General features: G+C 43.7%; 1 protein-coding gene and 3 pseudogenes across 1 annotated transcript; 3 read left to right on the top strand and 1 right to left on the bottom strand.

Moving 5' to 3' along the window:
* Positions 1-859: 859 nt before the first annotated feature.
* Positions 860-97,473, bottom strand: LOC117720412 (zinc finger protein 787-like; annotated as a pseudogene).
* On the top strand, positions 22,468-23,656 carry LOC117721809 (vomeronasal type-1 receptor 4-like; annotated as a pseudogene).
* Positions 53,033-54,052, top strand: LOC117721794 (vomeronasal type-1 receptor 4-like; annotated as a pseudogene).
* On the top strand, positions 78,752-79,747 carry LOC117721803 (vomeronasal type-1 receptor 4-like). Its single transcript, XM_034520603.2, has one exon. The coding sequence runs from the start codon at positions 78,752-78,754 to the stop codon at positions 79,745-79,747; it is 996 nt and encodes a 331-aa protein (XP_034376494.2).
* Positions 97,474-104,382: the final 6,909 nt, after the last annotated feature.

Here is a 104,382-nt window from a genome sequence, read left to right as displayed (position 1 = left end):
CCTCTGGCCCCTACACATGCGCTGTAGCTGCCCTTCTCCCATTCCCACAAATATTTGAAATTTTACCAGGAGTAGGAGTATGCAGCTGTTCTGTGCTAATATCACTAGCATTGTCCCTACTCAGGAATGCTTTGCAAGAACGCCTCTCTCATCCTAGGAGAGTTAATGTTATGTAGCACCAAGACATTTGGCCAATATGACATGATCTGTGAGGAGAATGTGGGGGTGGGAGGGACCCCAGTAGTCCTCCAAAGGCTAGAGAAGTGTCCATCATTCAGAGCACTGTTGGCCACCCTGATCATCTGACATACAGATACACCGGGTACACAGCTAGCTGCCACAAATGCTTGGCTTGACTGTTGATACTTGTCAGCTGGGGATGGGAGCATAGTCTTTGTAAGCTCAGCATACTGCTGGAAAGGTGGGAGAATCGGATCAAGGTCAGACTCCGCTATTTAACGTTCAAGAGCAGCCTGCGATATGTGAGGTGTGTTTAAAAAAAAAAACTGGTAATGATCAATCCATATGATACCCACAGCTGTATTCTTCACAGAGATCTAGATGCCCTGTGCCCTCTTGGCCTTACAGCTCATTCCAACTGCAAGGAAAGATCATTCACTGACTAAGAGGCACTGGCTGCTCTTCCAGTGGACCTGAGTTTGAGTCCCAGTTCTAAGTAGCGGTTCACGATTATCTATAGCTCCTGTTCTAGGGGATCTGCTGATCTTTTTTGGCCTCCAAGAGCACCAGGCATGCATATGATGCACAGACATGCATGCAGGCAAGATGCCCGTACACATAAATATTAAATGTAAAGAACGAGCCTTTGTCTCAAAAGCACAAGAAAAGACTGCATAAACTAAACCCGACAGCCAAGGGTTCCAGCATTCGAGCTACTTCCCCCATTGTCTGTGGAGAGCAGAGAGGGGTCCAGGAGGAGACCCCAAAAGGCCTGTTTTAGGGCTCCTGCTGAGACCTGGAACTGAAAACCTCCCTCACAAGGGCTCGCCCTCAACACAGCCGAGATTTCTCCATCCACTGCTGTGGCCTCCTCAGGTGCCTTGGCACACTGCACGCTGGCCTTCAGCACCTTGGCTGCCACTCCTGGCCCTGACAGCTCTGGGTGCAACTGCAGGTGGCTTGCCAGGCTCTTGAGCTGGCTGAAGCCACAGCCACGGTGCAGGCACATGAAGGGCTTTAGACCACTAGTAGGAGCACGAATTCTTGGCCAGGCTCTTGCTCTGTGTGAAGCTGTGGCCACAGTCTAAACAAGTATAAGACTTTTCGCCTGTGTGGATGCTCCAGTGCTACACCAGGTGCGAGCTCTGGGAGAAGGTCTTGCCACAGTCAGTACAGGCATTCGGCCACTCGCCTGTGTGCCTTCGTTGGTGCCGTGTCAGCTTCGACCAGTGGTTGAAGCTTTTGCCAAACTCAGTGCAGATGTAGGGTGCAGATGGCTGCAGCTGGGGTGGGACCCAGGAGGTGGTGCAGACTGGGGTGGGGACAGCTGGGGACCTGTGGGGGAGAAGGCGGGGGGAGGGAGTCCAGTGGCAGGGTCCCAGGGCGGGCTTCCCACATCGCCAGCGGAGGGTCCCACATTCACGCAGCTGTCGGTGGGCGGGCCTGTGGCTGCATCGGCAAGGTTCCAGGGTTCCAAAAGCTGGGAATCAGGCGGAGAGACCATGCAACACGTGGAGTCCGGTTTTCCAAAGCTTTATTGTTCATGACATGGTTAATGGATGTAAGTGGTACGCGCTCCCCCCCCTTCCCGCCAAAGGCCAGGGGAGTCTCATTTTATAGGGAAGAAAAAAGGGGAGGGAATAACTTAATTAGCTACGCCCCTGGCCTTTTGATAATTCATTAATATTTAAATCTCTGGAGGTAGAGACTTGTTAATCACGCCCTCTACCTGTGTCCTACGTGACTGAAGGTAACAGGTTAAATGGAGTTACCTCGTCCAAGGCCCAACATCCCACCCTCTTTTCTTTCATAAAAAGAGGGGCGGCTCTGTATCGTCTGTAGTCTGCAAGGTACAGTTTAATGAGAGATGTGGACCCTGTGGAGTAGTCTGGAATCTGGGAGCATGGGGAGATCAAACCCAGTGCTGTATCAAAGGGGCCTAGGAACAGAGCTGAACATTCTACCATCCCTTAAAGGGTCTCTGGGGTTCAAAGCTCGTTCAACCAGGCTATGTCCAAACCATCTCTTCACGGCCCAACATCTCAGTCCCTTTTAGTGAAAATTTTGGATGAGGTGATCAAAAGAAAACACTATGTAGGCCAGAGGGTGTAGCATAACTAAGTCAAGGGTAATGGGAATTGAGGGTAGGGTTTGGAAGGCAGGGAATCATTGAAACAATTAAATACAGGTTGTACAGTTTGAGGGTAATGACATCTGATTAATCTAAATAGACATTATGTTTTCCTCACTAACATGTAACCTTAGCTATGTGACTTTGGCAAAAAAGTTCATTTGTAGCTGGAAGGCCTGGATATGTCTTCTGTAGTAAGCATCTCTGGGTTCTGGCGTGTATCTCTGGAGCCTGGTGTGGGTTGCTGGATCTCAGCATGTTCTGGGGTCTTCAGTCAGATGAGATGGCTGGAAGAAGGCAGGTTCCAGGAGGTGGCGCTGTCACTGGATCTCAGCGTGTCTCTGGAGTCTGTAGTCAGATGAGGTGGCTGGGAGAAAGCAGCTTGGCATCTCAGGCAGATTCCAGAGGATGGCTGGACTCTGTTGGATCTGTGGGTATACCTGTAGGATAATCACAGTAGGGAAGCAATATCTCTGGCAGGGATATGTCTGTAGGCTGTATACTGAGCATTAAATTGCTTGGGAACAAGCACCTTATGGCCTGTCGTTAAGATCCTGAAAAGGCAAAGGTGTTTGAGGAAAGTTTAGTCTTGGAAGGTATCTTTGAGTCTGTTTTTGGATGGCTGAGGGAGAAAAACAATGTTAATTTTGTATCTGGGATTGGCAGCAACAGTTTGTCTGTAAAAGAAATTAGTTGTTAATTAAGACTCAAGAAATGGTGATCAGCACGTTGACTTAAACTGTGGAAGGAAATTAGATGGCTTTTAAACCTTGAAGAAATTATAAAGGTTGAAAAAAATAATGTTGGACATATATCACGAATATTAGAGAGAAAAGGCAGAATTAAAGTAAAAAAAATAGCAAAAATTTTGGTTGAAAAAACACAAGCATTGTTGTTCTAGGTGTTCCTGTTAGGAAGAAAAGGAAACGTTTAAAATTTTTGGTTGAAAAACAGGAACGTTTGTTGCAGGTCCTCCTGTTGGGGAGAAGCAGTAATGGCGGGTTTAGAAGCAATGGGGGGAGGGGCCTAGCTCTGCCATGTGGTGTCTGGGTGCTCTGGCAGAGAGGTTCTGCATTCCCACTTTTCTTTTTCTTAGTTGGTAAATTTTAAATGTAGAGAAGAGGAAAGGCCAACTTTGAAGAAAAGTTTAAGGCAAGCAAGAAGCATTGGGGAGGGCTAAGAGTCAGAAAGAGTGAGAGTCTGTGTCTATGGGAAAGACACATGGAAGTTGGATTGGAGTCAGGCAGCTTTGAGAGAAACTGGCAGGCAGCAGTGGGGTAAGGGGTACAGGCAGGATTTTAGATCCGCTGTTTCAGGCAAGCTGGCTGAGCTAAGTAGCTTTAGTCAGCTGCAAATGACTGAGGGTGAGGGGAAGCATAGGCTGGCTAAGGAACACTGGGCTGGGTAGCAAGCAGGGTTCCGCCCTGTTGCTTCAGGCAAGCAGGCTAAGCCAAATAGTTGTAGCCTGTCGCATATGACGGGGGAGTAGGGAAAAAAAGCTACCTGGCAGGGCCCTAGGGGCTAGAGTTTGGAATTGGTGATTTTGAGAGAGAGGACGGTCTCAGCCTCGAGAAAGGGTCTCTCAGCCAAGGGAAAGAGTCTTAGAAAGAGGGTTACAGCAGGTGTTGTGGCTTGAAGGACAGCTATTAGCTGTGGAGGAACCCCCTCTGTGGAGCTGGGGGGATGGGAAGAGTGGGGGGCTAAGAAGCCGCCGCCATCTTGCCCTTGAGCTGGAGAACACGTGGGGAGAGAGACCTAGTTCTTTTGTATTAGTCAGGGGTTAGGCTATAGCTAAGAATCAGAGAAAGAGAGAGGGGGTAGGGTGGACAGAGAGAGATGTTACTCACGGTTTTTGCAGACACCAGTGGGGGGCGCTTGTGGAGCTGGCTCTGCACACGTTGTCCACCACCTGTGGGAAACAATGTAGGCCCGTGCATGGGTGCACGAGTGTGGATCTCTGTCACTGGTCTGCTGGTCTGCTGGTCTGCTGGTCTGCTGGTCTGCTGGTCTGCTGGTCTGCTGGTCTGCTGGTCTGCTGGTCTGCTGGTCTGCTGGTCTGCTGGTCTGCTGGTCTGCTGGTCTGCTGGTCTGCTGGTCTGCTGGTCTGCTGGTCTGCTGGTCTGCTGGTCTGCTGGTCTGCTGGTCTGCTGGTCTGCTGGTCTGCTGGTCTGCTGGTCTGCTGGTCTGCTGGTCTGCTGGTCTGCTGGTCTGCTGGTCTGCTGGTCTGCTGGTCTGCTGGTCTGCTGGTCTGCTGGTCTGCTGGTCTGCTGGTCTGCTGGTCTGCTGGTCTGCTGGTCTGCTGGTCTGCTGGTCTGCTGGTCTGCTGGTCTGCTGGTCTGCTGGTCTGCTGGTCTGCTGGTCTGCTGGTCTGCTGGTCTGCTGGTCTGCTGGTCTGCTGGTCTGCTGGTCTGCTGGTCTGCTGGTCTGCTGGTCTGCTGGTCTGCTGGTCTGCTGGTCTGCTGGTCTGCTGGTCTGCTGGTCTGCTGGTCTGCTGGTCTGCTGGTCTGCTGGTCTGCTGGTCTGCTGGTCTGCTGGTCTGCTGGTCTGCTGGTCTGCTGGTCTGCTGGTCTGCTGGTCTGCTGGTCTGCTGGTCTGCTGGTCTGCTGGTCTGCTGGTCTGCTGGTCTGCTGGTCTGCTGGTCTGCTGGTCTGCTGGTCTGCTGGTCTGCTGGTCTGCTGGTCTGCTGGTCTGCTGGTCTGCTGGTCTGCTGGTCTGCTGGTCTGCTGGTCTGCTGGTCTGCTGGTCTGCTGGTCTGCTGGTCTGCTGGTCTGCTGGTCTGCTGGTCTGCTGGTCTGCTGGTCTGCACCGTCCTTTGTCAGAGACAGGGCTATTGTAGAGGAGCAGGGGCTAAGCAGGGCACTCACAGTGTGCAAGGCAGACTCTGCAGTAGGAGTCTCTTGGTGGGAAATCTCCATTTTGGGCCCAAGCCTCAGCGGTGGGTGGGCGTGGCAAAATGGGAGAATGTGGGGGTCGCATGGCGGCAGATCCATGCCCCGAGATTGGCCTCCATCTGGGGTCTCGGAACTCCGGCAGAATGGAGGCGGGGAGCGTGTGGGGTGCCTGTGCTGAGAGAGGAACAAGAGACTTAGTATCACATCTTTCAGGAAGTATACTTGCTTAGCAGATTCAGCCAGGATGATTCTTGTAAACGCATGGGTGGTTGTGCCCCACGTTGGGCGCCAGCTGTGGGGGAGACATCTCGTGGGTGGGGGGAGGGAGTCCAGCGGCAGGGTCCCAGGGCGGTCCGGCATCAGGGTCCCGGGCGGGCTTCCCACATCGCCAGCAGAGGGTCCCACATTCACGCAGCTGTCGGTGGGTGGGCCAGCGGCTGCATCGGCAAGGTTCCAGGGTTCCAAAAGCTGGGAATCAGGCAGAGAGACCATGTGACACATGGAGTCCGGTTTTCCAAAGCTTTATTGTTCATGACATGGTTAATGGATGTAAGTGGTATGCGCTTCCCACTCCCCCCACATCCCCCAGCCTCGCCAAAGGCCAGGGGAGTCTCATTTTATAGGGAAGGAAAAAGGGGAGGGAATAACTTAATTAGCTATGCCCCTGGCCTTTTGATAATTCATTAATATTTAAATCTCTGGAGGTAGAGACTTGTTAATCATGCCCTCTACCTGTGTCCTACGTGACTGAAGGTTAAATGACGTGAACAGGTTAAATGTAGTTACCTCGTCCAAGGCCCAACAGGGACCTCATCCTCATCCATGATCAGAATGTGCACTTCGAAGCAACAGGGAAGGAGGCAAGTCAGAGTTGGCAGACCCACAGGAAACATCCATGTGCAGGCTGCCAATGGATTCCAGCTTAGTGGGTGGCCCAGGGAAGCTTATCCTTTCTGGGGTCCTCCAACCCAGGGAATGCTGGGTTGTACCAATACATATCCAGTACACCTTATCCCATGAGCACCAACCACTCGAGGCATTTCAAGTAATTTGTGTTCATAACCCATCTCTCTGATACTTGTTCTCCTTCTCAGTGGATGTTCTCTCTGTCAGCCTTTCTCTGGACCTGCCTAAGGCTACCAGGCTCTCATCAAAGTCTACCAACCAAAGCTATAGAGGGTCAAGGGCAGGGATGCAAGGAGTGATACCTGAAATGCAATGAGGATGGGAGGGCCAGGCCTGCAGGCTAGGAAGTAATAGTGTCACATTTGTACAATTGTGACTGCAGGGTGGGAAACAGAAAAGGAGAAACAAGTTGGACAAAGAGGGTGGGATACCAGCTTGTGAGGTATGCTAGCCCTCTCTATCTGGGCATGCAAGCCCAACCATATAGTTATTGGGCTCTATTGCAAGTTAAGTTGGATTTCCCCACCATCACAACCATGGACAACTAGAGTATAGGAGACTTGATCTGGACAACTGAAAACAACACCCACTGCTGGGGGAAGCCCAGCCTCCTACATGTGCCTCCTTTCCAAGGCCAACTCTTCCTGCTCTGGAGGCCTGGGTTGACTTTGCCTGACACTTGCTCTCCAGGGTCCTGCCCACCCCTCAAACTTCCTCTGCGTCCCCATTTCCCAGCAGAACCAAGGACCACAGTCACATGCCTGGGCCTCACAAGGTATACCCTGCCAACCAACCCAGAGGACACTCTGGAGTCTCTCTTCTTGGGCTCTCACCACCCCCTGGAAGCTCTCTTTCTCGTTCACCAGTTCCAAGTGCTCAAATGCTGCCTCTGAGGTAATCTGGCAAATGAGTGACTGTAGCACACTCTGAGGCTGTGTTAAACCTACATCTGGTAGGTGCTGTACAACCTGCTTCTATGATGGGATGCTAGGGAGGGGGAACTTGGCAATGGGGACACATAACCATCAAAGTCAGCTTTGTGAGACAAATGATGTGAATAGTCCACCGCTCCCCTTCTCAAGTCCACAGAGGTATATAAAGGCACCTTTCTCCCTGTCAGGACTGCATGACAGTGAACTTAAGGCAAGGTCCTTTCTACACACACAAAAAATAAGACCAGTTTTAAAACCTACAGAGGCCAGGCTACAGCCAAATAGATAATGACAATACATGAAGACAAACTAAGAAAATAAGAGTCCCTTTAGTAAATATATACCTCATATGCCACCATAGTTCCACTACAAAATGTTGCCTGAAGACGAACACAACTTTGCCTCATTGGGAGGTGGGGGAGGCTTAAGTCCTTACAAGGTTTAGATGGGAACTCTTGAAGCAGCCTGGAGCTCATGTCAGGTGCTGGCCTTCAGAGGCTAGATCAAAAATTCATCAGAGGATAAAAATCATAGACCATGACAGCTAACTGGAAAGCTAAAGCTGAAGTGACTGGGGCTTGAAACCGGCCCCACAGGTAAGGAGGAAACAGGTGAGTGTACATTGTTGCTGTGCCCTTCCTAGATATCCCAAGTTCTAGGCCACACACAGCAACTCTTAGCTGACTGCAAGGTTACAACTACAAAGATTAAATATTCCCTCCTTGGTTGGTCCTAGTGTGAAGAGCTGCTTCCACCTAATGCCCACACCATCTTGGGAGAGGACCTGTGAAGGTTCAACACAACCCCTGAAGAAATATTCTAGGTTCCAGGTTATAAGGAGCAGGCCCTTATCAGGACTGACTCCATATTTGTAATAGGAAAGAAAACAAGTTTGAAGTGAAGTTGTTTCGAAGTGCTGTGATAATCAAAAGTTGTTATGATAATCAAAAGTTGTTTTGAAAAGCTTATGAATCAAAATATTTGTACATTAAAATAAGTTGTTTTGAATAAGTGTGATAACCAGCTGTAATGAAATCATAGCCCCACAGATAACCAGACACATCTGGTTATCTGCCATGTACGTCAGAAGTAACCCTAATTCAAGAATAAAACAGGAGCCCTTGGCCAGAGCACTTCATCACACTGGTAGCCATGCCTGGCTATCGTGATCCTGCGTTCAGGTCTCCTCTGCAGCCCAGAGACCAAGCACTCTTCAGCATGGATCATCAAAGCAGCAGCCGAGAGACTGAGCACTCTGTACCTGATCATCAATGAGACAGCTGAGAGACTGAAGCCTCTAACTTCGTGGTCAAACACTCTCCAGACCTGAGCTGCTAGAAGATGCAGAACACCCTTATCTTCCTGGTCAAGCACTCTCTAGACCTGAGCTGCTGGAAACTACAGTCATAAGAACTCAGGTCATATAACTCATGAATAATAATGTACTTACAGCTATGTTTATTTCTTCAGTAATTAGCAACTTACTATTTGTGTTTATTGTATTGATATTGATAGAGGAAATGTATAGGAAATGTGGCAATACCTCATTGTTACAATAGCTTTATTTAGCAGTGGTGATAATATATTGTTTGCCGTACATTATTAAAGAACAATTAAATATCAAACCTTTGTCTCTGGAGTACTCTCTCCCCTCTCGGGGAACTGATCATCTCACAGTCAATCCTGTATGGGATTCCTGAGTGGAGAGGACCTGTCGCTCCTCTACCCACGGGGACCTAAAACCTTATCACAACCTGCGCATGACAGATAACACACTGGGCTCACAACACAGGTGCTAGGTACATGGTGATGGAATCAGAAAGCCAAGATTTGCAGTGGCCAACTAGATCTACCAAACATCAATGGCCACTGACTCAACACCTCTGCAGCAGTTCCAATCTTAGAGTAGCTGGGGACTCTCCCAGCGAAGCCCTAGGACCTTCATGTTTCCACTTGAACCCCCAATTTCAGATGTACTGTCACAAGCCCAGCCAGGAAGGTCCCAATGCTCAAGGTTGAGACTGTGTGCACAGTTGCACTGTTGATCACAACTGCCAAGAAAGGAGGCCAGCCTAGAAGCCCTTCCTCAAAAGAATGAATAAAGAAAACATCTTACATACATGCAGGGCAATTTTATTCATTGGTAAAGAATGGAATCTTCAGAAAAACAACTGAAATTATAATGTATGGGGTTGGGGGGGATGGAGATCACTTGCTGTGAAAGCAAAAGGTTCCAAGTACAAAACCCGAACACCCATGTAAAAGTCATGGCAGTGCAGGCCTGAATCTCCAGTGCTGCTTGGTGGGTAGACACAAATGGATTCTTGAAGCTTCCTGGCAAGGCAATCTGACTAATACATGGAGCTTCAGTTTCTGTGAGACCTTGTCTCAAACTAGGTGAACTCAATACAAGAACCTACATTTTCAAGCATCAGTACACATGTATGCACACACACACACACAAATGCCCATGTGGGAGAGGAAAGTAGGAAGGAGACTAGATAGGACCAGACAGCAGAGGGGGAAGAAGAAAGCAGGAGGACTATCTAAGAGGGGGAAAGGGACCAGTCCCAGTGTGGTGAAGGAAGTGGGTACAAACATAATACAGTGATGCCTATGTGCTACAATGTCACAGGGGCCTGGGAGACAGCTGAGCAGTTAAATGTGCCTGCCCCAAGTCTGACAATCTGAACTCAGTCACAATACACACATGGTGGAAGAAGACCAAGGCCTTCAAGATTCGTTCTGGCTTCCATGTGCATAGTGGCATGCTTGCCCTACTCCCTCCCATGGACACACAGACAGAATATAACTGAAAATATTTTAAAGCTTAGAAATACACAGTTGCCAGTGTACTGTATGCATCTTTGAACAGTATTTGCTGTCAAGACATGGAATCTGAATATTGAATACAATAAGAAGTCTGGGAGCTCAGGACACAGCACCTTTGGGGGGGGGTGGAGAAGGAGCATGGGACCTACAGCTCCCACAGCAGCACCAGGAAGCTCAAGTGTTCCAGAGAACAATGGTATGGATAAAAACACAGGTAAATGAAACTGGACCAAAAAGAAGTTTAAAAGACAAAACTTGGTTCTGCCCCAGGAGGAGGAACTACACAAAAAGAATAAACAGACCCTTGTGGACTCCAGTTGCTGCAGACAGGCCTGAACAGCTCTGTGAATGTGCACAAGGTGGCTTTTGTGGCCCAAGAGCTGCATGCAAAGGCTTATAAAATTGACACATCATAACCTCTCCAGAAGCTACTGAGAGACAAAGTGGCAAGGTTTATAGAGGGAAAACTAGGAGGGTGGACAAAATGTCAGCAAACCACAGGAGTCTATTCTACACCGACCACATGAATGTGTGGGATTTGGAACCGGTGTGTCCGGATAAGGCACTCATGGGTCATAAGTGTATAACAAACACACATATGGTCCTTCTGCTCATACCAGTCCAGTCCAAATCTCTTCCATTCTATTCATTTTCCTCATCTGACAACCTTAGGGACTATACAACAGAATAGGCAGCTGTGTGGGCAAAAGCAGACAAAATGGCAGAACACACCATCATGCAAGGAATGATTTCACCTCAAGGTCTGTGAAGACAGGAATGATTCCATTTTCCTAAAAGTAAGAGCATAGCTCCGAACCAAGAGAGCACAGAAGTTCACCGCACTGGTGGGGCCAGGATATAGGAAGGGTCGACTCCTATGCTGCGGGTGAAATATCATAGAAAATGTCCTGGAAGGTGGCTGGGGAGATGGAAAGCAGCCTGAAAAAGCCTGTCACACAGCAGAAAGACTGAAGTCCAGTCCCCAGAACCCATACTCCACTGCTGGGGAGCGGAGACACAGGATTTGCTCAGGCTTGCTAGCCAGGGAGTCTAGCAAAATGAGGAACTTAATGTATAGTCAATGACTGTTTGATAATGAAGAAAATGACTGGAAAAGACTTGCCAACAATGTTTGTTCTCCACAAATACATACAAAGTGCCCTGAAAATTTTAACTTCAGAAATGGAAACCATTCTATTCCTTCTGCCTTGTTGCATAACCTTTTGCTTTGCCCCAGGTCCCTGCAGGCAAACTGCCAAAGAGGTACAACAGCCCACACAACACAGGAACCTGGGTTTATCTGTTGGGTAGAGGCAGATCTTCACCAAGCCTCAAAGGTGCCCCTTATGTCTGTCTCCTCTAGGTCGTAGAGCTGTAGGACCATCTAAGTGGCTGCTGAGAGCAGGACAGAGTGCTCTATGGGAGCTGACAACACCTGGCCAACTTAAGCCAACAAACTGAGAGCAGGCCTGATACCAGACAGAAGCACACACCTCTCTTCACCTGGAAAATCCCAGCCTGGAAGCTCAACCCATGTTACCACAACTGCACACTGTGATCCTAAGCAGGTAAAAGCTCTTAGGGCCTCAGCTGTACCCTTTTCCTACAGATGTTTCACAGCGCTGTGTGAAGCTTGCAGCGGAAGCAAGCTCATGAGGATGAATCAGGGATTCATATTCCTGCAAAGGGTTCAAAAAGGATACCCGGTCCTCCCATGTATTCATACACTCAAGTTCTTGAGGTATGGGGTCCAGCCAAGATCTCACAGCACGGGGAACAGTTGTTGTATCTGCAGAGGAGGCACAGAGGAACCAGGGGAATCTCAGGAACCACAACCCAGCTCCATAGTCTCATGGCAGATCCACAGAGAAGAGCTCCAACCTGTGCACAAGAAAACTCCAAGATGTGCAAGTATGCTCAGTGGCAGAGCTCATGCCTGGCATGTGACAGAGGCCCTAGGTTTGATCCTCTAGGTTCAGTCTCCAGAATCTCTGCAGAAAAAACCAGTCCAGGCAACATGATGCTAAGTACCTTCTGAAAAGGAACCCTGGAGGGGCATCTCACTCTCTCCTTTCCTCCTTCTCTTCCTTCTCACCCAGCACTTCCAGCCTCTACAAATGCTCACCCTGCTCTGACCTCCATCTTGCAGAGGCAGAAGAAAGGGCACCCTCCCTCAGTCTCCACACCTCCCAGCAGGGCTTTTAGCAATCCAGTTTCCACATGGATGGGACAGAGCTTTATAGCCCAGACAAATTACTGTTATTGTTGTTATTAGGTCCCACCGACCCCCCTCTGGGTGCCTGCCCACCAATTATTCTGTTCGTTTTTTCTGCTGCCAATCTTGCCTCCTCTGACCCTGACTGGTGTGCCTGTGTGCAGAAGCAGAACCACATGCCCGTCATCCTCTCACACTCACTTGCTTCTGTCTTCCAACCTGGGATGCCTCATGCCTGTCTTCTCCTTGCACAGGCAGGCAGGAGTGGTGACATCCCAGTGCATCTCCTTCCTTACCAACCAGTCATCTCCAGGATACCTGTTCTCTACTGGTTCTCATTAATAAACACCCTCTCTGACTTCACTGTCACCAAAACGCCCATCTACTCAGTCTCAAGCAACCTCCACCACACCCACAGCCATGGATCGCCAGCAAGGACATCATCTCCTCCTTTCTCAAAGGCCCCAACCAAGCCTTAGCCTCCTCTGTTTTCTTTGCTCCCTCCATCTACCCATAGGGAACCTGCTTCTGGGTTCTTCCCCTCACTGGCACCGCAGTTCTGGATCTAGACTAAGCCTCTCAAGACACCTCTCCTGTCCATGGCCTTAATCTTTGTAAAAAAAAATTACTCAAATAACACAAATAAAAAACTTGGCAAACAAGTTGAGGCAGATGTCTCAGTGGCTGTATAAGTTTGAGGATCACATATACAGCTGTAACCCCACGGCCAGGTGAAACAGCCAGGCTTGTTTGAGGAGGGGAGCTTGCAAGGCTATGTGTCTCTTTTCTGGAGGGCATCCCATGAAGAACTCGAGTCTGGCCAGCTGCTGGGGTTTGGGCCAAGGGGATAGAGTGCAAGCCAGGAGGGGGAGTCACATTTACTGCTGCTGCCTCTTCTCCTGTCTCTGCTGTTGCCTCCCAGTCACTCCCAAGTGCTGCATCCATCCCTCTGCACTGAGCAGGTCTGAGCTGTGCTGGTGAGACTGCAGCTATCTAGCAAAACTAGGAGGGTTCTGAAAGTGCTTTGGGAGACCAGATCTTTTCCCAAGTAGCACAACTCTTCCAATAGAAACTCTTGGACAAACAAACGATTCTCGCACATCTTTGCTTCTCCTGAATAGGGCCCTTATATACAGTTTTGGGTGGGTTAATGTCTGGCAGTAGATAACTCCTATTGGCTTGGACTTAGAACTTGGAGATACCTCATCTACATGTGGAAGACCCTGAGGTACTATTACTACAAGACTGATGACCATAGACCTCTCTGCAGAAGGGGCTGTGGAGGGCTGGAGCTGAGTGAAAAAAGCCAGGAGCATTGCCAAACACCTTCCATCCCATTAGGGTCCATGGATCAAGTCTGGTGCTCGACCAGACAGCCAGTAGCCTTGCACAGCCTACTACCCCACACAAGGCCAACTAAATAAGCTACCCAAAAGGGTGAACTCCAGATTCAACAAGATCCCCATCTCAAAAAAACAGGGTAAAGGGGCTGGAGAGATGCTCAGTGAAAAAAGACCTGAGTTTGGTTCTCAGCACCTACCTGGCAGTTCACAACTGCCTGTAACTCTACTTCAAGACAGAGGATCCGTTCCACCCCATCCCAGATATGAGACCTGGAGCAGACCCATGCCCTGTCTGCTCTTGTGTGGACACCTGATCACATAATAATCAAAGCATCAAATGTACAAAAAAAGAAAAATACTAAAAGCAGTAAGGGAAAAAGTTAAAGTAACATATGAAGGCAGACCTATCAGAATTACACCAGGCTTCTCACCAGAGACTATAAAAGCCAGAAGCTCCTGGACTGATATCATACAGACCTTAAGAGAACACGAATGGCAGCCCAGACTACTATACCCAGCAAAACTCTCAATCAATATTGATGGAGAAAACTAAATATTCCATGACAATTCCAAATTTACACAATATCTTACCACAAATCCAGCACTTCAAAGGATAATTGGTGGAAAACTCCAACACAAGGACGGAAACTACAACCTAGGAAAAGCAAGAAAGTAATCTTCCAACAACCCTAAAAGGAGATAGCTACACAAACATAACTCTACCGCCAATAACAAAAATAACAGGAAACAACATTCATTTCTCCTTAATATCTCTTAATATCAATGGACGCAATTCTCCAATAAAAAGACATAGACTATCAGATTGAATACATAAACATGACCCAGCATTTTGCTGCATACAGGAAACACACCTCCATGAAAAAGACAGACATTACCTCAGAGTAAAAGGATGGAAAACAATCTTCCAAGCAAATGGTCAAAAGAAACAAGCTGGAGTAGCGATTCTAATATCAAATAAAATCAATTTTCAACCAAAAGTAATCCAAAAAAAATGAAGAAGGACACTTCATATTCATCAAAGGAAAAATGTACCAAGAGGAACTTGCAATTCTCAACATCTATGCCCCAAATGCAAGGGCACCCACAAACATAAAAGAAACTTTACTGAAGCTTAAAGCATGCATTGCACCTCACACAATAATAGTGGGAGATTTCAACACCCCACTCTCAGCAATGGACAGATCATGGAAACAAAACCTAAATGGAGACACAATGAAACTAACAGAAGTTATGAACCAATTGGACTTAACTGACATCTATAGAACATTTCATCCTAAAGCAAAAGAATATACCTTTTTCTCAGCACCTCATGGTAACTCCAAAATAGACCATATAATTGGTCACAAAACAGGCCTCAACAGATATAAAAAGATTGAAATAATCTCTTGTAACCTATAAGGTCATCATAGACTAAGACTCGTCTTTAATATGCACAAAACCAACAGAAAGCCCACATACACGTGGAAACTGAACAATCCTCTACTCAATGATGACTTGGACAAAGAAGAAATAAAGAAAGAAATTAAAGACTTTTTAGAATTTAATGAAAATGAGGATATCATACTAAAACTTGTGGGACTCCACAAAAGCAGTACTAAGAGAAAAACTCATAGCTCTAAGTGCCTACAAAAAGAAACTGGAGAGAGCATACACTAACAACTTGACAGAACACCTGAAAGCATTAGAAGAAAAAGAAACTAATATACCTGAGAGGAGAAGACGGCAGGAAATAATCAAACTCAGGGCAGAAATCAACCAAGTAGAAAAAGAAAGAACTATACAAAATATCAACAAAACCAGAAGCTGGTTCTTTGAGAAAATCAACAAGATAGATAAACCCTTAGCCAGACTAAACAAAGGGCACAGAGATAGTATCCAAATTAATAAAATCAGAACTGAAAAGGGAGACATAACAACAGAAATTGAGGAAATTTAAAAAATGATGAGATCCTCCAACAAAGGCTTGTACCCAACAAAATTAAAAAATCTGGATGATAAAATGGACAATTTTCTAGACAGGTACCAGACACCAAAACTAAATCAGGAGCAGATAAACCACCTATATGGTCCTATAAACCCTAAAGAAATAGAAGAAATCATTAAACATCTTCCCACCAAAATAAGTTCAGGGCCAAATGGTTTTAGAGCAGAATTCTATCACACCTTCCAGGAAGACCTAATACCAATTCTCTTCAAGCTATTCCATTGAATAGAAACAGAAGGAACACTACCCAATTCGTTCTATGAAGCTACCATTACCCTCATACCTAAACCACAGAAAGACCCAACAAAGAAAGAAAACTACAGGCCAATCTCTCTTATGAATATTGATGCAAAAATACTCAATAAAATTCTCACAAACCGAATCCAACAAGACATCAAAACAATTATCCATAATGATCAAGTAGGCTTTATCCCAGGAATGCAAGGATGGTTCAATATTCGGAAATCCATCAATGTAATCCACTACATAAATAAACTCAAAGAAAAAAACCACATGATCATCTCACTAGATGCTGAGAAAGCATTTAACAAAGTTCAACACCCCTTTCATGTTAAAAGTCTTGGAAGGATCAGGAATTCAAGGCCCATACCTAAACATAGTAAAAGCAATATACAGCAAGCCAGTAGCCAACATCAAACTAAATGGAGAGAAACTTGAAACAATCCCACTAAGATCAGGGATTAGTAAGGCTGCCCACTCTCACCTTACCTATTTAATATAGGACTGGAAGTCCTAGATAGAGTGATTAAACAACAAAAAGAAGTCAAAGGGATAAAAATAAGAAAGGTAAAAGTCAAAATTTCACTATTTGCAGATGATATGATAGTATAGTTAAGTGACCCTAAATTTCCACCAGAGAACCCATAAACCTGATAAACAACTTTAGCAAAGTAGCTGGATATAAAATCAACTGAAACAAATCAGTAGCCTTCCTTTACCCAAAGGATAAACAGGCTGAGAATGAAATTAGGGAAATGACACTCTTCACAATAGCCACAAATAAAATAAAATATCTTGGAGTGAATCTAACCAAGCAAGTTAAATATCTGTATGACAAGAACTTCAAGTCTCTGAAGAAAGAAATCAAAGCAGATCTCAGAAGATGGAAATCCCATGCTCCTGGATTGGCAGGATTGACTTAGTAAAAATGGCCATCCTGCCAAAAGCAATCTACAGATTCAATGCAATCTCCAACAAAATTCCAAATCAATTCTTCATAGAGATACAAAGAGCAAATTACAAAATAAGTTGGAATAACAAAAAACCTAGGATAGCAAGTACTATTCTCAACAATAAAAGAACTTCTGGGGAAATCACCATCCCTGACCTCAAACTGTACTACAGAGCAGTAGTGATAAAAACTGCATGGTATTTGTACAGAGACAGGCAGGAAGATCAATGGAATAGAACTGAAGATCCAGAAATGAACCCGCATACCTATGGTCACTTGATTATTGACAAGGGAGCTAAAACTATCCAATGGAAAAAGGACAGCATTTTCAACAAGTGGTGCTGGCTCAACGGGAGGTCAGCATGTAGAAGATTTCAAATCAATCCATTCTTATCTCCTTGTACAAAGTGGATAAAGAACCTTCACATAAAGCCAGATACACTAAAACTAATAGAAGAGAAGTTGGGGAAGACCCTCGAATACCTAGGCACAGGGGAAAAGTTCCTGAACAGAACACCAATGGCTTATGCTCTAAGATCAAGAATTGACAAATAGGGACCTCATAAAATTGCAAAGTTTCTATAAGGCAAAGGACACTGTCAATAAGACGAAAAAGCAACCAACAGATTGGGAAAAGATCATTACCAATCCTACATCTCGATAGAGGGCTAATATCCAAGACATACATCAAGAAATTAGATGACAGACAACAAAATAACCCCATTAAAAATGGGGTACAGAGCTAAACAAAGAATTCTCAACTGAGGAAACACGAATGGCTGAGAAGCACCTTAAGAAATGTTCAACATTCTTAGTCATCAGGGAAATGCAAATCAAAACAACCATGAGATACCACCTCACACCAGTCAGAATGGCTAAGATCAAAAATTCAGGTGATAGTACATGCTGGTGAGGATTTGGAGAAAGACGAACACTCCTGTATTGTTGGTGGGATTGCAAGCTGGTACAACCACTTTGGAAGTCAGTCTGGCAGTTCCTCAGAAAATTGGACATAGCACTACCTGAGGACCTAGCTATACTACTTCTGGGCATATACCCAGAAGATGCTCCAACATGTAACAAGGACATATGCTACACTATGTTCATAGCAGCCTTATTTATAATAGCCAGAAGATGGAAAGAACCCAGATGCCCTTCAACAGAGGAATGGATACAAAAATGTGGTACATTTACACAATGGAATATTACTCAGCTATTAAAAATAATGAATTGGAGAAATTCTTAGGTAAATGGATGGAACTAGAAAATACCATCCTGAGTGAGGTAACCCAATCACAAAAGAACACACATGGTATTTACTCACTGATAAGCGGATATTAGCCCAAAAGTTTGAAACAACAAAGATTCAACTAAGAGACCACATGAAGCTCATGAAGAAGGAAGAACAAGTGTGGATGCCTAGGTCTTTCTTAGAAGGAGTTACAAAATATTCAAGGGAGCAATATGGAGACCAAGTGTGGGACAGAAACTGAAGGAGAGGTTATATGGAGAACATTCCACCTGGGTATTCATCCCATGTGCAGTCACCAAAAATAGACTCTAATATAGATGATAGGAAGTGCATGCTGACAGTAGCCTGATAAGGCTGTCTTCTTAGAGGTCCCCCAGAGTCTGACATACCCAGAGGCAGATACTCATAGCTAACAACTAATCTGATCAAGGGTTCCCAATGGAGAAGTTAGAGAGAGGACTGAAGGAGCCAAAAGTGTTAGTGGCTCCATGAGGATAGCATCTTGCTAGTAATAGACTGAATTTTATATACATTAGAGGAACCAAAACCATCTTGTCCTTTTTCATTTTTAACAAATTTGGAAGGAAGCAGATGCACAGGAACCAAAACAAATTGAACATACTTTTTGTTAGCATGTATAGTTATAACACCATTGGAGAGGCAGGCATAATATTAATTTTTCCCCCGTAATCACTATCTATAACTCTTGTCCCATAAATTGTTTGTTGTGAATGTCTTTGGGTCTTAGATTGATGTGTTCTGCAAGAAACAAGCAAGGCAAAAAAACAAATTTCAGAAAACACCTTTCTAGCAGCCATTCATGAAGATCCAAGACAAAAGGAATGTTCATCGCCCAAGTTTTTGCTGAGCTCACTCTTCATTGTCTTAATTTAAATGTAAATGTTTTTTATCTTGGCCTGTTTTTTGAGGCCTGACCCAAAGACTAGGCCTAGTCTGTGCTGCAGGCTTTTTTAAACTTTAATTTAATTTTATATGCTGTATCTTTTTTTCTATAAACAGGGGCAAATCAAAAAAATTCCCAAACTCTCGATTGAACTACCAACTATAGCCAATGGAATATTGGCAGTTCAACTATATTTTTAAGCTTCATTTGCAACATTAGAGTATAACTATAATTTTGAGAAACAAAACCAATCTTTAATGATGTAAACAATCTATTTTCTCTAAAATCAACACCAAGTAATTACCTTTATGTTACAAGGTTTTGCTGCCAATTCTTATACATGAATGAATGATAGTACAGCTTTTAATATCTCACTAAAGAGACATTGTTCTTAAATCTTATCTTTATACATCTGCTCTCTGAATGACTCCAACCCTGAGTTACCAGTCTTAAGCTAACTTTCTGTTACCAAGTTTGTAAATTTTTAACCATACCCAATAACTTTAAAAGCAGCTTATACCGACAATCAACTTTTGGAAAGGCCTTTCCAGCTCAGCTTGACTCTTAGCTACAGGTGTTAAGAAAACTTATCAGCCTCTGCTCTGCATATTAAGACTGCATTTAAAACCAAGTTAAACTAGAGCAAGGGTTGGATCAAGCAATTTTAACGATCTTTTGAACATCAAACATAGAACACCATAAAACATAGAACACCGATCATTCAGACAACAAAACAAAAACAGACAATTGACACACATGGACATTGGCGCACCAAGGACAAACAATAAACAAAGAAGGCAGAATTATGGATACTACTCAGGGATCTGCCTTTTTTAGTTTTCCAATTCTTTTTAACCGTGCTCCTCTCGCCTGATGCAACTCTTAGGCTATGGGCAGATGCCATTTAGTAATATCCTATCCCAAAATCACAGTCACCTCCTAGATGAGCTTGCATCCAGTCAATGCTCACTCAATCTAGACACAAATCCCACTTAAGCACACTTTCTGTAAACACTGCCATAACTTAGCTAGCATCAATGCTGTTCATTGTTCACTAAGTGCTCCAGATACTCTTCTTATTTTACCATTTTCCATGGAGCTCCACCAAGACAGTGTTCCTCAGCTGGTCTTCCATTCTCAGGCCCCACATAAGTGCCAATCTATAGCTGTTAGCAGCTATGGGACTGGGTTCACCAAAAGGGAAGGTGGGAATGGACAGGGAATGGAGGGTGAGAGAAGCATGGGGCCAAGACAACATATTCTGATCAAGGCGCAAAGGTTAATATTTTGCTTTCACAAGTAAAAAGGAAGCCCCACATCCCAGAATCTCTTCTTCCCTTCAGCCCAGCTGTGTGGGTGAGAAGTATGCATCCTTGATCACAGGCCAGAGGTGTTTCAAGCAAGCTCAGAGGGCAGTTTATTTAACTCAGCTCCTGTGGCAGACTGCAAGTCTCCAAGGCCAGCAATGCCTCCTGGGTCCTGTTGTTGTTTGGTCTATTGCGGTAAACAGCCCATTCAGGCATGTTCAAGGTTGTGAAGGAAGGGCACAGGTTATTTCATTAGTAAAAATATTTTTACAATAATAAAACATTTTCTACACACCAAGGTGCATGGATTTGACTGTGCCTAAGACAATCTTGCTGCAGGTATGAATATCAATAAAGGTTTAGAAGAACATACAATTCTTATATTTATAACCTGAGTTTGTATTTTTTGTCATTGAAGATTAAAACTAAGTCCCTACTATGCGATTATACCTAGAGCAGAAATGAGTGTGGTTGGATCTATTTATTTCTTAATGATTGCTGACTGCAAGTCTTTGTTTTTGTATAAACAGTTCCTTTTTTACACAGCAGTTTCCCAGATACTAACAAAGTATATAATCGGCTTCTGATAAAGATTCATGAGTATCTCAGAAAACAAGTCACAATCTACCTGAAAACAAGTGATTATTCAAATAACCCCAAGATCTAGGTGGAAAAGAGCAGCTCCAGTTAATAAATTTGTCAGAAGTATGTGTCCTGGGATAAACATGGGAAAAGTCAAAATGAAGCAACTTCCTGGGCAATTACAAAATCTGAATAACAGGATGACAGTTTTCTCAAAAGACTTCAAGTCACCATATTTTGCAAGAGTTAAATGGTCGGGAGGAAAGTACTCTAGAGAAATGCATGTAATGAGTCCCTTGTTCTACCCTTGAGGGTTCCAATTCACATCTGACTACAAGATCAATTCAGAACTTAGATTCTCCCAAAGGAAACATGAAAACCCTTCCCTCACTTCTGCCCATGTACTTATTAAAACCTGTTGAACTCGTAGATATCCTCATTAAGCATCATAAAGTAAAAATGGAGATTTCCTCTGGGGAAAAATGATTTTCCTTCATCAGAGATACCACAAAAGAATACCATGTAGACAAATGACCTGACGTCACATATGAGACAATAATAATCTCTCTGAAGGATGTCATATGCTATTATTTTGAGACTGGAAAACCTGTGCTCTGGTGGGTGACCTTCACAACACTGCAAAGAGAATAAGAAACCATTCTAAATGTCCTTGTATCCTTTCTCTGGCAAAGAGGGATACAAAGAACCATTTCATTGGAACAGATGCTATGAGATATGATTCTACAGGATCTGTGTTCTGGAGTTGGCCTTCAGCGAGGATGCTCACTGTGACTATGGCTCAGAAGGTGGGATTCTTTGAACCAGAGACTTCTGCTTAAATTTTCTTCTCCCTTCTTCAGTGTTCATTGTCTTCTGAAGCCAACATGAAGCATTATATTTTTGAAGACTGCAGTTTAACTCCAGTATGTGAATATTTTGTTTCCATCTCAGATCAATGTATGTTTTCTAGATTAACATTCAGCAGAAAACAGCATTCAATGTGACATCTGTATGTGAGATGTTGAAATTTGTCTGATCAATGGAGGTTCTGTGTTCCTTTAGAAAACATATAAACAAGTAGAATGCACACCAAGCATCCCTCTACAAAGAGTATAATAGTGATTGTGTTAATAATAGTGGAGGGAAGCTAGAGATGATTCAAGGTAAGATTCTGGCACATGACTTTATAGAATAAAAATTAAGATCAGAAAAACTATGAATGAATGAATCTTCCTAGCAAGTGTTTTCATTTTTGACATGGAGGATACATATGTAAACCTATCTTTATCTGGATGATCAGTAAACAGGTGGCTATATCAGAAATATTTGGTATTTTGTTGTGTGAATGAATAGCACAAGACATTTCTAAAAAGCCAGCAACTTAATTTTCTACAACTGAATTCAGATACAAAACCTTATTGATTACTACGTATAATCATACATATTATTAACATATACATTATTTTTAACATTTTACTTTACTTTTTTGTTTTTGGAGACAGGATTTCTTTGTATAGCCCTGGCTGTCCTGGAGCTCACTCTGTATACCAGGCTGTCCTAGAACTCAGAAAACTGCTTCCCTCGGCCTGCCAAGTTACATCCCATTGGAAGCAAATTTATCTCAAGGCAAAAGTAATTTAATAGGTATAAAATTTTATTCTGAGTTACTGTGCATGCATTGTACTCCAGGCAAAGTTCCTGTATTATGATAGAATAATGTCTCACTTATCAAGAGACAAAATTATACCAAATCTATTGTTTAGTGTGGACAATAGAATAGAAACCCAAGGATAAAATGTCCTAACTAATCATGACTGCAGGGTTGAGTAAAGCCCTCTCCATATCTGCTCATGATAACTTCCTGAAAACCACTGAGGAAGTGACTCTTCAGATCCTCTTGCTTTGCCAGTTTGGAGTTGGGACTATAGCCAATGTCTTTCTGTTTCTCCATAATGTATCTCCAGTCTTCACTGGTTCTCAACAGAGTCCTGCACAGGTGATTTTAAGTCACATGGCTGTGGCCAATGCAGTGACACTCTTCCTCACTGTATTTCCAAACAACATTATGACTTTTGCTCAAAGATATCATCCAACTGACCTCAAATGTAAATTGGAATTCTTTACTCGCCTGGTTGCAAGAAGCACAAACTTGTGTTCCACTTGTGTCCTGAGTACCCATCAGTTTGTCACTGTTGTTCCTGTTAATAGAGGTAAATTTATACTCAGAGCGAGTGTCCCAAATTTGGCAAGTTATTCTTGTTACAGCTGTTGGTTCTTCAGTGTCTTAAATAACATCTACATTCCAATTAAGGTCACTGGGCCACAGATTACAGATAATAACTCTGACTCTAAAAACAAGTTGTTCTGTTCCACTTCTGGATTCAGTGTAGGCATTGTCTTTATGCAGTTTGCCCATGATGCCATATTCTTGACCATCATGGTCTGGACCAGTGTCTCCATGGTGCTTCTCCTCCACAGACATAGTCAGCGAATGCAGCACATCCTCACTCCCAATCAAGTCCGCAGAGGCCAAGCTGAGACCAGAGCAACCCATACTATCCTGATGCTGGTGGTCACTTTTGTTGGCTTTTATCTTCTAAATTTTATTTGTATCATCTTTCACAACTTTTTAATGGATTCTCATCTCTTTGTGAGGCATGTAGCTGAAGTTTTGATTGCAGGCTTCCCCACAGTTTCTCCCTTACTGTTGATCTTCAGAGATCCTAAGGATTCTTGTTCTGTGCTTCTCAGCTGTTGAAAGCCAGAGCCACTAAAAATGTCAAACACAGAATACAGCTTTATTAATACCATTAAAATATTTATTCCATTAATATGTGTTAAACATCCTTTGTACGAACAAGTCATGGTACTCACTACTGCTCAATACATCAAGAAAAAAGAGTAAAGGAGACAAAAGCAGCTCCTGCTCAGGAGCATTAAGAGGTTTAACATCCAGGACCAAGAAGGATACTAAGATCCAAACTGTACACCTTCTCCTGAAAGATCATGGCAAACTCTTTCCTCTGGGCCATAGTGCAAATGTGTTTCCAATCATCAATAACACCTGCAAATCAGACAGGAGACAACAGGTATCAGAACAATGAGGAGGCAAAGCTGTCATCCTGTCTGTCAGTTGCTTCCTCAGTCACAACATTATTTTCTCAGAAGATCAAAATCAAGCATCTAACCTTTGCAGCTGCCTGTAACTGACCAGAGACACACGATAAATGTCTGTGAGCAGAGACACAAGATAAATATCTGGAGTGGTTATAATGTCAGTGTGATGAAACTCAAAATCTGACTTGTAGTACTTACTCCTGTGATCAAAGAAATATTTTAGCATTTATTTTGTTTATGTGTGTTGGATGTGCATGTATTTATGTGGGTTCCCTGCCCTTAAGAAGAATGGGTGTCATACCCCTAGAGATGGAGTGAACAAACAGAGAAAACCTTATAAATATAGTTTCTAAGAACCAAGCTGTGCACCAGTGCCAAATTGGCCAGGGCACTAACCTGCTGAGCCTTCTCTCTCCAGCCCCAAACTGAGAAATTTATCCAACCCATTTAACACTTCACTTCCAATTTGATAGGAAAATTACTAATGACAGTTACAGTGAAAGAGCTTGAAATAATAGCATAGGAAACAGCAGTCTGTATATTCTAGATTGATGAATAGATTCACACTGAGTTACAAAATTAATATTGAAGCTTCATGTCCCTTTTGACAGACTTCCACCAACATTGAAACAGACAAAATTATAGCAGCATGTCTTGATCATAACACATTTCATAAGAGGCAGCAAGAGAGCTGGGCAGGTAAAGCACTTGCCACTTAGAACTGATTACCAGTGTTCAAGCCCCAGGGCCTACAGAGTGGAGAGAACAAACTCCTACTTACTGTATTCCAGCTTCCTCAAATCTGTGATTGAACATGCCCACACACAGTAAAGAAACAAGGTATAGTTTCTAAGTGTAGTTTAATCAGTTCAGTGATTAAGAAACTGCTCTTTCACTGACCTCTCCCTGTTGATCTGTGTATTCCCTTACCTCTAATTATACTTTAGGGGTACTTCATTGGGTTCTATTATCCACCCAAGTAGGTTAATCCACACTTGACCCCACAGTTATAATTACCCACTCATTCAGTGACCTATGACTTCCTTCTTGGTTGGCCAAGCCCAAATTGGAGCATTTGGTGGCACAGGTATACATTGGTGGCACAGGTATATAGTTATAATTCCCAATAGGGTATAGTTGTATATGACAAGCACCCAAGAGGCTAAAACAAAAGGATCCTATCAAGTCTAAAGTCAGCCTGGGCTACACAATGAGATCTTGTCTTCTACCTGTCTGTCCTCCTTGTCTCTCTGTGTGTGTCTCTGTCTCTCCCTGTCTGTCTCTGTCTGTCTATCCCTTTCTCTGTCTGTCTGCCTGTCTCTGTCTGTCAGTCTCTGTCTGTCAGTCTCTCTGCCTGTCTCTCTCTGTCTCCATGTGTGACTCTGTCTCTCTGTCTGTGTTTCTGTGTCTCTCTGTCCTGTGTCTCTCTATCTCTGTGTCTGCCTCTGTGTCTCTTTGTCTCTGTCTCTCTGTCTCATTTGTTTCTGTGTCTGTCTCTGTGTCTTCATGTCTCTCTGTCTCACCATCTTTCTCTCACCCTCTCTCTGAATCCCCCCCCGACACACACACATAAACACACACCAGGAAAAAGTGCTGGGGAGGTTCCTCTGTGGTGAAGAAGGTTCCTTCTACAAGCATAAGGACTAGAGTTCAGGTTACCAGAGCCCCTGTAAATGCTGGATGGGCTTGGTGGGTTGCATCCATCCCTATGGAGGCAGACAGGATCTCCAGAGCAATCTGGCTTGTCAGACTGGACAAAGTGATGAGCTTTGAGTTCAATTAGAGATCCTGCCTCAATAAAAAGACAGACATTGATCAAGGAAGATCCCCACTGTCAACCTTGAGCCTCAAGCACCCATGTAGAGACATTTCACCTGCACATTCATGTGCAGTCACAGACACCCAAATATACATACATGCACACACTACACATGTCAAAAAGAGGAGGAGGGTCCTAATAGGATCATCTGAATGCCAGATAACTCTGACCTGGAAAGACAAAGGAGATAACAGAAGAGACAAGTCTAAGATTGTTGTTTTATAGACATACTTCTACATGGACAGGTGGGGCAGTTGTTACTCATCCACTTATCCTGTGTATAGAGAGAAGAGGTAGCAGTTGTAGAAACCACTATTTAAATTGAAATGAGATTTACCAGCTCTCATCAGTGCCTGCCTCCTTTCCTTCTTGAAACATATCTATGGGGTGGCCATAATCTTTAGTCTCACTGGTAAGCAAGGAGGCAGTTTTAGGCTAAGTCACTCATTCATGGATGAATTATGATTAATGGGCAAAACAGAAAATCTGATCCATGGTCACTGCTCAGAGCTGTGTGCTGGCACCTCCCACAGCTCTAGCTCATTAAAGTCACTGAAAACAAGTAGTACAAATTGCCCTTTAGAGGCCAGAAGCAAAACTGGAAAGATGAATCTCACTTAACAGCACTTGCAACTGGATTTGGTTCAAGGCGCCCATATTAGCTGGCTCACAACCACATGTAACTTCAGCTTCAAGGGCACCAGCACCCTCCTCTGGCCTCTGCAGGCACTGCACCTGCATACACATACACACATATATAGAAATATTAATGGCCAGAAAAAGAAGAAATGACAATAATGACAACCTGGCTGCTGGACATCATTCCAATCCACCTGGTTTCTTTTTTTTTTTAACTTAAATATTTTATTAAATACTTTTCTTTTTTCATTTTTATTGGCTATTTTATTTACACTTCAGATGCCATCCCCTTTCCTCATCCCCCCCCAATTAGAAAGCCCCAATCCCATGCCCCCTTTTCCTTTTTGCATTTATACACTTTTTAAAAAATCTTAATCAAAGGCTTTATAAGTTTGATAGTGCTCAATCAGAGGTGTAACCCACTACCCAACCTAGATACATCAACTGTCTTTGACTGGTGGATATACGTGAACATCTGCCTCCCTGTCTCCCCCCTCTTTCTCTCTCTCATCACCTAGCTTCTCCTCCTTCTCCTCCTCTCCTTACTCCTTCTCTTCCTCTCAGTACTCCTCCCACCTTAGCCCCTCCTACATAGCACCCTTCCTGTTAAAATAAAACCTTTCTCTCAAAATAGATTTAGAGCATAATTATGCCTATTTGTACCAGTCAGGTACAGGATAGTCCTAATACCCAGTCCATCATTTTGTTGACTAACCAGAACCTCTGTCATCTATCCTAACTAAAACACTTAGTTCTGAACCTGGCTTTTTCCTTGACATTAGAATGAATGTCAGCTGAAAACCATCCACTCAAATCATTTCTCTCAAGTAAATAGCCAGTATTGGCTATGAGAACATAAGTTTTCAACCCTGTCAGAAATCCAGAATGACTGAGATAACTATAATTGTAAAAAGCACAAAGCATAGATTATAAACCTTAGCCAATTTATAGAGACATCTGATCACCTGGACACTCCCTCTACTACAAGACATTGGAGCATCTGTTCTTCCGCCTTCTGGCCCAGGATTATCAGACTTTAGTGCTGCAGAATTATTAAGGGCTGATTACTCTGTCTAGGCAGATAAAATCAGTAGATTATTCTGCAAGTGTGTCCTTTTCTGGACAGTAATTTGTCTGTAGATGGAAAGAGGCAATTCTTGTCTAGTGGCTGTCTCCCCACAACTGGAGTAACTCCAAAGATGCTCAATTTCTTCTTAGAATTCAATATAGGAAGCTGTCAGGAGCTGACAGGTCTCTGATAAAAATGAACATTAATACAGAAATGTTTGTCATGTCAATTCTGTGGACTTCTGATGTTTTGAAAACCAACTATCCATGTAAGGTAATCTGGACTGTTGTCTGTTAACTCCACTCAGCTAAATGAAATATAGAAAACACCCTAACAATAAACTCCAAGCCATGAATTTGCTATAGTCCCTTCACTAACAGGCTAACCATCTCAAATCTGTTAAAAAAGTTAAAGAAGGACTGAGTCTAAGCCTTGTATTTCTAAATGTGTTATAGTGGTACAATGCCTATGAGAGTAACAATATTCATCTCACTTAAATATCAATAAGAAGCTCGTACCAATGAAAACCTTAAAATTTGTATTCAAAGCAAATTGGTGCAATTTAAGAAATTATATCTTCATCGGGATAATAATTGTACAGATTTCTACCAATAGGTTATGACTATGCAATAAATCCTAGCTAATCCTCTGTATTCCCACAAAATCATAAAATTCTCACAAACCGAATCCAACAAGACATCAAAACAATTATCCATCAAGATCAAGTAGGCTTTCTCCCAAGAATGCAGGGATGGTTCAATATTCAGTAATCCATCAATGTAATCCACTACATAAATAAACTCAAAGAAAAAAACCACATGGTCATCTCACTAGACGATGAGAAAGCATTTGAAAACATTCAACATCTTTTCATGTTAAACGTCTTGGAAAGGTCAGGAATTCAAGGCCCATACCTAAACATAGTAAAAGCAATATACAGCAAGCCAGTAGCCAACATCAAACTAAATGGAGAGAAACTTGAAGCAATCCCACTAAGATCAGGGACTAGACATGGCTGCCCACTATCACCTTACCTATATAATATAGTACTGGAAGTTCTAGATAGAGCAATTAGACAACAAAAAAAGTCAAAGGGATACAAATAGGAAGGAAAAATCAAAATTTCACTATTTGCAAATGAAATGATAGTATAGTTAAGTGACCCTAAAACTTCCAGCAGAGAACTCCTAAACCTGATTAACAACTTTAGAAAAGTGGCTGGGTATAAAATCAACTGAAACAAATCAGTAGCCTTCCTTTACCCAAAGGATAAACAGGCAGAGAAAGAAATTAAAGAAATGACACAATTCACAATAGCCACAGATAAAATAAAATATCTTGGAGTGAATCTAACCAAGCAAATGAAAGATCTGTGTGACAAGAACTTCAAGTCTCTGAAGAAAGAAATCAAAGAAGATCTCAGAAGATGGAAAGATCTCCCATGCTCCTGCATTGGCAGGATTAACTTAGTAAAAATGGCCATCCTGCCAAAAACAATCTACAGATTCAAAGCAATACCCATCAAAATTCCAAATCAATTCTTCATAGAGATAGAAAGAGCAATTTACAAATTCATTATGGTCTCTGTTGAGAAGTCTGGTGTAATTCTTATAGGTCTGCCCTTATATGTTACTTTGCCTTTTTCCCTTACTGCTTTTAGTATTTTTCTTTGTTTTGTATATTTGATGTTTTGATTATTATGTGGCGGGAAGTATTTCTTTTCTGGTCTAATCTGTTTGGAGTTCTGTAGGCTTCTTGTATATTTATGGACATTTCTTTCTCTAGGTTAAGGAAGTTTTCCTCTATAATTTTGTTGAGGATATTTACTAGTCCTTTAAGTTGGGAGTCTTCCCCCTCATCTATACCTATTATCCTCAGGTTTGGCCTTCTCATTGTGTCTTGGATTTCTTGTATATTTTGGGTTAGTAGCTTTTTATATTTTGCATTTTATTTGACAGTTGTGTCAATGTTTTCCATGGTATCTTCTGCACATGAGATTCTCTCTTCTATCTCTTGAATTCTGTTGGTGATACTTGTGTCTATGAATCCTGATCATTTTTTTAGGTTTTCTATCTCCAGGGTGGTCTCCCTTTGTGATTTCTTTATTGTTTCTACTTCCATTTTTAGATCCTGCATGGTTTTGTTTAACTCCTTCTCCCGTTTGGTTGCATTTTCTTGCAATTACTTAAGGTATTTTTGTGTTTCCTCTTTAAGGGTTTCTATCTATCTACCAGTGTTCTCCTTAAGTTCTTTGAGAGTGTTATTTATGTCTTTCTTAAAGTCCTCTATAATCATCATGAGAAGGGATTTTAATTCTGAATCCTGCTTTTCTGGTGTGATGGGGTGTTCAGGGCTTGCTATGATGGGGGAACTCGGTTCTGATGATGCCATGTCACTTTGGTTTGTGTTGCTTAAGTTCTTGCTCTTGCCTTTTGCCATCAGGTTAACTCTAGTGCTGCCTGTACTTGCTGGCTCTGACTGAAGCCTGCCTTTCCAGTTATCTCGCTTGTGTCTGATCTCCTAGGGGTTCAGATGTCTCTGTGATCTTTTCCAGCTGCACTGATTACAGTCGTACCTCTAGGATTCCTCAGGGTATGGTGCCTCCAAGGTAGCAGTCCAGCTAGGTGTCTGCTATTCTGGGTGCAGTGTCTCCTCTAGGATATCTCAGGATATGTTGTCTGATGCTCTGAGTTCAGTTGTTCCTCTGTGGCTCTGGGTTGAGTGGACCTTCCAGTATGTCTCAGGTTGATTCCAGGGTCCACACAACAGCAGACACGGCAGAGGTCTTGTCCAGGCCTCAGATCTGGGAGAGGGGCAGAATGGGGAGTGCTAGTCCCCAGGGGCTGGGAGGGGGGGTATCTGCTGGAATCTGAGTGCTCACAGCACCCAGTTATGGGCTTAGGGCAGTATGTGGGTTTTCCTACCTAACGCTGGCTGTGGGATCCATGAAGCCTCCAGAATGTCTTGGGCGGGATCCGGGGTCCACACAATAGCAGACCGGGCAGAGGTCTGGTCCAGCTCAATTCCCCAATTAAAAGACATAGGCTAATGAATTGAATACATAAACAGAACCCAGCATTTTGCTGCATACAAGAAACCGGACTTACTGACAGAGACAGACACTACATTAGAACAAAAGGCTGGAAAACAATTTTTTCAAGCAAATGGTCCTAAGAAACAAGCTGGAGTAGCCATTCTAAAATCTCCAGCCTGAGAACACAAAGGGAGGGTCTCATGACTCCACCTGTATAGGTAGTTGAGAGTGGCCTTGTCAGGCATCAGTTGAAGTGGAGGGCCTTAGTGATTGAAACTTTGGATTCCCTAGTGTTGGGGAATTTTAGAGCAGGGAGGTTGGAATGGGAGGATGGTGGGAACACACCCTCATAGAAATGCCCAGAATTATATGGATTAGTCATGACAGAGGCAGTCTGTCAGAAGACTAGATTCCAGTATTCAAACAAAAAAGTATCTTGATAGTAAAATTTTTTGAGAATTGTATCTTGCAGAATACACAGCCTTGGTATATCTACTCATCAAGCAAGCTGAGCAGACCTGCTTGAACTTCTGATGTCCTGGAATTCCAGCTGGATGCAGTGAAGACACAGCATCAGAGGTTTATCAATTTACTCTTCCTCCTGCCCATCTTCTAATATCTCAATGCCTGTAATCAGCTTGAAGAAGTTAATGAAGAGTCAGTGCCCCTATTCTGTGTGAAGCTGTGGCCGCAGTCAGGACAAGTACAAGGCTTCTCGAGTGTGTGGATGCGCTGGTGCTGCATAAAGTTGGAGATCTAGCTAAAGGGCTTGCATTCTGAGCAGGCAAATGGCTTCTTGCCTGTGTTAATCCTCCAGGGTGCAAGGTCTGGGAGAAGGTCTTGCCACAGTCAGTACAGGCATTTGGCCACTCGCCTGTGTGCCTGCTTTGGTGCTGCTTAAGCTTCGACCAGTGGTGGAAGCTTAGCCACTCTCAGTGCAGATGTAGGGTGCAGGAAGTCACAGTCAGTTCGGGGGCCCAGGAAAAGGTGCAGACTGGGGTGGGGCCAGCTTGATAGGGGACTAGCTGGGGACTTCATCCTCATCCATGATCAGGATGTCCACTGCGAAGCAACAGGGAAGGAGGCAAGTCAGAGGTGGTAGACCCACAGGAAACATCCATGTGCAGGCTGCCAATGGATTCCAGCTTAGTGGGTGGCCCAGGGAAGCTTATCCTTTCCGGGGTCCTCCAACCCAGGGAATGCTGGGTTGTACCAATGCATATCCCATACACCTTATCCCATGGGCACCAACCACTCGAGGCATTTCAAGTATTTTGTGTTCATAACCCATCTCTCTAATACTTGTTCTCCTTCCGAGTGGATGTTCTCTCTGCCAGCCTTTCTCTGGACTTGCCTAAGGATACCAGGCTCTCATCAAAGTCAACTGACCAAAGCTATAAAGGGGCAGGGGCAGGGATGCAAGGAGAAGCAAACAAAAGTGACACCTGAAACCCAATGAGGATAGGAGGGCCAGGCCTACAGGCTAAGAAGTAATGGTGTCACATTTGTACAATTGTGACTGCAGGGTGGGAAACAGAAAAAGGAGAAACAAGTTGGACAAAGAGAGTGGGATACCAGCTTGGGAGGTATGCTAGCCCTCTCTATCTGGGCATGCAAGGCCCATCCACATAGTTATTAGGGTCTATTGCAAGTTAAGTTGGATTTCCCCACCATCACAACCATGAACAACTAGGGTATAGGATACTTGATCTGGACAACTGAAAACAACACCCACTGCAGGGTGAAGCCCAGCCTCCTACATGTGCCTCCTGTCCAAGGCCAACTCTTCCTGCTCTTGAGGGCTGGGTGCCTGCCCACCCCTCAAACACCCTCTGCCTCCCCATTTCCCAGCAGAACCAAGGCCCAGAGTCATATTTCAGGGCCTCACAAGGTATACCATGCCAACCAACCCAGAGGGCACACTGGAGTCTCTCTTCTTGGCCTCTCACGACCCCCTGGAAGCTCTCTTCCTCTTTCACCAGTTCCAAGTGCTCAAATGTTGCCCCTGAGGTAATCTGGCAAATGAGTGACTGTAGGCCACTCTGAGGCTGTGTCAAACCTACATCTGGTAGGTGCTGTACAACCTGCTTCTTTATGATGGGATGCTAGGGAGGGGGAACTTGGCGATGGGGACACATACCCATCAAAGTCAGCTTTCTGAGACAAATGATGTGAATAGTCCACCGCTCCCCTTCTTAAGTCCACAGAGGTATATAAAGCAACCTTTCTCCCTGTCAGGACCACATGACAGTGAACTTAAGGCAAGGTATTTTCTACACAAAAAAAAGAATAAGAAAAAGAAAAAAACAGTTTTAAAACCTAAGGAGGCCAGCCTAAAGCCAAATAGATAATGACAAGACACTGGAAGACAAGGTAAGAAAACAAGAGTCCCTTTAGTAAATATATACCTCATATGCTCCTGTAGCTCAACTACAAAATGTTGCCTGAAGATGACCACACCTTCGCCTCATTAGGAGGTGGGGGAGTTGTAGAGAATTCAAAAGTAGGCTCATGTCCTTATGTGTTTAAGATGGGAACTCTCAAAGAAGCGTGGAGCTCATGTCAGATGCTGGCCTTCAGGGGCTAGATCAAAAATAAATTCACCAGAGGATAAAGATCACAGAGCAGACCATGACAACTAACTTGATGGCTAAAGCTGAAGTGACTGGGCCTTGAAACTGGCCCCAAGGGTAAGGAGTAAACATGTGAGTGTACATTGTTGCTGTGCCCTTCCTAGATATCCTGAGTTCTAGGCCACATATAGCAACTCTTGGCTGACTGCAAGGTTACAACTACAAAGATTAAATATTCCCTCCTTGGTTGGTCCTAGTGTCAAGAGCTGCTTCCACATAAAGCCCACACCATCCTGGGAGAGGGCCTGTGAGTGTTCAACACATGGAAGAAGACTCCACACTGCCCTGGGCCCTACTCTTTCCTCTTGTCTCCCAAGCTCTATTGAAAAAAAAAACAACTCTATTGAAAACATGGCTTTCTGTCTCCCTTCTTCTGAATTCCCTGACCCTTATCAATCTCTCTCTCCCTCTAAGTCCAGTCAACTGTCTTCAAATCCTCTTTGGTATCTGTAAATTCTTGAATCCAAACCAAAGTCCTTGTGGGGCTTTTGTGCCCTGGCTAAACTTCTTTTTTAGGATCAAATATTCTAGGTTCTAGATGCTAGGTACATGGTGGTGGAACCAGAAAGCCAAGATTTGCAGTGGCCAACTAGATCTACCAAACATTAATGGTCACTGACTCAACACATCTGCAGCAGTTCCAATCTTAGAGTAGCTGGGGACTCTCCCAGCGAAGCCCTAGGACCTTCATGTTTCCACTTGAACCCCCAATTTCAGATGTACTGTCAAAAGCCCAGCCAGGAAGGTCCCAATGCTTAAGGCTGAGACTGTGTGCACTGCTGCACTGTTGATCACAACTGCCAAGAAAGGAGGCCAGCCTAGAAGCCCTTCCTCAAAAGAATGGATAAAGAAAACATCTTACATACATACAGGGCAATTTTATTCAGAGGTAAAGAATGGGATCTTCAGAAAAGCAACTGAAATTATAATGTATGGGGTTGGGGGGATGGAGCTCTCTAGGTGTAAAAGCAAAAGGTTCCAAGTACAAATCACCAACACCCATGTAAAAGCCATGGCAGTGCAGAACTGAATCTCCAATGCTGCCTGGTGGGTAGAGACAAATGGATTCTGGGAGCTTCCTGACAAGGCAACCTGACTGATACATGGAGCTTCAGTTTCTGTGAGACCTTGTCTCAAACTACTAAGTGAACTAAATACAAGAATCTACATCTTCAGGCATTAGTACACACGTACACACACACACACACACACACACACACACACACACACACAAACACACACACACAACACACACAACACACACACATACAACATACACAACACACACACACACACACACACACACACACACACACACACACACACTTAAATACCCTTATGGGAGAGGAAAGTAGGAAGGAGATGGGATAGGACTAGACAGCAGAGGGGGGAGAAGAAAACAGGAGGACTCTCTAAGAGGGGGAAAGGGACCAGTCCCAGTGTGGTGGAGGAAGTGGATACAAACATAATACAGTGATGCCTGTGTGCTACAGTGTCACACGGGCCTGGGAGACAGCTGAGCAGGTACATGTGCCTGCCCTGAGTCTGACAATCTGAACTCAGTCACAATACACACATGGTGGAAGAAGACCAAGGCCTTCAAGATTCGTTCTGGCTTCCATGTGCATGGTGGCATGCTTGCCCTACTCCCTCCTATGGACACACAGACAAAATATAACTGAAAACATTTTAAAGCTTAGAAATTCAGAGTTGCCAGTGTACTGTATGCATCTTTGAACAGTATTTGCTGTCAAGACATGGAATCTGAATGTTGAATACAACAAGAAGTCTGGGAGCTCAGGACACAGGGACCTCCACGGGCAGGAGGAGCATGCTGTGTTGAGTGACAATCTAGCGAAGAGATGTCTAAGAACTGGAGAAGGCTGGTGAGGAGCAAGGAGAGCTTTGGTCAGGCACATGCCTTCCTTTGTCTGGTTATTCTGTTTGGTGTGCCTGCTGTGTAAATAAGCAGCTGTTAAGTGACTGGGAACTAATTACTTAAAAGGTGGAGTTCCTTTTTAGCTGATGCCTGGATGCTCAAGTGGGCCAGGAGGTTCTAAGGAGCAATGGAGTTTGAAAGTGGTGTTGTGGGCATTTAGCAAGGGGACTGCAGGGTCAGCTTAGGAGATCAGATTCTCTTGGTTACACTGTCTCAGAAATGACAGAACTGACAACATTTTTTACCTCAGTATGGTCTTCAGAGATGGCTCAGTCAGTGGTCAATGGCACTTTTTGCCCTTGCAGAGGACTCAGGTTTGATTTCCAGCACCCACATGGTGGCTCACAACCATAGGTAATTCCTGTTCCAGGAGCTCTGATGCCTTCTTCTGATCTCCCCAGGCACCAGGGAAACATAAGGTATACATACATGCACACAGGCAAAACATTTATACACTGTTGGGGGCCGACTTTTAGCAGAAAGTGGCTGTCAGCTTTGCAACCATCTTGAGCCATATACCCTGACATGACACTTGGATTACAATAGCCTACAACAGCTGAGAACACTCCGATAATCTTGGTTTAAATACCTTGAGATTAAAGGTGCATGAGATTAAAGGTGTGTGAGATTAAATGTGTGTGATTTAAGAGTATGACTTAGAAGTATAGAGATCAGAGTTAGAGACAAGGCCGAAGGGCATGATTAAAGGTGTAAGTTAGAGGCGTGGCTTAGAAGTGAGACATATAAAAGGCAGAGACAGGACAGATCAGAAATCAGACTATAGAAGATAGAACCAGACATGAGACTATATATAGAGAGATTCATACACATCAGACATTAGGTAGAATCTGCCCTCACCCTTGCTCTTGCTGAATCCCGACCTGCAGCAGCTTGGGCCGGATACAGTGGCTGCCCAAATGTGGGTTGGCCCGGGCCTCAACATTTTACCTGAGCTGCAACATTTATTTTGGCTGCCCCAACGTGGGGCTAGTGTGGACCCCAAAATTATTTTGGCGCCTGAACAGGGACTCGAGCTTGAGCCTCAACAATACACAAAATTTCAAACCGTTATCATCAGAGACATGAGTCTCTGCCAGCTACACAGTATATCTGTGGGGCAATGGACCATGCCAGGAAACTTTCTAAGGTCCAGTGGGTTCAGAAACCCCAGCACCTCATGCCTGAGGACATTAGGTGTTCCACTTACTCCCAAGCAGATTCTTGGCCCAGAACAGGTGACTACAACTCCCCACATAAAGAACCTGACTGCTGGTCGTGTGACACAGAACAGAGCTCTCCATGCTAATGAGATATCTAGGTGGGCTCTGAGGATTTAGCCAATAAGTTTCTCTCATGGGAGACTCCTTCCTGCAAAAGTTATTTAATTTCTAATCCACCCTGAGGAAGTTTTATACACCCATTCTCCACGATGAATAATCAATAAGCAGTTTAGAATCAAGGACTGTGTCTCTCATCAAGAACTGTGGTGGAGGCCGTGGAAAAGCCTTCTTCCTAAGTCTCCTTTAGGAGACCCCTCAGCGCTCCTGGACACTCAGGCTAAGCTAGAGTTGTCATCCCCCAACCCCTAGTCCCAGGCTCATCCTTGCAGGCCTAGGGAGTGCTGGGTGTGGGAGTGGGGGTGGAGATGGTGGACTTCTTTCTGACTCCATGAGGTTCCCAACTGGGAGTTTGTGAACCCCTGGCTTGTTTCTCATCTGAGCTGGGGCCCCCATCTTAGGCTGTATTCTCTCACCCCTGATCGGTGCATCAGTGCTTCCTACAAGCCCACACCAGAGGGCAGTAGGGTAAAATGCAGCATAGCCTCTGTGTTAGTCACCTGAGAGGAGGTCACACACCCTGGCAGCGAGAGAGAAGTGGAACCTCAAGTCCATCTACTTCGAGTTGTCAGGATTTTGCCAAACTTTTATTACAACCCCACAAGATGGGTATGTGGCAGTGTACAGGTGGAGGTGACAACAACCTTGGGTCATGATAACAAAGTCTAAGGAACACTGAAGCAATGTGATGTAAGTACCAGTTTATTAACATGGAGGAAGCCAATGCCATATGCTCCAGGTGTCAGACACAGCTTGGCCCACCGTGCCTTCTCATGAGCTGTCTTGTCATCAGCCTGGAATCACCAGGCAGAGGGAGGAGGAGGGTGTTGGTGGGCCAGGATGGCTCTTACCCAACAAACCTGGGCTCCATGTAACCCACAGGTGAGTTTTTCAACTCAAAAATGCTTTATTAAACAAACTGAACACATGTTGCCAAGACTTAAAAGTGAATAATTTCATATTTAGCACATCCCACCTTCCCAAATCTTACCATGTGACCTCAGATTCCCCTTCCCAGTCCTTCCCTCATTCGTTACAACTTCCAGACCCTGTGTTTGGAGGCTCACCCATGTGAGGAACAACCACGAAGCAGACACAGTACTATTGGAACCAGAGCGGAATATGGGGCACAAAAGGGGAGCTCGACAACAGCTAGCTGAAGACATGAGACAAAAGATGGCTCCAAGGATCTGGGTGGTCCTACTAAGAGGACCCTGAGGGAGCTGAACACCAGCCTCTCATTCTAAGATGGGAGTGTGGAGCTCTTGGAGGGCAAGTTGTAGGAGTCCAGGCACCCCAGAGTCACAAAGCATGGTTCCCTGGCCTGGTGGGAAAGCAGTGTGGTTGGTTGAGGGACCACAGAGGCTACCTCACCAGGGTTCTCATGACTGACCATCTGCTGTTCCTCAGCATCCAGTGGCCCTGGAGCCCAAGCTTCTTCCCAAAGCTCCATGTCTGTTGGAAAGATACAAAACAGGAAGACAGGGACTACAGGCATTGAACAGAACAAAGAACTTTTCAAAGCAGGCAGTCACCCAGCCAACAGGAGCCTTCACCAAGACAGTAGTATCTAGAGCTGCAGCAACCCTGACTAAGATATAATTCAGCCTCCATTAACTACCCAGGCCACAGCCACCCACCCAAACCCCTGCGCAACTCTCTCCAGCTGGAAACAGGCAGAACAACTCCATGACTCAGTTTCCTTGTGGACAATGTGGGGGACAGAGTTGTTTCAACACGACCATGCAGACCTGACACTTGCTGGAAGAGGCCCATATGCCTTGACAGCTACAACACCCAGTTAAAGGACTCCTACAAATGAGGATGCTCAAGCACAACTGGGAGAGCAGTGTCAGAAGACTGTCCACTTCTACATCAGAATGTGAGCAACAAGAAGAAATTTCATGCCATGCATAGTGGAGCTTGCTTTAAATCCCAGCACTTGGGAAGCAGGGCAGGGTGATCTCTTTGAGGTAGAGGCAAGCCTACTCTACAGAGTGAGTCCAGGACAGCCAAGGGCTACACAGAGAAATTCTGCCTCAAAGTCCCCAAGCCCCTTCCACAAAAAGACTTTTAGACACAGAAAGCCTATACCTCCTGTATCAAACATTATGGACTGACTAGCTACCTAAATTTATACCTCAAGCTAACTGCAGGCAGCAGGGCTGAACAAAGATTGACCCGCAAGGCAATAGTAACTAACTCACAGGTCTTCTAGGTCATCCAGTGGAAAGCCTGAGCCAGGTCCACTCTTGAGAACTCCCTGACCCACAGGTTCTCTTCCAGGTGAGCAACTTTGCCCGGCAGTCCTCAGCAGGAGGATGAGAATTTCCAGGCACACCTCAGCTACATACTGCATCCAAAACTACTAAGTTACATGAGATCTTGTCTTTAAAGTGAAACAAACAAGAGTACTTCACAAGGCGAACTTGCAGGTACACTGGGGAAATGTCAGATGTCACTGCTGTGCTGGGAAACAGCCCATTTCTCAAGCAGTAAGCAGTTATCAAGTAACCTATCCTCTCATTCTTGGCATACACCCAAGGAAACCACCCATCTGCACAACATCATGTGTGGACAGGAATGCAATACTGTGTGTGGCAGCTAAAAAGCAGACACCAAACGATAGAGAAAGAAACATTGACTAAGCCTATTACTGCATATGCATGGATTTCCCAAGGTCATTAAGTCCAGGGCAACAGAGTTGCAAGAAATGCTGAAGGTCACTAAGCCAGGAGTCACGTGGTGTATGGCTCCATATGCATGAACTGCCTAACATCACAGAGCCCAGTGTCACCAGGAATAGGTTTCTGTGTATGAACTGACCAAGGTCACTTAACTGAGGATCAAATAATCCCAGTCACATGGTACAAGATGAGGTGAGAGTGAAGTACTCAAGGTCTCTAAGACCAGGGTCACATGGTGTAGGAGTCCAAGGGTATGGACTCTCTAGACAAGCCTGCAGACAAGAAGCAGACTAGTGAGTGGCTGCAGTGGGAGGACAGAAGTGGCAGTGACCATGAAGAGGTGTGGGCTTCCTGACAGTTAATGGAAACATTCAGGATTAGAGAGCGGTGACGGCTATGCAACTCTGAATACATTAATATATCACCCAACTGTGTGCTTGCTTTAAAGCAACACATTTTCAAAAGTGGCAGTAGTGGCACATGGCTTTAATCACAGCACTAGGGAGGCAGAGGCAGGCGAATCTGAGTTCGAGGCCAGCCTGGTCTACAGAGTGGGTTCTCATACAGCCCGTGGCATTACACAAAGAACTCTTGTCTCAGAGGGAAAAATAGTAATAATAATAATAATGATAACCCACCAGCACATTTTCAGCACACAAATACCTTCCATAGAAAGTAAAATTTTTAAGAAGTTCACAAGTACATAAGAGAGGGGAGGGGGCAGATTTGAGCTGCAGGTACTGCCAGGAGTCAAAGAGGTAGAATAGAGGGTCAGCCTATGAAAGGTGGTTGCTAAGTGTGATACCATGTTCTCACTGAAACAAGCTTAAGCAGCTGGGAATTCCCTGCTCCATCCAAATTCCTGCAGGAAGGAGGGCTGGCTATAGGTAGGAGGTGCAGTTTGCCTGCCTGTGTTCTACTCACTCTCCACTGAAGAATGTCTTCAGTGGTCAGAGAGGACAGCCTCTTTCCATAAACCAGGACGAATTTTATACTGACCAGGCAGTGAAGCAACTCCCAAGGAAACTGATGCCCCAAAGAGAGCTGGCAGGGTTACAGGCAAGGATGCAGAGCCTAACCTGTGCTGGTTGGACTGGTTTGCTTGCCTGGCCAAATTCTTCCTACTGACACCATGATGTCTCCCTTCAAATGGTCACATTTCAAATGTTCTCAGTCACCTATATGAATGACAATTTAGGTTTGCACTATCTGGCCATTTCTAGGAAAATTTCAGTTGTCTTCTAAGGTCAATGAGAAAGAAATGCAAAACTAAGGGTCAGCTTTCAAAGCCAAGGATTGTGGGAGTCATGAGGAAAATCCATGGGTTGGGAGCATAGCCAACAAGGAGGCAGCCTAACTTATCTACAGGCCATGTGCTGCTGCTGTTGACAATTGTGTAAGTTCCTCTGAATCAAGAGAGCACACAAGTCCACAATACTGGTGGTGTCAGGTTATGGGAAGGGTCGACTCCTATTCTGTGGGTGAAATACCATATAAAATGCCTGGACGGGGCTGGGGAGATGGAAAACAGCCTGAAAAAACCTGTCCCACAGCAGAAAGACTGAAGTCCAGTCCCCAGAACCCATGTAAAAGCTGGACATGTCAGAATACCCATACTCTACTGCTGGGGAGTGGAGACACAGGATATGTTCGGGCTTGCTGACCAGCCAGTTTGGCAAAATGAGGAGCTTCAAGCACAGTCAATGACAGTTTTAAAATGAAGAAAATAACTGGAAAAGAGTTGCCAACAATGTCTGTTCTCCACAAACACACACAAAGTACCCTGAAAATTTTAACTTCAGAAATGGAAAGCATTCAATTCCTCCTGCCTTGTTGCATATCATTTTGCTATTCCCCAGGTCCCTGCAGGCAAACTGCCAAAGAGGTACAGCAGGCTACACAACACAGGAACCTGGGTTTATCTGTTGGGTAGAGACAGATCTTCACCAAGACTCAAAGGTGCCCCTTATGTCTGTCTCCTCTAGGTCATAGAGCTGTAGGACCATCTAAGTGGCTGCTGAGAGCAGGACAGAGTGCTCTATGGGAGCTGACAACACCTGGCCAACTTAAGCCAACAAACTGAGAGCAGGCCTGATACCAGACAGAAGCACACACCTCTCTTCACCTGGAAAATCCCAGCCTGGAAGCTCAACCCATGTTACCACAACTGCACACTGTGATCCTAAGCAGGTAAAAGCTCTTAGGGCCTCAGCTGTACCCTTATCCAACAGATGTTTCACAGCGCTGTGTGAAGCCTGCATCAGAAGCAATCTCATGAGGATGAATCAGGGATTCATATTCCTGCAAAGGGTTCAAAAAGGATACCCGGTCCTCCCATGTATTCATTCACCCAGTCTTAAACTACTGCATCTCTTGTTCAAGTTCTTGAGGTGTGGGGCCCATCCAAGATCTCACAGCACAGGGAACAGTTGTTGTATCTGCAGAGGAGGCACAGAGGAACCAGGAAAATGTCAGGAACCACAACCCAGCTCTGTAGTCTCATGGCAGATCCACAGAGAAGGGCCTCAACTTGAGCACAAGAAAACTCCAAGATGTGCAAGTATGTTCAGTGGCAGAGCTCATGCCTGGCATGTGACAGAGGCCCTAGGTTTGATCCTCTAGGTTCAGTCTCCAGAATCTCTGCAGAAAAAAAAAAAACAGTCCAGTCAACATGATGCTAAGTACCTTCTGAAAAGGAACCTTGGAGAAGCATTGCACTCTCTCCTCCTTCTCTCCCTTCTCACCCAGCACTTCCAGCCTCGACAGATGCTCACCCTGCTCTGACATCCACCTTGCAGAGGCAGAAGAGAGGGCACTCTCACTCAGCCCCCACCCCTCCCAGCAGGACCTTAAGCAATCTAGTTACTACATGGATCAGACAGAGCTATTTAGCCCAGACAAATTATTCTTATTGTTGTTATTAGGTCCCACCAACCCCCCCTCTGAGTATCTGCCCACCAATTATCCCCCTCCTTTCTTCTGCTGCCAATCTTGCCTCCTCTGACCCTGACTGGTGTGCCTGTGTGCAGAAGCAGCACCACATGCCCGTCATCCTCTCACACTCACTTGTTTCTGTCTTCCAGCCTGGGATGCCTCATGCCTGTCTTCTCCTTGCACAGGCAGGCAGGAGTGGTGACATCTCAGTGCATCTCCTTCCTTACCAACCAGTCATCTCCAGGATGCCTGTTCTCTACTGGTTCTCATTAATAAACACCCTCTCTGACTTCACTGTCACCAAAACGCCCATCTACTCAGTTTCAAGCAACCTCCACCACACCCACAGCCATGGATCGCCAGCAAGGACATCATCTCTTCCTTTTTCAAAGGTCCCAACCAATCCTTAGCCTCCTCTGTTTTCTTTGCTCCCTCCATCTACCCATCTGGAACCTGCTTCTGGGTTCCTCCCCTCACTGGCACCGCAGTTCTGGATCTAGACTAAGCCTCTCAAGACCCCTTTCCCGTCCATGGCCTTAATCTTTGTAAAAAAAATTACTCAAATAACACAAATAAAAAACTTGGCAAACAAGCTGAGGCAGATGTCTCAGTGGCTGTATAAGTTTGAGGACCACATATACAGCTGTAACCCCAGGGCCAGGAGAAACAGCCAGGCCTGTTTGGGGAGGGGAGCTTGCAAGGCTGTGTGTCTCTTTTCTGGAGGGCATCCCATGAAGAACTCGAGTCTGGCCAGCTGCTAGGGTTTGGGCCAAGGGGATAGAGTGCAAGCCAGGAGGGGGAGTCACATTTACTGCTGCTGCCTCTTCTCCTGTCTCTGCTGTTGCCTCCCAGTCACTCCCAAGTGCTGCATCCATCCCTCTGCACTGAGCAGGTCTGAGCTGTGCTGGTGAGACTCCAGCTAGCTAGCAAAACTAGGAGGGTCCTGAAGGTGCTTTGGGAGACCAGATCTCTTCCCAAGTGTTTCAGCTCTTCCAATAGAAACTCTTGGACAAACGAACGATTCTCGTACATCTTTGCTTCTCCTGAATAGGGCCCTTATATACAGTTTTGGGTGGGTTAATGTCTGGCAGTAGATAACCCCTATTGCTTGGACTTAGAACTTGGAGATTCCTCATCTACATGTGGAAGACCCTGAGGTACTATTACTACAAGACTGATGACCATAGATCTCTCTGCAGAAGGGGCTGTGGAGGGCTGGAGCTGAATGAAAGGAGCCAGGAGCATTGCCAAATACCTTCCACCCCATTAGGGTCCATGGATCAAGTCCGGTGCTCAACCAGACAGCCAGTAACCTTGCACAGCCCAAGGCCCCACACAAGGCCAACTAAATAAGCTACCCAAAAGGGTGAACTCCAGATTCAACAAGACCTCCATCTCAAAAAAACAGGGTAAAGGGGCTGGAGAGATGCTCAGTGAAAAAAGACCTGAGTTTGGTTCTCAGTACCTACATGGCAGTTTACAACTGCCTGTAACTCCACTTCAAGACAGAGGATCCGTTCCACCCCTGTCCCAGATATGAGACCTGGAGCAGACCCATGCCCTGTCTGCTCTTGTGTGGACATCTAATCACATAATAATCAAAACATCAAATGTACAAAACAAAAAAAATACTAAAAGCAGTAAGGGAAAAAGTTAAAGTAACATATGAAGGCAGACCTATCAGAATTACACCAGGCTTCTCACCAGAGACTATAAAAGCCAGAAGCTCCTGGACTGATATCATACAGACCTTAAGAGAACACAAATGGCAACCCAGCAAAACTCTCAATCAATATTGATGGAGAAACCTAAATATTCCATGACAAAAAAAATTTACACAATATCTTACCACAAATCCAGCACTTCAAAGGATAATTGGTGGAAAACTCCAACACAAGGACGGAAACTACAACCTAGGAAAAGCAAGAAAGTAATCTTCCAACAACCCTAAAAGGAGATAGCTACACAAATATAACTCTACTGCCAATAACAAAAATAACAGGAAACAACATTCATTTCTCCTTAATATCTCTTAATATCAATGGACGCAATTCTCCAATAAAAAGACATAGACTATCAGATTGAATACATAAACATGACCCAGCATTTTGCTGCATACAGGAAACACACCTCCATGAAAAAGACAGACATTACCTCAGAGTAAAAGGATGGAAAACAATCTTCCAAGCAAATGGTCAAAAGAAACAAGCTGGAGTAGCGATTCTAATATCAAATAAAATCAATTTTCAACCAAAAGTAATCCAAAAAAATGAAGAAGTACACTTCATATTCATCAAAGGAAAAATGTACCAAGAGGAACTCGCAATTCTCAACATCTATGCCCCAAATGCAAGGGCACCCACAAACATAAAAGAAACTTTACTGAAGCTTAAAGCATGCATTGCACCTCACACAATAATAGTGGGAGATTTCAACACCCCACTCTCAGCAATGGACAGATCATGGAAACAAAACCTAAATGGAGACACAATGAAACTAACAGAAGTTATGAACCAATTGGACTTAACTGACATCTATAGAACATTTCATCCTAAAGCAAAAGAATATACCTTTTTCTCAGCACCTCATGGTAATTCCAAAATAGACCATATAATTGGTCACAAAACAGGCCTCAACAGATACAAAAAAGATTGAAATAATCTCTTGTAACCTATAAGATCATCATGGACTAAGACTCATCTTTAATATGGACAAAAACAAGAGAAAGTTCACATGCACGTGGAAACTGAACAATGCTCTACTCAATGATGACTTGCTCAAAGAAGAAATAAAGAAAGAAATTTAAGAGTTTTTAGAATTTAATGAAAATGAGGATACATCATACTAAAACTTGTGGGACTCCACAAAAGCAGTACTAAGAGGAAAACTCATAGCTCTAAGTGCTCACAAAAAGAAACTGGAGAGAGCATACACTAACAACTTGACAGAATACCTGAAAGCATTAGAACAAAAAGAAGCTAATATACCCAAGAGGAGTAGATGGCAGGAAATAATCAAACTCAGGGCAGAAATCAACCAAGTAGAAAAAGAAAGAACTATACAAAATATCAACAAAACCCGAAGCTCGTTCTTTGAGAAAATCAACAAGATAGATAAAAGCTTAGCCAGACTAAACAAAGGGCACAGAGATAGTATCCAAATTAATAAAATCAGAACTGAAAAGGGAGACATAACAACAGAAATTGAGGAAATTTAAAAAATGATCAGATACTCCAACAAAGGCTTGTACTCAACAAAATTAAAAATCTGGATGATAAAATGGACAATTTTCTAGATAGGTACCAGACACCAAAACTAAATCAGGAGCAGATAAACCACCTATATGGTCCTATAAACCCTAAAGAAATAGAAGAAAGCATTAAACATCTTCCCACCAAAAAAAGTTCAGGGCCAGATGGTTTTAGAGCAGAATTCTATCACACCTTCAAGGAAGACCTAATACCAATCCTCTTCAAGCTATTCCATTGAATAGAAACAGAAGGAACACTACCCAATTCGTTCTATGAAGCTACCATTAGGCTCATACCTAAACCACAGAAAGACCCAACAAAGAAAGAAAACTACAGACCAATCTCTCTTATGAATATTGATGCAAAAATACTCAATAAAATTCTCGCAAACCAAATCCAACAACACATCAAAACAATTATCCATCATGATCAAGAAGGCTTTATCCCAGGAATGCAGGGATGGTTCAATATTCGGAAATCCATCAATGTAATCCACTACATAAATAAACTAAAAAAAAACCCCACATGGTCAGCTCACTAGATGCTGAGAAAGCATTTAACAAAGTTCAACACCCCTTCATGTTAAAAGTCTTGGAAAGATCAGGAATTCAAGGCCCATATCTAAACATAGTAAAAGCAATATACAGCAAGCCAGTAGCCAACATCAAACTAAATGGAGAGAAACATGAAGCAATCCCACTAAGATCAGGGACAAGGCAAGGCTGCCCACTCTCACCTTACCTATTTAATATAGGACTGGAAGTCCTAGATAGAGCGACTAGACAACAAAAAGAAGTCAGAGGGATAAAAATAGGAAAGTTAAAAGTCAAAATTTCACTATTTGCAGATGATATGATAGTAAAGTGACCCTAAATTTCCACCAGAGAACTCATAAACCTGATAAACAACTTTAGCAAAGTAGCTGGATAAAAAATCAACTCAAAGAAATCAGTAGCCTTCCTCTACTCAAAGGATAAACAGGCTGAGAATGAAATTAGGGAAATGACACCCTTCACAATAGCCACAATAATATAAAATATCTTGGAGTGAATCTAACCAAGCAAGTTAAATATCTGTATGACAAGAACTTCAAGTCTCTGAAGAAAGAAATCGAAGCAGATCTCAGAAGACGGAAATCCCATGCTCCTGGATTGGTAGGATTAACTTAGTAAAAATGGCTATCCTGCCAAAAGCAGTCTACAAATTCAGTGCAATCCCCAACAAAATTCCAAATCAATTCTTCATAGAGATAGAAAGAGCAATTTACAAAATAAGTTGGAATAACAAAAACCTAGGATAGCAAGAACTATTCTCAACAATAAAAGAACTTCTGGGGAAATCACCATCCCTGACCTCAAACTGTACTACAGAGCAGTAGTGATAAAAACTGCATGGTATTTGTACAGAGACAGGCAGGAAGATCAATGGAATAGAATTGAAGACCCAGAAATGAACCCGCACACCTATGGTCACTTGATCTTTGACAAGGGAGCTAAAACCATCCAATGGAAAAAGGACAGCATTTTCAACAAGTGGTGCTGGCTCAACTGGAGGTCAGCATGTAGAAGATTTCAAATCAATCCATTCTTATCTCCTTGTACAAAGTTGATAAAAAAAACTTCACATAAAGCCAGATACACTAAAACTAATAGAAGAGAAGTTGGGGAAGACCCTCGAATACCTAGGCACAGGGGAAAAGTTCCTGAACAGAACACCAATGGCTTATGCTCTAAGATCAAGAATTAACAAATGGGACCTCATAAAACTGCAAAGTTTCTATAAGGCAAAGGACACTGTCAATAAGATGAAAAAGCAACCAACAGATTGGGAAAAGATCATTACCAATCCTACATCTTGATAGAGGGCTAATATCCAAGACATACAAAGAACTCAAGAAATTAGATGACAGACAACAAAATAACCCCATTAAAAATGGGGTACAGAGCTAAACAAAGAATTCTCAACTGAGGAAACACAAATGGCTGAGAAGCACTTTAAGAAATGTTCAACATCCTTAGTCATCAGGGAAATGCAAATCAAAACAACCATCAGATACCACCTCACACCAGTCAGAATGGCTAAGATCAAAAATTCAGGTGATAGTAGATGCTGGCAAGCATGTGGAGAAAGACAAACACTCCTGTATTGTTGGTGGGATTGCAAGCTGGTACAACCACTTTGGAAGTCAGTCTGGCAGTTCCTCAGAAAATTAGACATAGCATTACCTGAGGACCTAACTATACCACTCCTGGGCATATACCCAGAAAATGCTCCAACATATAACAGGGACATATGCTCCACTATGTTCATAGCAGCCTTATTTATAATAGCCAGAAGATGGAAATAACCCAGATGCCCTTCAACAGAGGAATGGATACAAAAAATGTGGTACATTTACACAATGAAATATTGTAGGGCACTGAGCTGAGAGACAACCAGGTGTCTGCTTGAACGAGTTTCAAACCCTGGAGACCCTTTGAGGGATGGTAGGCCGTTTGGCTTTGTTCCTGGCCCCCTGGCGCTCTCAGCTTCTGCCTTTTACCGCTTCACAGCCCCTCCCTCAGAGAGGTTGAGAGGTCTACGACCATCGGTTCACGTAGGAATGGTGCCCCAGGCTCTCCTCACATGCATATGAGGCATCCCCAAAACCTAGACTAAGCCAATGAGGTTACCTGTTGCTAAAACCTTCACCCACCCCAAACTGTATATATTGAGCTTAATTGAGAAGTAAAGGACACACACACAAGAACCATCCAGGTGTCCGTGAACTTCCTTTCTTCGTTGACCCGCCGCAGCCCTTCTCCAGCTACCTGGCAGTTGTTGACCCGCCACAGCCCTTCTCTGCTACCTGGCCAGCGCTTCCCGGCTTAAGAGCTGTAACCCTTTAGAGCCCGCTGGGCTCCTACCTAGCTGGCACTTCCCGGCTTAAGAGCTGTAATGCTTCAGAGCCTGCTAGTCTCTTCTGCTATCTAGTCGCATTCCCTGGCTAAACAAAGAGCTGTACCGCTTGACAACCCGCCGGCTCTCCCTGGAGCCTGCCTGGAACACCCGGCTGCCTTTCCGTCAGCTAGACTGGCCCCTTATCGGCCTGGCCCGAGCCTGGACCAGTTCAGCACAGAGTAGCAGGGGCAACACCTGGAGAAGATTAGCCATCTACAACGGCGGACGCCAGAAGCAGCGGCAGGGGCAGGCAATCCCCCCCTCCCCACTCACGCCCTGCCACCAGCAGGAGACTGCCGCGGGACATCTGCAGGACCAGGTCCCCACAAAATATTACTCAGCTATTAAAAATAATGAATTTGAGAAATTCTTAGGTAAATGGATGGAACTAGAAAATATCATCCTGAGTGAGGTAACCTAATCACAAAAGAACACACATGGTATTTACTCACTGACAAGCGGATATTAGCCCAAAAGTTTGAAACAACAAAGATTCAACTAAGAGACCACATGAAGCTTATGAAGAAGGAAGAAGAAGTGTGGATGCCTAGGTCTTTCTTAGAAGGAGTTACAAAATATTCAAGGGAGCAAATATGGAGACAAAGTGTGGGACAGAAACTGAAGGAGAGGTTGTATGGAGACCATTCCATCTGGGTATCCATCCCATGTGCAGTCACTAAAAATAGACTCTGATATGGATGACAGGAAGTGCGTGCTGACAGCAGCCTGATAAGGCTGTCTTCTTAGAGGTCCCCCAGAGTCTGACATACCCAGAGGCAGATACTCACAGCTAACAATTAATCTGATCAAGGGTTCCCAATGGAGAAGTTAGAGAGAGGACTGAAGGAGCCAAAAGTGTTGGTGGCTCCATGAGGAGAGCATCTTGCTAGTAATAGACTGAATTTAACATACACTAGAGGAACCAAAGCCATCTTGTCCTTTTTCATTTTTAACAAATTTGGAAGGAAGCAGATGCACAGGAACCAAAACAAATTGAACATACTTTTTGTTAGCAGGTATAGTTATAACACCATTGGGGAGGCAGGCATAATTTTAATTTCTCCCCCATAATCACTATCTATAACTCTTGTCCCATAAATTGTTTGTTGTGAATGTCTTTGGGTCTTAGATTGACGTGTTCTGCAAGAAACAAGCAAGGCAAAAAAACAAATTTCAGAAAACACCTTTTTGGAGCCATTCATGAAGATCCAAGACAAAAGGTATGTTCATCACCCAAGTTTTTGCTGAGCTCACTCTTCATTGTCTTAATTTAAATGTAAAGGTTTTTAATGTTGGCCTGTTTTTTGAGGCCTGACCCAAAGACTAGGCCTAGTCTGTGCTGCAGGCTTTTTTAAACTTTAATTTAATTTTATATGCTGTGTCTTTTTTTCTATAAACAGGGGCAAATCAAAAAAATTCCCAAACTCTCGATTGAACTACCAACTATAGCCAATGGAATATTGGCAGTTCAACTATATTTTTAAGCTTCATTTGCAACATTAGAGTATAACCATAAATTTGAGAAACAAAACCAATCTTTAATGATGTAAACAATCTATTTTCTCTAAAATCAACACCAAGTAATTACCTTTATGTTACAAGGTTTTGCTGCCAATTCTTATACATGAATGCATGATAGTACAGCTTTTAATATCTCACTAAAGAGACATTGTTCTTAAATCTTATCTTTATACATCTGCTCTCTGAATGACTCCAACCCTGAGTTACCAGTCTTAAGCTAACTTTCTGTTACCACGGTTGTAAATTTTTAACCATACCCAATAACTTTAAAAGCAGCTTATACCGACAATCAACTTTTGGAAAGGCCTTTCCAGCTCAGCTTGACTCTTAGCTACAGGTGTTAAGAAAACTTATCAGCCTCTGCTCTGCATATTAAGACTGCATTTAAAACCAAGTTAAACTAGAGCAAGGGTTGGATCAAGCAATTTTAACAATCTTTTGAACATCAAACATAGAACACCATAAAACATAGAACACCGATCATTCAGACAACAAAACAAAAACAGACAATTGACACACATGGACATTGGCACACCAAGGACAAACAATAAACAAAGAAGGCAGAATTATGGATACTACTCAGGGATCTGCCTTTTTTAGTTTTCCAATTCTTTTTAACCGTGCTCCTCTCGCCTGATGCAACTCTTAGGCTATGGGCAGATGCCATTTAGTAATATCCTATCCCAAAATCACAGTCACCTCCTAGATGAGCTTGCATCCAGTCAATGCTCACTCAATCTAGACACAAATCCCACTTAAGCACACTTTCTGTAAACACTGCCATAACTTAGCTAGCATCAATGCTGTTCATTGTTCACTAAGTGCTCCAGATACTCTTCTTATTTTACCATTTTCCGTGGAGCTCCACCAAGACAGTGTTCCTCAGCTGGTCTTCCATTCTCAGGCCCCACATGAGTGCCAGTCTATAGCTGCCAGCAGCTACAGGACTGGGTTCACCTAAAGGGAAGGCTGAGAATGGACAGGGAATGGAGGGTGAGAGAAGCATGGGGCCAAGACAACATATTCTGATCAAGGCCTGAAGTTTAATATTTTGCTTTCACAAGTAAAGGGGAAGCCTCACACCCCAGAATCTCTTCTTCCCTTCAGCCCAGCTGTGTGGGTGAGAAGTATGCATCCTTGATCACAGGCCAGAGGTGTTTCAAGCAAGCTCAGAGGGCAGTTTATTTAACTCAGCTCCTGTGGCAGACTGCAAGTCTCCAAGGCCAGTAATGCCTCCTGGGTCCTATTGTTGTTTGGTTTATTGCAGTAAACAGCCCATTCAGGCATGTTCAAGGTTGTGGGGGAAGGGCACAGGTTATTTCATTGGTAAAAATATTTTTGCAATAATAACATATTTTCTACAGACCAAGGTGCATGTATTTAACTGTGCCTAAGACAATCTTGCTGCGGGTATGAATATCAATAAAGGTTTAGAAGAACATACAATTCTTATATTTATAACCTGAGTTTGTATTTTTTGTCATTGAAGATTAAAACTAAGTCCCTACTATGCGATTATACCTAGAGCAGAAATGAGTGTGGTTGGATCTATTCATTTCTTAATGATTGCTGACTGCAAGTCTTTGTTTTTGTATACACAGTTCCTTTTTTACACAGCAGTTTCCCAGATACTAACAAAGTATATAATCGGCTTCTGATAAAGATTCATGAGTATCTCAGAAAACAAGTCACAATCTACCTGAAAACAAGTGATTATTCTAATAGCCCCAGGATCTAGGTGGAGAAGAGCAGCTCCAGTTAATAAATTTGTCAGAAGTATGTGTCCTGGGATAAACATGGGAAAAGTCAAAATAAAGCAACTTCCTGGGCAATTACAAAATTTGAATAACAGGATGACAGTTGTCTCAAAAGACTTCAAGTCACCATATTTTGCAAGAGTTAAATGGTCGGGAGGAAAGTACTCTAGAGAAATGCATGTAATGAGTGCCTTCTTCTACACTTGAGTGTTCCAATTCACATCTGACTACAAGATCAATTCAGAACTTACATTCTCCCAAAGGAAACATGAAAACTCTTCCCTCACTTCTGCCCATGTACTAATTAAAACCTGTTGAACTCATAGATATCCTCATTAAGCATCATAAAGTAAAAATGGAGATTTCCTCTGGGGAAAAATGATTTTCTTTCATCAGAGATACCACAAAAGACACCATGTAGACAAATGACCTGACGTCACATATGAGACAATAATAATCTCTCTGAAGGATGTCATATGCTATTATTTTGAGACTGGAAAACCTGTGCTCTGGTGGGTGACCTTCACAACATTGCAAAGAGAATAAGAAACCATTCTAAATGTCCTTGCATCTTTTCTCTGGTAAAGAGGGATACAAAGAACCATTTAATTGGAACAGACGCTATGAGATATGATTCTACAGCATCTGTGTTCTGGAGTTGGCCTTCAGCGAGGATGCTCACTGTGACTATGGCTCAGAAGGTGGGATTCTTTGAACCAGAGACTTCTGCTTAAATTCTCTTCTCCCTTCTTCAGTTTTCATTGTCTTCTGAAGCCAACATGAAGCGTTATATTTTTGAAGACTGCAGTTTAACTCCAGTATTCGAATATTTTGTTTCCATCTCAGATCAGTGTATGTTTTCTAGATTAACATTCTGCAGAAAACAGCATTCAATGTGACATCTGTATGTGAGATGTTGAAATTTGTCTGATAAATGGAAGTTCTGTGTTCCTTTAGAAAACATATAAACAAGTAGAATGCACACCAAGCATCCCTCTACAAAGAGTATAATAGTGATTGTGTTAATAATTTTGGAGGGAAGCTAGAGATGATTCAAGGTAAGATTCTGGCACATGACTTTATAGAACAAAAATTAAGATCAGGAAAACTATCAATGAATGAATCTTCTTAGCAAGTGTTTTCTTTTTTCACATGGAGGATACATATGTAAACCTATCTTTATCTGGATGATCAGTAAACAGGTGGCTATATCAGAAATATTTGGTATTTTGTTTTGTGAATTAATAGTGCAAGACATTTCTCAAAAGCCAACAACTTAATTTTCTACAACTGAATTCAGTAGAAAACCTTATTGATTACTATGTATACATATTATTAACATACATATTATTTTTAACATTTTACTTTATTTTTTTGTTTTTGGAGACAGGATTTCTTTGTATAGCCCTGACTGTCCTGGAGCTCACTCTGTACACCAGGCTGTCCTAGAACTAAGAAAACTGCTTCCCTCAGCCTGCCAAGTTACATCCCATTGGAAGCAAATTTATCTCAAGGCAAAAGTAATTTAATAGGTATAAAATTTTATTCTGAGTTACTGTGCATGCATTGTAGTCCAGGCAAAGTTCCTGTATTATGATAGAATAATGTCTGACTTATCAAGAGACAAAATTATACCAAATCTATTGGTAAGTGTGGACAATAGAAGAGAAACCCAAGGATAACATGTCCTAACTAATCATGACTGCAGGGTTGAGTAAAATCCTCTCCATATCTGCTCATGATAACTCCCTGAAAACCACTGAGGAAGTGACTCTTCAGATCCTCTTGCTTTGCCAGTTTGGAGTTGGGACTATAGCCAATGTCTTTCTGTTTCTCCATAATGTATCTCCAGTCTTCACTGGTTCTCAACAGAGGCCTGCACAGGTGATTTTAAGCCACATGGCTGTGGCCAATGCCATGACACTCTTCCTCACTGTATTTCCAAACAGCATTATGACTTCTGCTCTAAGATATCATTCAACTGACCTCAAATGTAAATTGGAATTTTTCACTCGTCTGGTTGTAAGAAGCACAAACTTGTGTTCCACTTGTGTCCTGAGTATCCATCAGTTTGTCACTGTTGTTCCTGTTAATAGACTTAAAGTTATAAGCAGAGCAAGTGTCCCAAATTTGGCGAGTTATTCTTGTTACAGCTGTTGGTTCTTCAGTATCTTAAATAACATCTACATTCCAATTAAGGTCACTGGGCCACAGATTACAGATAATAACTCTGACTCTAAAAAAAAGTTGTTCTGTTCCACTTCTGGATTCAGTGTAGGCATTGTCTTCTTGCAGTTTGTCCATGATGCCACATTCATGAGCATCATGGTCTGGACCAGTGTCTCCATGGTGCTTCTCCTCCACAGACATCACCAGCGAATGCAGCACATCCTCACTCCCAATCAAGACCTCAGAGGTCAAGCTGAGACCAGAGCAACCCATACTATCCTGATGCTGGTGGTCAATTTTATTGGCTTTTATCTTCTAAATTTCATTTGTATCATCTTTCACAGCTTTTTTATAGGCTCTCATCTCTTTACAAGGCATGTCACTGAAGTTTTGATTGCAGGCTTCCCCACAATTTCTCCCTTACTGTTGATCTTCAAAGATCCTAAGAATCCTTGTTCTGTGCTTCTCAGGTGTTGAAATCCAGAGTCACTAAAAATGTTAAACACAGAATACAGCTTTGTTAATACCATTAAAATATTCATTCCATAAATATGTGTTAAACATCTTTTGTATGAACAAGTCATGGTACTCACTACTGCTCAATACATCAAGAGGAAAGAGTAAAAGAGACAGAAGCAGCTCCTGATCAGGAGCATTAAGAGGTTGAATGTCCCAGACCAAGTAGGATACCAAGATCCAAACTGTACAACTTCTTCTGAAAGATCTTGGCAAACTCTGCACTCTGGGCCATAGTGCAAATGTGTTTCCAATCATTAGTAACACTTGCAAATCAGACAGGAGACAACAGGTATCAGAACAATGAGGAGGCAAAGCTGTCATCCTGTCTGTCAGTTGCTTCCTCAGTCACAAAATTATTTTTTCCGAAGATCAAAATCAAGCATGTAACCTTTGCAGCTGCTTGAAACTGACCAGAGACACAAGATAAATGTCTGTGAGCAGAGACATAAGATAAATATCTGAAGTGGTTATACTGTCAGTGTGATGAAAGTCAAAATCTGACTTGTGGTACTTACTCCTGTGATCAAAGAAATATTTTAGCATTTATTTTGTTTATGGGATGTGCATGTATTTATGTGGGTTCCCTGCCCTTAAGAAGAATGGGTGTCATACCCCTAGACATGGAGTTACAAACAGAGAAAACCTTATAAATATAGTTTCTAAGAACCAAGCTCTACACCAGTGCCAAATTGCCAGAGCACTAACCTGCTAAGCCTTCTCTCTCCAGCCCCAAACTGAGAAATTTATTCAACCCACTTGACACTTCACTTCCAATTTGATGGGAAAATTACTAATGAGAGTTACAGTGAAAGAACTTGAAATAATTAGCATAGGAAACAGTAGAATGTATATTCTAGATTGATGAATAGATTCACACTGAATTACAAAATTAATACTGAGGCCTTTTTAGAGACTTCCACCAACATTGAAACTGACAAAATTATAGCACTATGTCTTGATCATAACACAGGTAGAAGAGGCAGTAAGACAGCTCAGCAGGTAAAGCACTTGCCACTTAAAACTGATTACCAGAGTTCAAGCCTCACGGCCTACAGAGTTGAGAGAACAAACTCCTACTTACTGCATTCTGGCTTCCTCAAATCTGATTGAACATGCCCACAAAGAGTAAAGAAACAAAGTATAGATTCTAAGTGTAGTTTATTCAGTTCACTGATTAAGAAACTACTCTTTCACTGATCTCTCTCTGTTGATCTGTGTATTTCCTTACATCTAATTATACTTTAGGGGTACTTCATTGGGTTCTATTATCCACCAACCTTCCAAAACTTACTAAACCCCAATCTGTCCCAACCACCTAATATGAAGTACTCAAGAAAAAAGAGAACAAAAGGAGTGTAGACCTCTTGAGACAACTTTCTGATGAATAGGGACATTAGGTTCCTCTTGGCAATTCCAATCTCTACAATCAGGTTATCTCCATCAAGCAGTCAAACAAAACAGCCAAACAACACTTACAGTCGTGCAGGTGCACACACATACCCATTAATGAGAGAGTATGCTCAAGTCATCACAAGGGGGAGGTTGGGGTTGAGTGCAAAGGAGTCTCTTCAGAATGTGTCCTTCATTAACACATCTCAGCAAATCCCTCTGAGAAATGTCTCTGGGCCAAATCCCAAGAACAAAGGAAAACTTTGACATTTAGGAGTTGTGAGAAGTTTCCCATCACATGATTTATTTCATCATAGCATATGTGACAAGGAGCATGAAGGACCCAGTTGAGAGCTGTCAAGTCCCAGCACAGATCACTTAACTCTGTCCCAGTGAGAGCTGCAGGAAGGTGGCATGGCCTGTTTGCCTCAGGCTGTGAATCCAACCTCTTGTAAGAAACACTGCCTTTTAGAGGCAGCCTCATGCTGTAACACTGATACAAATCTGAGCCTGCTACAGATGCCAAGTATCTTGGGGAGGGAGGATGAATCCCAGCTCTACTTTAGAGAAAAAGCCCACTCTTTAACTTGCCCTCTCAAGTCAGGGGAAATCCCACATGACATTCAGCTTGGTGCTGGTCAAGTTCTCAGTTGCTAATGTATGCACTGAGTTCCTGCCCTGACATCCTGAGATGACAGACTACAAGCTGTAGCGATGGTGTTTTCTCACACCAATAGGAATCCCAACTGAGACAATGACTAAAAGCTACATAGGGAGGAGTTTTCGTTCATAACTCTCGGGTCATACCTGACTCATTGAGATAAGTCAGGGCAGAAACTGAAGCAGAAGTCATGGAGGAATGCTTCTTAACTGGCTTGCTCCCCATTGCATGCCCAGTCTGTTTTCTTATAGATCCAGGACTACCTGCCCAGGTGTGGCACTGCCCATAGTGCTCTGGTCCCTCACACATCAATTATTACTTTCCCAACAATGTCCAACTGACATTTCCTAGAAAACAATATGATTAAGGCATTTTCTCAACTGAGGGTCCTCCTTCCCAGAATCTGGCTTTATCACTTGGGAAGTGGTGGCAGGTGAACCTAAAGTCCAAGGTCTTTAGCTTCTTGCAGAAGACCAGAGCTGGGTTCCTAGCCTGTAACTCCAGCTCTCATGAGCTAGTGCCCTCTGCTGGCCTCCCTGTGTACCTAAATGCCCATGCACACAAAAACCTTTAAGAGTGTTAAAAAGCTGCTCAGCTTCACCCTCAGCTACATAGTGAGTTTGGAGACCAGCTTAGGATAAATTAGAGCCAATCACAGAAAAGTAAAACTTAACTGACAGGAGTGTTTGCACAGGGCTCCAGTCCCATCACTTGAGTGACAGAAGAGTTTCACACAGCATAAGATCAGAAACGAGCTATGTGCAAAGAGATACGGCTTTGAGTGCTAGCTAGGTAGGTAAAACCAAAGAGTGTTATTGATTAAATTTGATTAATTATTAAATGAACAATTTAATATGACTTTTCTCTCTCTCTCCCACCCCACCTCCACTTCTGCAGGTGTAAGAGTGCAGAGATAGTGTCTGGCCTGCAATATCTCTGGAAGCTTGTTAGCAATTCGAACTTTAAGTACCTCAATCTAGGGAGCACTCCCATGACAGATGATGACATGAAGTTAGCCTGTGATGTGCTGAGACATCCAAGGTGCTCCCTGGAGACTCTGAGGTGAATGTGTGACTTTTTACTTTAAAATTTGGAATAATTTCCAGGAAGTTGGCAAAACTACAGCAACTTGTGTGTGGTAAGCCCTCTAGGGATTGCATATCAGATATCCTGCAGATGGGATACTTACATTAGGATTCATTGATAACAGTAGAAAATTTACAGTTATGAAGTGGCAACAGAATAACGTTATGGTTGCTGATCACCACAACATGAGGAACTGAATTAAAAGGTCAAAGCATTAGGAAGGGTGAGAACCACCATTCTAGGGGGTTGGATAGAGATGGAGAAGTTCTGGAGGTGGGGGCAGTAGTGATTTGGCAATGCTATAGTAGGAGTTGGAGACAGGACTAAGGAATGGGATACATGCCAGAAAACAGAGCATTTCAACCAGAAGATTTTAAAATGTAAATATTGCATCCATGTTTATAAATATCCAGTGTTTTGTAAACATTAAAAACAAGAACAGTGTGGTGGCCTGGGGGATAAAGGAGTTTGCCACCAAGCCTGATGACCTGAATTTAATTCCCAGCCTCCATATGGTAGAGGGCGAATTGGGAATTTTCAAAAGTTGTCCTTTGACCACCGGCCCATTATGGCACATATGTGTGCATACATAAACATTAAGAAATATATAAATGGTGCTGTGCAGTGGTGGCGCACGACTTTAATCCCAGCACTTTCGAGGCAGAGGCAGGCAGATTTCTGAATTCAGGGGCAGCCTGGTCTACAGAGTTCCAGGACAGCCAGGGCTACACAGAGAAACCCTGTCTTGAAGAAAAAAAAATGTGAATGATTAAAAACAAGTATATATCTATAAGCTAACACTGTGGTAGCTGAGTCATAGGAATGGCAAGTTTGAAGCCAACCTGCTTTTGTCTAGCAAGATCCTGTCTTGAGAAAAGATGGTGGTGGGTGGTAAGGTGAAAGAAGGTAGAACAGCTGAGCTGGTAAATGGCTCATAGAACATACAAGACATGCAGGGTTCAGTCCCCACAGGTGCACAAGCCCAAGCACAGTGCTCAAACCTGTAATCCTAGTGCTCCAGAGGCAGAGGGAGGAGGACTGAATCAGCCTCAGCTGTTTAGCAATTTGGAGGCTAACCTGGGCTAAGACAAGGCCTAGTCTCAAAAAGGAGGTCACAGGTAACCTCAGGCATTTTTTGTAGTGGTTATATAACTATGGTGAACTTTCTCAATGAGAACTGACACAGGCCATCCTGTGAAGACTTTTCCATCAAGGCATGCTAAGGAGTGGAACATTTTTGAGTTTTTTTAATGAGATTTAATTATGTGTGCACATGTAGCATGTGTATGGTCAGAGAACAACTCAGGAGCAATGCGTTCTTGTCTTGTACTGTATGGGTCCTGGTATCACACTCAGGTTTTTGGTATAGGTGGTGAGCAACTTTATCCATTGAGAACACTCAAGCTCCAAGGTTTTTGTTTCCAGTTAGCAAATATAGATGGCATATTGCATCTATGGGGGTGTGGTGTGCTGGGTGACAGTGTTGACAGGCTACTGTGAGGAAGAGAGAAAGAAGAGAATCTGAGCAGTCACCTCAGTTCCTAAGGAGCTAAGTGGAGATAGGGTTACCCAAGAGGGACAAGAAAATAATCTTGTGCTACCCCTCTCTAGGTTAGATTCCTTTGAGTTAACTCTCACTGGTTATGAGATGATCTCCACATTCCTTCTTTCAACCACCAGCCTAAAGTGTCTCAACCTGGCCAGATATAAGGTGGGAGTAAAGAGTATGATATCCCTCAGGGACGCCTTGAATAGCTCAAAATGTTCACTGAAGAATCTGATGTGAGTCTCCCTTCTCATTCCATGACTCTGTTGCATGTGAGAAGCCCCAGAGATGGGTGGGACTGGTGAATGTCCTGATGTTGGGGCATACAAGAAACCCCATTCATTCAATCATGGCAGCCCTTCTGTTGAAAGGGAGTCTAGTGGGTGTCAGCCAAAGATCTTGGTCCTAACAAAGCTCTTTTAGTGTGTGACACCTATATGACCCAAGTAGGTTAATCCACACTTGACCCCACAGTTATAGTTACCCACTCATTCAGTGACCTATGACTTCCTTCTTGGTTGGCCAAGCCAAAATTGGAGCATTTGGTGGCACAGGTAAACATTGGTGGCACAGGTATATAGTTATAATACCCAATAGGGTATAGTTGTATATGACAAGCACCCAAGAGGTTAAAACAAAAGGATCCCATCAAGTCTAAAGTCAGCCTGGGGAATACAATGAGATCTTGTCTTCTACCTGTCTTTCCTCCTTGTCTCTCTGTGTGTGTCTCTGTCTCTCCCTGTCTGTCTCTGTCTGTCTATCTCTTTCTCTGTCTGTCTGCCTGTCTCTGTCTGTCAGTCTGTCTCAGTTGGTCTCTCTGCCTGTCTCTCTCTGTCTCCATGTGTGACTCTGTCTCTCTGTCTGTGTCTCTGTGTCTCTCTGTCCTGTGTCTCTCTATCTCTGTGTCTGCCTCTGTCTCTGTCTCTCTGTCTCTATCTGTCTCTATTTGTCTCTGTGTCTGTCTCTGTGTCTTCATGTCTCTCTGTCTCACCATCTTTCTCTCACCCTCTCTCTGAATCCCCCCCACACACACACACACACATAAACACACACCAGGAAAAAGTGCTGGGGAGGTTCCTCTGTGGTGAAGAACACCTTCTACAAGCATGAGGACCAGAGTTCAGATCACCAGAGCCCCTGTAAATGCTGGATGGGCTTGGTGGGTTACATCCATCACTATGGAGGCAGACAGGATCTCCAGAGCAATCTAGCTTGTCAGACTGGACCAAGTGATGAGCTGTGAGTTCAATTAGAGACCCTGCCTAGATAAAAAAACAGACATTGATCAAGGAAGATACCCACTGTCAACCTTTAGCCTCAAGCACCCATGTAGAGACATTTCACCTGCACATTCATGTGCAGTCACAGACACACAAATATACATACATGCATACACTACACATGTCAAAAAGAGGAGGAGGGTCCTGATAGGATCATCTGAATGCCAGATAACTCTGACCTGGAGAGAAGGAGCTAACAGAAGAGACAAGTCTAAGATTGTTGTTTTATACACATACTTCTACATGGACAGGTGGGGCAGTTGTTACTCATCCACTTGTCCTGTGTATAGAGAGGAGAGTGAAGAGGTAGCAATTGTAGAAACCACTACTTAAATTGAAATGAGATTTACCAGCTCTCATCAGTGCCTGCCTCCTTTCCTTCTCGAAACATATCTATGGGGTGGCCACCATCTTTAGTCTCACTGGTAAGCAAGGAGGCAGTTTCAGGCTAAGTCACTCATTCATGGATGAATTATGATTAATGGGCAAAACAGAAAATCTGATCCATGGTCACTGCTCAGAGCTGTGTGCTGGCACCTGCCACAGCTCTAGCTCATTAAAGTCACTGAAAACAAGTATTACAAATCTCCCTTTAGAGGCCAGAGGCAAAACTGGAAAGAAGACTCTCACTTAACAGCACTTGCAACTGGATTTGGTTCAAGGTACCCATATTAGCTGGCTCACAACCACTTGTAACTTCAGGTTCAAGGGCACCAGCATCTTCCTCTGGCCTCTGCAGGCAATGCCCCTGCATACACATACACAAATATATAGAAATCTTAATGGCCAGAAAAAGAAGAAATGACAATAATGACAACCTGGCTGCTGGACATCGGTCCAATCCACCTGGTTTCTTTTTTAATTAAATATTTTATTAAATACTATTTTTTTCATTTTTATTGGCTATTTTATTTACACTTCAGATGCCATCCCCTTTCCCCATTCCTCCCCCCCTTATCCCATGCCCCCTTTTCCTTTTTGCATTTATACACTTTTTAAAAAATGTTAATGAAAGGCTTTATAAGTTTGGTAGTGCTCAATCAGAGGTGTAACCCACTACCCAACCTAGATACAACTATCTTTGACTTGTGGAGATATGTGAACATCTGCCTCCCTGTCTTCCCCCTCTTTCTCTCTCTCATCACCTAGCTTCTCCTCCTTCTCCTCCTCTCCTTACTCCTTCTCTTCTTCTCAGTACTCCTCCCACCTTCGCTCCTCCTACATAGCACCCTTCCTGTTAAAATAAAACCTTTCTCTCAAAATAGATTTAGAGCATAATTATGCCTATTTGTACCAGTCAGGTACAGGATAGTCCTAATACCCAGTCCATCATTTTGTTGACTAACCAGAACCTCTGCCATCTATCCTAACTAAAACACTTAGTTCTGAGCCTGGCTTTTTCCTTGACGTTAGAATGAATGTCAGCTGAAAACCATCCACTCAAATCATTTCTCTCAAGGTAAATAGCCAGGATTGGCTATGAGAACATAAGTTTTCAACCCTGTCAGAAATCCAGAATGACTGAGATTACTATAATTGTAAAAAGCACAAAGCATAGGTTCTAAACCTTAGCCAATTTATAGAGACCTCTGATCACCTGGACTCTCCCTCTACTACAAGACATTGGAGCATCTATTCTTCTGCCTTCTGGCCCAGGATCATCTGACAGATTTTAGTGCTGCAGAATTATTAAGGGCTGATTACCCTGTCTAGGCAGATAAAATCAGTCGACTATTCTGCAACTGTGTCCTTTTCTGGACAGTAATTTGTCTGCAGATGGAAAGAGGCAATTTTTGCCTAGTGGCTGTCTCCCCACAACTGGAGTAACTCCACAGATGCTCAATTTCTTCTTAGAATTCAATATAGGAAGCTGTCAGGAGCAGATAGGTCTCTAATCAAAATGAACATTAATACAGAAATGTTTGTCATGTCAATTCTGTGGACTTCTGATGTTTTGAAAACCAACTATCCATGTAAGGTAATCTGGACTGTTGTCTGTTAACTCCACTCAGCCAAATGAAATATAGAAAACACCCTAACAATAAACTCCAAGCCATGAATTTTCTATAGTCCCTTCACTAACAGGCTAACCATCTCAAATCTGTTTTAAAAAAGTTAAAGAAGGACTGAGTCTAGGCCTTGTATTTCTAAATGTGTTATATTGGTACAATGCCTATGAGAATAACAATATTCATCTCACTTTAATATCAATAAGAAACTCATACCAAAGAAAACCTTAAAATTTGTACTTAAAGTAAGTTGGTGCCATTTAAGAAATTACATCTTAATCTTGATAATAATTGTACAGATTTCTACCAATAGGTTATGGCTATGCAATAAATCCTAGCTAATCCTCTGTATTCCCACAAAACCATAAAATTCTCGCAAACCATATCCAACAAGACATCAAAACAATTATCCATCAAGATCAAGTAGGCTTTATCCCAAGAATGCAGGGATGGCTCAATATTCAGAAATCCATCAATGTAATCCACTACATAAATAAACTCAAAGAAAAAAACCACATGGTCATCTAACTAGACGCTGAGAAAGCATTTGATAACATTCAACATCTTTTCATGTTGAAAGTCTTGGAAAGATCAAGAATTCAAGGCCCATACCTAAACATAGTAAAAGCAATATACAGCAAGCCAGTAGCCAACATCAAACTAAATGGAGAGAAACTTGAAGCAATCCCACTAAGATCAGGGACTAGACAAGGCTGCCCCCTCTCACCTTACCTATTTAATATAGTACTGGAAGTCCGAGATAGAGCAATTAGACAACAAAAGGAAGTCAAAGGGATACAAATAGGAAAGGAAAGAAGTCAAAATTTCACTATTTGTGGATGATATGATAAGTATACTTAAGTGACCCTAAAACATCCACCAGAGAACTCCTAAACCTGATAAACAACTTTAGCAAAGTGGCTGGATATAAAATCAACTCAAACACATCGGTAGCCTTCCTTTACCCAAAGGATAAACAGGCAGAGAAAGAAATTAAAGAAATGACACAATTCACAATAGCCACAGATAAAATAAAATATCTTGGAGTGAATCTAACCAAGCAAATGAAAGATCTGTGTGACAGGAACTTCAAGTCTCTGAAGAAAGAAATCAAAGAAGATCTCAGAAGATGGAAAGATCTCCCATGCTCCTGGATTGGCAGGATTAACTTAGTAAAAATGGCCATCCTGCCAAAAACAATCTACAGATTCAAAGCAATACCCATTAAAATTCCAAATCAATTCTTCATAGAGATAGAAAGAGCAATTTACAAATTCATTATGGTCTCTGTTGAGAAGTCTGGTGTAATTCTTATAGGTCTGCCTTTAGATGTTACTTTGCCTTTTTCCCTTACTGCTTTTAGTATTTTTTCTTTGTTTTGTGCAGACTGCCAATGGATTCCAGCTTAGTGGGTGGCCCAGGGAAGCTTATCCTTTCTGGGGTCCTCCATCCCAGGGAATGCTGGGTTGTACCAATGCATATCCCATACACCTTATCCCATGGGCACCAACCACTCAAGGTGTTTCAAGTATTTTGTGTTCATAACCTATATCCCTGATACTTGTTCTCCTTCCGAGTGGATGTTCTCTCTGCCAGCCTTTCTCTGGACCTGCCTAAGGATACCAGGCTCTCATCAAAGTCTACCAACCACAGCTATAGAAGGTCAAGGGCAGGGATGAAAGGAGAAGCAAACACAAGTGACACCTGAAACCCAATGAGGATGGGAGGACCAGGCCTGCAGGCTAGGAAGTAATGGTGTCACATTTGTACAATTGTGACTGCAGGGTGGGAAACAGAAAAGGAGAAACAAGTTGGAAAGAGAGAGTAGGATACCAGCTTGGGAGGTATGCTAGCCCTCTCTATCTGGGCATGCAAGCCCACCCTCATAGTTATTAGGCTCTATTGCAAGTTAAGTTGGATTTCCCCACCATCACAACCATGGGCAACTAGAGTATAGGAGACTTGATCTAGACAACTGAAAACAACACCCACCTATCAGGGTAGCCCAGCCTCCTACATGTGCCTCCTGTCCAAGGCCAATTCTTCCTGTTCTTGAGGCCTGGGTGCACTTTGCCTGACACTTGCTCTCCAGGGGCCTGCCCACCCCTCAAGCTCCCTCTGCCTCCCCATTTCCCAGCAGAACCAAGGCCCACAGTCATATTCCAGGGCCTCACAAGGTATACCCTGCCAACCAACACAGAGAGACTATGGAGTCTCTATTCTTGGGCTCTCACCACGCCCTGGAAGCTCTCTTCCTCTTTCACCAGTTCCAAGGGCTCAAATGCTGCCTCTGAGGTAATCTGGCAAATGAGTGACTGTAGCCCACTCTGAGGCTGTGTCAAACCTACATCTGGTAGGTGCTGTACAACCTGCTTCTTTATGATGGGATGCTAGGGAGGGGGAACTTGGCAATGGGGACACATAACCATCAAAGTCAGCTTTGTGAGACAAATGATGTGAATAGTTCACCATTCCCCTTCTCAAGTCCACAGAGGTATATAAAGCAACCTTTCTCCCTGTCAGGACTGCATGACAGTGAACTTAAGGCAAGGTCTTTTCTACACAAAAAAAAGAAGAAGAAGAAAAAGAAAAGACCAGTTTTAAAACCTAAGGAGGCCAGCCTAAAGCCAAATAGATAATGACAAGACACTGGAAGACAAGGTAAGAAAACAAGAGTCCCTTTAGTTAATATATACCTCATATGCCCCTGTAGCTCAACTACAAAATGTTGCCTGAAGATGACCACACCTTTTCCTCATTAGGAGGTGGGGGAGTTGTAGACAATTCAAAAGTAGGTTCATGTCCTTATGTGTTTAAGATGGGAACTCTCGAAGAACCCTGGAGCTCATGTCAGATGCTGGCCTTCAGGGGCTAGATCAAAAATAAATTCACCAGAGGATAAAGATCACAGAGCAGACCATGGCAACTAACTTGATGGCTAAAGCTGAGGTGACTGGGGCTTGAAACCAGCCCCAAGGGTAAGGAGGAAACAGGTGAGTGTACATTGTTGCTGTGCCCTTCCCAGATATCCCAAGTTCTAGGCCACACACAGCAACTCTTAGCTGACTGCAAGGTTACAACTACAAAGATTAAATATTCCCTTTTGGTTGGTCCTAGTGTGTAGAGCTGCTTCCACATAATGCCCACACCATCCTGGTTGAGGACCTGTGAGGGTTCAAAACACAGAACAAGATCCTGCTGGGCCCTGGGCCCTACTCTTTCCTCTTGTCTCCAACGCTCTATTGAAAGAAACTCTATTTAAAATGTGGCTTTCTGTCTTACTTCTTCCAAATACCCTGACACTTATCAATCTCTCTCTCCCTCTAAGTCCACTCAACTCTCTTCAAATCCTCTTTGGTATCTGTAAATTCATTGATCAAAACCAAAGTCCCTGTGTGGCTTTTGTGCCCTGGCTACACTTCTTTACTCCAAAGAAATATTGTAGGTTCCAGGTTATAAGGAGCAGGCCCTTATCAGGACTGACTCCATATTTGTAGTAGGAAAGAAAAGAAGTTTGAAGTGAACTTGTTTTGAAGTGCTGTGATAATCAAAAGTTGTTATGATAATCAAAAGTTGTTTTGAAAACCTTATGAATCAAAATATTTGTATATTAAAATAAGTTGTTTTGCATAAGTGTGATAACCAGCTGTAATGATATCATAGCCCCACAGATAACCAGACACATCTGGTTATCTGCCATGGACGTCAGAAGTAACCCAAATTCAAGCATAAAAAAGGATCCCTTGCCTGGAGCACTTCATCACATTGGTAGCCATGATTGGCTAGCGTGATCCTCCATTCAGGCCTCCTTTGCAGCCCAGGACCAAGCACTCTGCAGCATGGATCATCAAAGCAGCAGCCGAGAGACTGAGCACTCTGTACCTGATCATCAATGAGACAGCTGAGAAACTGAAGCCTCTAACTTCGTGGTCAAACACTCTCCAGACCTGAGCTGCTAGAAGCTGCAGAACACCCTTATCTTCCTGGTAAAGCACTCTCTAGACCTGAGCTGCTGGAAATTACAGTCATAAGAACTCATGTCACATAACTCATGAATAATTCTGTAGTTACAGCTATGTTTATTTCTTCGGTAATTAGCAACTTACTATTTGTGTTTATTGTATTGATATTGATAGAGGAAATGTATAGAAAATATGGCAATACCTTGTTGTTACAATAGCTTTATTTAGCATTGGTGATAATATATTGTTTGCTGTGCATTATTAAAGAACAATTAAATATTAAACCTCTGTCTCTCATGTACTCTCTCCCCTCTCAGGGAACTGACCATCTCACAGTCAATCCTGTATTCGATTCTTGAGTGAAGAGGACCTGTGGCTCCTCTACCCACGGGGACCTAAAACCTTATCAACAGCTGCTCATGACAGATAACACACTGGGCTCACAACACAGGTGCTAGGTACATGGTGGTGGAATCACAAGATTCGCAGTGGCCAACTAGATCTCCCGACCATCAATGGTCACTGACTCAACACCTCTGCAGCAGTTCCAATCTTAGAGTAGCCAGAAACTCTCCCAGCGAAGCCCTAGCACCTTCATGTTTCCACTTGAACCCCCAATTTCAGATGTACTGTCACAAGCCCAGCCAGGAAGCTCCCCATGCTTAAGGCTGAGACTGTGTGCACAGCTGCACTGTTGATCACAACTGCCAAAATAGGAGACCAGCCTAGAAGCCCTTCCTCATAAGAATGAATAAAGAAAAGATCTTACATACGTACAGGGCAATTTTATTCAGAGGTAAAGAATGGAATCTTAAGAAAAACAGCTGAAATTATAATGTATGGGTTGGGGGGATGGAGCTCACTTGCTGTAAAAGCAAAAGGTCCCAAGTACAAATCCCCAACACCCATGTAAAAGCCATGGCAGTGCAGGCCTGAATCTCCAATGCTGCCTGGTGGGTAGAGACAAACGGATTCTGGGAGCTCCCTGACAAGGCAACCTGACTGATACATGGAGCTTCGGTTTCTGTGAGACCTTGTCTCAAACTACTAGGTGAAGTCAATACAAGAACCTACATTTTCAAGCATCAGTACACACGTACACACACACACACACACACACACACACACACACCTAAATACCCATGTGGGAGAAGAGAGTAGGAAGGAGACGGGATAGGACCAGACATCAGAGGGGGAGAAGAAAGCAGGAGGACTATCTAAGCGGAGGGTTGGGGGAAGAGACCAGTCCCAGTGTGGTGGAGGAAGTGGATACAAACATAATATAGTGATGCCTGTGTGCTACAGTGTCACAGGGGCCTGGGAGACAGCTGAGCAGGTACATGTGCCTGCCCTGAGTCTGACAATCTGAACTCAGTCACAATACACACATGGTGGAAGAAGACCAAGGCCTTCAAGATTCGTTCTGGCTTCCATGTGCATGGTGGCATGCTTGCCCTACTCCCTCCTATGGACACACAGACAAAATATAACTGAAAACATTTTAAAGCTTAGAAATTCACAGTGCCAGTGTACTGTATGCATCTTTGAACAGTATTTGCTGTCAAGACATGGAATCTGAATGTTGAATACAACAAGAAGTCTGGGAGCTCAGGAACCTGCAGGGGCAGGAGGAGCATGCTGTGTTAAGTGACAATCTAGGGAAGAGATGTCTAAGAACTGGAGAAGGCTGGAGAGGAGCAAGGAGAGCTTTGGTCAGGCACATGCCTTCCTTTGTCTGGTTATTCTGTTTGGTGTTCCTGCTGTGTAAATAAGCAGCTGTTAAGTGACTGGGGAACTAATTACTTAAAAGGTGGAGTTCCTTTTTAGCTGATGCCTGGATGCTCAAGTGGGCCAGGAGGTTCTAAGGAGCAATGGAGTTTGAAAGTGGTGCTGTGGGCATTTAGCAAGGGGACTGCAGGGTCAGCTTAGGAGATCAGATTCTCTTGATTACACTGTCTCAGAAATGACAGAACTGACAACATTTTTTACCTCAGTATGGTCTTCAGAGATGGCTCAGTCAGTGGTCAAGGGCACTTGTTCTTGCAGAAGACTCAGGTTTGATTTCTAGCACCCACATGGTGGCTCACAACCATAGGTATTTCCTGTTCCAGGAGCTCTGATGCCCTCTTCTGACCTCCCCAGTCACCAGGGAAACATACGGTACACATGCATGCACACAGGCAAAACATTTATACACAAAATTTCAAACCATTATCATCAGAGATATGAGTCTCTGCCAGCTGCACAGTATATCTGTGGGGCAGTGGACCATGCCAGGAAACTTGGTAAGGTCCAGTGGGTTCAGAAACCCTGGCACCTCATACCTGAGGACATTATGTGTTTCACTTACTCCCAACCAGATTCTTGGCCCAGAACAGGTGACCACAACTCTCCACATAAAGAACCTGACCACTGGTCACATGACACAGAACACAGAGTCCTCCATGCTAATGAGGTATCTAGATGAGCCCTGAGGGTTTAACCAATAAGATTCTATTCTGGGACACTCCTTCCTGCAAAAGATATTTAATCTCTGATCCAACCTGAGAAAGTTTTATACACTTATTCTCCACAATAATTAATCAGTAAACAGTTTAGAATCAAGGACTGTGTCTCTCAAGAACTGTGGTGGAGGCCGTGGGGAAGCCTTCTTCCTAAGTCTCCTGCAGAAGTCCTCTTAGCACTCCAGGATACTCGAGCTAAGCTAGAATTGTCATCCCCCAGCCCCTAGTCCTGAGCTCATCCTTGCACCCCTAGGGAGTGCTGGGTGTGGGAGTGGGGGTGGAGATGGTGGACTTCTTTCTGGCTCCATGAGGTTCCCAATTGGGAGTTTTCTAACCATAGACTTGTTTCTCATGTGGGCTGGGGCCCCCATCTTAGGCTGTGTTCTCTCACCCCTGAGCAGTGCATCAGTGCTTCCAACAAGCCCACACCAGATGGCAGAAGTGTAAAATGCAGCATAGCCTCTGGGTTTGTCTGCCCAAGTGGCAGTCACACACCCTGGTGTCGAGAAAGAAGTGGAACCTCAAGTCCATCTACTTTGAGTTGTCAGGATTTGAGAAAACTTTTATTGCTACCCTAAACAGATGGGTATATGGCAGTGGACTGGTGGAGGTGACAACAACCTTGGGCCATGGCAGCAAAGTCTAAGGAACACTTAAGCAGTGCGATGTAAGCACCAATTTATTAACATGGATGAAACCAATGCCATCTTCTCCAGGTGTCAGACATACAACTTGGCCCACTGTGCCCTCTCGTGAGCTTTCTTGTCATCAGCCTAGAATTGCCAGGCAGAGGGAAGAGGAGGGTGTTGGTGGGCCAGGATGGGTCTTACCCAACAAACCTGGGCTCCATGTAATCCACAGGTGAGTGTTTCAACTCAAAAATGCTTTATTAAACAAACTGAACACATGTTGCCAACACTTAAAAGTAAATAATTTCATATTTAGCCCATCCCACCTTCCCAAATCTTACCATGTAATCTCAGATTCCCCTTCCCAGTCCTTCCCTCATTCCTTACTACTTTGAGACCCTGTGTTTGGAGGCTCACCCATGTGAGGAACAACCATAAAGCAGACACAGTACTATTGGAACCAGAGCAGGATATGGGGCACAAAGGGGTGCTCAACAACAGCTAGCTGAAGACATGAGACAAAAGATGGCTCCAAGGATCTGGGTGGTCCTACTAAGAGGACCCTTAGAGACCTGAACACCAGCCTCTCATTCTAAGATGGGAGTGTGGAGTTCTTGGAGAGCAAGTTGCAGGAGTCCAGGCACCCCAGAGTCACAAAGCATGGTTCCCTGGCCTGGTGGGAAAGCAGTGTGGTTGGTTGAGGGACCACCGAGGCCACCTCACCTGAACTCTCATGACTGACCATCTGCTGGTCCTCAGAATCCAGTGGCCACAGAGACAAAGCTTCTTCCCAAAGCTCCATGTCTGGGTCCCTGTTGGAAATGTACAAAACAGGAAGAGAGAGATTACAGGTGTTGAACAGAGCAAAGAACTTTCCAAAGCAGGCAGTCACCCAGCCAACAGGAGCCTGCACCAAGACTGTAGTGGCTTGAGCTGCAGCACCCCTGACTCAAGATATAGAGTTCAGCCTCCATTAGCTACCCAGGCCACAGCCACCCTCCCAGGCCACTGCGCAGCTCCCTTCAGCTGGAAACAGGCAGAACAACTCCGTGACTCAGTTTCTCCAGGGACAATGTAGAGGACAGAGGTGTATGGGGTTTCAACTTGACCATGCAGACCTGAAACTTGCTGGAAGAGGCCCATATGCCTTGACAGCTACAACACCCAGTTAAAGGACTCCTTCAAACAAGGATGCTCAAGCACAACTGGGAGAGCAGTGTCAGAAGACTGTCTACTTCTACACCAAAATATCAGCAACAGAAAGAAATTTCAAGGGCCACACAGAGTGCAGAACGTCTTTAAATCCCAGTACTTGGGAAGTAGGGCCGGGTGATCTCTTTGAGTTCAAGGCAAGCCTAATCTACAGAGTGAGTCCAGGACAGCCAAGGGCTACACAGAGAAATTCTGCCTTGAGGTCCCCAAGCCCCTTCCAAAAAAAGAATTTCAGACACAGAAAGCCTATACCTCCTGTATCAAACATTCTGGACTGACTAGCTACCTAAATTTATACCCCAAGCTAACTGCAGGCAGCAGGGCTGAACAAAGCCTGACCCGCAAGGCAATAGTAACTACCTCACAGGTCTTCTAGGTCATCAAGTGGAAGGCCTGAGCCAGGTCCACCCCTTGAGAACTCCCTGACCCACAGCTTCTCTACCAGTCCAGCCACCTGGGCCCCCTCAGCTGTGTTCCTCCTTGCTCCTGAGAGCCTTTAAGCATGTGATGACAGCTGCCCCTGCCATAATATGTTTAAAGTGAAAGTCACCTCCTCAAAAGGCCTGTCTACCCACACTTTAAGCTCCTCAATTCTAGTGCCCCTTCATGTTATACCAAGTTAGTCTGTCCTCAGACATCTATTCCTAGGCCAGCACTACCCATGGAACCTCCAGCACCCACAGCAGCACCAGGAAGCCCAAGTGCTCCAGAGAACAATGGTATGGATGAAAACACAGGTGAATGAAACTGGGCCAAGCAGAAACTTAAAAGACAAAATTTGATGAATCCCAGTACTTGGTCCTGCCTCAGGAGGAGGAAGTACACAAAAAGAACAAACACAACCAAGTGGACTCCACTTGGTGCAGAAAGGTCTGAACAGCTCTGTGAATGTGCACAAGGTGGCTTATGTGGCCCAAGAGATGCATGCAAAGGCTTATAAAAGTGACACATGACAACCTCTCCAGAAGGTACTGGGAGAGAAAGCAGCAAGGTTTAAAGGGGAAAACCTAGGAGTCTGGAAAAAATGTCAGCAAACCACAGGAGTCTATTCTACACAGACCAGATGAATGGTGGTAGTTGGGGCAGGGGTGTCTGGATAAGACAGTCATGGGTCATAAGTGTATAACAAACACACATATGGTCCTTCTGCTCATAGCAGTTCAGTCCAAATCTCTTCCATTCTATTCATTTTCCTCATCTGACAACCTTAGGGACTATACAACAGAATAGGCAGCTGTGTGGGCAAAAGCTGACAAAATGGCAGAAACCCACCAGAGCACACTATCATGCAAGGAATGTTTTCAGCTCAAGGTCTGTGGAGACAGGTATGACTCCCTTTTCTTCCTGAAGTAAGAGCATAGCTTCCTCTTAAAGCATGGCCTTCCTGTTCCAGGGGAGTAAACTATCTTATCACAGAAAAAAGCCAAGGACAAAAACAATTCTCCCCATCCACACTCCATGATAAAGCTCTTTTCACCAGCACAGAACAAACACCAGGCCCAACCACCCATGAGGCCTTGCTTTCACATGATACACATACATGTAAGGAGGCACCTGAACTCTCTGCTAGTCCATCTGCTTTATGTCAGCTTCTTTCTCAGACCCAGCAGTGAACTCTAGGAAAGAGAAAGTTCTGTCTCCCCTACACAAGACCCAACACTACCAGGTCCCTAGGCAGAACATCACGAATACCAAAACTGCAAAGGAAGCTAGATGGAGTGGCGCACACCTGTTAATACCATCACCTGAGAAGTAGAGGCAGGAGGATTAGAATTTTCAGGCACACCTCAGCTACATAATGCATCCCAAACTACTGGGTTACATGAGATATTGTCTTTAAAGTGAAACAAACAAGAGAACTCCACAAGGAGAACTTGCAAGTACATTGGGGAACTGTCAGATGGCACTGTCCTGCTGGAAAACAGCCCATTTCTCAAGTGGTAAGCAGTTATCAAGTAACCTTATAGTCCCATTCTTGGCATATACCCAAAGAAACCACCCATCTTTACAACATCATGAGTGGACAGACATGCAATGCTATGTGTGGCAGCTAAAAAGCAACACCAAATGCTAGAGAAAGAAACAAGGACTAAGCCTATTACTCCATATGCATGGACTTCCCAAGGTCATTAAGTCCAGGGCAACATGGTTGCATGAAATGCCAAAGGTCACTAAGCCAGGAGTCACGTGGTGTGTGGCTCCATTTGCATAAACTGCCAAACATCACAGAGTCCAACGTCTCCAGGAATAGGTTTCTGTGTATGAACTGACCAAGATCACTTAGCTGAGGATCAAATAAACACAGTCACGTGGTACAAGATCCAGTGAGAGTGAAGTACTCAAGGTCACTAAGACCAGAGTCACATGGTGTAGGAGTCCATGGGTATGGACTGTGTAGAGAAGTCTGCAGACAAGAAGCAGACTAGTGAGTGGCTGCAGTGGGAGGACAGAAGTGGCAGTGACCATGAAGAGGTGTGGGCTTCCTGACAGTTAATGGAAACATTCAGGATTAGACAGTGGTGACTGCTATGCAACTCTGAATATACTAATATATCACCTAACTGTGTGCTTGCTTTAAAGCAACATATTTTCAGGAGTGGCAGTAGTGGCACATGGCTTTAATCCCAGCACTAGGGAGGCAGAGGCAGGCAAATCTGAGTTCAAGGACAGCCTGGTCTACAGAGTGGGTTCCAGGACAGCCCAGGCTGTTATACAGAGAACTCTTGTCTCAGGAGAAAAAAATAGTAGGAGTAGCAATAGTAATAATAATAATAATAATAATAATAATAATAATAATAATAATAATAACTAACAGCACATTTTCAGCTCACAAATACCTTTCATAGAAAGTAAAATTTTTAAGAAGTACACAAGTACCTACGAGAGGTAAGGGGGCATACTTGAGCTGTAGGTACTGCCAGGAGTCAAAAAGGTTGAATAGAGTTGGCCTGTGAAAGGCGGTTGCCTAGTGTGATACCCTGTTCTCACTGAAACAAGCTTAAGCAGCTGGGAATTCCCAGCTCCATCCAAATTACTGCAGGAAGGAGGGCTGGCTGTAGGTAGGATGTTGGGTAAGCCTGCCTGTGTTCTAGTCACTCTTCTCTGCAGAATGTCTTCAGTGGTCAGAGAGGACAGCCTCTTTCCCTAAACCAGGATGAATTTTATACTGACCAGGCAGTGAAGCAACCCCCAAGGAAACTGATGCCCCAAAGAGAGCTGGGAGGGTTACAGGCAAGGATGCAGAGCCTAACCTGTGCTGCTTGGACTGGTTTGCTTGCCTGGCCAAATTCTTCCTACTGACACCATGATGTCTCCCTTCAAATGGTCACATTTCAAAGGTTCTGAGTCACCTATATGAATGACAATTTAGGGTGGCACTCTCTGGCCATTTATAGGAAAAGTTTAGTTGTCTTCTAAGGTCAATGAGCAAGAAATTCAAAAATAAGGGCAGCTTTCAAAGCCAAGGACTGTGGGAGTCATGAGGAAAATCCATGGGTTGGGAGCATAGCCAACAGCTCTTCCAATAGAAACTCTCAAGAGAGTGCTCTACCAGGCCCCCAGTGGTGTCCCATAGCCCACTGTTCCACACAAGGCCAACTAAATAATCTACCCAAAAGGGTGAACTCCAGGTTCAACAAGACCCCCACCTCAAAAAGAGGGTAAAGGGGCTGGAGAGATGCTCAGTGAAAAAGACTCGGGTTTGGTTTACAGCACCCACATGGCCATTCACAACTGCCTGTAACTCCACTTCCAAACAGAGGATCCAATGTTTTATTCTGGCCTCCGGTAATTGCATATACATGGCACACATAAACAGATACATATTGTACACGTTAAGTAGATGAGTAAATAAATATTTAAATAGAGAACAGACTGAAGTCAGTCTCCACATGTGCTCACACTCATTAGCATCTACATGCATGGGCACAAACACAGACCACACACAAACCCCACCCAGCAAAAGATCTGAATAGCCTTTTCTTCAACGATATCCAGATGGCCAGTGAGCACATGAAATGATGCTGCCACAGGTAAATTCAAGCAGAAACAGAGAGGCTCCACTTCATACCACACCCCCAGTGTCATGAAAGTGGTGGTGAGGATGCACTCAGAGCTGAGTGACAGGTGCAGCATCCGGGAGTAAATGGGTGGCAACAGCAGAGACATGGGAGATGAGGGCAGAGGCAGCAGTGGAGGCAGAAGAGATGATTCCCCCTTCCTGCTCTCACTTGATCCCCTTTGCCCAAACACCCACACCCTGCTGGGCCAGAGATCTTTGTGGGAAGCCTTCAGGGATTGGGACCCACAGACCCTCACTAAATTAACAATGCAGAAGGGAATGGACTGCATAGCTCTCCTCCCTTCACCCTATGTATGGTCTAAAATATTCTTTATATTTTGGGATTAACCTCTTTTGAAATGATGTATGGAAGACCTAGACCTGTACTTTCTATCTTAAGAGATTATGTGCTTAGTGAAATCACTGTCAAATATGTTTTTGATATGTCCTTGATCACTTGTCAATATGTTCTGTGGAGACTTTTGTCCACAGGCAAAGGAAGACTGGCCATGGCATGCAACAGTCTACAAGGTTATTCATCCACCTATGCTGCAAAATTGCCAGACTCATGACTGGGTGATCTGTAAGAGACCTCAGAAGCTATCCTTGGAGCCACACCAGAAAGGACAATACATAGTTTTGCTGACTGCTCTCAGTGCTCTCAAAGTTGACAGGATCACTACTTGACTTTATTATGCATGCTCCCATGGCTGAACCACATCCAGACTCAGGGAACATCCTACCCAAAGGGCAGGTCCTCAAGGAAAAAGACATTCTTATAAAACTCAAGGTGCAATGCCTATAATTTTTATGGACCTACATTTAACTACTACCACTTTCTCATAAACAAGCTTCACCTGCCTCAGAATTAGACTCGTGTCCTTAGTGTTGCTTCTAGTGAAAATGTGCTCAAATATCAGCACAAAATGGACTCCATAGGTACCTGGTTCCCCAATTTAACTTTTGATACATATTCTATCAATGATCTTGCAAAGTTATAAGACACTGCTCTCATGTCTGCTCAGAGCCCAAGCACTAACATAAAACCTGGAAAAAAATGTAGGTGCACTGTCTACAATTTCTGTGGTTAATGGGATTGTATTTGTACTAAATATATTTAGTGAGTGCACCTATGGAGGACAACCTCACATGATTAAACTGAGCTAAAATTTGGGAAAACAAAAATGATCTTCCTGTGGGCAGGAGTATATGGTGTCTTTAACCACCAAGTTTTACAGAAGCACGAGCACCAGTGGTAATGGACTATAATGATTGGGGGTGGGGTGGATTGTACTTTGAGAGTTGTCAGGCAGCTGGAAAAAGACGTCACCAAATACTGGAATAGAGTTTGACATTATTCACCATTAATGTCTATGTGGGGAACTGTCTACCTAGTATAGTGCAGGTTTACTAAAACTCATTTGAAACATGCATGTGAACACATTACAGAATGCCCCAATAGCACTGTTTCTTTAACGTTTTTCAAAAGACACTTAGTGTTAGTGATTCCTCTCCATACTTGCTTGTCTGCTTTCCCTCCTATATACACTGAAATTTACACTTCATGTTCCATTATCACTATTGATCACTTATAACACTGTATTCTAGCTCCTATTTTTCAACATGCCATGACTCTTATAAATTTCTGACATTTAAGGTTATTCCACATTGTGTGTGTACTTTTCAATTTGTCAACATAAATTTCACAGTTAAAATCATCGTTGTATGCTTATCATGAACAAATGTAAGGTAATGACAAGTTATTCTTTTTGTCATATTTCCACATATATCTCTTACAAATGCTGGTTATTTCATTAGTAACAAATATTTTTGCAATAATAACTTGTTTTCTACACATCCAGGTGCTTGTTCTTTGACTGTGCCTAAGACAATCTTGCTGCAGGTATGAATTTCAATAAAGGTTTAGAACATGCAATTCTTATATTTATAAACTGAGTTTTTATTTTTTGTCATTGAAGATCAAAACAGAGTCTCTACTAGTCTATTATCCCTAGAACAGAAATGAGTGTGGTTCGATCTATTTATTTCTTAATGATTGCGGACTCCAGGTCTTTGATTTTGTATACACAGTTCCTTGTTTACACTGCAGTTTCCCAGATACTAACAAAGTATATACTAACAAAGAGTATATACTTTGTATATACGTTGCATATACTCTTTGTTAGTATACAACAGAATATACTAACAAAGTATACTCGGCTTCTGATAAAGATTCATGATTATCTCAGAAAACAAGTCACAATCTACCTGAAAACAAGTGGTTATTAGAATAAGCCCAGGATCTAGGTGGAAAAGAGCAGCTTCAGTTAGTAAATTTGTCAGAAGTATGTGTCCTGGGATAAACATGGGAAAAGTTGAAATGAGGCAGATTTCTGGGGAATTACAAAATCTGAATGACAGGATGGCAGTTTTCTCAAACGACTTCCTGTCAGCATATTTTGCAAGAGTTAAATGGTCGGGAGGAAAGTACTCTAGAGAAATGCACGTAATGAGTCCCTTGTTCTACCCTTGAGTGTCCCAATTTACATCTGACTACAAGATCAATTCAGAACTTAGATTCTCCCAAAGGAAACATGAAAACCCTTCCCTCACTTCTGCCCAGGTACTAATTAAAATCTGTTGAACTTGTAGACATCATTATTAAGCATCAGAAAGTAAAAATAGAGATTTGCTCTGGGGAAAAATGATTTTCCTTCATCAGAGATACCACAAAAAGACACCATGTAGACAAATGCCCTGACGTCACATATGAGACAATAATAATCTCTCTGAAGGATGTATATGCTATTATTTTGAGACTGGAAAACCTGTACTCTGGTGGGTTACCTTCAAAGCACTGCAAGGAGGATAAGAAACCATTGTGGATGTCCTTGCATCCTTTCTCTGACAAAGAGGGACACAGAGAACCATTTCATTGGAACAGATGTCATGAAATATGATTCTACAGGATCTGTGTTCTGGAGTTGGCCTTCAGCGAGGATGCTCACTGTGACTATGCTCAGAAGGTGGGATTCATTGAACCAGAGACTTCTGCTTAAATTCTCTTCTCCCTTCTTCAGTGTACATTATCTTCTGAAGCCAACATGAAGCATTATTTTTGAAGACTGCAGTTTAACTCAAGTACTTTAATATTTTGTTTCCACCTCAAATCAGTGTATGTTTTCTGGATTAACATTCAGCAGAAAACAGCATTCTATGTGACATCTGTATGTGAGATGTTGAACTTTGATAAATGGAGGTTCTGTGTTCCTTTAGAAAACATATAACAAGTAGAATGCGGACCAACATCCCTCTACAAGAGTATAATAGTGATAGCAGTAATAATTTTGGAGGAAAGCTGGAGATGATTCAAGGTAAGATTCTGACACATGACTTTATAGAACAAAAATTAAGATCAGGAAAACAATCAATGAATGAATCTTCTTAGCAAGTGTTTTCTTTTTTTCACATGGAGGATACATATGTAAACCTATGTTTATCTGTGTAACCAGTACACAGGTGGCTTTATCAGAAATATTTGGTACTTTGTTGTGTGGATCAGTAGCACAAAACATTTCTCAAAACCAAAAACTTAATTTTCTACAACTGGATTCAGTAACAAAACCTTATTGATTACCATATGTAGTCATACATGTTATTAAAATACACATTATTTTAAACATTTTACTTTATTTTCTCTTTGACTTGTAGACAGGGTTTTTCTGTATAGCCCTGGCTGTTCTGGAGCTCACTATGTAAACCAGGCTGTTCTAGAACTCAGAAATCTGCTTGTCTCTGCCTCCCAAGTGCTGGGATTAAAGGTTTGTGCCACCACTGCCCAGCACATTTTACTTTAATATAAAAATTTTTATTAATTATTTTATGGTTCATTTTTCTTTTCTTTTTATTGAATAAGTTATTTAATCAATTAAGGTACATTCCATTTTTAGATTCCTCTCACTCCTAATAATATTGAATACAACTGATAAAATCTGATGATGGACTCTTTAATTTACTATAGATTAAGTGATTTTATTGAGTAAGTTACATCCCATTGGCAGCCTCCCCTCCCTCCTACTGTATTGACTTCTGATGATGGAATCACATACTCATACTAATCTCTTTCCTGTCTTTATTCAGATGTAAAGGCCCATGGTCTGTTAAAAAATATGTGTTATTGTAAAGGTTATTGAACTACGTGACCATAAAGATGTAGTTGCAGTGCAGTTTATCTCAAGAGAAAAGTAATTCAATGAGTATAAAATTTTATTCTGAGTTACTGTGCATGCATTGTACTCCGGGCAAAGTTCCTCTATTATGATAAAATAGTGTCTCACTTATCAAGAGACAAAATTATCCCAAATCTAGTGGTAAATATGGACAATAGAACAGAACCCGAGGACAACAAACCCGAGGACCTAATCATGACTGCAGGGCCAAGTAAAGCCCTCTCCATATCTGCTCATGATAACTCCCTGAAAACCACTGAGGAAGTGACTCTTCAGATCCTCTTGCTTTGCCAGTTTGGAGTTGGGACTGTCGCCAATGTCTTTCTGTTTCTCCATAATGTATCTCCAGTCTTCACTGGTTCTCAACAGAGGCCCACACAGGTGATTTTAAGCCACATGGCTGTGGCCAATGCCCTGATTCTCTTCCTCACTATATTTCCAAACAAAATTATGACTTTTGCTCAAAGATATCATCCAACTGACCTCAAATGTAAATTGGAATTCTTCACTCGCCTGGTTGTAAGAAGCACAAACTTGTGTTCCACCTGTGTCCTGAGTATCCATCAGTTTATCACTGTTGTTCCTGTTAATAGAGGTAAACTTCTACTCAGAGGATTTGTCCCAAATTTGGCAAGTTATTCTTGTTATAGCTGTTGGTTCTTCAGTGTCTTAAATAACATCTACATTCCAATTAATGTCACTGGGCCACAGATTACAGATAATAACTCTAACTCTAAAAACAAGTTGTTCTGTTCCACTTCTGGATTCAGTGTAGGCATTGTCTTCTTGAGGTTTGTCCATGATGCCACATTCATGAGCATCATGGTCTGGACCAGTGTCTCCATGGTGCTTCTCCTCCACAAACATCGCCAGCGAATGCAGCATATCCTCACTCCCAATCAAGTCCGCAGAGGCCAAGCTGAGACCAGAGCAACCCATACTATCCTGATGCTGGTGGTCACTTTTGTTGGCTTTTATCTTCTAAATTTCATTTGTATCATCTTTCAAAACTTTTTTATAGGCTCTCGTCTCTTTGTAAGGCATGTCACTGAAGTTTTGATTGCAGGCTTCCCCACAATTTCTCCCTTACTGTTGATCTTCAGAGATCCTAAGAATCCTTGTTCTGTGCTTCTCAGGTGTTGAAATCCAGAGTCACTAAAAATGTTAAACACAGAATACAGCTTTGTTAATATCATTAAAATATTTATTCCATAAATATGTGTTAAACATCTTTTGTATGAACAAGTCATGGTACTCACTACTGCTCAATACATCAAGAAGAAAGAGTAAAACAGACAGAAGCAGCTCCTGATCAGGAGCATTAAGAGGTTTAACATCCAGGACCAAGAAGGATACTAAGATCCAAACTGTACACCTTCTCCTGAAAGAACATGGCAAACACTTCCCTCTGGGCCATAGTGCAAATGTGTTTCCAATCATCAGTAACACCTGCAAATCAGACAGGAGACAACAGGTATCAGAACAATGAGAATGAAAAGCTGTCATCCTGTCTGTCAATTGCTTCCTCAGTCACAACATTATTTTCTCAGAAGATCAAAATCAAGCATCTAACCTTTGCAGCTGCCTGTAACTGAGCACAGACACAAGATAAATGTCTGTGAGCAGAGACACAAGATAAATATCTGGAGTGGTTATACTGTCAGTGTGATGAAACTCAAAATCTGACTTGTAGTACTTACTCCTGTGATCAAAGAAATATTTTAGCATTTATTTTGTTTATGTGTGTTGGATGTGCATGTATTTATGTGGGTTCCCTGCCCTTAAGAAGAATGGGTGTCATACCCCTAGAAATTGAGTTACAAACAGAGAAAAACTTATAAATATAGTTTCTAAGAACCAAGCTCTGCACCACTGCCAAATTGGCAAGGGCACTAACCTGCTGAGCCTTCTCTCTCCAGCCACAAACTGAGAAATATATTCAACCCACTTGACACTTCACTTCCAATTTGATGGTAAAAATACTAATGACAGTTAAAGTGAAAGAACTTGAAATAATAGCATAGGAAACAGTAGACTGTATATTCTATATTGATGAATAGATTCACACTGAATAACAAAATTAATACTGAGGCCTTTTTACAGACTTCCACCAACATTGAAACTGACAAAATTATAGCACTATGTCTTGATCATAACACAGGTATAAGAGGCAGCAAGACAGCTCAGCAGGTAAAGCATTTGCCACTTAAAACTGATTACCAGAGTTCAAGCCTCAGGACCTACATAGTGGAGAGAACAAACTCCTACTTACTGTATTCTGGCTTCCTCAATCTGTGATTGAACATGCCCACACACAGTAAAGAAACAAAGTATAGTTTCTAAGTGTAGTTTATTCAGTTCACTGATTAAGAAATTACTCTTTCACTGATCTCTCCCTGTTGATCTGTGTATTCCCTTACCCCTAGTAATACTTTAGGGGTACTTCATTGGGTTCTATTATCCACGCACCTTCCAAAACTTACTAAACCCCAATCTGTCCCAACCACCTAATACCAAGTACTCAAGAAAAAAGAGAAGAAAAGAAGTGTAGACCTCTTGAGACAACTTTCTGCTGAATAGGGACATTTGGTTCCTCTTGGCAATTCCAATCTCTACAATCAGGTTATCTCTATCCAGCAGTCAAACGAAACAGCCAAACAACATTTACAGTCATGCAGGTGCACACACATACCCATTAATGAGAGAGTATGCTCAAGTCATCACAAGGGGGAGGTTGGGGTTAAGTCCAAAGGAGTCTCTTCAGAATGTGTCCTTCATTAACACATCTCAGCAAATCCCTCTGAGAAGTGTCTCTGGACCAAATCCCAAGAACAAAGGGAAAGTCTGGTATTTAGGAGTTGTGAGAAGTTTCCCATCACATGATTTAGTTCATTATAGCATATGTGACAAGGAGCATGAAGGGCCCAGTTGAGAGCTGTCAAGTCCCAGCACAGATTACTTAACTCTGTCCCAGTGAGAGCTGCAGGAAGGTGGCATGGCCTGTTTGCCTCAGTCTGTGAATCTGACCTCTTGTAAGAAACACTGCCTTTTAGAGGCAGCCTCAGGCTGTAACACTGATGCAAATCTGAGTCTGCTACAGATGCCAGGTATCTTGGGGAGGGAGGATGAATCCCAGCTCTACTTTAGAGAAAAAGCCCACTCTTTAACTTGCCCTCTCAAGTCAGGGGAAATCCCACATGACATCCAGCTTGGTGCTGGTCAAGTTTTCAGTTGCTAATGTATGCACTGAGTTCCTGCCCTGACATCCTGAGATGATAGACTACAAGCTGTAGTGATGGGGTTTTCTCACACCAATAGAAATCCCAACTGAGACAATGACTAAAAGGTACATTTGGAGGAGTTTTTGTTCATAACTCTCTGGTCATACCTGAATCATTGAAATAAGTCAGGGCACAAACTGAAACAGAAGTCATGGAGGAATGCTTCTTAACTGGCTTGCTCCCCATTGCATACTCAGTGTGTTTTCTTATAGATCTAGGACTACCTGCCCAGGTGTGGCACTGCCCATAGTGCTCTGGTCTCTCACACATCAATCATTACTTTCCCAAAAATGTCCTACATCTGTGCCTAGAAGACAATTTGATTAAGGCATTTTCTCAACTGAGGGTCCTCCTCCCCAGAGTCTAGCTTTAACACTTGGGAAGTGGTGGCAGGTGAACCTAAAGTCCAAGGTCATTAGCTTCTTGCAGAAGACCAGAGCTGGGTTCCTAGCCTGTTACTCCAGCTCTCATGAGCTAGTGCCCTCTGCTGGGACCAATGTGCACCTGAATGCACATGCTCAGAAAAACCCTTAAGAGTGTTAAAAAGTTGCTCAGCTTCACCCTCAGCTACATAGTGAGTTTGAGACCAGCTTAGGATAAATTAGAGCCCATCACAGAAAAGTAAAACTTAACTGACAGGAGTGTTTGCAAAGGGCTCCAGTCCCATCACTAGAGTGACAGAAGAGTTTCACACAGCATAGGCTCAGAAACAAGCTATGTGCAAAGAGATACAGCTTTGAGTGCTAGCTAGGTGGGTAAAACCAAAGAGTGTTATTGATTAAATCTGATTAATTATTAAATGAACAATTTAATATGACTCTTCTCTCTCTCTCCCACCCCACCTCCACTTCTGCAGATGTAAGAGTGCAGAGATAGTGTCTGGCCTGCAATATCTCTGGAAGCTTGTTAGCAATCCGAACTTAAAGTACCTAAATCTAGGGAGTACTCCCATGATGGATGATGACATGAAGCTAGCCTGTGATGTGCCGAGACATCCAATGTGCTCCCTCTAGACTGAGGTGAATGTGTGACTTTTTACTTTAAAATTTGGAATAATTTCCAGGAAGTTGGCAAAACTACAGCAACTTGTGTGTGGTAAGCCCTCTAGGGATTGCATATCAGATATCCTGCAGATTGGATACTTACATTATGATTCATTGATTACAGTAGAAAATTTACAGTTATGAAGTGGCAACAGAATAACGTTATGGTTGCTGATCACCACAACATGAGGAACTGAATTAAAAGGTCACAGCATTAGGAAGGTTGAGAACCACCATTCTAGGGGGTTGGATAGAGATGGAGAAGTTCTGGAGGTGGGGGCAGTAGTGATTGGCAATGCTATAGTAGGAGTTGGAGACAGAACTAAGGAATGGGCTACATGCCAGAAAACAGAGCATTTCAAACAGAAGATTTTAAAATGTAAATATTGCATCCATGTTTATAAATATCGAGTGTTTTGTAAACATTAAAAACAAGACCAGTGTGGTGGTTTTGGAGATAAAGGAGTTTGCCACCAAGCCTGATGACCTGAATTTAATTCCCAGCCTCCATAAGGTAGAAGGCGAATTGGGAATTTTCAAAAGTTGTCCTTTGACCACAGGCCCATTATGGCACATGTGTGTGCCCACATACACATTAAAAAATAAAATGGTGCTGGGCAGTGGTGGCACGCGCATTTAATCCCAGCACTTGGGAGGCAGAGACAGGCAGATTTCTAAATTCAGGGACAACCTGGTCTACAGAGTTCCAGGACAGCCAGGGCTACACAGAGAAATGCTGCCTTGAAGAAAAAAAATGTGAATGTTTAAAAACAAGTATATACCTATAACCTAACATTGTGGTAGCTGAGTCATAGGAATGGCAAGTTTGAACCCAACCTGCTTTTGTCTGGCAAGATCCTGTCTTGAGAAAAGATGGTGGTGGGTGGTAAGGTGAAAGAAGGTAGAACAGCTGAGCTGGTAAATGGCTCATAGAACATACAAGACGTGCAGGGTTCAGTCGCCACAGGTGCACAAGCCCAAGCACAGTTCCCAAACCTGTAATCCCAGCTCCAGTGGTAGAGGCAGGAGGACTGAATCAGCCTTAGCTTTTTAGCAATTTGGGGGCTAACCTGGGCTAAGACAAGGCCTAGTCTCAAAAAGGAGGTCACAGGTAACCTCAGGCATTTTTTTTTGTAATGGTTATATAACTATGGTGAATTTTCTCAATGAGAACTGACACAGGCCATCTTGTGAAGAGTTTTCCATCAAGGCATGCTAAGGAGTTGACACTTTTGGGGGTTTTTAAATTAGATTTAATTTTGGGTGCACATGTAGCATGTGTGTGGTCAGAGAACAACTCAGGAGCAATGCGTTCTTTTCTTGTACTGTATGGGTCCTGGTATCATACTCAGGTTTTTGGTATAGGTGGTGAGCAACTTTATCCATTGAGAACACACAAGCCCCATGGTTTTTGTTTCCATTTAGCAAATAGAGATGGCATATTGCATCTATGGGGGTGTGGTGTGCTGGGTGGCAGTGTTGACAGGCTACTGTGAGGAAGAGAGAAAGAAGAGAATCTGAGCAGTCACCTCAGTTCCTAAGGAGCTAAGTGGAGAGAGGATTACCCAAGAGGGACAAGAAAATAATCTTGTGCTACCCCTCTCTAGGTTAGATTCCTGTGAGTTAACCCTCGCTGGTTATGAGATGATCTCCACACTCCTTCTTTCAACCACCAGCATAAAGTGTCTCAGCCTGGCCAGATATAATGTGGGAGTAAAGAGTATGATATCCCTCAGGGATGCCTTGAACAGCTCAAAGTGTTCACTGAAGAATCTGATGTGAGTCTCCCTTCTCACTCCATGACTCTGTTGCATGTGAGATGCCCCAGAGATGGGTGGGACTGGTGAATGTCCTGATGATGGGGCATACGAGAAACCCCATTCATTCAATCATGGCAGTCCTCCTGTTGAAAGGGAGTCTAGTGTGTGTCAGCCAAAGATCTTGGTCCTAACCAAGCTCTTTTAGTGTGTGACACCTATATGACCCAAGTAGGTTAATCCACACTTGACCCCACAGTTACAGGTACCCACTCATTCAGTGACCTATGACTTCCTTCTTGGTTGTCCAAGTCCATAGCAGAGCATTTGGTGGCACAGGTATACATTGGTGGCACAGGTATATAGTTATAATACACAATAGGGTATAGTTATATATGACAAGCACCCAAGAGGCTAAAACAAAAGGATCCTATCAAGTCTAAAGTCAGCCTGGGGAATACAATGAAATCTTGTCTTCTACCTGTCTGTCCTTTTTGTCTCTCTGTGTGTGTCTCTGTCTCTACCTGTCTCTGTCTCTGTCTGTCTATCTCTTTCTCTGTCTGTCTGCCTGTCTCTGTCTGTCAGTCTCTCTCTGTCAGTCTCTCTGCCTGTCTCTCTCTCTGTCTCCATGTGTGACTCTGTCTCTCTGTCTGTGTCTCTGTGCCTCTTTGTCCTGTGTCTCTCTATCTCTGTGTTTTCCTCTGTCTCTGTGTCTCTCTGTCTCTGTCTCTCTGTCTCTATCTGTCTCTGTGTCTGTCTCTGTGTCTTCATGTCTCTCTGTCTCACCATCTTTCTCTCACCCTCTCTCTGAATACCCCCTCAAACACACACACACACACACACACACACACACACACACACACACACACACATAAACACACACCAGGAAAAAGTGCTGGGGATGTTCCTCTGTGGTGAAGAACACCTTCTACAAGCATGAGGACCAGAGTTCAGATCACCAGAGCTCCTGTAAATGCTGGATGGGCTTGGTGGGTTACATCCTTCTCTATAAAAACAGACAGGATCTCCAGAGCAATCTGGCTTGTCAGACTGGACAAAGTGATGAGCTTTGAGTTCAGTTAGAGACCCTGCCTCGATAAAAAGACAGACATTGATCAAGGAAGATACCCACTGTCAACCTTGAGCCTCAAGCACCCATGTAGAGACATTTCACCTGCACATTCATGTGCAGTCACAGACACACAAATATACATACATGCACACACTACACATGTCAAAAAGAGGAGGAGGGTCCTAATAGGATCATCTGAATGCCAGATAACTCTGACCTGGGGAGACAAAGGAGATAACAGAAGAGACAAGTCTAAGATTGTTGTTTTATAGACATACTTCTACATGGACAGGTGGGGCAGTTGTTACTCATCCACTTGTCCTGTGTATAGAGAGGAGAGTGAAGAGGTAGCAATTGTAGAAACCACTATTTAAATTGAAATGAGATTTACCAGCTCTCATCAGTGCCTGCCTCCTTTCCTTCTCAAAACATATCTATGGGGTGGCCACCATCTTTAGTCTCACTGGTAAGCAAGGAGGCAGTTTCAGGCTAAGTCACACATTCATGGATGAATTATGATTAATGAGCAAAACAGAAAATCTGATCCATGGTCACTGCTCAGAGCTGTGTGCTGGCACCTGCCACAGCACTAGCTCATGAAAGTCACTGAAAACAAGTAGTACAAATCTCCCTTTAGAGGCCAGAGGCAAAACTGGAAAGATGACTCTCACTTAACAGCACTTGCAACTGGATTTGGTTCAAGGCGCCCATATTAAATGGCTCACAACCACATGTAACTTCAGCTTCAAGGGCACCAGCACCCTTCTTTGGCCTCTGCAGGCACTGCACCTGCATACACATACACATATAAATAGAAACCTTAAAAGCCAGAAAAAGAAGAAATGACAATAATGACAACCTGGCTGCTGGACATCTGTCCAATCCACCTGGTTTCTTTTTTTATTAAATATTTTATTAAATATTTTATTAAATACTTTTCTTTTTTCAGTTTTATTGGCTATTTTATTTACACTTCAGATGCCATCCCCTTTCCCCATTCCCCCCTCCCACTTAGAAAGCCCCTATCCCATGCCATCTTTTCCTTTTTGCAATTATACACTTTTTAAAAAATGTTAATCAAAGGCTTTATAAGTTTGGTAATGCTCAATCAGAGGTGTAACCCACCACACAACCTAGATATATCAACTATCTTTGACTGGTGAAGATACGTGAACATCTGCCTCCCTGTCTCCCCCCTCTTTCTTTCTCTCATCACCTAGCTTCTCCTACTTCTCCTCCTCTTCTTACTCCTTCTCTTCCTCTCAGTACTCCTCCCACCTTAGCTCCTCCTACATAGCACCCTTCCTGTTAAAATAAAACCTTTCTCTCAAAATACATTTAGAGCATAATTATGCCTATTTGTACCAGTCAGGTACAGGATAGTCCTAATACCCAGTCCATCATTTTGTTGACTAACCAGAACCTCTGCCATCTATCCTAACTAAAACACTTAGTTCTGAGCCTGGCTTTTGCCTTGACGTTAGAATGAATGTCAGCTGAAAACCATCCACTCAAATCATTTCTCTCAAGGTAAATAGCCAGGATTGGCTATGAGAACATAAGTTTTCAACCCTGTCAGAAACCCAGAATGACTGAGATAACTATAATTGTAAAAAGCACAAAGCATAGCTTCTAAACCTTAGCCAATTTATAGAGACCTCTGAACACCTGGACACTTCCTCTACTACAAGACATTGGAGCATCTGTTCTTCCGCCTTCTGGCCCAGGATCATCTGACAGACTTTAGTGCTGCAGAATTATTAAGGGCTGATTACTCTGTCTAGGCAGATAAAATCAGTCAATTATTCTGCTAGTGTGTCCTTTTCTGGACAGTAATTTGTCTGCAGATGGAAAGAGGCAATTCTTGCCTAGTGGCTGTCTCCCCACAACTGGAGTAACTCCAAAGATGCTCAATTTCTTCTTAGAATTCAATATAGGAAGCTGTCAGGAGCAGACAGGTCTCTAATCAAAATGAACATTAATACAGAAATGTTTGTCATGTCAATTCTGTGGACTTCTGATGTTTTGAAAACCAACTATCCATGTAAGGTAATCTGGACTGTTGTCTGTTAACTCCACTCAGCTAAATGAAATATAGAAAACACCCTAACAATAAACTCCAAGCCATGAATTTGCTATAGTCCCTTCACTAACAGGCTGACCATCTCAAATCTGTTTTAAAAAAGTTAAAGAAGGACTGAGTCTAAGCCTTGTATTTCTAAATGTGTTATACTGGTACAATGCCTATGAGAGTAACAATATTCATCTCCCTTTAATATCAATAAGAAGCTCGTACCAATGAAAACCTTAAAATTTGTACTCAAAGCAAATTGGTGCAATTTAATAAATTATATCTTCATCTTGATAATAATTGTACAGATTTCTACCAATAGGTTATGGCTATGCAATAAATCCTAGCTAATCCTCTGTATTCCCACAAAACCATAAAATTCTCGCAAACCGAATCCAACAAGACATCAAGACAATTATCCATCAAGATCAAGTAGTCTTTATCCCAAGAATGAAGGGATGGTTCAGTATTCGGAAATCCATCAATGTAATCCACTACATAAATAAACTCAAAGAAAAAAACCACATGGTCATCTCACTAGACACTGAGAAATCATTTGAAAACATTCAATATCTTTTCATGTTAAACATCATGGAAAGGTCAGGAATTCAACATACCTAAACATAGTAAAAGCAATATACAGCAAGTCAGTAGCCAACATCAAACTAAATGGAGAGAAACTTGAAGCAATCCCACTAAGATCAGGGATAGACAAGGCTGCCCCCTCTCACCTTACCTATATAATATAGTACTGGAAGTCCTAGATAGAGCAATTAGACAACAAAAGGAAGTCAAAGGGATACAAATAGGAAGGAAAGAAGTCAAAATTTCACTATTTGCAAATGAAATGATAGTATAGTTAAGTGACCCTAAAACTTCCACCAGAGAACTCCTAAACCAGATTAACAACTTTAGCAAAGTGCCTGGGTATAAAATCAACTGAAACAAATCAGTAGCCTTCCTTTACTCAAAGGATAAACAGGCAGAGAAAGAAATTAAAGAAATGACACAATTCACAATAGCCACAGATAAAATATCTTGAAGTGAATTTAACCAAGCAAATGAAAGATCTGTGTGACAAGAACTTCAAGTCTCTGAAGAAAGAAATCAAAAAAGATCTCAGAAGATGGAAAGATCTCCCATGCTCCTGGATTGGCAGGATTAACTTAGTAAAAATGGCCATCCTGCCAAAAACAATCTACAGATTCAAAGCAATACCCATTAAAATTCCAAATCAATTCTTCATAGAGATAGAAAGAACAATTTACAAATTCATTATGGTCTCTGTTGAGAAGTCTGGTGTAATTCTTATAGGTCTGCCTTTATATGTTACTTTGCCTTTTTCCATTACTGCTTTTAGTATTTTTCTTTGTTTTGTACATTTGATGTTTTGACTATTATGTGGCAGGAAGTATTTATTTTCTGGTCTAATCTGTTTGGAGTTCTGTAGGCTTCTTGTATATTTATGGACATCTCTTTCTCTAGGTTAGGGAAGTTTTCCTCTATAATTTTGTTGAGGATACTTACTGGTCCTTTAAGTTGGGAATCTTCCCCCTCATCTATACCTATTATTCTTAGGTTTGGCCTTCTCATTGTTTCTTGGATTTCTTGTATATTTTGGGTTAGTAGCTTTTTGTATTTTGCATTTTCTTTGACAGTTGTGTCAATGTTTTCCATGGTATCTTCTGCACATGAGATTCTCTCTTCTATCTCTTGAATTCTGTTGGTGATACTTGTGTCTATGACTCCTGATCATTTTTTTAGGTTTTCTATCTCCAGGGTGGTCTCCCTTTGTGATTTCTTTATTGTTTCTACTTCCATTTTTAGATGCTGCATGGTTTTGTTTAATTCCTTCTCTTGTTTGGTTGCATTTTCTTGCAATTCCTTAAGGGATTTTTGTGTTTCCTCTTTAAGGGTTTCTATCTGTCTACCAGTGTTCTCCTTAAGTTCTTTGAGAGTGTTGTTTATGTCTTTCTTAAACTCCTCTATAATCATCATGAGAAGTGATTTTAATTCTGAATCCTGCTTTTCTGGTGTGATGGGGTGTTCAGGGCTTGCTATGATGGGGGAACTGGGTTCTGATAATGACATGTAACTTTGGTTTGTGTTGCTTACATTCTTGCGCTTGCCTTTTGCCATCTGGTTAACTCTAATGCTGCCTGTACTTGCTGGCTCTGACTGAAGCCTGCCTTTCCAGTTATCTCGCTTGTGTCTGATCTCCTAGGGGTCCAGATGTCTCTGTGATATTTTCCAGCTGCACTGATTATGGTGGTATCTCTAGGATGCCTCAGGATATGGTGCCTCCAAGGTAGCAGTACAGCTAGGTGTCTGCTGTTCTGGGTGCAGTGTCTCCTCTAGGATATCTCAGGATATGTTGTCTGACGCTCTGAGTTCAGTTGTTCCTCTGTGGCTCTGGGTTGAGTGGACCTTCCAGTATGTCTCAGGTGGAATCCGGGGTCCACACAACAGCAGAGCTGACAGAGGTCTGGTCCAGCCCTCAGATCTGGGAGAGGGGCAGAAGGGGAGTGCTAGTCTGCAGGGGTGGGGAGGGGGGTATCTGAAATCTGAGTGCTCACAGCACCCAGCTATGGGCTTAGGGCAGTATTTGGGTCTTCCTACCTCACAGTGGCTGTGGGATCCGTGGAGCCTCCATAATGTCTTTCGCAGGATCCGGGGTCCACACAATAGCAGACCAGGCAGAGGTCTGGTTCAGGCCTCAGATCTGGGAGAGGGGCAGAAGGGGAGTGCTAGTCCCCAGGGGCGGGTGGGGGCTATCTGCTGGAATCTGAGCGCTCACGGCACCCAGTTATGGGCTTAGGGCAGTATGTGGGTTTTTCTACCTAACGTTGGCTGTGGGATCCATGAAGCCTCCAGAATGTCTTGGGCGGGATCCGGGGTCCACACAATAGCAGACCAGGCAGAGGTCTGGTCCAGCTCAATTCCCCAATTAAAAGACATAGGCTAATGAATTGGATACATAAACAGAACCCAGCATTTTGCTGCATACAGGAAACTGAACTTAGTGACAGAGACAGACACTACATTAGAATAAAAGGCTGGAAAACAATTTTTTTCAAGCAAATGATCCTAAGAAACAAGCTGGAGTAGCCACTCTAAAATCTCCAGCCTGAGAACACAAAGGGAGGGTCTCATGATTCCACCTGTATAGGTAGTTGAGAGTGGCCTTGTCAGGCATCAGTTGAAGTGGAGGGCCTTGGTGACTGAAACTTTGGATTCCCTAGTGTTGGGGAATTTGAGAGCAGGGAGGTGGGTATGGGAGGATGGTGGGAACACACCCTCATAGAAATGCCCAGAATTATATGGATTAGACATGACAGAGGCAGGCTGTCAGAAGACTAGATTCCAGTATTCAAACAAAAAAATTATCTTGATAGTAAAACTTTTTGAGAATTGTATCTTGCACAATACACACCCTTGGTATATCTACTCATCAAGCAAACTGAGCAGACCTGCTTGAACTTCTGATGTCCTGGAATTCCAGCTGGATGCAGTGAAGACACAGCATCAGAGGTTAATCAATTTACTCTTCCTCCTGCCCATCTTCTAATATCTCAATGCCTGTAATCAGCTTGAAGAAGTTAATGAAGAGTCAGTACCCCTATTCTGTGTGAAGCTGTGGCCACAGTAGGGACAAGTACAAGATTTCTCACCTGTGTGGATGCGATGGTGCTGCATAAGGTTGGAGATCTAGCTAAAGGGCTTGCATTCTGAGTAGGCAAATGGCTTCTTGCCTGTGTTAATGCTCCAGGGCTACACCAGGTGAGAGCTCTGGGAGAAGGTCTTGCCACAGTCAGTACAGGCATTTGGCCACTCGCCTGGGTGCCTGCTTTGGTGCTGCTTAAGCTTCGACCAGTGGTGGAAGGATAGCCACTCTCAGTGCAGATGTAGGGTGCAGGAAGTCACAGTCAGTTCGGGGGTCCAGGAAAAGGGGCAGACTGGGGTGGGGCCAGCTTGGTCAGGGACCAGCTGGGGACCTCATCCTCATCCATGATCAGGATGTCCACTGTGAAGCAACAGGGAAGGAGGCAAGTCAGAGGTGGCAGACTCACAGGAAACATCCATGTGCAGACTGCCAATGGATTCCAGCTTAGTGGGTGACCCAGGGAAGCTTATCCTTTCTGGGGTCCTCCAACCCAGGGAATGCTGGGTTGTACCAATGCATATCCCATACAACTTATCCCATGGGCACCAACCACTCAAGGTGTTTCAAGTATTTTGTGTTCAACACCTATATCCCTGATACTTGTTCTCTTTCCAAGTGGATGTTCTCTCTGCCAGCCTTTCTCTGGACCTGCCTAAGGATACCAGGCTCTCATCAAAGTCTACCAACCACAGCTATAGAAGGTCAAGGGAAGGGATGCAAGGAGAAGCAAACACAAGTGACACCTGAAACCCAATGAGGATGGGAGGGCCAGGCCTGCAGGCTAGGAAGTAATGGTGTCACATTTGTACAATTGTGACTGCAGGGTGGGAAACAGAAAAAGAAAACAAGTTGGCCAAAGAGAGTAGGACACCAGCTTGGGAGGTATGCTAGCCCTCTTTATCTGGGCAGGCAAGACCCACCCACATAGTTATTAGGCTCTATTGCATGTTAAGTTGGTTTTCCCCACCATCACAACCATGGACAACTAGAGTATAGGAGACTTGATCTAGACAACTGAAAACAACACCCACTACTCAGGGTAGCCCAGCCTCCTACATGTGTCTCTTGTCCAAGGCCAACTCTTCCTGCTCTTGAGGCCTGGGTGCACTCTGCCTGACACTTGCTCTCTAGGGGCCTGCCCACCCCTCAAACTCCCTCTGCCTCCCCATTTCCCAGCAGAACCAAGGCCCACAGTCATATGCCAGGACCTCACAAGATATACCCTGCCAACCAACCCAGAGGACACTCTGGAGTCTCTCATCTTGGCCTCTCACCACCCCCTGGAAGCTCTCTTTCTCTTTCACCAGCTACGAGTGCCCAAATGCTGCCTCTGAGGTAATCTGGTAAATGAGTGACTGTAGCCTACTCTGAGGCTGTGTCAAACCTACATCTGGTAGGTGCTGTACAACCTGCTTCTTTATGATGGGATGCTAGGGAGGGAGAACTTGGCAATGGGGACACATAACCATCAAGTCAGCTTTCTGAGACAAATGATGTGAATAGTCCACCGCTCCCCTTCTCAAGTCCACAGAGGTATATAAAGCTACCTTTCTCCCTGTCAGGACCACATGACAGTGAAATTAAGTCAAGGTCTTTTCTACAAAAAAAAAAAGAAGAAGAAAAAGAAAGACTATTTTTAAAACCTAAGGAGGTGAGCCTAAAGCCAAATAGATAATGCCAATACATGAAGACAAGGTAAGAAAACAAGAGTCCCTTTAGTAAATATATAACTCATATGCCCCTGTAGCTCAACCACAAAATGTTGCCTGAAGATGACCACCTTTGCCTCATTAGGAGGTGGGGGAGTTGTAGAAAATTCAAAAGTAGGCTCTTGTCCTTATGTGTTTAAGATGGGAACACTCGAAGAAGCCTGGAGCTCATGTCAGATGCTGGCCTTCAGGGGCTAGATCAAAAATAAATTCACCAGAGGATAAAGATCACAGAGCAGACCATGACAACTAACTTGATGGCTAAAACTGAAGTGACTGGGGCTTGAAACCGGCCCCAAGGGTAAGGAGGAAACAGGTGAGTGTACATTGTTGCTGTGCCCTTCCTAGATATCCTGAGTTCTAGGCCACACATAGTAACTCTTGGCTGACTGCAAGGTTACAACTACAGAGATTAATATTCCCTCCTTGGTTGGTCCTAGTGTGAAGATCTGCTTCTACCCAATGCCCACACCATCCTGGGAGAGGACCTGTGAGTGTTCAACACATGGAAGAAGACTCCGCTGGGCCCTGGGCCCTATTCTTTCCTCTTCTCTCCCAAGCTCTATTGAAAAGAATCTCTATTGAAAACGTAGCTTTCTCTCTTTCTTCTTCTGAATACCCTGACCCTTATCAATCTCTCTCTCTCTCTATGTCCAGTCAACTGTCTTCAAATCCTCTTTGTTATCTGTAAATTCTTGGATCCAAACCAAAGTCCTTGTGGGGCTTTTGTGCCCTGGCTAAACTTCTTTCCTAGGATCAAATATTCTAGGTTCTAGATGGTAGGTACATGGTGGTGGAACCAGAAAGCCAAGATTTACAGTGGCCAACTAGATGTACCAAACATCAATAGTCACTGACTCAACACTTCTGCAGCAGTTCCAATCTTAGTAGCCGGGGACTTTCCCAGCAAAGCCCTAGGACCTTCATGTTTCCACTTGAACCCCCAATTTCAGATGTACTGTCACAAGCGCAGCCAGGAAGGTCCCTATGCTCAAGGCTGAGACTGTGTGCACTGCTGCACTGTCAATCACAACTGCCAAGAAAGGAAGCCAGCCTAGAAGCCCTTCCTCAAAAGAATGGATAAAGAAAACATCTTACATACATACAGGGCAGTTTTATTCAGAGGTAAAGATTGGAATCTACAGAAAAACAACTGAAATTATAATGTATGGGGTTGGGGGGATGGAGCTCACTGGCTGTAAAAGCAAAAGGTTCCAAGTACAAATCCCCAACACCCATGTAAAAGCCATGGCAGTGCAGAACTGAATCTCCAGTGCTGCCTGGTGGGTAGAGACAAATGGATTCTGGGAGCTTCCTGACAAGGCAACCTGACTGATACATGGAGCTTCAGTTTCTGTGAGACCTTGTCTCAAACTACTAAGTGAACTAAATACAAGAATCTACATCTTCAGGCATTAGTACACACGTACACACACACACACACACACACACACACACACACACACACACACACACAAATGCCCATGTGGGAGAGGAATGTAGGAAGGAGACTGTAAAGGACCAGACAGCAGAGGGGGAAGAAGAAAAGCAGGACTATCTAAGAGGGGGAAAGGGACCAGTCCCAGTGTAGTTTAGGAAGTGGGTACAAACATAATACAGTGATGCCTGTGAGCTACAGTGTCACAGGAACCTGGGAGACAGCTGAGCTGTTATATGTGCCTGCCCTTAGTCTGACAATCTGAACTCAGTCATAATACACACATGGTGGAAGACCAAGGCCTCCAAATTCATTCTGGCTTCCATGTGCTTGGTGGCATGCTTGCCCTACTCCCTCCTATGGACACACAGACAAAATATAACTGAAAACATTTTAAAGCTTAGAAAATCACAGTGCCAGTGTACTGCATGCATCTTTGAACAGTATTTGCTGTCAAGACATGGAATCTGAATGTTGACTACAACAAGAAATCTGGGAGCTCAGGACACAGGGGCCTCCAGGGGCAGCTGAAGCATGCTGTGTTAAGTGACAATCTAGGGAAGAGATGTCTAAGAACTGGAGGAGGCTGGTGAGGGTCAAGGAGAGCTTTGGTCAGGCACATGCCTTTTTTTTGTCTGGTTATTCTGTTTGGTGTGCCTGCTGTGTAAATAAGCAGCTGTTAATTGACTGGGGAACTAATTATTTAAAAGGTGGAGTTCCTTTTTAGCTGATGCCTGGATGCTCAAGTGAGCCAGCAGGTTCTAAGGAGCAATGGAGTTTGAAAGTGTTGTTGTGGGCATTTAGCAAGGGGACTGCAGGGTCAGCTTAAAAGATCAGATTCTCTTGGTCACACTGTCTCAGAAATGACAGAGCTGACAACATTTTGTACCTCAGTATGGTTTTCAGAGATGGCTCAGTCAGTGGTCAAGGGCAATTGTTCTTGCAGAGGACTCAGGTTTGATTGCCAGCACCCACATGGTGGCTCACAACCATAGGTAATTCCTGTTCCAGGAGCTCTGATGCCCTTTTCTGAACTCCTCAGGCACCAGGGAAACATAAGGTATACATACATGCGCACAGGCAAAACATTTATACACAAAATTTCAAACCATTATCTTCAGAGACATGAGTCTCTGCCAGCTACACAGTATATCTGTGGGGCAGTGGGCCATGCCAGAAAACTTGGTAAGGTCCAGTGAGTTCAGAAACCCCAGCACCTCATGCCTGAGGACATTAGGTGTTCCACTTACTCCCAACCAGATTCTTGGCCCAGAACAGGTGACCACAACTCCCCACATAAAGAACCTGACTGCTGGTCGTGTGATACAGAACAGAGTTCTCCATGCTAATGAGATATCTAGGTGGGCCCTGAGGATTTAGCCAATAAGCTTCTCTTATGGGACACTCCTTCCTGCAAAAGATATTTAATCTCTGATCCACCCTGATGAAGTTTTATACACCCATTCTCCACGATGATTAATCAATAAACAGTTTAGAATCAAGGACTGTGTCTCTCATCAAGAACTGTGGTGGAGGCCGTGGGGAAGCCTTCTTCCTAAGTCTCTTTAGGAGGCCTCTCAGCACTCCTGGACACTCAGGCTAAGCTAGAGTTGTCATCCCCCAACACCTAGTCCCAGGCTCATCCTTGCAGGCCTAGGGAGTGCTGGGTGTGGGAGTGGGGGTGGAGATGGTGGACTTCTTTCTGACTCCATGAGGTTCCCAACTGGGAGTTTGTGAACCCCTGGCTTGTTTCTCATCTGGGCTGGGGCCCCCATCTTAGGCTGTGTTCTCTCACCCCTGATCGGTGCATCAGTTCTTCCTACAAGCCCACACCAGAGGGCAGTAGGGTAAAATACAGCATAGCCTCTGGGTTTGTCTGCCTGAGAGGAGGTCACACACCCTGGCAGCGAGAGAGAAGTGGAACCTCAAGTCCATCTACTTAGAGTTGTCAGGATTTTGCCAAACTTTTATTGCAACCCCACAAGATGGGTATGTGGCAGTGTACAGGTGGAGGTGATAACAACCTTGGGCCATGATAACAAAGTCTAAGGAACACTGAAGCAATGTGATGTAAGTACCAATTTATTAACATGGAGGAAGGCAATGCCATATACTCCAGGTGTCAGACACACAGCTTGGCCCACCATGCCTTCTCATGAGCTTTCTTGTCATCAGCCTGGAATCACCAGGCAGAGGGAGGAGGAGGGTGTTGGTGGGCCAGGATGGGTCTTACCCAACAAACCTGGGCTCCATGTAACCCACAGGTGAGTTTTTCAACTCAAAAATGCTTTATTAAACAAACTGAACACATGTTGCCAAGACTTAAAAGTGAATAATTTCATATTTAGCACATCCCACCTTCCCAAATCTTACCATGTGACCTCAGATTCCCCTTCCCAGTCCTTTCCTCATTCATTAAAACTTCCAGACCCTGTGTTTGGAGGCTCACACATGTGAGGAACAACCATGAAGCAGACACAGTACTATTTGAACCAGAGTAGGGTATGGGGCACAAAGGGGAGCTCAACAACAGCTCGCTGAAGACATGAGACAAAAGATGGCTCCAAGGATCTGGGTGGTCCTACTAAGAGGACCCTTAGGGATCTGAGCAACAGCCTCTCATTCTAAGATGGGAGTGTGGAGCTCTTGGAGGGCAAGTTGTAGGAGTCCAGGCACCCCAGAGTCACAAAGCATGGTTCCCTGGCCTGGTGGGAAAGCAGTGTGGTTGGTTGAGGGACCACAGAGGCCACCTCACCAGGGTTCTCATGACTGACAATCTGCTGGTCCTCAGAATCCAGTGGCCCTGGAGACCAAGCTTCTTCCCAAAGCTCCATGTCTGTTGGAAAGATACAAAACAGGAAGACAGAGACTACAGGCTTTGAACAGAACAAAGAACTTTCCAAAGCAGGCAGTCACCCAGCCAACAGGAGCCTGCACCAAGACAGTAGTGTCTAGAGCTGAGGCACCCCTGACTCAAGATATAATTCAGCCTCCATTAACTACCCAGGCCACAGCCACCCTACCAGACCCCTGTGCAGCTCCCTCCAGCTGGAAACAGGCAGAACAACTCCATGACACAGTTTCCTTGTAGACAGTGTAGGGGACAGAGGTGTATGGGGTTTCAACACGACCATGCACACCTGACACTTGCTGGAAGAGGCCCATATGCCTAGACAGCTACAACACCCAGTTAAAGGACTCCTTCAAAAGAGGATGCTCAAGGACAACCAGGAGAGCAGTGTCAGAAGACTGTCCACTTCTACATCAGAATGTGAGCAACAAGAAGAAATTTCATGCCATGCATAGTGGAGCTTGCTTTAAATCCCATCACTTGGGAAGCAGGGCAGGGTGATCTCTTTGAGGTAGAGGCAAGCCTACTCTACAGTGTGAGTCCAGGACAGCCAAGGGCTACACAGAGAAATTCTGCCTTGAAGTCCCCAAGCCCCTTCCAAAAAAAGAATTTCAGACACAGAAAGCCTATACCTCCTGTATCAAACATTCTGGACTGACTAGTTGCCTAAATTTATACCCCAAGCTAACTGCTGGCAGCAGGGCTGAACAAAGCCTGACCCGCAAGGCAATAGTAACTATCTCACAGGTCTTCTAGGTCATCGAGTTGAATGCCTGGGCTAGGTCCAGCCCTTGAGTGTGCCGCGCCGACTACCCTGACCACCAGGGAAGAAAGACTAGCACATCAGTTCCTTCCAGCGACAGTTTTACTCAGGAATGACTTTCAGTTACAGTATCAAGAGTGTGCCCCTGTGCCTCCCATGAGTGTAGCTTAAGTAGCCTCCAGTGGACTGCTCATCAGCCCATACTACTTTCCGCTCCACCATAGACTGACACCCATGACGAGAGATCAGGCTACCGGCAAGCGCAACCTCCTCACCAAATAAGGACTTTTTTACCCCAAGAGGGCTAAGGCAGTAGGCACCATCTTTAGGGCAGGCAGAAGCTTTCCACATCTCCCCCTTTTTTATTTACTGCAAAAGCAAGCATTGCTTGATCAAGCAGGCTCCATTCCATAGGAGCTCATGATCGAAAGCAAGCGGCTAACACTAGAACACTGACTCTACTGGGTGCAATGGGTTAAACTCACCAGGTGCAAGACCTGAGGTCTACACAAACAGGTAGGACACCCATCCCATGTGCAGTGAGATCACGTCTCCAGGGGTACAAGGGCTGTCCAATCCTGAATATAAGGGGTTATAGAGAGTTACTGCTTCAAAGCTGTCAGCCAAGCTTGAGGTGAGACACCAGCCTCAATGGCTTGAGAGGCACGCACCACCAGGGCTCTCTCTCATCTTTGAGATTTAGCCATATGACAGAGACAAAACAAGCAGAGCAGACAGGCACCCACTAGGGCAACTGCTAACACTCCTATATGATGAACTGCTTGAAGGATCCACGAGAATAGTGCGGATGCCAGTGACATCTTGCATCAGGGAGTCAAACCCTTGGGACCAATTGCCTGCTAGCTGTTGAGACAGAGCTTAAGACAAGTTAGCTGCTCGAGAGATATTATCCTAAGGGATTGAAGTCCACTCACATCCCAATTGGGCTAACTGCCAAAGCGTGTCCACCTGTTCTTGAACCAAATCAACTCTCTGGTTGAGAATCATAATACCTCCCTGAAGATGAGCGTTCACTTGAGTTTGAATATCCAAAGCTTGAGCCACCTGACAAATTGTTGAGGGCATTAACAGTTTGTACTGACTGACTCAAAGAGATGGAAGCTGTGATTCCAACCAAAGGATGCATTCTCTACCACACCTCCTTTTATCATGGCCATGGGAGACAAATCAGTACAACTACCATTTACTCCACACAATAGCCAAAGATCAAAAGGATTGGAGGGAGAATACTGGTTTGGATTTTGATAGGTAAAATTATAACCTCCATAGGTGGCATTAAAGGTGGCCAAAATATAAGGGGAGTAAGTAAAGAATCCTTTTTTAGCCCATGCCACTTTACAGGCTTGGCAGCCTGTCCAAGGCAACAAGGTTTCTCCTGACTTAATTCCTTTGCAAAAGGGAGACCACTTTGCTTGTGAGGGAATGGTACTATTGCCCTTAGAGTCCTTATCCAGCCAAACAGCTGTTTGATTATACAATAGAATGCAATCACTCTATTCACTTATACCACTAACTGATAAAAAACAAAGGCTACCTAACAAATCTACACTTCTATTCTCACTTACTCCTAACTCACTATAAGGTAACTCCAAACTAGCATTACTGGCAAAAAAAGCGGGGAAAAACTTGGGCATCAGGTTGTATTGGCATTGGTCTCAGAAACACTGACAGGATCCCCCCATCTTGTCTCCATCATCGTGGGTCTCGCCATCAGGAGAAGGAGAAGGAAAACCAGCCACTGAGCATCTTCGTGCCATCCTCTCCGGCACCCAGATAGGGTCATGTCGGTCCTGCGGGAACACACAAACAGAACCTCTCACCCACACCAACACTGGGTCTGGACCATGCCATTTTCCTGTTAGAATATCAAACCTTTTTCTGCTGGCTCAGGGTGAGCATGTCAATCAGCCGCAGATCGTCCTAGGAGTGCTTCTGTGCTAGTATAGATGAGGAATGCCGAGACCACGCCTAGTAAGATGCCCACACCCAAGGAACCCAGGCTGTCATACAATGGATTGCCTGTTATGGAGGTAAGGCCCATGCAGGTAGCCGAGATTATCACTCCTAAAACAGCTGTAGCGTCCCCCAACAGAATAACATTTGTACTCGGATCACGTCTTTCCATGATATACTTATAAAATGACGTGCCCTTGGCCTGAGCACTCCTGTGAAGTTCACTTATGGCAACAAGAAGTGTTGCTCCTTCAGACACCAAAGATCCTGCTAAAATACAATACACCCATAGGAGGGATTCCATTGGTTGAGGATGAAGCAATCCCATGACTCCATGATACCAAGAGAGTCCTGCACCCATCATGAAAATACCAACACCACTAATCAATGAAGAAATATAGTGCATATTTGAAAAGCCACATGGGTGAGAAGAATCTGGTGTTTGAATAGACTTGCTGATGTCTAGTGCTAGCAAACCCTGGTTACAAGTATCAGATAATGAGTGTATAGCTTCTGAGAACATACTTGCTGAACCCGTATAAATCCAGGCAAGAAATTTAAAGAAGCAGTTTAAGCCATTAATGCAAATAGCAACCATAAAATATTGTGCTCTTAACTCCCTCCAGGCCTCAAGACAAAAACTCCTTCCCAAACCTCCAGTAGGATTGTTCGGAGGCGGCCAGGGCGGCCCTGGTGCAGTTGATTCTATTTCCAGTTTCGTTTCTATTTCTAGTTTCTCTAATTCACCCTCAGAGATTTCCTCCTCTTTTAGCTGTTCTAGTGCTTCAGTTGTTTTCTCTAGCGCTAGGCAGCATCTTTCATCCTCTAGACAGCTACATACAAGCTTCCAGACTCCTCGTACTCCTCCCTTTTCTCTCTCTTTTGACTGTTTTGAGCTAGTAGATCGAGTCTCTGACCACATCTCTTTCACTTGCTCTAATGCTTCCATTGTTGCTTGAATGGCAGGAACACACTCCTCACTAGTCAAGCAGGTGCGAATAACCTTCCAGATCCCTCGCACCCCCGTCTTTCCCTTTTTGTCCTGCAGATTACCCTCCTCCCATGCCTGGTCCAGATCCCTTCCTAATTTATCCCAGCAGGCTAATGACAGGTTTCCTGACACTGCAAACCACGGAGCCAACATTTCCACCTCACTAAGAAATTGCTCCAAAGCTTGATCTTTAAATTTCAAGCCTTTACTATCAAGAAGCTCATGAAGAGCTACCTTAACTGGGGAGGACAGCGAGGTCCCCATTTTAGTGGCAACGCTCGTGGCATGTCAAAACCACAGCTAAGTAAAAGATCCCTCTTGGCACGAGCACAATCCTTCAGCCGTTATACTTTCACTTTTATTCGCCTTCTTCCGAGAGCCTTAACATACGCTGCCTCCTTCCAAGGACCTTGTCTGTTGATGGGCCCCACTTACCGGCCACTTACCGATCGATCGCCCTGTCTGTCCCTGGTTCTGGAACTCTGGGAACTCACTCAGAGAAGATCCCCGTACGGGCCACCAATTGTGGTGCGCCAACCACCCTGACCAGCAGGGAAGAAAGACTAGCACACCAGTTCCTTCCAGCAACAGTTTTACTCAGGAATGACTTTCAATTACAGAATCAAGGGTGTGCCCCCATGCCTCCCACGAGTGCAGCTTAAGTAGCCTACAGTGGACTGCCCATCAGCCCATACTATGTTCCGCTCCACCATAGGCTGACACCCATGACGAGAGATCAGGCTACTGGCAAGTGCAGCCTCCTCACCAAATAAGGACTTGTTTACCCCAAGAGGGCTAAGGCAGTAGGCGCCATCTTTAATGTGCTGCAGAAGCTATCCACACTTGAGAACTCCCTGAACCACAGGTTCTCTACCAGTCCAGCCACCTGAGCCCCCTCAGCTTTGTTCCTCCTGGCTCCTGAGAGCCTTTAAGCATGTGATGACAGCTGCCCCTGCCATAATATGTTTGAAGTGAGAGTCACCTCCTCAAAAGGCCTGTCTACCCACACTTTAAGCTCCTCAATTCTAGTGCCCCTTCATGTTATACCAATTTAGTCTGTCCTCAGACATCTATTCCTAGGCCAACACTACCCATGGAACCTCCAGCACCTACAGCAGCACCAGGAAGCCCAAGTGCTCCAGAGAACAATGGTATGGATGAAAACACAGGTGAATGAAGCTGGGCCAAGCAGAAACTTAAAAGACAAAATTTGATGAATCCCAGTACTTGGTCCTGCCTCAGGAGGAGGAAGTACACAAAAAGAACAAACACAACCAAGTGGACTCCACTTGGTGCAGAAAGGTCTGAACAGCTCTGTGAATGTGCACAAGGTGGCTTATGTGGCCCAAGAGATGCATGCAAAGGCTTATAAAACTGACACATGTTGACCTCTCCAGAAGGTACTGGGAGAGAGAGCGGCAAGGTTTAAAGGGGAAAACCTAGGAGACTGGACAAAATGTCAGCAAACCACAGGAGTCTATTCTACACAGACCAGATGAATGGTGGTAGTTGTGGCAGGGGTATCTGGATAAGACAGTCATGGGTCATAAGTGTATAACAAACACACATATGGTCCTTCTGCTCATACCACTTCAGTCCAAATCTCTTCCATTCTATTCATTTTCCTCATCTGACAACCTTAGGGACTATACAACAGAATAGGCAGCTGTGTGAGCAAAAGCTGACAAAATGGCAGAAACCCACCAGAGCACACTATCATGCAAGGAATGTTTTCAGCTCAAGGTCTGTGGAGACAGGAATGACTCCCTTTTCTTCCTGAAGTAAGAACATAGCTTCCTCTTAAACCATGGCCTTCCTGTTCCAGGGGAGTAAACTATCTTATCACAGAAAAAAGCCAAGGACACAAACAATCCTCCCCATCCACACTCCATGATAAAGCTCTAGTCACCAGCACAGAACAAACACCAGGCCCAACCACCCATGAGGCCTTGCTTTCACATGATACACATACATGTAAGGAGGCACCTGAACTCTCTTCCAGTCCATCTGCTTTATGTCAGATTCTTTCTCAGACCCAGCAGTGAACTCTAGGAAAGAGAAAGTTCTGTCTCCCCTACACAAGACCCAACACTACCAGGTCCCTAGGGGGCACATCACGAATACCAAAACTGCAAAGGAAGCTAGATGGAGTGGCGCACACCTGTTAATACCATCACCTGAGAAGTAGAGGCAGGAGGATTAGAATTTCCAGGCACACCTCAGCTACATAATGCATCCCAAACTACTGGGTTACATGAGATCTTGTCTTTAAAGTGAAACAAACAAGAGAACTCCACAAGGAGAACTTGCAAGTACATTGGGGAACTGTCAGATGGCACTGTCCTGCTGGAAAACAGCCCATTTCTCAAGTGGTAAGCAGTTATCAAGTAACCTTATAGTCCCATTCTTGGCATATACCCAAAGAAACCACCCATCTGCACAACATCATGAGTGGACAGACATGCAATGCTATGTGGCAGCTAAAAAGCAACACCAAATGCTAGAGAAAGAAACAAGGACTAAGCCTATTACTCCATATGCATGGACTTCCCAAGGTCATTAAGTCCAGGGCAACATGGTTGCAAGAAATCCCAAAGGTCACTAAGCCAGGAGTCACGTGGTATATGGCTCCATATGCATGAACTGCCAAACATCAGAGTCCAACGTCTCCAGGAATAGGTTTCTGTGTATGAACAGACCAAGATCACTTAGCTGAGGATCAAATAAACACAGTCACGTGGTACAAGATCCAGTGAGAGTGAAGTACTCAAGGTCACTAAGATCAGGGTCACATGATTTAGGAGTCCATGGGTATGGACTGTGTAGAGAAGTCTGCAGACAAGAAGCAGACTAGTGAGTGGCTGCAGTGGGAGGACAGAAGTGGCAGTGACCATGAAGAGGTGTGGGCTTCCTGACAGTTAATGGAAACATTCAGGATTAGACAGCGGTGACTGATATGCAACTCTGAATATATTAATATATCACCCAACTGTGTGCTTGCTTTAAAGCAACACATTTTCAGGAGTGGCAGTAGTGGCACACAGCTTTAATCCCAGCACTAGGGAGGCAGAGGCAGGCAAATCTGAGTTCAAGGCCAGTCTGGTCTATGAAGTGGGTTCCAGGACAGCCCAGGCTGTTACACAGAGAACTCTTCTCTCAGGAGA

Source organism: Arvicanthis niloticus, chromosome 1 (genome assembly GCF_011762505.2).
Source record: "Arvicanthis niloticus isolate mArvNil1 chromosome 1, mArvNil1.pat.X, whole genome shotgun sequence".
Classification (NCBI taxonomy): Eukaryota; Metazoa; Chordata; class Mammalia; order Rodentia; family Muridae; genus Arvicanthis; species Arvicanthis niloticus.
The sequence above is the reverse complement of the archived record's forward strand: the minus strand, read 5'-3'. Positions and strand labels throughout refer to the sequence as shown.

Excerpts from the sequence above, each read along its gene's own strand:
- LOC117721803 (XM_034520603.2), top strand. The coding sequence starts at position 78,752 with ATGGACAATAGAACAGAACCCGAGGACAACAAACCCGAGGACCTAATC.